The 143,248-nt window shown below is 33.0% G+C and overlaps 15 protein-coding genes and 1 non-coding gene across 19 annotated transcripts in view; 7 read left to right on the top strand and 9 right to left on the bottom strand.

Annotated features, from left to right (window-relative positions):
* LOC114723306 (U-box domain-containing protein 9-like) overlaps positions 1 to 10,761 on the bottom strand; it is a 26,467-nt gene extending 15,706 nt beyond the window's left edge. The window contains exon 1 of the mRNA XM_028909501.1: positions 10,756 to 10,761. The gene's annotated coding sequence lies outside the window, so the exon portion shown is untranslated. The remainder of the gene's footprint in view (positions 1 to 10,755) is intronic.
* LOC114723288 (uncharacterized) lies at positions 1,212 to 2,250 on the bottom strand. The gene has a single exon (XM_028909482.1). The coding sequence runs from the start codon at positions 2,248 to 2,250 to the stop codon at positions 1,345 to 1,347; it is 906 nt and encodes a 301-aa protein (XP_028765315.1). The 3' UTR covers positions 1,212 to 1,344.
* Positions 10,762 to 11,393: 632 nt separating the features above from the next.
* LOC114723317 (U6atac minor spliceosomal RNA) lies at positions 11,394 to 11,522 on the top strand. Its single transcript, XR_003738226.1, has one exon. It is a non-coding gene; the product is annotated as a U6atac minor spliceosomal RNA (small nuclear RNA).
* Positions 11,523 to 11,923: 401 nt separating this feature from the next.
* On the bottom strand, positions 11,924 to 17,357 carry LOC114723305 (probable mitochondrial-processing peptidase subunit beta, mitochondrial). The gene is made up of 9 exons (XM_028909499.1): positions 16,610 to 17,357; positions 15,956 to 16,120; positions 15,651 to 15,788; positions 15,334 to 15,485; positions 15,153 to 15,261; positions 14,469 to 14,567; positions 13,942 to 14,007; positions 12,481 to 12,588; positions 11,924 to 12,403 (listed from the first exon to the last, which is right to left on the bottom strand). Exons 1-9 carry the CDS (start codon positions 17,279 to 17,281, stop codon positions 12,317 to 12,319), a joined length of 1,596 nt encoding a protein of 531 aa, XP_028765332.1. The 5' UTR covers positions 17,282 to 17,357; the 3' UTR covers positions 11,924 to 12,316.
* Positions 17,358 to 18,578: 1,221 nt separating this feature from the next.
* Positions 18,579 to 23,911, top strand: LOC114723304 (probable mitochondrial-processing peptidase subunit beta, mitochondrial). The gene is made up of 8 exons (XM_028909498.1): positions 18,579 to 19,392; positions 20,240 to 20,404; positions 20,580 to 20,717; positions 20,814 to 20,965; positions 21,057 to 21,165; positions 21,747 to 21,845; positions 22,244 to 22,309; positions 23,348 to 23,911. Exons 1-8 carry the CDS (start codon positions 18,721 to 18,723, stop codon positions 23,474 to 23,476), a joined length of 1,530 nt encoding a protein of 509 aa, XP_028765331.1. The 5' UTR covers positions 18,579 to 18,720; the 3' UTR covers positions 23,477 to 23,911.
* Positions 23,912 to 42,084: 18,173 nt separating this feature from the next.
* On the top strand, positions 42,085 to 43,578 carry LOC114723287 (uncharacterized). The gene is made up of 2 exons (XM_028909481.1): positions 42,085 to 43,097; positions 43,218 to 43,578. Exons 1-2 carry the CDS (start codon positions 42,085 to 42,087, stop codon positions 43,576 to 43,578), a joined length of 1,374 nt encoding a protein of 457 aa, XP_028765314.1.
* Positions 43,579 to 44,567: 989 nt separating this feature from the next.
* LOC114723286 (uncharacterized) lies at positions 44,568 to 47,749 on the top strand. Its single transcript, XM_028909480.1, has 2 exons — positions 44,568 to 45,126; positions 45,201 to 47,749. Exons 1-2 carry the CDS (start codon positions 44,568 to 44,570, stop codon positions 47,747 to 47,749), a joined length of 3,108 nt encoding a protein of 1,035 aa, XP_028765313.1.
* A 7,682-nt stretch (positions 47,750 to 55,431) lies between these two features.
* On the top strand, positions 55,432 to 80,602 carry LOC114723302 (probable xyloglucan glycosyltransferase 6). 2 transcript variants are annotated; one of them, XM_028909495.1, is made up of 7 exons: positions 55,432 to 55,442; positions 56,756 to 56,761; positions 73,982 to 74,782; positions 76,828 to 77,136; positions 78,102 to 78,392; positions 78,468 to 78,581; positions 79,437 to 80,602. In XM_028909495.1, exons 3-7 carry the CDS (start codon positions 74,072 to 74,074, stop codon positions 80,070 to 80,072), a joined length of 2,061 nt encoding a protein of 686 aa, XP_028765328.1. In that variant the 5' UTR covers positions 55,432 to 55,442; positions 56,756 to 56,761; positions 73,982 to 74,071; the 3' UTR covers positions 80,073 to 80,602. The 2 variants fall into 2 exon arrangements, with proteins under 2 accessions (XP_028765328.1, XP_028765327.1); XM_028909494.1 differs by lacking the exons at positions 55,432 to 55,442; positions 56,756 to 56,761 and having other exon boundaries at positions 73,919 to 74,782.
* On the top strand, positions 59,891 to 62,812 carry LOC114723303 (transcription factor bHLH62). Its single transcript, XM_028909497.1, has 8 exons — positions 59,891 to 60,703; positions 60,800 to 61,033; positions 61,282 to 61,347; positions 61,440 to 61,508; positions 61,616 to 61,687; positions 61,783 to 62,007; positions 62,165 to 62,267; positions 62,389 to 62,812. Exons 1-8 carry the CDS (start codon positions 59,891 to 59,893, stop codon positions 62,424 to 62,426), a joined length of 1,620 nt encoding a protein of 539 aa, XP_028765330.1. The 3' UTR covers positions 62,427 to 62,812.
* Positions 80,603 to 81,504: 902 nt separating the features above from the next.
* On the bottom strand, positions 81,505 to 83,983 carry LOC114723312 (40S ribosomal protein S8-like). The gene is made up of 5 exons (XM_028909507.1): positions 83,875 to 83,983; positions 83,687 to 83,759; positions 82,762 to 83,092; positions 81,972 to 82,153; positions 81,505 to 81,885 (listed from the first exon to the last, which is right to left on the bottom strand). Exons 1-5 carry the CDS (start codon positions 83,876 to 83,878, stop codon positions 81,804 to 81,806), a joined length of 672 nt encoding a protein of 223 aa, XP_028765340.1. The 5' UTR covers positions 83,879 to 83,983; the 3' UTR covers positions 81,505 to 81,803.
* A 2,440-nt stretch (positions 83,984 to 86,423) lies between these two features.
* Positions 86,424 to 87,864, bottom strand: LOC114723285 (uncharacterized). The gene is made up of 3 exons (XM_028909479.1): positions 87,578 to 87,864; positions 86,943 to 87,491; positions 86,424 to 86,601 (listed from the first exon to the last, which is right to left on the bottom strand). Exons 1-3 carry the CDS (start codon positions 87,862 to 87,864, stop codon positions 86,424 to 86,426), a joined length of 1,014 nt encoding a protein of 337 aa, XP_028765312.1.
* A 5,986-nt stretch (positions 87,865 to 93,850) lies between these two features.
* On the bottom strand, positions 93,851 to 96,152 carry LOC114723313 (40S ribosomal protein S8). Its single transcript, XM_028909509.1, has 5 exons — positions 96,016 to 96,152; positions 95,831 to 95,903; positions 94,763 to 95,093; positions 94,191 to 94,375; positions 93,851 to 94,104 (listed from the first exon to the last, which is right to left on the bottom strand). Exons 1-5 carry the CDS (start codon positions 96,017 to 96,019, stop codon positions 94,029 to 94,031), a joined length of 669 nt encoding a protein of 222 aa, XP_028765342.1. The 5' UTR covers positions 96,020 to 96,152; the 3' UTR covers positions 93,851 to 94,028.
* Positions 96,153 to 97,560: 1,408 nt separating this feature from the next.
* LOC114723314 (40S ribosomal protein S8) lies at positions 97,561 to 100,038 on the bottom strand. Its single transcript, XM_028909510.1, has 5 exons — positions 99,935 to 100,038; positions 99,747 to 99,819; positions 98,555 to 98,885; positions 97,866 to 98,038; positions 97,561 to 97,779 (listed from the first exon to the last, which is right to left on the bottom strand). Exons 1-5 carry the CDS (start codon positions 99,936 to 99,938, stop codon positions 97,704 to 97,706), a joined length of 657 nt encoding a protein of 218 aa, XP_028765343.1. The 5' UTR covers positions 99,939 to 100,038; the 3' UTR covers positions 97,561 to 97,703.
* A 2,267-nt stretch (positions 100,039 to 102,305) lies between these two features.
* Positions 102,306 to 106,061, bottom strand: LOC114723315 (FK506-binding protein 2). Its single transcript, XM_028909511.1, has 6 exons — positions 105,958 to 106,061; positions 105,716 to 105,765; positions 104,631 to 104,693; positions 103,948 to 104,038; positions 102,925 to 103,029; positions 102,306 to 102,588 (listed from the first exon to the last, which is right to left on the bottom strand). The coding sequence occupies exons 1-6, from the start codon at positions 106,016 to 106,018 to the stop codon at positions 102,503 to 102,505; spliced, it is 456 nt and encodes a 151-aa protein (XP_028765344.1). The 5' UTR covers positions 106,019 to 106,061; the 3' UTR covers positions 102,306 to 102,502.
* A 4,593-nt stretch (positions 106,062 to 110,654) lies between these two features.
* On the top strand, positions 110,655 to 114,263 carry LOC114723311 (UV-B-induced protein At3g17800, chloroplastic). Its single transcript, XM_028909506.1, has 2 exons — positions 110,655 to 111,166; positions 113,297 to 114,263. Exons 1-2 carry the CDS (start codon positions 110,790 to 110,792, stop codon positions 114,081 to 114,083), a joined length of 1,164 nt encoding a protein of 387 aa, XP_028765339.1. The 5' UTR covers positions 110,655 to 110,789; the 3' UTR covers positions 114,084 to 114,263.
* Positions 114,264 to 121,684: 7,421 nt separating this feature from the next.
* Positions 121,685 to 130,873, bottom strand: LOC114723309 (serine/threonine-protein kinase MHK). 3 transcript variants are annotated; one of them, XM_028909503.1, is made up of 18 exons: positions 130,683 to 130,872; positions 129,515 to 129,837; positions 129,350 to 129,428; positions 128,845 to 128,913; positions 128,646 to 128,735; positions 127,770 to 127,908; positions 127,547 to 127,649; positions 127,311 to 127,363; positions 126,248 to 126,314; positions 125,457 to 125,568; positions 125,285 to 125,350; positions 125,076 to 125,144; positions 124,945 to 125,005; positions 124,707 to 124,811; positions 123,804 to 123,838; positions 123,639 to 123,684; positions 122,714 to 122,789; positions 121,685 to 122,069 (listed from the first exon to the last, which is right to left on the bottom strand). In XM_028909503.1, exons 2-18 carry the CDS (start codon positions 129,520 to 129,522, stop codon positions 121,940 to 121,942), a joined length of 1,308 nt encoding a protein of 435 aa, XP_028765336.1. In that variant the 5' UTR covers positions 129,523 to 129,837; positions 130,683 to 130,872; the 3' UTR covers positions 121,685 to 121,939. The 3 variants fall into 3 exon arrangements, with proteins under 3 accessions (XP_028765336.1, XP_028765337.1, XP_028765338.1); XM_028909504.1 differs by lacking the exon at positions 122,714 to 122,789 and having other exon boundaries at positions 130,683 to 130,873; XM_028909505.1 differs by lacking the exon at positions 121,685 to 122,069 and having other exon boundaries at positions 122,769 to 122,815; positions 130,683 to 130,873.
* Between the last annotated feature and the right edge of the window lie 12,375 nt (positions 130,874 to 143,248).

Genomic DNA, 143,248 nt, shown 5'->3' with positions numbered 1-143,248 from the left:
TAATTCTTGAGTTGGTTTTGGTCCTAAATTTAAGACCCATTTCTTATATTTATTAATTTTCTCTAAATTACCCCTATGGATACTCCATCAACCATAATCAAGTAGAAGAGGAAGAAGGGGTATTAAAAAAGATAGTTATGGTATTTTAGGAAAAATGTGTCATTTTTTTATAATTAACTAACTTACCTAACTTCTTTAATCTAATCAAATTAGTTAAATGGGCCTTATATTAAGGACCGGAAGAGTATTAATATTTCAAAAATATGACACATAATCATATGTGATTGAAAAACTTGATATAAGTAATATCTAAAACTATTAAAAGGCAAGGACTGGTCATTAAACTCGAACCAAATCATTATGAAAAATTATAGATACTAAAACCAACAATGTGAAACAACAAAATCCAAAATCAAAATTTGATTATGAGGCTAACAATGATGTCAACCCCTCAACACGTTAAACTTGATGAATGTAACAACCAGGTGTGGTCAAGTAATTAAAAATTGACCGAAATAAGTTTGACCATGGATTATGTAAGGATTGATTTAACCCGTCTCGATCATAAGCAAACTCCTCGTCCTTTCCCTGAACCGGCTACCAAAGTTAAAGATATCTATGACCTTATATTATAATTCGAGAGTGCATATTCTTTTTCACTATGGTTTAATTTAAAAAAAAACACTTATAAAAAAATATTTAAAATAAGGAAAACCTTGCCATTTAATTAACTAAACTAAACTAAACTAAACTAAACATTATCCAACTACCCCAAACCTTTGTTTTTCTTCTCCGGCCAACTTTAATCAATTGAAAAAAAAAATCGTAAGTTGGGCCCCACACTGAGTGCCAGCTGTCCTCTCATTACCCACTAATCAAACAATGTACACACTCGAGTCCCGACACCACTTGTCACATCGAAAATAGATAAAATATAATGTCTCTCAGATTCGCCACGTCATCCATTATTATCCTATCAAATTCATCTCAGGCTTTTACCCTCCCTGGAAAATCATTACTCCACTTGTCCCATGGGTCCCACTCTATTTGTCCTTTTATGATCATCACAAAAAATCACTAAGTTCGATGAATCTAGACAAGTCTAGGAGTTTCATGTCAGGAGTTTATAGTGGCCGCGTTTGCATGTGATCCAGGCCCCCATTCGCCGCTTAACAAACAAACGATTTGGATTCGCCGCATTCACTACGCAATTATGAATTATCCACTAACTATTATTAATTTTTTATTTCAATTAACATTAAAGTCCTCAACCAAAAAAAGGGCGCATCGATTTCACAGATTTGCCCTGGGCACCCAAAATATTTACAAAAACTTGCCACTCTATCATCTCGTCCGGACAAAAACGCCACCGTGTCTGGCCTCACAACTCACGTCGTCGAATCCAACTAATCTGCAATTGGCCCCAGTAACGGCCGGAACAACGGGAGGAACTGTGTTTCCCTGAACTGGATTCGTTGTTCGTCGATACGGCGCGAACCATTTGTTCTGCATGTACCGGTTTTTCCTCCACGGCGGCACAGAGAACCCTCTACTCCGAAAGCACCTCTTTGCGGCGTTGCACATGGCCTGAACGATACGCTTCAGTTCCTCCGCCTTGCCGACGAAGATGCTTGGCAGAGAGGAAAGAATCTCGGAGTACTTGCTCGTCGGCCGAGCAATCTCGAACTGGGCGGCGAATCCGACGTCAACGAAGTACCTGTTGCTCTGCCACGATGACGCATCGGATTGGATCACGTCGATGAACTCATAGTTACCGGCGGTGACTCCACTGGAGGAATCCCACCTGGTCTTGCAAATCGCGGCATTGTGCCCTTTCTCTCTCAGAAACGCCATCACATTTCGCAGGAACACCGAAACGTTTCCACGAAGAAACGCAAATTTCTCTATCGCCTCCGAAACATGCGTCAGAAGAAGCTTCCGGTGAGAATCCACATTGTTCGCGACACTCAATCTGAGTATCATATCGTCAACCAGCTCCGATCTATCGTCCTCGAGATCGACCCGATCCGGATCCAATTCATTCGTCACCGGCTTACACTCATCCTCGTTGTCCTCCAGGAAATCAAGCACAAGCTCGGAAAGACACGGCGAGTCCCCGTCACCATCGCCGGAATGTTCGCTCCCGCTGCTCCCGTAACTCAATCGCCGGAGATCAGCTCCAACAAGACGGGCCTTAGCCTCGTCGTCGAGAGGGTCAGTGACCCGCTTCTTTCTCGCAAGCCCCACCATTGATTCGAGCTACAAAAACAATCAAAACCGAAAACCCAACTCTAAAACAGATCAAAGGCAAATACTTGGTGCCCAGATGAAAGCATGATTGAAGAACTATATTATGTGGTTAGGGCTCGACACTCGAGAGTCAACTTCACTCTGAATTCAGAAAAACGTGAAGGTTAGGTGGTTCTTATAAAGGAGATGATGATGGGTTTAGTGGAGTTGGAGGAATTTTCTGGAGAATATTCTAAGGAAATTACCTGGGCAGAGGTGGAAGATTAATGAGAGAGAGAAATGTGGAATGGGTAACAGAGGGATATGCGGGTTGGATTCGGAAGGGAGATACATAGATGCCGGAGCATATGCGAGCTGGTGACGTGTAGGAGTGTGATTTCACCGTGTGTTGGTGAGAGAAAGGTGAGTATGCACGAGCACGGCACGTGGATGAACACATCCACACAACATACCTGCTCTTATTATTATTATATGAAATACTCGTAAAAATTTTAGGATGACGACCAATTTCGTAACCACCGTTGTTGTTACTGTTTGAAGACTTTGACTATATATTGATGAAAATGTTTTTTAATGACAATTTTTAATTAAAAATTAGATCTAATAATATTAAGGATTCAAAAAATAAGTAATACTATATGAAAATGACAATAAAATACCACTTGAATTCTAAAAAGACAAATAAGGCACCTGAATAAGCAAAATGACAAATAGAGCACTGGGTACCAATCTGGAATTCATATTTTCGGCCAAAAGACCAAAATACCCTGTCTGAAAGTGAGAGAAAGGAGAGAGGAAGACCGACGCTGATGAAATGCGGGAAGAAGGAAAGAAGAATGTTGGAAATGCTATTATCTTACTCCTTCGCATCACCATTCTGTAGAGATTGTTGATTTGATGGGTTTTGGTTGTGAGAAAGAGGATTTGTAGTGAGAGAGGGAGTGAACCTGTGGGAAAGATGAAGCGGAAATCAGAAAACAATGGCAAGCAATTACGTAACGTAACTGCTGTCATATGCCTACTGGTTTTTGGTAAATCCCATTACGTGAATGGTAAATTTTACTATACATGTAGTTAATTATGAAAGTTAATAGTTTAATGTTTATTGTGACGTACTTCAGGTACACGTTCACTGAATGATTTGTTTATGCTTATAAGTTGCCTTTCCGGTGAAAACAGGTTTACAAAACCCATTGAAGAAGTAGTCACTTTCACTATAAAAGTTGTGAATCACATTATTTGTTTTGTAAAATTCAGTGTGAAATTTTATTGGTGGTGAAAAGTAAGTTACTCATCCTCCAAAAATATGTTGCAAACCTATTAACAAAGTGGTCACTTTTACTACAAAAGTTGTAAATCCCAGTATATGTTTTGTAAAATTCAACGTGAAATTTTATTGGTTTTTAGAAACAAATTGCTCATCCCCTGAAAACTGGTTGCAAAAGCCATTTAAGAAGTGGTCATTTTCACTATAAAAGTTGTAAATATCACTATGTGTTTTGTAAAATTCAACGTGAAATTTTTTTGATTTTTAGAAACAAGTTGCTCATCCCCTTAAAAGAGGTTGCAAAACTCATTTAATAAGTGGTAATTTTCACTACAAAAGTTGTAAATATCACTCTATGTTTTGTAAAATTCAGTATGGAATTTTATTGGTTTTTAGAAACAAGTTGCCAATCCCTTGAAAACATGTTACAAAACCCATTGAAGAAATGATCATTTTCACTACGAAAGTTGTAAATCTTACTATGTGTTTTGTCAAATTTAGTATGAAATTTTATTAGTTTTTAGAAACAAGCTGCCCATCCCCTGAAAACAAGTTGCAAAACTTATTGAATAAGTGGTCATTTTTACTACGGAAGTTGTAAATCCCACTATACGTTTTGTCAAATTTAGCGTGATTTTATTAGTTTTTACAAACAAGTTGTTTATCTCCTGAAAACAGGTTGCAAAACCCATTAACAAAGCAGTCACTTTCACTACAAAAATTATAAATCACAATATGTATTTTGTAAAATTCATAATTAACTACATGTATAGTAAACTTTACCATTCACGTAATGGGATTTACCAAAAACCAGTAGGCATATGACAGCAGTTACGTTACGTAATTGCTTGCCATTGTTTTCTGATTTCCGCTTCATCTTTCCCACAGGTTCACTCCCTCTCTCACTACAAATCCTCTTTCCCACAACCAAAACCCACCAAATCAACAATCTCTACAGAATGGTGATGCGAAGGAGTAAGATAATAGCATTTCCAACATTCTTCTTTCCTTCTTCCGGCATTTCATCAGCGTCGGTCTTCCTCTCTCCTTTCTCTCACTGCGTCGGTCTTCCTCTCTCCTTTCTCTCATTTTCAGACAGGGCATTTTGGTCTTTTGGCAAAAAATCTGAATTCCAGATTGGTACCCAATCCCCTAGATGTCATTTTGCTTATTCAGGTGCCTTATTTGTCTTTTTGAAATTTAGATGGTATTTTGTTGTTATTTTCCCTAATACTATCCCTTTTCAATATTAGCTCTAGTAATGAAATCTTATAATTAGAACTAAAGATAGTATAATATAAGATGAGTTGACTTATTGGGAGATTAAAGAAGTTATTTTTTCAGTTTTATTTATAAAACACTTTTATTGTGTTTCTAAAAAAAATTAAATTGTATTAATTTTTTATTAAAATATAATAACTTTCCAATTTTATCCTTATTTAATATATATCTTTTTAAAAAAATTATCTATACTATAATAAATTAATAACAAAAAGTTTAATTGGGTCTGACATAAAACAGGATAGATAGTAAGTAGTAGTGTTCCATTTTTAGAATCCATTTCTAAGAAAGAAAGGTGCTGTGGTATGATCAGGTCAAAACAAAAAAATTCTGGCGATTTATCAGTTTTGCTGATATCAATATTTAAACATTTATACTCTTCATTTTTTTGGCCCACATAGAATTGACAAAAAAAATTATTTTATATTTATTTTCAGATAAAATATAAATTCCATTCCATGATTTCATAATAACATGCCAAACAAATATTCTCCAGTCATTATCTGCCATTACATCTTCTAAGGTTTCCATGGTATTAAGAACTTTTTTTTTTTCACCCACAACATTAAGAACTACACTCAATACATGACATAGTTAATTTTACATTTTTATAATAAAATAAATAGAAACAAAGGAACAAGCGTACTTATAAATGGTGCATTAAGATTATAAATAAGAGTATAATAAAAAAATACCAAAAAGTATTGTATGGAACTTTTAGAAGGATATGTAAAACAAAACTTCTTTCTTTTAAAATGACTTATATTTTGAAATGATGAGTAGAAATTTTGTTAAGTCCTCTTCAATTTTTACTAAAAATAAGATACTTTTTAGGGCAAATTTCACTGTAGGACCGCACAAGACAATTAATCTCAAAAAGCCCCCAAAACTTTCTGAAATCTCACTGCAGGACCAAGGGGCCAATCTGATATTAATTCCACAAACGAAATGACGCCACTACCCTTAGCATCAGGTGAACCAGTCCACATGTGAACGGACTGATTCCATGTGTGAATATATGTATTTATTCTGCAAATTGGCTAGTTCCCCTTGCAAATGCGCTCTCCCGCACTTGTTCCCTCACGGACGCATGCATCAAGTGAACCAGTCCACATGTGAACGGACTGATTTCACATGTGAATATATGTATTTATTCTGTAAATTGGCTAATTCCCCTTGCAAATGCGCTCTTCCGCACTTGTTCCTTCATGGACGCATGCATCAGGTGAACCAGTCCACATGTGAACGGACTGATTTCACGTGTGAATATATGTATTTCATCTGCAAATTTGCTAGTTCCCCTTGCAAATGCGTCTCCCACACTTGTTCCCTCACGGACACATGCATCAGGTGAACCAGTCCACATGTGAACGGACTGATTCCACGTGTGAACATATGTATTTATTCTGCAAATTGGCTAGTTCTCATTGCAAATGCACTCTCCCGCACTTGTTCCCTCCTACTAGGGGCAGTGGCGTCATTTCATTTGTGGAATTAATATCAGATTGGCCCCTTGGTCCTGCAGTGAGGTTTCAGAAAGTTTTGGGGGCTCTTTGAGATTAATTGTCTTGTGCGGTCCTACAGTGAAATTTTCCCTACTTTTTAATTAATAATGGATTGACATTTTTATCAATTTAATAACCGACCTGTTTTTTTTTTTAAAAAAAAATCATTGATTTAATGCGATCATGCGATGTATCAAAAGTGAAAGGGAAAATTATAATTAGGTCCCATTTAAGGGAATCAAATACAAAAAAATCCCTTGAAATTATGAAATTATTCTAAAGTCCCAAGAGACTTTTTTGCAATAAATTTTATTTGTTTAATTACCAAATTACCCTTCATTTTTTTTAAGTTTGTATTAATAACTGAAAAAGTAGTAGTTGACAACTCAGGGTGCAAGAATTGACAACTATTGTGGCTGGCTTGACAACTTAGGATGTGATATGCTGAGAAAATGTATTGTCAAACCAGCCGCGATAGTTGTCAATCCTTGCATCCTGAGTTGTCAATCACTACTCTTTCAGTTGTCAATGCAAACTTAAAAAAAAAAAACGTAATTTGATAATTAAATAAACAAAATTTATTGTAAAAAAATCTCTTAGGACTTCAGAATAATTTCATAATTTTAAAGAATCTTTTTGTATTTAATTCCTTTAAGTGGGACCTAATTACAAGTCTCCCGAAGTGAAATGAAATGATAGGGACGCAAATAAAAAGACACAATTGGTGTCCTTGGAGGATAAGGGGTGGGTTCGTTTTGAGGGATAAGGATTGCCGTTTGGTGACATGTTGTGGGGTTAAGTGACTTAGTCTTTTAAATATTATTTTATATGTGAGTAATATTCCATCCGACTTAAACATTATTCTGCTTAATTTGGCCAGTTCTCTCTCATCGTAATTAATACTCACATATAAAATAATTTTTTCTTATATGTAGGGTTCAAAGTTTAATCCTACAAGTAGGTTTTGGGAATTTTTCAGTCGAATAATACTAGGGACTTTGCTTGCGTCTATTTTAAACACAATGTTACTAATTTCATCTTTTATAATAAAACATACTTAATTAATTTAGATGGATTAAAAAAATTAGTTAAATTAGTTATTTGTAGTAAATATGAGATAATTTTTTCAAAATATCTTTTTAATCATACTATTCTTAGATAAAAACTCTCTTAAATAAGTAATTAATAGAAATATTTTAGAGAATAACTTATAAATTTATGAGACAAAATGAATTACGATTTTATATTTAAAATCAAATTTAATTTTCAACTAACTCTTATATTAAAGAATAGAGGTAGTATGTTAGATGTGTGAGTTTTATTTATCATAACAAAAATACCTACAGTTGGTTAAAAAAAAAAATAAACTTACAATGCTCTTTCAGTCTTTAATATAGAACCTAATTGTTGAATTAATTTTGATTTTAAATATAATATCTATTTCTCATATTTATTAATTTTTTCTAAATTATCCCTATAAATATTCTTTCAACCATAATCAAATAGAAGAGGGAGAGAGAATATTAAGGAAGATTATTATGATGTTTTAGAAAAAACATATCATATTTTTTATAATTAACTAACTTACCTAAATTTTTAAATCTAATCAAATTAGTTAAATATGTCTTATATTAATGACCAGAGGAGCATTATTTAAGAAAATAATATCAATTCTACTTGTATTATTATTATTATTATTATTTTTATTGTTATTGGGGTCGGAGTTTTGTATTTCAACAACATCAAACGTTTCTCTTAAAGTTGAATTTGAATTTTCTGTTAAGAATATAATACTCGTTATCCTTAATATGAGATTTTGTTTGACTTTTATTTTGATCATAAATATAAAAACTTAATTCACTTTGTCTTTCATATTTATATTTTTTTTCCTAAAGTAGTTATTCTAACAATGGTAGTTTTCACCAATACATTTGATTAATAAAGATATTTTAAAAAAACAATACATATTTATTATAAATAACTAACTTAACTTCTTTTCTCAATCTCCTCAAATTAGTTAACTAATTCTTATAATTAATATTAGAGATAGTAACAGATGGGTGAGTTGAGAGTTTAAAGAAATAAATTATTATTAGTGGAGCGACAGGGCATTGGAGCAAGTGAATTATTCTGATCTGATTGATTAATTATTAATTTTAAAAACACAGTAATGGGAAGAGGGGAAAAAGCGCCTAACATTGAATGTCTTTTTTTTTTTTTTTAATGAAAAGGAACATGCCAATAGGGATAATGATTGAAGTATACTTTAATTATTATTTTCAAAGTAACTTTGAAAATGGTGATTAAGGAAGCTGCTTAGGCCCTTATTTTATTCCCATTGCCATAATCACGACAAATATAAAACCGAGCCCCTTAGCTGGGGGATATTATTTTAAATCAAACAAATAATTTTTAAATAAGAATAAGACAAAGTACCGTCTCAATAACAGATTTAAAAATACAAAAGTGTCACTTTAATCCTTTAATTTTATAAAGTGTTTCTTTAGCTTTCTAATCCTAACACAGCTAATAAAAATGCTAATTTAAAAATTTTAAGCATTAACAAAACATTACTAAATACTGATACATTTAGTTTAATTTTTAAAATAAGAATGATTGTCCAAAAAATTATCATGTGAGACTAATTGTATTAGAATTAAGCGACTGAATAGCGGAAGAAACTAGCCCTTTATAACATAACAAGTTAAGATTCAAATTTTTATTAGGAGTGGCGTCTATATATAATACACGATAGTACATCAAATAACATTACTTCTAATTCTAATAAGGGGATACTTATGTTAAGCCAAAAAAAACCACTGAAAACGTTTTTTTTAAAAAAAAAAATCTAAAGAAACAAACTAAAAACTTATATAATTATACGAAGTTAGAGATTCGAAATTGCAACTTCTACCATCTAAAACAAAGGAGCAAAAACTTGGGATGTTAGCAAGGATGCAAGCGTTCACATTTTAAAACATGGAATTTATGTGAGCGACGCTTAGAAAGAATTAACATATGAATTTTAATTAAAAATAAATTACAATTTATTTTCTAAAACATCCCTATTAGTTATAAGAGATTTTTGCCAAAAAATAATTTTAATACACATTATTAAAAAAATAATTTAGAAAGCCTATTATAATTAACTAACTTAATCAATTTTGAGTTCTTATATTAAATAACAAAGGTAATATGTACTATAATTGTGTTGACCTGTTCAAGATCAAATGATTGTACCTACAGACAATTCACAAACAAGGATGTTGAAAAATGTCATCATCGTTTCTAATAACCCACGACATTATGAAGACATATCGCTTTTTTGTGACCAATGATATATTTTGTTCTACATTCCATATTTTAAAATTGAAAAAGTAGAAAAACATTTATTAACTTAAAGACATACCAAAAAAATATGTGCTAATAATTAGAAAAAGAGAATGAAAACGTCAAAATATTCACTAAAGGATTTTTAAGGATTGGTCCAATATTCTTTTCAATTTATCATTTCATCACCTAAATATAAAGTTTTTAATTTTTTACATTTAAGTAAAAACGAAAAAATACTTTCCTATTCTAAATATTATTCAAATCAACTCAAAAGGTATATTGAAATCATATAATAGAAGTATAATTTTATAAAGTTTACTTTTAGGAGCCTAGGTGAAGTTACAACTTTTTAGATAGACTTTGAGCATATATTATGCCTTTAAATCTTACTTTCATGTGAATGTTGATATAATAGTTGTTCATTCACTTTAATCATGCAACTTGCAGGTTCTTTTATGAGATAGAAATGAAACAAGCTATAGGTTAAAGGGACAAAAAGGTGCTATATAGGAAAAACAGGCTAAATTGAACAAAAATCTCTTTAATGAATTCAATGCATCAAATGATGAATTTTGAAACAGGGGCTCCTAAAACCAAAGTAACACTTAGTTTGGATGGAAGAAAAATATTATAAGAACAAACTGTTTAAAACTTTTTCTTCATAGTATTCTCTCCATCCTTTTTTATTTAAAAAAAAAAAGTGATCAGAATTTCATTTGGGTTCGAATTCTATTTAGAGGTCCATTAGAGATTAGAAATTGTCGAATAAAGAACAAGATGTTTTTCTTATTTTTTTTTCCTACCATCCAAACCAAGCCAATAGTCAATAAGATACTCAAGGAAGAAAATGAAACTTACTAGAGACAAAAGATAGTTAAAAAGAAAGGTACAAGTTTGATGCAAAAAAAAGAATCAATCATCTTTTAATTCAAAAAAATGAAATTCTCTTTCTTATTTGAAGAATTTTAGGCACAAGAGAAGTGAAATTTACATGAGAGGATTTGATTGATCCCTTTGCAAAGGGCATATTCTCCAAATTCATTAGTTCATTGATTGGACATGATGGCCTAATTGATTGATTCCTCTGTAAGCAGCATATTCTCCAAAATTATGCCCAACGAATTCGAATGCAAATTAATTCAAGCAAGTGTAATATTCTTAAGCCAATTTACACGTGGGAAATTTTTTTTGTTTGAACATTATCCCTAATAGCTGACCCAAGACCCTACGTTAAGGATGCAGAACAGCAGAATATTAGAGTTCTGATTTAGCAGACTCCAAATATTAAAGTCATTGGGGCTTATAAAAACAGTAAAATTTACATGTTTTGTATGCAATTTTTGCAAAAGTGAGGGAGCAAAGTGCCTCCGCTTACTAAAGCCTGTAAGTGCCTCATTGGTTATCCTTAATTGTGTCTAATAATATGTTTAAATATATGATTTGATAATACTAAATATGAAATAAATACAGACGTCTTCCGCTAGCTGACACTATAGTTAGAGAGAAGAGCGAGAATGTTTGTGAAAAACAATGTGATTTTGAATATATTAAGTAATTTTTCTTGATTCGTATAAAGTAGAAAATTTTATTTTATAAAGAAAAGGAGGTGATTACTTCTGGCATTTTCAATTGATCCATTTTCCGGAAGCCCAATGTGCAAGTTGGGTTATGTGGAGACTGCCAATTAGAATTTGTCCCACATCGTGGAGATTAAATATTATGCGCTGTTTATATTATTAACGAAGATAGCTACAGCCGTGTTCTTAGAAAGGAGAGATGGTTGGCATCTCCCCTGACAGGGACGGGAACAGCCTTCGGGCTTTCCTGTTATCACACCGTACGGTTAAGGCTATCCACTTCGGTGGATCTCTAACCCAATTTTTTTTTTTTCCCTTATTACCTTAATAAAGTTTGTTGAATTAAACTTTATAGCCATGTGGAGTTATATTAGGCCGCAACCAATTCAAATTGTACCCATGTGGAATGGTAATAAATCATTTTGAAGTGAATTTTAAAAACTTAACGATATATTTTTGGTAATACAAAAAAGGTTAGGTCATGTTTATATCTTTCCTTGGAAAAATTTACTTTGAAGCTCATTGTTGCTAATTAAATTATATCAAACCGCATGTTACAGGAAGCTCAGAAGGCAATACCCACTGTTCATCTATGCTCCTTCAGGCTATTAGCCTATCAGTCTATATTTTTTGCCAGAAATTAGCCACCTAGGTTATGCTTATCCGTCACTTCCATAAGAGATTAAAAATATGATAGAAAGTTACAATTCTACAGCAAATATTCTTCATTGATTTTTTTCGCATCGCTAGGATCTCTCCCAAACTTTCAATAGCAATGAAGTGCCAATTAGTATCGATGCCCCTATATTTTGGGGGGGGGGGGGGAAGGGCCCTTTAACACGGGTCCTTGCAAATCTTTAGCCAATATCATTTTCAAGAACAGGCAGATGATGAAAGGACCTCACAAATTCACAATAGAGTGAAGATGGCATACTTATTTTTGCCTGAATGTTACAAAAAAGGAAGGCCTACAATAATTAAATAAAAAATGATTGTCAATGCCGCTATCCAGAGGCATGTATATAGTAGCAAGTTAGAGCAACATTGGGCAGAGGCTCCCCTGGAGTTGAATGAAAGGAAAGAAAGAAAACCACAATGTTGAACTAATAGCGGTTCCAGTAGGTTCTGCGTCTAAACCAGTTGTAATCAGGCAAGCCCTGAATAGGTCCCATGGCCGCAATGGCTATATCCTGCAATGGGGGAAGAATGCCATGAACTACTACACCTTGAAGCATCACACGGCAATAATTGAGATTTCAACCGTTACCTTATCATAAATGAATCGGTTTGCCACGCGTTTAATTGTGCTTGCATCTACTGCATCAATTCTGGCAAACAATTCGGCAAATGGAATTCTTCGGCCATACGTGAGCAACTGAAATTGATGAAGTTTTGTGAATATAGCAATTTGATTATTCAATTTGTTTATTAATTATGATCTTAGTGCCGGGGACAAAAAATGATGCAACATGTCAAGCTAGTCACAATTGAGATGCATAAAAAGCCAGACATCAAAAAAATCAGAGGTTTGACACTATCGCCAACATTGCAAATTCCCTGGTTACTTGTTATGTAGCATGTTTAACATTGTGTTAGAAAACAAAATTTACTATTTCCATTTGAAAATGGAAATACTAACTGTTATGCTACATCTCTGTCACGCATAATAGAAGCTAATTTTAAAATTAAGGATGGTTTGGCATTTCACTTCCATGGTAACTTCTATACTATGGTGAAGGATACTAATTAAGGCCAAAGGCTTGCCTCTCATCCATATGGGGCCTAAAAGAGCTCTGATGTGATATTACATGGTATATTGCATGCTATGGTTTAGGACACCAAGGTATAAGATACCATAAGTTTCAGTGTCCGTGTTTGGTGTTTAAAAGAATCCAGAGACCGATGCTCATACTCTAATCATTTAAGCCTGAAACAGCCACATTCATGGAGAGACCAGAATATTCCAGGTTATGATAAAATAGGAACATAGATGCATCTCAAAAGACCTAATAAATGGACAAATCCGCATCCTCTGAGAAAGGAAAAGGCACAAAAATAAGAACTAAGGTCTAATCAAAATCATCTCAGAAGGCATTCAAACGGTGACCCAAACAATAATCTGAGAAACCAACAAATAGATGTATTAAAGCCTGAGCATGATCAAATGTTAAATATAATTTGCAGCAAACAATTACATATTAAATGTGATTTCCAACAGCATGAGATAAATAAGCAGAAAGCAATTTTACTAATTATCAATTTGGATAACAAAGTCACAAACATGTACATCGGGGATAACGATGGAGACCACGGTGTACTAAAATCTTCATAAATTGAAAAATTTCCCAGCATGTCAATTTGGAATTAAATTGGGGAGACTTGCGAACCATATCCCAATAACAGTTACAGAAGTAACCATGCTATATAAGTTTATATAAGTTGCCATTTTCCAATTACTCCATGTTCATTACCAGCAGCTTTGTTGCCATGGGGCATAATTAGGCTTTCAATGGAAAACAGACCACAATTAAAGTCCTCTTGTTCACTATGAACTCTCCCCTTCCCCACTATTTTATAAGTTTATATCCCAATAACAGTTACAGAAGTACCCATGCTATATAAGTTTATATAAGTTGCCATTTTCCAATTACTCCATGTTCATTACCAGCAGCTTTGTTGCCATGGGGCATAATTAGGCTTTCAATGGAAAACGGAAGATCTAATGTACCTGGCGCCCAATATCTTCAGCCACTGGACTTGTGCCATCTATGTGAAGCAGGAGTGAAGATTTCAACTGAAACAAAAACAAAATTACAGTCACTATAGAACTAGGAATAGATATAGAAATGAATGATCAGAACTACATGAAAGATATTGCAACAAATAAGTGAGAAAGATCAAGATCCACACTGAAGGGAAATTAAACGAAAAGTTGGCATGAAGATTTAAGAGGTTTTCAGATATGAAACTTGTAATAAGTAAAATGTCTAAATATCCTGGAGGGTCTAGCAGAAACCATTGCTAAGCAAGATAATATATGGACTACGTACATATATCCTCGCTAATGTAACCCTTGGCTATGTAAATGTATGATTCAAGCTTCTCAAATGCACCACAGGCATAGAACATCTGTCATAATTTATCCCACCCAGCCCACGATCTTTCGTGAATCAAGCATAAGCAAAATTTAATTTACCGGTAAAATTAGGGGGAATGGATGCAAGCATGGAAGGTCAACACAGGTTTGGTGCCTACCTGATTACGAGCACGTGTGACATCATCTTCTGAAACCCGATAAGCCAACTTGGTGGTCTCATACATTATTGCATAAGCCAAATCATCCAAGCAATCCGGCTGAAAGATATTAAAATTAGAAATATAGTTTTGTCAAAAGAACTCAAGATACAAGATCAGATTTTCTCTGAACAAAAATAAATAAATAAATAAATAAAAAGTCAACATCTTCTTTGAAAAAAAAAATGTCAAGAAAAATCCCAACAAAGTATTCTCCTTACAGCTTAAGCATTACTGCTTCAAACATCAAAACAGTGCATTTAGTTAAAACTTGAGGATTTTTTTCCTCCAGGGTCCAAGTTCGGGGTGAATAACTGTATAAATCATCATAAAGTTAGGAATCCACCTCCCCCCCCCCCAAAAAAAAAAGGTAATCGTCACCACATAACATAAATTGTTTTCTCCCATCGGTTTACAAATTAGAGAGAAGGAACGGCTATATTTCCTAATGAAATGGATCCGGCGCAAGAAGGATAGTCATGCATTAAACCTGTAAGAAACTTCAAGAGGATAAACAAAAAGTCATTTACGCAAGGAAGATATTAGGTTTCTCGTCCTGAAGATTCCCATGTACTCGAATGCAAGGTATGCAGTCAGTTTACTTCACCAAGTTCCAAAACAAGAACTAACTACAAGACTGCTCACCTTAGCAACAGCATAAACACCAAAAAGACCTGTGTCCTTGTAGTTGGTGTTGAAAGCCATCATGCTTTCTGCAACTTCATTAATGCCAACCCGCTGGGCTAACTCAGAACTGTTTGTGCAGTTAGAATCTTCTCAGTACGAGGGGAAATTTTTTGGAAAAAGAAAAGCTCAAGTGACATACCCCATATGTTTTCCACCTCCTGCTGTCTTGTTCCATGAACCCAGCATAGCTTGCATCACCATCAAGGAAATGGAATCAGGATCTGTCCACGATGCTCCTTCAAAAGCTACGGCAAATTGTGCGAGGGGAATATCATCATCAATCATTCTAACCTGTAATACCAAATAAAGGAAACAAAAAATTGATATTACTATCAAAACATGTAAAGGCACAACGGCGTCATGCAATTTATGTAGCCAACACCATCTAGTAGGATAAGACTCGTTATTATATCAACACATGTAAAGATGTGATGTTCTGAACATATACATTCTCACCTCGGACCCAGTAAAAATGGCTGGTTCTTTTGCAACTAATTGAGAAGCTGTAGTAGGATCTGATGACAACTTTGTGAACAGCTTTTTTACTTGCTCAACAATATCTTCATGCTTGACAGCTCCAGATGCAGCTATAACCTGAGAAAGAAAACCCAAAAAGGGAAAAACATTCAGGCTCTCCGCCATATCCTGTTACTAGGTAATAATCTGTATAGTAAGATAAAGGATAATCAAACCTAGAAATACCATGCATCCATCATTAAGAAGGAGATGCATACAAATAGGAACTTAGATTTTCAGCATACCATCCTAGGAGCCGTGTAGTGCGTCTGAATGTAGTTCTGCAGATGATCTTTAGTGATTGTCTTAATATTCTGAGCAGGTCCAAGAATTGTTCTACCCAAAGGAGTGTACTGGAAAGCTGTTGCATGCAAATGGTCAAAAATAACTTCCTCCGTTTGCCCCTCCACCTACAGGCAGTTCCATGAAAAAGAACAAATTAGAATACATAAGACTAAAGTTAAACTTAAGTTGTCCAAATCAAACGGAACAAGATAACTGCGTTAGCATAAAAAATTATACGTTTTATATAATCTTATATTTTGGAAGAAAAAGATAACTACTATAGCAAACAAGATATACAGGAACGTTAAAAAGAAAGAAATAGATATATCCTAAGAAAATCTGCCAAACCTAATAAAATGAGACGTGCGAAGGTTGTCAAAAGTTATGAGCAACGTACGGAAAAACCCCAACTCCTTTACAAGAAAAGTCAAAACCTTGTAATTAGTCCTTAACAAAAACAAACCAAGCCCTAGACATACTTCTCAACGGCATAATCAAGCATACGCCTTTCCAATACCACTGAAATTTAATCCCACATACTTCACATTTAAGAGCTACTAAATTCATAAAAATGATTCACGCTCGATTCTACAATGAAATGTAGTCCTCACTACCTCTTCCATTTCCCTGAGGATCACATCTCGCTCCCGGCTAATTCGGTTCTCGTCAAACTTGGAATTCTGCAATATATCAGATAAAATATCAAGTGCCTTTGGAACATCCTTATCCGTAACCTTAGCGTAGTACGTGGTTTGTTCCCTCGAGGTATAAGCATTCAAATGCCCGCCCATATTCTCTATCTCCTCCTCCAGCTCACGCGCCGTCCTCTTTTCAGTGCCCTTGAAGATCATATGCTCGAGGAAATGTGCGGTCCCATTGGTCTCCTCCGTCTCAAACCGTGATCCTGCGTCGATCCAGACACCAACGGTGGCGGTTTTCGCGGCAAGGTTAGACTCCGTAGCTACGCGTAATCCATTAGGTAGAGTAGTAACACGAGTTTCAGGTGCAGAGAGGATTCGAGTGTGGTCCGATAATGTAGGGCGAGGAGACCCGTATTTGAGGAATCGCGGGTCGGGGTTTTCAAGCTGCTTGAGCTTAGACTTCACGGACTCGGCAAGACGATCATAGATCATAGCATTGGGAGGAGGAGGGGAAGGAAGAGACGGCTCGGTAGCGACAGCCGGGGAGGATGATGAGAATCGGACGGTCTGGTACGCAGATGAGAGAGCAGAGCTGCGACGTCGTTGGGAACGCCCAGCTAAGGTTATTAGGTGCTTGAACGCCATGGCTCAGTACAAGGCTCGCCCTGGCGCAGCTAGGGTTTCAGAGGCGAGAAACAGAGTATCCAGGGGAGGGTGTCTGGACTATGGAATGGAAGGGGAGAAGAGAACAACGGAAATGAAAATAATAATAAAACCTGAGGAAATAATTTATAAAATAAATAATTTTTTAATCATAATTTATAAAATAAATATATAAAAAAAATTTGGTCTCAACTTACATAAAATTATTTATAAATGATTTATATGCAATGCCAAATGAGGCTCAATTTATCCTCTTGAAGATCCATGGTTATATGTTACAATATGCAATAAAAAAGACAATCTATTAACCAATTCCCACAACAATCACATTCACTGCAACCATATTAATTCTACCAGCAATCTAATAGTTGAATTTACTTTTAGAAATTGAAAAAAAAAACAGAGAAACATTTGGTGACCTATGAGCTAATCATACAATTTTAGGTTGATAATTGATTTTGGCATTCACGGAAGTCAATTTACAGAACCAGTTTCATTGGGGACAACCATTGAACACACAAAAAATGATACTCACCTTCATTATGCTACGAGAAGGTAAGATCACAAACCACAAATAGACAAATTTCCGCAAGAAAAGCCAATGTGATGCATTGTTGAAAAACATGATGAAGATCAATGAAAACACTCAATAAATTATTAAGCAAAATTTTTTAATTAACAATCCATCCAAAAATTTGATTTAACAAAACAACAAACTTCTGCCAAATGGGGTAAAATTTGTTGTTCTAATTAGAAAAGTGAGCATTACTTCTTCCAGCAAGATATATTTGTTATATTTTCATTAACATATTTGATGATTGATATTAGGTTAATATGATTTTTGGTTCCTTAAGCTTGTTCTCATTTTTGTTTAGTCCTTCAAATTTCAAATTATAAATTTTGATCCCTCAAAAGACAAAATAGTTCAAATCTTTATTAAATTATAGGGACCAATGTTTTAAATGAAAAAAAAACTTGAGGAACCAAATCTTATGATTTAAAATTTGAGGGATCAAAATTAAAATAAGAATAAACTTAAAAGATAAAAATTATATTAACCCTTAATATTAAATGTTAATTATCAATAGGGTTGGGTCTGACGGATAATATTAATGGGAGTTGGGTCTGAAGTGAAAATTTTTTTTCTGGCTATCTCATTTTATTCTTGTGAAGATTTTCATTTTTCGGTTGGGTACTTCTGCCACACACAAACGGTCTGCAAGTTGAAAGGTGTTCGGTCAACGAAATTCCGAAAGTAGAGCGAGCGAATGTGAGTTTTACTTTTTTACCGACGAAACTTGCTGCCTGTGTGTTTCTCGGTTTCTCTCCTCCCTACGCTCGATCCCAGTTATTTCTGTGTTCTCGGTGGGGCTGCTCAAACCCTAATCAGCTGTACCACTGGGCGAGTCTCTTACAGAGTCATGGCCTTCAAGCACCTTCTATCCTTAGCTCGGCGATCGCAACGACGTTGCTTATCCCCTCTCTCATCTTCATTCCAGGCCGTCCGGTCCTCATCATCTTCTCCGGCCGTCGCTACTCCGTCGGCCCCTCCTTCCCCGCCTCCTCCCAATGTCATGATCTATGATCGGCTCGCTGAGGCTGTGAAATCCAAGCTCACGCAGCTCGAAAACCCCGACCCACGATTCCTCAAATATGGGTCTCCTCGCCCCACCTTGTCGGATCATACTCGGATTCTTTCTGCACCCGAAACTCGCGTTACCACCCTTCCTAATGGACTTCGGGTGGCCACGGAGTCAAACCTTGCCGCGAAAACAGCAACAGTCGGCGTCTGGATTGACGCAGGATCGCGGTTTGAGACCGAGGAGACTAACGGGACGGCACATTTCCTCGAGCACATGATCTTTAAGGGTACTGAGAAGAGGACAGCTCGCGAGCTGGAGGAGGAGATTGAGAATATGGGTGGGCATTTGAATGCTTACACGTCGAGGGAACAAACTACTTATTATGCCAAGGTTACGGATAAGGATGTTCCTAAGGCACTTGATATTTTGTCTGATATATTGCAGAATTCGAAGTTTGATGAGAACCGAATCAGCCGGGAGCGCGATGTGATACTCAGGGAAATGGAAGAGGTAATGGGATTACTTTTCGTTGTAGAATTGAGACAGTATTCTAGCTCGTTGCAGCAAATTCAGACAATAATTGGTAAATGTTATCTATTTTATCTTGTCTATGCTAGTTGCGGGGGCAAAATAATTGATCGTATATGAAGCTTGTCATTTTGTTGACTTGATAGTTTTTAAATCTGAAGCTCGTAGGCTCAAAAAGGCATAAGCTTGATGGGTTAGTTTAGTGTTTTTTGGTTTACTTTTCGGATTCAATTTTCTTCTTGTTGTGGACTAAAAACAAGGTTTTGACTTTTGCTACAAAGGAGGTTGGTTGTACTTCCTGTAGCATCAAATTGTAAAAACCTTCCCACTTTGCTCCATATGCTGTTTATTTGTTGAGGTGTCTCTTTGCAACTTTATATTAGGCCCGTTTACAACAGCTTATAATAAGTAGCTTTTCAATAGTGATTTACGGAATACGAGATAAGTATGTGAGAGAAGTTTTATTTTGGCTTACGTGAAACGGGCTTATGGGAAATTTCCACCGCTCTACCAAACGGGACATTGTATACTAAAACGGTTATCTTTTTCTTCAAAATAAGATAATAGTCGAATAAGCGGGTTCTAATTTTTGTGTTTGGCATTGCAGCTTAAGTAACTGTTTCTAGTATTTTTAAAGTTTTCTCTTTTACTGTCGTAATATCTTGTTCCGGCTAAATGAACTACTCTAAATTAGTAGGTTATGCTTGCAAAGTTTTTCTTAGCTTCTTACATGTAGTGTTGGACATAGTTGAATTGTATTGTATAATTTATCATGCTATCTTTTATTTTCTAATTTGTTTATTTGTTTATTACATGGAACCGCTGGTAGGTTGAGGGGCAAACAGAGGAAGTCATTTTTGACCATTTGCATGCAACAGCTTTCCAGTACACTCCTTTGGGTAGAACTATTCTTGGACCTGCTCAGAACATTAAGACAATCACCAAAGGTCATTTACAGAGCTACATTCAGACACACTACACAGCTCCCAGGATGGTATGTTTGAAATCCTGAGTTCTTATTTCTATGTACGACCTTGTTAATGGCGGACGCATAGCATTGCTGGAGACATGGCTATCTTGTAACTTTTTTTTTGACGCAGATCATTATTTAGTACTGGAATATGGTATTTAGCCTGATGGCTATTCTCTTTTTGGGTCTGCTTTCTCAGGTTATAGCTGCATCTGGAGCTGTCAAGCATGAAGATATTGTTGAGCAAGTGAAAAATTTATTCACAAAGTTGTCAGCAGATCCCACTACTGCTTCTCAATTAGTGGCAAAAGAACCAGCTATTTTTACTGGTTCTGAGGTGAGAATCTATATACATAGCTGAGTACATTACAACTAACTGTGTAGTGATAGCAATATTTTATAACAACTTCCTTTCACTACTGCTGTGATACAGGTTAGAATGATTGATGATGATATTCCCCTCGCCCAATTTGCAGTGGCTTTTGAAGGAGCAGCGTGGACAGATCCCGATTCCATTTCCCTTATGGTCATGCAGGCTATGTTGGGCTCTTGGAACAAGGCAGCAGGAGGTGGAAAACATATGGGGTACGTTACTTGAATTTTTTTTTCCTTTTTCAAAGTAAATATTTCAACTTCACGGACACCTGGGCTAAGAAAATTTTAACTGCATGAACAGTTCTGAGTTGGCACAACGGGTTGGCATTAATGAAGTTGCGGAAAGCATGATGGCTTTCAACACCAACTATAAGGATACTGGTCTTTTTGGCGTTTATGCTGTTGCTAAGGTGAGTCATCATGTAGGTTTGGTATTGAAACTGATTAAAATATGCTAGAGCACAATACAGATATGTATGTATGAGCGTATTTGTGTGTGTATATTAATATTCACATTAATGATGGCAAAAAAAAAAAAAATTACAGTGAAGCTTGAGGATAAGAAATCAAATATCTTTCTTGTAACAAAATACTGCACCCCCTCCCCAAAAAAATGTCTTTAGAGTTTCATGTTTTTTTCCACAACGATTTAGTGTAGAAAATATGAAGATTATGGTGCAGGGTCTTTATATATCAGCATGTTCAAGTTGATTAAGGTGCTAGTGTATCAAAAGATATCTTGATGTTGGAAATGGTATCATTACTAAGTACTTGTTTCCATAACATAGTTTTGACCAAAGCAACGTGAATGTAGCGTTGCCTTGAAAGTTTTAAAATCACTTTTTCAACACAAAGTCATTGAGTTGGTAATAAAGTGCAGTGTCTAATATTTGATTTGTTGATTTGTTTTGCAATAAACTTTTCCCTCATGTCTTCAAGTGTTTTTTTCCCCGCCCTGCAGAACCATATCTCTAATTTTTAATTCTTTCAGCCTGATTGTTTGGATGACTTGGCCTATGCAATAATGTATGAGACCACCAAGTTGGCTTATCGTGTTTCAGAAGATGATGTCACACGAGCTCGTAATCAGGTAGGCACCTTTGTTGGTTTTCTGGTATTATGGTCCGTCCATCTAATTCGAGTTGAGAAATGGAATTTCACTGATGCTTAGTACAAGAAAATACTTAATGGATTAGTATGTCCCTGACGTAGCATCTGAAAGGGATAAAATTATGTGATTGTGGCACATGCTTGGTTTGGTCATTTGTGCCCCAAGGTTGATCAGATCTTCCCATATGTACATTCTCCAGTACACCCCTAAATACCTTTGAAATCATCAAGCTGAGTTTTCTTTCAATTCTTCTCCAGTATGGATCGTGATCCTTTGCATTTATTTATTGTAAAATCTGTGGTTGATGTGACTCTACCTGTAATTCATTCTTGTAGCCTGTTCCTAGTTATAGTGACTGCTATTTGTATTTATTTCAGTTGAAATCTTCACTGCTGCTGCACATAGATGGTACCAGTCCAGTGGCTGAAGATATCGGGCGCCAGGTACGTAATTAGATTTTTATTCACGCTCCTTGTAAATAAAAGCAATGGGAAGGGGAAGGTTCACTCTAAAGGAAGGAAAGTACCTGTATTTGTGCAATTATCAGTGAATCAAGCTTAATTATATTGAATGATAATGAAGTTGCTTGCAGTCGTAATGGACATGAGAATAATTGGAAAATGATGTAGTTTGGGTACTTCTGCAACTAAATCCTTTGCATACTGATTACAAGTCTCCATTAGTAATTCTAAAAACGTTAGAAAACATTTTTAAGTAAGGAAGCATTTGAGTGCACCGTCATCTAAACTCATGTTTTGATGTCAGTTGATATCCGATGTGCTTTTGTTTGGTCCTCTCCTATTAGTATGATAAGAGTTGGGTGTCATGGAATATTATCGTATTGTTTGGTGTGAAATGCCATGCACATAATTTCATGGTGTTCTAAGGACAAAAAGGAGTTTAGCCGTCATACCAGACATGGACATTTCAAGTAACAAGTATCAAAGCTTTTGTCTGATTGCTATTAATACCACTCACTATCTTTTCTTTCGACATTTTTCATCTGTCAACATGGATACCATGGAATCTTATGTATTATCAGACCCGTAATGTACAAGATACCATGTAATGTGAAACTGAAATAGCAGCTTATCAAATTCCTATTTCGTTTCCAATCTACCTTGTGTTATGTTGGACAGAAATGGGAATGTAGAAGGGACCATTCTTATTTTCAAACGGAAACATAATTTTTAGCAAGCTAACAGGGGTAACATGACTGGATTCTTTTCTGTTGGCCTAGAAAGCATGAACAGATTCTTCTGTAACCGCAATAGCATACATGTCAGAAGACAAAGTAATGGGGGAGAGAGTGATGTTTCTGGCAAGATTGTGTCAAACCCTTCGTTGTCTGATCTGATGTCATTAATCTGTATTCCAGCTTTTCAATAGGGACTAGCTTGTTATGCGGCAGCACTTTGCCTCTTACACTAGATCTATAATTGTTAACGAATTGTTCTATTCACAAATTTTATCAATTTCAGTTACTCACGTATGGTCGAAGAATTCCATATGCTGAATTGTTTGCTAGAATCGATGCTGTAGATGCAAGCACAATTAAACGTGTGGCAAACCGATTCATTTATGACAAGGTAATTTTTGAGATCTCTTGAAACGTACTTATTCCTATGTGATGCTTGTGGATGTATGGTTCATGGAATGCTCCCCCACTGCAGGATGTAGCTATTGCAGCCATGGGACCTATTCAGGGCTTGCCTGATTACAACTGGTTCAGACGCAGAACCTACTGGAACCGCTATTAGTTTATTGTAGTTTTCTTTCTTCTCTTTGCTTTTTGACTGCACAGGGAGTGTGGCCCAATGTTTTGTTTCAATTTACTACGTACATGCCTTTGGATGAGGCGTGGCAATAATTTTTTATTTAATTGTTATAGGCCTTCCTTTTTGTAACATTCTTGCAAACAATAAGCATGCCATCTTCACTCACTTGAGTGTTGTAATTGTGACATTAGGAGGATGTGGGCTACAATGTGACCGGCATTTTTTTAAAAAAAAAAATTATCAATATTAATATTGACTCTTGATAGATGGATGAGTTCTCACCTGGTTCAAGCCTTTCTCAGACGTTTGCGTGACTTGTGTCATTGTGTGCTAGGAGAAATTACATCAAAGATTCAGATAGCGTGATGAGTTCAGAGGATGTGAAAATTTGTAATTTTAATTATTATTCTTAAAAGTTAGTCGATCAAATCCTTATCTGTACTTGGGGGTGTTTTAGAGTGAATTATGATTTGAAAATAGTTCTAAAAAATAGATTTTAAAAGAATAGGTTTTATGAATAAATCTTGGCAAAATAGATTTTAAGAATAGATTGTGAAAAAAATGACTTTAATAAAATGAAGATGTTTGAATGGTGTTGTCAGAAATTTTTTTCATATACAAATTATTAAGAAGATATAAATTAATATGATAATTATATAAAAAATAGATTTTAATTTATATTTTTGTCTGAAATTATATGTGAAAAAAAATAATTAATTAATATTATTTTTTGTTTTTAATATAAAAGTTAATTGGATATTCAATGTGATTATCAAAATAGGATTTCAATCTATTTGTTCTCATATATATTTATTTTTTATATCCCAAAGCATGGTTTTATATCTTTAAAAACAAAAAAATTTCATTTTATGAAAAACCATGGTTTTAATCATGGTTTTCAATTTAAAAGTGATTTTGTGCAAAATTACGATGTTTGGCTATTTTTTTCCCGAACCGTGATGGTTTTTTTTTTTTTGGTTGCCCACCCAGTTCACCGGAGCTTTGCTCCGACTACATCTGGATCCGACCCGCGTCGCGCACCTGGCTGTGATGGTGAGTCTCCCAACGGGGATTTCTGCATACGCTGAGGCTCGAACTCGAGACCTCGCTTAAGCGGTACCAAGCCGCTTATCATTTGGACCAACCCCCATTGGTGAACCGTGATGGTTTTAATGGTAGTTTCATTCACCTGTTTCCCTCTCACCAAACAAGCCTTCAATGATCCATGTCTATGAAGGAAAATGAATTGCTATTTTTGGAGGGGGGAAAAAACAATTATAGTAACCTTTGGAATTCATTGCACAGAAATAAATAAACTCTTTTCACATACTTATCTTGTATTCTATAAAACACTCTTAAAAAATTAATCCAACCACTTTTTAGCGGGTGATATATGTCCGTGCATGTTTAAAAAGAATATATCTTCCATTAGATAGTTGGAAGTAAAATGATCCTACCTCATCTTCTTAATATAAAAGCTTATCTCTAATATAAAGCCTAGTTGAAAATTAGATTTACTCCTAAATATAAAATTTAAGTATTCATATTAATTGTATATATTAAAGATTTCTAGTTAAGAATTAGTTCCGATGGACATAATTAAATAAAGTAATTTTAAAAAAAATTACCACACATTGTTATAATTAATCAATTTAACTAATTTTCTTAATATTTCTAAATTAATTATTTTACTTTTATATTAAGAGTAGGAGGTATTATTTCATGTATTTGTGCATGAGTAACAGAGGCGGAATGCTAGTAGGGGAAGAAAAATCAATGGAAAAAAATTGTTATTTTTCATAATGTAATAGTCAATAATTTTTTTCCTTTTGCCAACTATAATCAATAAATTACATTTTGGTCTTTCAATCTAATTATATCATATTATAAAAATCAACCTACTCAAGACTTTTATTATTGAACTTTCCAATAAAATACAAGGGAGAATAACATGTAAATACAATATAAAGGACTTAAAATAGAGAGAATTAAAAACAGAACACCTCTGCAGTTTGGAACAGCATCACAAAAGTATGGGACTAGTTCTATCAAGGTGTAGGTCGAAGGATTAAAAGTGGTAATCAAACTCACTTCTGGTGGGATCTATGGACACAGCTGGAAATACTACTAATACACCTAGCAGAAAGAAATGTAGCAAGCATTATTCCTGGTGAAAAGGTGAGCCAATTCATTCTCCCTAATGGTTGTTGGGACGTGCACAGATGGAAGGATTTCTTTCCTGATGAAGTTGTTGCAATGCTTGAGAAGATGAAAGCACCATGTAGTAGTGAGGAAGATAAATTTTGGTGGCAAGCAACTTCTGATGGGAATTTCAGTGTCAAAGCTGCTTACAATATGACCTTCAAACATACTCACACCAATAATAGAGCTCAGTGGAAGACAATCTGGAAGCTTCCGATACTAGAAAAAATGAAATTTTTCATATGGCAAGCTATTCAAGAGGGATTACCTACCAACGCACTTAGAAAACAGAGAGGAATCCAAACAAGTGAAGAGTGCCCTTTTGAGTGCTTAAGTAAGGAAAACACTATATTTTGAGAGATTGTGAGATTGTCAGAGAAATCTGGATAAACATTGTGCATCCCAATCTTCTTTTTAGTTTTTTTCAATCTAACTTGTAACTTTGGATGAAGGAGAACTTATCAAAAGGAGCGGGAAACGCCTATTTTGCAAAGTGGATTTGGTCTAAGGTCTTTATCACTACATGCTGGCTTATCTGGAAGAACAGATGCAGAGATGTACTTGAAGGGCAACGGTATTCAGCCAAGGAAATCAGACATGCACTACTTCACCAGCTAATGGAGACTACGAAAAGAGGAAGACTGCAACATATGATCTTTGGATCCACAATGACTTGTGAAGGAACTTGGAGCCCCCCACTGGAAGGAGTCATGAGACTTGATGTAGATGGCTCCATGAATCAGCACCGACAGGCAGCATGTGGAGGTCTAGTAAGAGACGCTACAGGCAGATGGCGCATTGGATTTCGGAGACGACTAGGAGTCCTTCCACCGACTGTGGCTGAACTAATGGCCTTACTAACAGGTCTGCAAATGTGTAAACAGCAAGGTTTCAGTAAGATTGTGGTCTTCACATACTCTATTGAAGTTCTTAGATTGATCGTAACCAAAAGAGGTGCAAACCACTTTCTACCTAGTGAAATAACAGAAATCCGGGAGCTAATTTACTCAGATTTGGACATCAGCATCAATCACGCACCACGGAATGTAATCTGTTGTGCAAACTTGTTGGCCAAAAAGGCACAGGACATACAAGAAGAAATGATCTATTGGTAGAGGCCCCCACTAGAATGTTTAAACCGATTACAAGATGACATGGCATTAGCCCCCTCACCTGCCACCAACATCTAAATCAAGTTTTCTTGCCTCGTAAAAAAAAAAGAGAATTAATGAACTGTTGAGGAAGAAAAGATATTAATGGACAACCATGTGGTTGGGGAAGATGCTAATGGATCATATTCCGTGGCTGCCACCACCGTTGTGGCTGGCATCATGGTGGCCCTGTGGTGGTGGCTGTGGCAGCTGCTCCTATGATGGTGATAATAACTGTTGTGGTGGCTACTACTGCTATCATTGTCATTGTTGTTGTTATTACTGTGGCAGTCATCACCGCCACCATCTGTGGCATCGTCTTTGCCATCTCTAACATGAGCTTTGCATAGACATATTGTAAGGATTTGTTTGGGATAGCAATAAAAAGACCACTTATAAGCATGCTTTACGTAAGCAGAAACAAAATTTTCTCATATATTTATCTTATATTTTGTGAATCACGATTGAGAAAATATTTATGAGCTATTCCAAACAGTTCCTAATTCAACACAACATTGTGAGTATAAGGAAAAACACGATGAAGCCAACAGCCATGCCGATGATTGCTCCTGAACTTAGCTCCATTGAAGCCTCTGCTGCAATGGCCATACCCGATCTACTGGTCTGCTTTTTTATCAAGTTTCAATTCCATACTGAGATTCAAATTCCAGATATTTTGAAACTAATAATTTTGTGGCGCGTGGCTTTCGCAGAACTATACAAATATGCCCTACATATTCATTATAATATGTAATTAAGATTTAATTAATCGTGGAGAAATTAATTTAAATTGACTCTCATAACCATAATGAGTAATGACTGTCATTGCTAATGTCTTCTGCTAATTTCTCAATTTGATATATATTGTATGCTTTTAATCACGGGTACTGGATTTAATATATTTTAAATAATTCTGTCCGAGATGAATATATAAATATATATTTTTGGTACAAGTCCGAGATAAATATATTAAAGTAGTTTTGTGGCATAAAATGCAAAAATTATAAAATTAGTTAAACACATTAAGTTATGTATATGATTCGAAGCCATCACAAGTTTGTGTATGCTTTCTCTACTTATCTTTCCTTTGCTTTAAAGTGTTCTATAGGATTGTATAAATTTTGGTTTGATAAATTAAGTGGGACCTTAAAACAGTTTTTTGAAGGAACCATATATATTTTTTCAAAAGAAGGATAAAAACATTTCTGAAGTCAACACTTCAGTGCTCAACATCCTTTCTTACATTATGTTGGAACTGAATGAGAAAGGATTGGTTAAAACTCTGCTTAATGCTAAAATGTTTTTTTTTCTAGGCACAAATATTCTTTTATAGTAATTAATTTTGTTTAAGGCACTCTCAAACATTAAATGTAAGTATTTTTGACTGAGAATTCAAACATTGATTTATCACGTTATAAAGGATTAGTCTTTTATATTAAACCCGTCCACTGGTGCACGCTTTTAGGTGCAAAATTGGGCCTACATATGAGACCATGCAAAATGCGGGCCTACTCTCCCCCCGAACGGAGTACTCATAAGGAGCCTTGGGCTATTCGCTGAGTCATTGGCTAATTATAACAGGCCCAATATACTTCATGACAAGAAAAGCCCAGTTTGATGAAACTCTTCTCTGTGTGTGTGTGTTTTGTTTTTTGCTTTCCAAGTCAACGGAATCTTCGGTCCCCATATTTTGATAAGAACCTGTTTGTAAACTATAAACAAAGTCTTATAATTAGAACCAGAAATAATATTCTAGACTTAAAATGCAACTTTATCCATAAAATATTCCCTCATGCGCATTTAACAATATAATTTTTTTATAAGTTCAATAGTACACGCAAACTTTTTCAAACGGAGTAAAAATGGCATCCCTATTGATTGTTTCAAACACCTGTTACTTTATTTTAATGAGTTCCCCTTAATTGTATGTCTAGATCAACACTGGTTCACTTGTTCAGCTCCAGAAATCTCCAATCCCAGGTTTCTTCTCTCCGACAATCTTTTGGAACCGGTGCCGGAGGAGTAACATTAAAGCAAATATTTATGGTGGCCCCAGGAATTAGTACAAGATCTTTTAAAACATTATGTTAAAGCACACATCTATGGTGCGCCAAGTAATATTAATACGTTAATGGGTTAACATGCGATTGAAAGTAAAGAAGTGACGATTAGGTTTGTTGTTTGGAACAGGCGAAGATCACAATGAACAAAGACCAAAAGTTAGTAACTTACAAATGAATGAATGATATTAATATGTTATATTCTATCTTATCCAACATTATATTTATGAATCCCTTGTTCCCGAAAAGGATATGTTATTTTAGTTTTAGTAACTTTCTTGATCCTAATCATTAACGACGTGGAAAGATCTACAAAAGGATATTTTATAAATATATATATGATATTGGATAATTGACAGCTAAAAAATCATGAAGGAAATTAATTCCTTCATATGGGTTAGCTATCCCAACTGGCATGTATACTGAACTCTGAGCTATAGGCTATTGACCTAGATTCGCTCATATATTTGCAGGGGGTAAATATAATACTCTTTTATGCGGTGGTTAATTGCAAAGAAAAGACTGCCTACAAAAACAATTAATATTACCTCTGGTTGTTAATGTAAAAACTAAATAACTAATTTCAGAAGATTAATTAAGAAAATTAGTTAATTTGATTAATTATAATAAATGTGTGTTGATTTTTCTTGACATCGTTTTTAATCATATGCATAGAAGCTATCCCTTGATGGGAGTTCCTTACAATCAATAGATCATGATATTTTAGAAAAAGCATTATGAATTTAAGGGACAAAATATATTGAGATTTTATATTTAAAACTATATCAAAATTTTCAACTAACTCTTATATTAAAATCAAGAGATACTATCTTTTTAATTGGCAGGTTGATTTTCCTATGTTTTTTATGTAATGCTGAGAGAAAAAACAATGAGCCACCTTTTTAATCTGTAAGTTATATACTATGAAATGGATTGATTTGAAGTGCTGCTTAACACACTTTGAAAGTGAGAAATTTTAGAATGTTACGTGATACCAAGTCTTCCATTTATATATACTCAAATATTATCATCTCAATTTTTGAGCAAATTTTCTCTTCATGCAATTACACTGAAACAGGTTGATTTGGTTCCCTTTCAATCGGATAGCCTGGTTTCTTAGTGTCTGAGATTCGATCATAATTAGTTATTGAATACTCTTTGTTCTCTTCACAAGCAAAGTGAAATTGGTCTAATCCTAAGAATAATTGTTACTCCTCTAGTCCTTATAAGACCCATTTAATTAATTTGATTAGATTAAGAAAGTTAGTTAATTATAAAAAATATGAAACATTTTTCCTAAAACACCATAATCATATTTCTTAATACCCAATCTCCCTCTTCTACTTGATTATGGTTGATGAAGTATCCATATGGGTAATTTAGAAAAAATTGATAAATATAATAAATGGGTTTTATATTTAGGACCAAAACCAACTCAACAATTGGATCTTATATTAAGGACCGAAGGAGTATTATCAAATCTTATTTGGAGGTGGCGCAATTTCACTACTTTTGAAGGTGTTGGCCCTAATTCGTTCTTTGGAAATCAATTTCATGGATATATGAATGTTCTGGTAAATATTTGTCCATGGCCTTGGTCTTCTGGTTATGGCTCTCTCATATGCCTTACCCTTAAAATGTCTCCATCATCTTTATTTCCTGAAACCTTTAATTTGGCATATCTCGTATACGTTCTTTCATGGACTTCAGCTTATTTTTCTTCTTGTCATTAGCAACATCCTTCACTGGCAGTGTTGTGCGTTACCCTATATTTGATATGAAAGAAATGGAGAAGAGGAGAAAAAAATTTAATGAGCTTGTTTTAAAAATTTGAAGAAGTGGGATTTTAAAATTTTAATAAAAAGAAGAGCTAAGATAAAAGAGTAATAAAACTTAATTAAAAGATTTGAACCTCATTTCTTCAGTTTTTTAAATCAAGTTCATTAAAAAAAAAAATTTCTTTCTCCTGCCCTCTGTCTTACTCATACTTAACCGACCTTTAGTTCCAAGTTTTTACTTCCAACAAGACTCTAAAAAAAACTGAATAAGGATGTCTTGTCAAATAACTTTTTTTAATCCTACAAAATGCCAGCAAATGATTGAAGTTCTCAGTTAGTATTTTGAATTTTGCAGGCTATAGAGTGTCATTATTCTGCTTATTTAGTCCCAAAGTATCATTTCTCCTTAAATGTATAATGAAACAGCAGCCATATGATGAGGCTGTTAGAAAATATAATAATCAGAGTGGACCTGACTTTTGAAACTATTTTTTATTTTGCAAATGTGTGACCTGAGTGGTCTGTATTCTGTAATATAAACATCCTATTATTATATAAATAGATTATAATATTTGATCATTAAAAAATTTTTCATTGTTACCTTGAAAGTAATAATTTAAACACAAATTAAAACATTAGAACTCTCAAATCTAGAAAATTTATAAATTCGATTTTCCATGATAAAGAAACTAAAATTTATAGTTATGTGAGAGAGGTAAGCTTTGCTACATGCTCCTCTGATCCTAAATATAATATTCATTTTATAGTATAAATTATACTAAAAAGAAAATCTTATATTTAGAACCGGAGGAGTATTACATGTGCACAAGTTAGATTTATTCGATGAGCTACATGTCTAAGAAGATATATAAGAATATATAATTACTATTATCTCCGGTTTCTTTGTGAACTCTAATTAACTACTCTACATTTTGGCTCCAAAAAAATTAACCCCAAGTTGAAAAAGTTAGTTAAAATTAATTATTTTTGGTAAAATATAATTTTTCAGAAAGTTTTATAAGCAGTTGTGATGATAGTTTGTTGAAAAAAATTAATACGTTGAACAAAATATATTATATCAAGAAACATTTAGAAAGTTTGAGTACAGTTTTCTATGTATGAGAGATTTTTCATGCTTCATTTTACTTTTCATATAACCCTCCAGTTTTAAAAACCTTTTACTTTGAAGAATCATTTGAATAATGATGCTAATTCCATCATTAAGGTAGACAAAGCACCGACCACTTCATATTAATTAAAGTGCGCGTAGTAAGTAACTTAATCACTAATAAGAGTACAAAGCAAAACAAATAGGGGAAAATGAAACGAAGATAACATTATTATTTGCCTTTAATGAAATTAATTAATTATCTAAGTGTCCCCTATTATAAAAATTCAAGACCCAGAAAAGCCTTCCACCAGCATCGCCTCACGAGCAGGATAAAATATTTCTGTGTTTCTGTGTGTGTCTCACACACGTCTCACAACAATCATAAACACACACAAAAAACAAAAAACAAAATACGTTTATTTTTCCCTAAGGATTATTATTTAACAAAAAAAATTTTGATTGCTAATTGCGCAGATAATCACAAGACAAGGGACAGACCAAACTGTGCGAAGGTACCTATCTTATACGTAATCATGTTTGCTTATACATATTTTAATTAACGAATCATATACATCATAAAAAAAAAACATTAACATTATTATATTAATAAGTAATTAATTGCATTCACAGGGATCACTAGAGGCAATTATATGCAAGATATAGTCGAATACTAAATATCGCCACTTCTTGTAACGAGAATTCAAATTTTGATATACTACATTTTGAGAAATCAGTTCTTTTACTGGACTCAATTTTGTGGCTTTTTTTTTTTTTGTGTATGTCTATCAGAATTATGCACAGCTATAAGACAAAGCCAGAAACAGCCATGTAGAGTTAAAATGCGATTAATTTTTTTGATTGGCTTGTGTATATGTGTAAATATATATAAATGATTACTAAATTATGATTCCAATTTCAATTGTGTGCGTGTGTGTGTCGTCGTTATTATATATAGATCCTTAGCATAAATTAGCACTAATAGGGTGGTAAAAATAATTTGTCTCATCTCCTTAATTACCATTTAACTCGAATTAAACGATTCATTAATTAAGCAACTAATATAATTGTTCAATTGAGATATATTAATTCTTTAAATCCTGATCTTGTTTAAAAGTTTTGTCCTGTCATGTGAAAAAATGTTTAGTCATATTTCTAGCTAATAATTATTAATTAAGTCAAAACATCTAATTACAAGAACATATAATCCATGAGTTCAAAACAAGAAAAGTTTTACCTTAAATTTAGGGTCATTGATTTAATAATTACTCATAAAAAAAAGTGAGTTCGTCCACATATAAACTTTGACTTGGTATAAGAATCTTAATTAAATTCGAATCTTTATCGGAGTTTAAATTAATTAATTGAAGTTCATTATTCACTATATTATACACAATAATTTAATTGTGAACTAGGTGATAAGCAATTTTGTTGCAAAGTGAGTCTCATTCTTTGGCCCCTATCACAGAAGATAATAGAAGTACAAATCTATGAAGAAATTTCTGTAAAGGAAGTGTCGGAGTTTATATAAAGATCAAAATATGTAATTACGAAAAAGGTTCTGTTTTAGATTCGTGTCCTTGTATAACAGAACAATGTCACACAAATCAAACATTAATTAATATAAAAATGACATAATCTCTTTCGTGATTGATCAGCGCAATATTTTGTTTCTTTGGCATTTGGCTCAAATAAAGTAATTAGTGACATACTGACATATACTAATACTATCATTATTAGCAGTAGTTATTTACAGAATAATAATAAAAATTATCGTTTGTTTGATACAGGAGACAACATGTAATAAATAAATTGATGAGAATAATGGCGTAACCTTTTTCGTCTATCTCGCCTCATGTATTGGACCCAATCAATTTTATTCAAACTCACATTATACTTAAACAGAAATAAAATGCTAATTTTTGTATTCTTCTCCTTTTTCTTCTTTGTAAGCATATCTGATAGGATAAGACCATCAATCTTCATCTTCATCCCGTCTAATGCTTCCTACTAATAAAGTGTATCACATTCACAGTCAAGCTCACATTCTTTTGGTACATGATCTCAAATAAAATGACCATTTATGTGAGACACATAACATGATTTGGTATTTTATCTACTTAAGTAATTGGAGGATCTCATTTGAATGGGACATAAGTTGGGGTGATTGACAAAATGTGTCCGAAGGAACACGACCTTTCTTCTGCTTGGCTTTGTGAAAACAATTTTGACCGTGTCATCTGGAAGCCTTTTTACTCAAGGGAGTAAAAGTATGAAACATTCCTCTGAACACGATGAAATTGTTAATCATAATTGGTGATCCATTTAAGAGGCATCAACTGAGCAAGTTTTCTTTAGGAATCTACCGGGGGATTTTGGATGATGATTAAGTATCATCAGCTCTATCAGAAACCACATAAAGAGCATCTTTAGTGGAATTTGGAAAATGGAAATCAAGAGCATGGTTCTGGAGCCTGTACATAATTTGATGATGAAGAGTTATTGCGATAACCTCTAGGATCTTGGTCTGCTCCAATTATTTGGACTTGAACTTTCAATCTATCCTTCAAAGTTGGATCTGAAAGTTTGATATTGAAATCTGGAGCCATGATAAAGATGACATTACTGTTGCTAAGAGTAGTCATGACAGCACCAGTCAGAGCATTACTATAGAAAATATAGGTAGTATCAACTAAAACAACCTTAGTAGTGGCTGGTATTCTTTTTCTCCCATAAAGTGTAAGGATAAGATGTACAACACCAACACGGAGATGAGTATAACTCTAAGCCTTTCATTCATCGATTAAAGGCTAGGCTATATTAATAATGACATACTGTTCAGAAGAGGATGCAGAAAGACCACAGTTTTCTAAACTGGTAGACTGGACAATTTCTTTCACATGGGATCTTCTAGTGGAATTAGATTCTAACATTTCTGGAAATTGGTTGGTATGGTGTAGAGGCTATAGGGCTGAGAAGAGTATCTGTTTTCTGAATTCTAACATCTTTAGGAAGATGATCTATCTCAACAAGATTTCCTATTTTCCTAGAAAGAGTTCTGCAAACAGAGGAGGAAAGTCTTTGTGGAGTAAAGGAAAAAGAAAGGCGAACACGTTAAAAGCTGTTTGAGGTATCACTCATGGTAACGTTGATTCTTCTTACTCACCATCACAAATAATATGTCACTTCTGTCAGAATGGTGTAGGTTCTGATACTAATTTTGTTTTGTAATCTGTGAAAAGGATTCTGTATATAATAAAACGTAAAAGCACTGGCTTTGAATACTTCCAAAATAAGCAAACCAGCCGTTGCGTAGCTCAGTTGATAAAGAAGTTATGCTAACTTGATCAAAGATCTCATGCTCAAGTACTTGAGTATGCAACCTATGTTTTTTTTTTGTTATGTATAGATAATCTTATTTAAGATACTATTAGATACTAAATACAAGTATTTTTTTTCTCATAAGAATTTGAATATTAATTCACCATACTGTAAAAGACTATTTATTTTCACTAAACTCAAATCTCGTTAGTAGTTATACAATTGGGCTAGATATTCGTAGTGAGAACTTTGTCTTTTTGTGGCTTCAAATACTGGATGCGTAAGCCAAAAACAAAATGAAATATTTTGTAAATAAAATGAATGATGTCACCAAATTAAAAGCATACTGTTTTATTTTTGTGATGATTTTTCAAATTAAAGTGAAAAGTGCAATACTATTATATATTATTAACTTACTTCAAACTCTGTATATAATACACGCTTTAGTTAAATTAAAATCTTTTCACCCAATTAAATTAATATGAACAGTCTTTAAACGAAAAAAAACAAGATGAGTTGGAGTGCACAAAGGAAGGGAAGAAAATCAAAGTAGTGTCGTCAGCAATTAATTAATATAAAGTAAATTATTGAAATATTATATATATATAAAATATAATATGAAGAGTTAAATGTAAAGAAATGGAAGGATGAAGTCAGGAAGACACTAACAACAACTAATACAGCTAGCAAGCAAAAGTGATGTGAGTATTGTTTGCACTAATTGACAACTGACAACGACTGTTAATGTCAGGTTCATTGAAACCAAATTAAAATATTATTCATAATTTTAAAAAAAATCAACTTTTCCCCCTCTTTTTCCTAAACATCAGAAACAATCACAGCTGTTTTGGGCTACGATCTATAAATTAAAAATAAAAAAATACTAAGTAGACTCCCATGATGTATTATTGCTAATTTAATAAATAAAGTACACTCTACATTACTTAGTTTAGTTTTAGTAGTTTACGTCGTTAAGGGACTTGGCTTTATATTTATTTAAAGGCTTGTGTTTCCTATTAATTAGCTTTGAGATGATTAAAAACAATATTTTTATACAAATTTTTTTAAATTATAATATGTATTTATGATTCTTTTTGTTGATATAAAACTTAACATAAGGGTTAATAATGGCCGGAGAGATGAAACAGAAGGAAGGGAAAATGACTGAAAAGTCAAGTTTTATTGATCACAACCATCTAATATGTTTTTATAAATGGAACATACCGTTATTCTGTAGTCTGCACAATTTCATACACACAAAAAAAAAAATCGATATCCATTGTCGGTGCTTTTAAGTAATATTTTTTTTAAAATTAAAAGAGTAGGCTTTAATAGATTCAAATTAAAAGTAAAATTGAACCTATGATCTCATATTTAAAATTAGTTTTCATGCCAACAAATTATAAAGCTATTGACGTTAATAAATTTGTGAATAACAACTTTTCACCAATTTTTTCAATTCATATCTCTCAATGAAGATTTAAATTTGGGGTGGATGAAAAGAAACGACAATTGAAAAATTACCGCAGGTTATCGAACCTTAACAGAGATCTGACTTTTGAGTTAATAGTACAACGTAACATTGTTAAAATAATTTACATTTAATTACTTTAGATTTATCGTTCTATGTTAAAATATTAAATATACAAAGAACAAGAAGTGAGGGATGTGACACGTGTAGGGGTACGGGTAAAGGGTGTGGCAGACAAGAGAAAAGGGACGTCAGAGCGATGTTCCTAAGATGACTGAAACATCGAAACGTGAACGTCAAACTGGATGCTAGGTGTACCCAATTCTATTATTATTATTATTATTATTATTATTATTATTATTAATTTTTATCTTTTATTCTTAATTTTAGTCTTTTAAATTTTAAATGATATATTTCAGTCTTTCAACTTTTAAGGATAAAATGATCTGAGTTTTTATTAGATTATGAGAATTAATATTTTAAATATAAAAAAAATTGAGGGACAAAACCAAAATGAGAGTAAACTTAAAGGACCAAAATTTGTATTAATTCTTATTATTATTGTTGTTTTTATTGTTATTATTAAATTATTTAATATTAGCAGCAAGAAATATTGCGTTTAGCATTAATATTAATAACATTACGCTTATCTAATCCCATATGACTGACAATCCTGAATCTTGTGCAGCGTATCTTCATATGTAAAATATCAACTTTGCAGAAAAAAGAAGCAAATAAATATATTACTCAGTCAGTCACCAAGTATAGAGTAGTATTACTTTACTTATTATTTATTTATATATATTGCTTTGTTAAAGGTAGAAAATAATTTATGTTTCTGATTAATTAGTTTAATTTGATTTCGTACCTTAAGAGTTAAGAATTTCTTTAGCCAAAAAACTGTTTCTTGATTGTTAGTTCAGTAAACGTAGAAAGTAGGGAGAATGGCAATTTGTAACATCTTTTTTTTTTAATATATACCTAGAATTTAATTAAATTTATAAATAAATATCTTTTAGTGTCAAGCTACTAAAAATTTAAATATAAGTAAATTATTTTTTTGAATTAATCATGATTGTGTCTATGTGAATGTGTGTGTGATATTATAAAAACATACAAGTATAGTGTGGTATGAAAGTCCATCAATTAATTACTAGAATGAAAGAGTTTGAGAAGCTTATATATGGGAGGTTGTAGGTGGAGTATTGAGTAAGCAAATAATTTTTGCACATATACAATCTCAGAAAAATACTAGTTTTGAGCTTGTTAACTGTTAGATCAAACTAAAATTTGGTTAGCCTATTTGGGATGTCCAAACCGTCAATGTCAATGGTTTGATTATCAATTCGATCTCTAAGTTACAAGTTATTAGGTACATTTTCAACTTGTTTTTTTTTTATTTGATAGATAGAGTCATGAATAGTAAATTAGCGTTTTTAAGCCCGTTCACTATTAGATTGAGCCATAATTTGGAGAATAGAATCATGATAGATGGAAAATTAAATTCAACAGTCAAATTAACAGTTTAACTTCTGTTGCAAGAATAACCTAACTCGTATTAAATCTATTTATTCAAGTCTTTCGAAAATAGAACATAAGTTATAAATTAGGTTTTTCTATCTACATTATGAATTTGATGATTCTAATGATATAACCTAATAATTGAAAGATATTTAAGTTAAGAAAAATTTAAGAATTGAGTATAAATCATACATATATGTTCTCACTCTAAACTTTAGAAAAAGACTTTGTGAGCTAGCATTTTGAGAAAAAGTTGAAGTTTTTAGAGGAGAAATTAGATGTTAGGATTTTGTAAGTAGCCTACTCTAATACTATAGGGATAATATTTTAATTTTGTTTGTAAATATGAACCCTATTGTGGCATTTTTGAGGTGGGGCTTTAGTTGTATTTGACTGTTAGCTAGAAGATCGTGTAACTAAATTTCTATATGTTACATGCTCTAGTATGAAGTTGGTGAGTGGTTTTATAACCAATTTTTGTATACGTATATTACATTTTGTATGAATTGTCTTGTGGAATGTTATTATGAAAAGGATTGAAATCGTTTGCATGATTAGAAACTAGTTATTATGACTATAAAGTATTATTATGCAATTTAGTTGATTACGCATATAAATGTGTTATTGTGAACCTTATGCATCTAGTTTGGGAAAGGAGATGATTGGAATTAGTGGTATTTATATACTCGCCATTTGGTATTGTTCTCGATACGGAGTGCTATAGTTGGCTACTATTATTGTCCCACTAGTTCTTCCAGGGAGGACCCATGGTCTACCTAGTGCTCTGTGGTCTTTTACTAGTCCATATCACTCATGTGGTGAGCCTGTCAGAATAACCAGTCAAATGGAAAGAACTTAGCTCATAGGTCCAGTCGACGGAAATAAAGAGAATATAAAGATGGATTTAGGTTCAAGGATTGCATAGGACATGAGATCTCATTGATATTTATATCTTTTAAATAAATAAAAAGTATGTTATCTCTTTTGAAATTATCAATTGCATGAGATTGACGGAAATATTTAACTTATATGGTTGTTATGAGTTTAAATGTTAAATAAATGTCTGTTGACTGTTATCAACTTTGCATATCCCACCTGATACCTGGCTAGCCCATGTTAGTGTATGTGATAGGTAGGGATTTAGTTATTGAGACATTGTCTTACTTCTATTGTTTTATCGTTTTCAGGAAACAACACGTTAGCAAGACCTTCGAGGAAGACTCTTGAGACTCAATAGCTGCAGCTGACAGTATAGAGATCCTGGACCTTACTTTATGCAATCTTTTCATATATTACAACGCATCAGGATTGTATTCATTTGGAACTTATTTTACTTTCTCATATTTTTATGTTGTTTGTCTTGATAAACATATTGCATCTTCTATCTTTGATTTATTTTGTCTAGACACTGGATCGGAGTGTTGGTAGTGGGCCTGAGATCCTTAAGTTGTATGTGATTGAATTATTTGTAGATCCACAATGCGATAATGGCAATTTTTGCAAGTTTATTCTTTGTTAATGTCAATTGAGATAGTCAAATATGAACTGCTATTGTAATTTATCAATCAGGGACATGCTATCTTATAACCAGGTTAGCTATGACTAATCTTTCTTAACACAGGTTGCATGTGAATATACTATATGATAGTGTATGTTGATTACAGATGATAAGGCATTTCTTTTTCTAACCATAATAGCTTTAATTGAGGCTAAATGCCTTTCTATCATAGTTAGCCCCTTAAAGATGTAATTACTTCTAAATAATTATGATAAGATGTGTTTATTGGTTTTATTCCTTTCTATTATGGTAAGTTCTAGTTAGTTAAGTGGTGACATTATGGTTAGTTCTAGTTAGGTAAGTCGCGACATTACACAATTAGAGACCCATTAATATGGTAATTTAATTTCATGTTAAGACCAATAAATTATTAAATTTTAATTTAATACGTTAGTTTTTTTTTTGGGTTAAATTTTTAAACGTAAGTTGTAAACTGTTTGCACTTGACTGTTAGATTTTAAAATGTTACTGTTAAATTCCTCCACAGATGAAAAAGACCAGGGCTTTTAATACTTTCAGATAAAATAGGAAATATGAGTTAAAAAAATTTTGAAATTGGGGATAAAATTGCAAATAGTCATTATCTAATCTTTACAGCTATATGTCAAAGGTCCTAAATTAAAATTTGACAAGTTAATGATCTTGAAATGAAATTAAGTTACTCTCCTAATGTACAAATAACTTTAGTAAATCACATTTAGTGCCTGCAAGTTTTATACGAAAAAAAATTAATACATTTAAAAATATTTGGCGAGGTCACTAACAATTATTATTAACCTCACAAAATTTTTATCTTATTATGCGATAAGCCAAATTCCTTCTAACCATTGGGTGATAAATTCATAATTATATTCACAAATAAATCCTTCCCCAAACACATTTGAGCATAACACTTTTTGTGAGCTACATGTTTTTATGCAAAACTTGTGCCTTTTAAAAAAGTTTAATTAACAATAATAATTGTTAGCTTCACAAATACTTGTGTAGTTTTTGCCACACATTAGAAAGACATCGCGCATTATTTACTTGTGTCGTTTTCGGGTGAAAGGAATTTAACATCCTTCAAATAAAATTAAACCCAACAATGTCCAAATCCAAATCAATAAAGATATAAATGTCAAATATGTGTTTGCTACCAACCAAAAGAAAGATATTATGCACCGTTAATCGTTTTATGAGTAGTATAAGATATATTACATTCGGTTTTTAATATAAGAGTTATATAATTTGGTCATAGATATAAGATCCCAATCTATTTTGTCTCTCATATTTATCTATTTTTTTCAAAGTAGTCTCTGTATTAGTTGTATATGTTAAAAATTACATCAAATAGTAATTATGGCTAATACATATAATTAATAAGTGTATTTTAGAAAAAATAACATATATTTATTACAAATAACTAACTTAAAAAATCTTCTTAATCTACTCAAATTAGTTAACTAACTCTTATATCAAAGACGAGAGGTAGTATATCACCAAACTTCAACCTTCTTGAAATTAAATTGATATACAAACAACTTCATTAATCTTTAAATTTAGTAACAAATTCCTTAAACTTTCAAATTTCGCAGATAATCATTCTACGGTGAAATGCAGGAATTATCTATCAATTTTATACCTCAAAAACTTTTTTAATATGTCTATATAAACCCTCCTCAAATTTTGAATTCTATATATAGATAAATCTGTTAACCTTTATGCCTGATATATAATGAACAAAACTAATAATATGAGAGTTATATGCATAAACATAAAAATTTAAACAGGTTTATTGTAAAAAAATTTAATGTTCAAAAGGTTATTTACACTTGATATAAAATACAGAAAAGTTCTACATACATATTCATTATTTTATTATTTTTCCTCTTGATAAATTCTTACATAATAATGATAATCTCTCATCAAAGGAAATTAAAAAGAAATGTTAATACTAATTTTAATTTTTGAAATTTCACCACATTTTAATATATTTAAAGATTTTTTTGTCTCATAACAGCGTCTTTGATCCCTGAAATAAGGTTTTAATGAGCAAAAATGGAGATCAAATTTTAGTATTTAAAGAAAGCATTAATGCTAAAAGAATGCATATAATACTTAGCATTTAGTCTCTCTCCTCGTGAGAGCTTTTCTCTCTCCCTGTGAGAGTTTGTTACGGTAGTTATCTTGCCGATTGTGACTAGTGAGCTCCGCCGCCCACTGCGACGGAGGAAGAAAGAGTGCTTTGAGTTTTTGTACTCCGCAGTAACTCAGAGAAGCGAGGATTTACAATGGAAGAAGGTTCGAAAGAAGGAGGAAACGGCCAGAGAGGAGGGCTGGAGGTGAATCTGGTGTGGAAGAAAAAGGAGCAGAAGAAATTTTATGGTGGAGCTCTGGCTGGTAAGCTTATTACAGAAAAGAATATGAATAAACAGACGGTGATTCAGATGATTAGAAAAGGCTGGAATCTGATAAGGAATGAAGATCTAGAGATTTCTGAAGTAGACCGTAATGCCTTCATTTTCGAATTTCGAAAAAAGGAGGAACGTGATCGCATTCTACGTGGTCGCCCTTGGTCGATACAAGGTACCTTACTGAATATACAACCATGGAAGGATTCTATAACCTTTAATGAAATTGATTTTAGTAAATGTCCTTTTTGGATTCAATTTCATGATCTGCCATTGGAAGTAATTGATGTTGAGAATGCTGAGATTATTGGATCGATGATCGGAGAAGTAAAATTAATAGAAAATCCAAGAAAGAAGGACCTGCTGGTTAGAAGTTTTCTACGAGTCAGAGTGATAGTAGATATTCTGAAGCCGCTTATTTCTGGTATGTGGACGCCGAGACCAGACAAGGATCCGATTTGGATCAAAGCAAAATATGAGCGTCTACAGAATTTTTGCTTTGTCTGTGGTAGGATTGGACATGATATGAGAATGTGTCCTACTAGAGACTCGGAAGTAGAAAATGTAGAAAGAAAATTTGGCGGATGGCTGAGCACACCGGGAATTAAAACCTTGGAGGAAGGATTGATCAATTGTACTGGAGAATGGGAAGAATACGAGGTCTCTAAACAAGAAAAAAACAAGGCTGTCGGAAGAACAAAAATGTTACAAGATAGTGGAGGAAAGAGTGAGGAAAACAATAAAGATGACAATGGTGTAATATCATCAGGTAATGAGTTACCGAAAGTTGCCTCAGACAGTTCAGCTGAAGGCAAGGAAAGTTGGATAGACCAGAATGTAAGCAGAAAGGGAGAGGGGATACAAGGTGGAGCAACGGTGGAAAGCGACTCAAAGTATGAGACAGAAGTCAGCAAAGAGGCTTTATATGAAAATTTAAATGAAAAAAAGAGAATGAATAGTACAAAGGAAGAAAAAGTTGATTTATCAAAGGCAATAGTGGTTTATGGTTCTAGCTCACCTATGTCGGAAGTGACTACTGGGCTGAAAAAGGTAAAACTAAAAAGATCTTTTGTAGAAACTACAGAGAACCAGATGGTTAAGAGGAGGAAGTTATACTTTGATGAGTCAAATGTGACAGATGAAAAGCAAGGGGTGGAAAAGAAGGGAAGTGAAGTGAGAAGGAGTGTTAGAGCTGTTCGGAAGATGATAAGAAGGAGTGGCAGGGAGAATGAGAAGTCAAGACAGCAAGGAAGGGTAGGAGTAAAGGAGAAAGCTGATTATTCAGAAGATTGGATCCAGAATACTGATAATGGGTATGAAATGTCTGCTGAAGGTCTTGGTGGCTGGCCTCAAACAGCCACCAAGGAGCCATGAAGCTACTCTCCTGGAACTGTCAGGGTCTTGGGAGGGCCTTGACAGTGAAAAAGCTGAGGGAGGAAAGTTTGAAGTTACAACCCTCAGTGATATTCCTTATGGAAACAAGAAGAAGTGGTGTAAGGTTAAAAAGAATAAAAAGACAGTGTGGTATGGAGGAAGAATTTTATGTGGAGCCAAGGGGAACGGGAGGTGGATTGGCTTTGTGGTGGTCAAAGGAAGTGGAGTTAAACATCTGGTTTAGCTCAGAGAACCTCATTCACGTATCTGCAAGGTCAGAAGTGATTAAAGTTCCAGATTATATAACGTTTGTCTATGGTGCACCAACAGATGAAAGAAAAATGTTGATATGGAACAAGATGAGGAACTTTGCAGTGAACATAAGCAATAGTTGGCTTTGCTTGGGAGACTTTAATGATGTCAAAGCAGCGACTGAGAAGTTGGGAAAATTGCCTGTTAATGTCAGGAGAGTACTGAACTTCCAGTGTATGTTGGCAGATTGTGAGCTGCTAGATTTGGGGTACCAAGGCTCTAAATTCACATGGAATAACAGGAGAATTGGTGATGAACATGTAAAGGAGAGGCTAGATAGAGCAGTAGCAAACTGTGAATTTAGAGGAAAATTCCAAAATGCCTTGGTTACCATAGTGGACCCTGTTGGGTCTGATCATCATCTTCTTTTTGTGGATTGTGATTATAAATCTAGTGTAGTCCCTAAGACCTTCAAATTTGAGGCGATATGGGCAGATCATGAAAATTTCCTTGAGGTGGTTAGAAAAGGATGGGAATGGAAGCAAAGAAAGGAAGATACTAAGGTGGAAGAATTAGTATATAGATTAGAAAAACTCAACCCGGTGCTTAGTAAATGGGGGAGGGAAGTCTTTCCTAATGCCAGGAAAACTGTGAAGATCTTAACTGAGAAGCTGGAGGCTTGCCAAAGGGGTTTCTTGACTGAAGCTGGTAGGGCATAAGCTGAAGAAATCATCAAGATGATTGAACATGCCTGGGATAGGGAGGAGAAATTCTGGTGGCAGCGCTCTCGAGTCAATTGGTTGCAATCAGGGGACAGAAACACAAAATTTTTCCACACTAGTACTCTGCAGAGAAGAGCCAGAAATAAAGTGGTGAAATTAAGAAAAGGAGACGGAGAATGGATTGAAAAAGAGGATGAGATTAACACGGCCTTTTCTCAGTTTTACTTTGAGTTGTTTGCTTCAGAAGATACTAGGGACATGGAGGAAGCTCTTCAATTTGTGCAAAAGATTGTGTCTGAGGATGAAAATGCAATGCTGACAAGACATGTTACAGTGGAAGAAATTAAGGGGGCGGTCTTTCAGCTGAATGGATCTAAGGCACCTGGACCAGATGGATACTCAGGGTTATTTTTTCATGCAGCTTGGGGCGAAGTGAATCAAGAAGTAATAAAGATGGTGCAGGATTTCTTTGTAAATAATGCTAGTCTGCAGCCTGTAAATAAAACCAATGTGGTTCTAATACCAAAAGTTGACAATGCTGACAATGTAGACCAGTTTAGACCAATTGGACTATGTAACTTTGCTTACAAAATAATTTCAAAAATTTGTCTAATAGATTGAAGATAGTTTTGATGAGGACTACAACAGTGAATCAGAGAGCTTTTGTTGCTGGCCGTTTGATACAAGATAATCTTATAATTGCTCATGAAGCGTTTCATTATTTGAAGAATAAGAAGAAGGGAAAGAAGATTGAGATGGCAGTAAAGATTGATATGAAGAAAGCCTATGACAGGTTAGAGTGGTGCTTTATTGAAGAAGTCATGAGAAAAATGGGGTTTGGAGAAAAGTGGATTGGATGGATAATGCAGTGTGTGACCTCTGCTAGCTTAAACTTGGTAGTCTCATGGAAGAAGGTGGCAGGTATTAGTATGGGAAGGGGAATTAGACAAGGTGACCCCTTATCACCTTATTTGTTTATAATTGCAGCGGATGTTTTGTCTTTAATGATTCAGAAACAAGTGGAGTGTGGAAGGTTGAAGGGGATCAAGTTAGCTAGTAGATGTCCAGTACTTTCACACTGTTTCTTTGCTGATGATGCTCTATTATTCATGAATGCAAAGAGGCAGAACTGCAGAGAGCTGAAAAAGATTCTAGACGGCTATTGTAAAGCATCTGGTCAGGCAATTAATTTGGAAAAATCCTGTATCTTCTTCTCTAAAAATATTTGTGATGCAGTAAAACTAGATGTGTATGAGGAGTTGGGGATTGGTGATCGAATGGACCCAGGCAGGTACCTCGGACTCCCTATGATTTGGGGTAAATCGAAGGTGGAAGCTCTATCTTTTGTGAAATGCAAAATGGGGAAGAAGTTACAAGGCTGGAAACAAAAGCTCTTGAGTTTTGCAGGAAGAGAAGTACTCATAAAGGCTGTAGCCAATGCTATTCCAATCTATCCTATGTCCTGCTTCATGTTTCCAAAAAAGACTTGCAGTGAATTAGATAGTATGATCTCTAATTTTTGGTGGGGTCAGAGGGGACAAGAGGGTAGAATTCATTGGAAAGCTTGGAAGGTTATGAGTAAAATGAAGAGTGAGGGAGGTATGGGATTCAGAAGTTTGGAAGCTTTTAACAAGGCTTTATTGGCCAAGACTGCTTGGCGACTTATTCAAAATCCTAATGATCTCTGGTGCAGGATTCTGAAGGGGCTCTATTTTGCTAAGACTGATTTTTTACAAGCAAAAAAAGGAAGCAAAGCGTCCTGGGGATGGACGAGTATTTTAGAAGGAAGAGAGCTGTTGAGTAAGGATCTCGGTTGGAAGTTGGGGAATGGTGAATGTATTAAGGTGTTCACTGATAGCTGGCTACATGAATCAAAGGAGGGAAAGTTGAAAAGTAGAATTTTATCTGAAGATATGAAGAATATATGTGTAAGGGATTTGATTAAGGATGGGGAGTGGTGTTTTGATGGTTTTGGGGACTGGTTTACAGCTGAGGATAGAAATGAAATCAGTAGAAACAGAATACCAGTAATTGGGACTACTGATAAGATTATTTGGAAAAATAGTAGAGATGGTACTTATGCTATGAAATGGGGTTATAGGGTGGCGTTGAAGCAAGATGAGGCTAAAAAGAGCTCTGATCCAAGTGGCTCTTATACACCGTCAAAAATTTTGTGGAATGGAATTTGGCAGATTAGGATGCCTCCTAAGGTTCGTCACTTTCTTTGGAGGGCAGTGAATGGAGCTCTAGCAACAAAGGACTCACTCTTCAAGAAGAAGTGTGCCTTGGACCCGAAGTGTGAGATTTGTAAAGCAAATGTGGAAACTGTTGAACATGCTCTCTTCCTTTGTCCTTGGGCAGTGCAATGTTGGTTTGGTTCGCCTTTGACTTTGAAATTTGAAGCTTTGGGGGATTTCAGAACTGATAGATGGTTAGAAGATTGGTTTAAAAGCGGGAAGAAAGATCAGGACTATGAGAAAGCCATATTTAGTAGCATCTGTTGGGGAATATGGAAAGCTAGATGCAAATATATGTTTGAACATGTTGATGTTGATGCCCTTTCATGTGTTACAGGAGCGTTGAGGTTGGTTAGAGATCAATGGGATGCAGTAGGAAATAAGAAAGGTCCTTTAGTTGTAGATCAGTGCTTGGACTGTCAACTGAGATGGAGTAAACCTGTGATGGGTACAGTTAAAGTAAATATAGATGCTGCCTACTGTGCAAGAACAAGGAAGGCAGCTATTGGCATGATTGGCAGGGACTGGGCAGGAAGGTTTTTGGGTGGAGTGGGAAAAATGGTGGATGCCAATTCTGCTTTTATGGCTGAAAGTCTGGGTTTACTTGAAGCTCTGGAAAATAGAGACCTGTGGTGGGGTGGGAGACTGATGGTTGAAACGGACTATCAGGAACTTTTCTACAAAGTGAAAAGGGAGGAGTTAAAAGGCTGTGAGTGGTTTTGTGAGGATGTGGTGATGAAGTGTATCAGTTTGTTGAAATCATCACAGTATAAGGATGTCGAAGTTACTCTGGTAGCTAGGAATGGGAATTGTGCTGCTGACTGGCTGGCAGCTCAAACTATGGGAGGATTGGTACCGCAAGGATGGTTGTCTAAACCACCAACCTCTCTGATCGAGTTGCTGAGAAAGGACTTGGAATCTTTGGGGCCCGTGAAGGAGATTAGATCAGGTATTGGTTAAGTGTCTATGTTTTTTTGTTTAGTCTGTTGTTTACTTGCTTTCTGTGAGTTTTTTTGGTGTGGTAGGTTGTATCTTAGGTTTCTTTGAGTGTTTTTTTGGCTTCGGCTATTGGTATTTGTATCCTTGTTTTGTCTATTAATAAAATTGACTGTTTTGACCAAAAAAAAAATGCTAAAAGAATGTATATGTAAAGATGAGATGACATGGACTTATCATATCCACATCGCGTATGTCGTGCTTTTGAGGGGATCTAATGAGTTTCCCAGTCAGCCACGCACCCCGGCCAGCACACTCCCGCAGTTCATCTCTTTGACCAAATTTGTATGTTGGACTTTTCATGCGGACAAATATAAATAATCATTATCTTAATTAATTAAAACTCATATTTAATTATGACGAATTATGAGTTTTTGGCCCAAGGAGTATCATCCTATTACTATGCTATGAGCAATACCATTTAATTTAAATTTGGAGTTAAGATGTAAATTTATTCTGAAAATTTTCTCAAAAGCTTTCTTAAGTATAAATTTGTTCTGACAATTTAAAATAATAATAATTTTCCTCCACATCATTAAAAATATTAACAATTAATATCATTATTTTAATAGTTAACATTAGTCTTTTAACGGCAGGGAATAATATTGTTATAATTTTTAACTTTTGAGGTAAATTAGTATCCAAAAAAACTTATGAATGTCTAATGCTCTTGAGTGAAAATTTTTGAAATAAATTTGCACATTAATCCTTTAAACTAACAATATGTTTACTAGGTGCTATATACACTAATTAATAATGAGTTCATTTGGGTTACATAAAGAAATATTTTACTCTTTATTTATGTACTCCTCCGGTCCTTAATATAAGACCCATTTAACTAATTTGATTAGATTAAGGAAGTTAGGTAAATTAGTTAATTATAAGAAAAGTGACACATTTTTCCTAAAACACCATAATTATCTTTCTTAATACCCATTCTCCTCTTCTACTTGATTATGGTTAAGGGAGTATCCATAGGGATAATTTAGAGAAAATTAAAAAATATGAGAAATGGGTCTTATATTTAGGACCAAAATCAACTCAAGAATTGGGTCCTATATTAAGGACCGGAGGAGTATATGTGCAATTCTATTTGGAATTAATGAGAAAAATGGCTATCGTTTGTGAAAACAAATTAGGTTATAGTGTATTCAGTACTTTGAAGTATTTTCTCATATACATGCCACACCATAAAATATTTTGTGGTGCATCTAGCACCTTAAATATTTTTTTAGGTACGTCTAGCACTGTAAAGTATTTTTTAATGCATCCAGCACCTCAAAAAAATTTTGTGTCTCCATCACACAAAAATATGTTTTGTGCATCCAGTACCAAGACAAAAAAAATATTTCAGAGTGCTGGATGCATCTAAACAATACTTCAGATTACTAAATGTACTAAAAAATATTTCATGATGATAAATATATCTAAAGAAATGTTTTGGGGTACTAGTCCACTAGATGCACCTTAACCCAACAAAATTTAAAGTCTCTTTTTTTTCCCCACCAAAATCAAGGGCGTCTTACGTACGTACGTACATTTGCTGAAAACATTACATTTTATAAGATGGGTTCCATATGTGCAGTTATATATAAGGAACAGATAACAAATATTGTTCATACAATTTATAAATAAGGTTGTGAATAAATTTTATAATTTATGTCGGTACTACTAAAAATATGTTTGAATTTTGGTTACAGAGTGGGAATATTTGATTCACCTGCACAATCTAAACCTACCCTTCATGAATTAATTTTTCTGACTTTCTTCATCTGCCACCTCCTTATATCAAACACATGAAACGAATCTTCATCTGATTTCTCTCATGCATGCTTGTCGTGCATTTGTCATTTCTCATTTTTAAAAATATATTTTACCTCTAATCCTTAATATAAAAACTACTTAATTAATTTGATTAGATTAAAAAAAATTAGTTAAATTAGTTATTCATAACAATTGTGAGTTGATTTTTTTAAAGTATCCCTTTTAATAGTCATTACCCCTAAATAGAATCTACTTGACATGTGTAATTAACAGGGATACTTTAGAGAATGCGAAACAAATGTAGAAAACAAAACTGATCGAGATCTTATATTTAGAATCAAATTTAATTTTCAATGAACTCTTATATTAAGGACCGAAAATAATATATATGTGTATAAAATAAATAAGAGAGCAAACATCAAGGTGAGTAAACGATTCAACTAAAAAATAAAGCAAATCGAGGGACTCGGGATTGGTATATATGAAGATCTAGTTCAGCTTCTCTCATATAGAAATTTACAATATTTTTTTTACCAAAAAAAAATAAAGTTACCATTTTTCATTTCTTAATTTTCTTTTTAGTTTCGTTGATGATTATTTTATATTAATACTAGTTAATATGAGTATATGACATTTGAATGAAGAATATATATGTGTGTGTATATATATATACACTCTTTATATATAAAGTGGAAGTATTAATTGGAGATTTGAAATTTGACCAACAATATCATGTACTTGGGCATGGGCAATATATATATGCCTTGTGAGGCATGAAATTAATTGCATTCAAGTATTTAATTTAATGTGGATTGAAAAAAACTTGGACTAGCTAGTGCTAAACTTAGACTTGGACTCCATGGCTAAGAAGAAAGATTCTATTATCTGCATATGTATTTAATGTTGTGGATATATATGTAAGATATAATATTTTATTTATATGTTAATTAATTTAATTGATGTTAGAGATCTATACCTAACAGCAAGCAGGCCAAATAAATGCAATATGTCTATATAAGTTGTTCTATCAATTCTATCACGTTTCATGAAATTAAAAGGATACCTTTTTTTGATGAAAACACATCCAACATTATTTATTTCGGAATAAAAAAACAGTTTGTATATGTGTTTTTTAGTGGCTACATATCCTAATTGATGAGGGTCTATTTTTTTATATGATTTATATTGTTTCTTCTATCCACAAAAAAAAAAAAGCAGTCGATCACATAAGTAAATATTGAGAATTTTTTTTGTTACATAATTATATAGCAATAATAAATTTCTTATATAGATGTGCAAAAATCTCTGTGAAATATTCAGATTTAAACATAGTAATAATATTAAAAAAAACAGTATATATAGTATATAACCCAAAATTTAGTTGTTGTGTTCATATAATTTATAAAAAGATGTTATAACATTGTGTGTGTGGTTGTGAATTGTGAGTATATATGTTGCTAATATATGCCATTCAACAGTCAACAGGTCCACTGTGTGAAATTAAATAAAGTCTATGATTCTTAATTAATGAATTCGAATTTCCATATAATCAATGTGAACTCTACTTATGATTAATGCCGGAAGAGAAAGACATGAACACTAATCTGGGTCTTTAATTTTAATTTCCCCAAAAACACATGCAATGTGATTATGTGTTAATCAAGGGTTTGATTTTTTTTCCCAAAAATGAAATGGAGTTTAGAACTGTAGATTACTAAATAATGATGGGCTCCTAGACAATAATTAGTTTTAAGAAAAAAAGATAAAACCCCACACACACGAGCCAGGATAGTTGGCATTGGATTCTCAATAATTAATGGCTATGAGACAATGTTTATAATTATAGTAATAACCAACCTTTAATGATATTTTGGTGCAATATCATCCTATATTCACAATGTTAGTTATGATTGTTGATCATTGTTATTTTTGACTATTTTTATTACAATTATTGCCCAGGCGATCATTATTATATTCATGAGATGACTATTTTTTGACTACAGTGATTAACATTTTTCACTTCAAAAAACAATACTAGTATTTTTTTTTCCAAAAAAATTCGGTTCCTAATGTTACTTCTTTTTGGTATAATTTAAAGTATTCTTAAGTCACTTTGAATTTGAGATTAATCTCTCTCTAATCAGGACTGTCAAAGTTAAAATCCTCCTAACAAGTGGTTTCTAATACTTAAATACCATAGACATTCTTAATTTCAACGTATACTTTTTTTGATAGAAGTTCTTAATTTCGACACTCTCAAAACTAAATACTCGTATATTTCTTTTTAAAAAATTCTGCTTTCATTTTGGAAAAAGGGGATTTCGAATAATATTATACTATTGTTTGGTCAAAAAATAATACTATACTAACGAAAAATTCACCACTAAGCAATTGCGGTTTCGTTGTAAATTAGTTTTGAGAAATAATATATAGTCCCACATATTAATCATAGCATCTTAAAGAGGGTGTAATAATGAATATATAAACACTGTCTGGCTTTAATATGTTAATTAATTAATTACCAAACAAACAAATTAATTACCAAACAAACAATTAAAATCCTTCAGGTTGTTGTCCATGACCGCCAACAACTTGCTGTGTTCTACGATAAATTTAAAGTCAGTCATACTAGATCCATATTGATTTGTTTTGGCCAAAAACCAAAGGTAAATTGATCATACTATTTAGAATTTATAGCTCACAAGGTGTAAAGATATAGTTAGATTATGACAATATATTCATTTAGTTAGGTCCCATTTGGAATCACGTTTCAAATCAACTATAAACATGTTTATATAAGTCGGGACAAAACTTTTCTAATATATTTATCTCATTTTTTTGTAAATCATAAATAAAAAACTGCTTATAAATCATTCCAAACAAACTTTTAATTTGATATACTAGTACGGTTGTTTCGATAATAAAAAAAACAATTACATGTACTGTGGGATTATTCTTAATAGGATTTTTGTGATTCCTTTTCCTTTTATCATGTTTTTATAATTTCATCTTATTTTTAATCTGACTCGTATAATTTTTTTATTGATCGTAATATAAATAATTATTATATTAGTCAATGTTGTACGAGTCTTGATTTATTTAGTTTAATTTGTTTTTGCTATATAAAAATCAATAATACAGTATAATATGATACTTACACACCAAATAATATATCTAAACTTTTCAGTTAAAATGCAACTAAACATATTTGAAAAAACTCAACTTGATAGAAACATTAAACTTAATTAAAAAAATTGGGCTGAATACGAAGGTGTGACACACTTTCTCTTGCGCAGAAATACGGTTAAACTTATGTTATGTGCATAATAATTCAATTTAGTCGGCAAAACAAAACTGTTTGAATCCGACAGGGGCCGTGTTAACAGCAAATTTCTTAAATTAAATGCAATCATTGACTCCCCCAAGAACCTCAATTTCTCCTTTAAATTTAAAAAAAAAAATTTATTTATTACTCCCTTAAGGTCTATAAAAAAATTTGAAATCTTTTAACTGATTTATAAAATAAAAAAAATACTTATTAGCACGATATCATTAATATCAGCTACTGGCAAAAAAAAAAAAAAGAGGATTAATGATATATTGGTGGAGATTGCCCGGCCAATAAAAGAAGGCATTTAAATTTCATTTGACTTTTATTTATTTTCACCGCTCTTATACATTGCTTGTGTTGACTTCAATCATTACTCATTATATATTTCTCTTTTCTTAAGCATCACTCTTTCTGCTGGGAAAAAAAATAATAAGAAAATTCAAGATGAATCAAAACTAGGAAGAAGAAAAAATAAAAATAAAATTATTTTCCCGCATTATACGTGCGTTGATTTTTTTTTTAACACATATATTACAAGTTTTCCAAAGGATAAATTATTACAAGTTTTTATAAAATTTTCTTGGTTTTCATTTTTCAAAATTGATAAAAACTTTTTTCTTGAAAACACAGCGAGATAGACCATAGATGAGACATGAACGCAATTCCTTTAATTGCTTTTAAATTCTTACATATAATTGTTATTAAAATTGTTTAAAAAATAAAGTAAAAATTACATATATATCTTCCAATTTTTATTAAAATTATAAAGACCTGATTTATTTAAACAAAAGTACTCTTTCGGTCCTAAATATAAGATCTTTATAAAAGAATTAATGATCTTATATTTAGAACCGGAAGAGTATTAACATTAATGAAGTAATTTATACAATGCCATAAACTTAAAATTATATGTACTCTTTTTCCCCCCTTTATGAGAGGAAGTTTATATATATGAGTTAAGTTTCAAACACCTATTAAAATTAGTATGAGAAGCGCACAAAAGGATATTTTTATTTATTACCAATTAATGAGGTTGAGCTCATTTTTTTATTACCTAAACATACTTAAAATTCATTTAAGGATCAAGATATATAATATATTTTTAGCGGGTGTACTCTTATTTAATTATGTATAACCTATCTTCAGCTATGTATATAATAAAAGATAATTAGATATAGCTAAAGATATGTTTATAATTAAAAGAGAATTGTGCAGTATCTCTGGGCAACAAAATATCATAAATTGACATATTAATTATAAATAATTAATCCATCTATTTCCGTATTTGATAAATTAGTTAAAAGAATGTAATAAAAAATTATCACATTGAAATAATTGCTTCCATTCCCCACCACACATTGGAATGCTCCAAGTACGCCACAATACAAAGTGTAACGCCCCACGGTTGTTGCGAAACTGTGGACTCCACGTACATACTCGTACAATTAATAATTACATTAAAATATAAACTCTTTTTTGTCCGAAAAACGAAATTATTTTTGGACTTTAAGGACGTGTCGTTTATTATTATTATTATAGCTAAAATCACACGTGCACCGAATTTGGAGAGTTGACGATTCAACTTCACAAAGTGTGTTCTTCTACGTTAAAGCTTTCCAATAAAATCTCAATTATTTACACATAATATAATACTTATATTCTACTCATTCAGAATTTAATGTAAGACTTAATTAATTTATTTGAAAAGATTAAAAATATTAGTTAAATTAGTTAATATAATAGGGTTTTCTAAAATATTCTGATAATCATTCTTAAACCCCCTCCATCTTTATTGAATTATTATTGAGGAAATATTAATATTAACTCAAATTAAGTTTTATATCAATGGGAGGAGTATATGATATTATTCATCACGCAACTCCAAAATTTTCTATGTCTTTTACATGGTATTATAGCAGATTTCCACTTTTCAATCAGTCAACATTAAAAAGGTTACACTTCACAAGAAATCTTTTTCATTTAAAATAATTTCTTGATTTTGTATTAAATTAATATGAGTCCTTATATTGTATATATTGCTACGTTTTGTTACTCAACCAAAAAAAAAAATAATTAAGTCTGTTAATTATAATCATTTTGCAAAAAATGTATGTGATGGTGAAATTTTCCACATGGAGAGAGAGACGTTGAGAAAAAGAAGTACCCTTCTGGTTCATAATATAAAAGATTTTTTTTAAAAAAAAATTTCTTCCAAAATATAAAACGTGTGTTTAATAAATTTTCATCCAAAATTTTTTTATTAGTAGTTAAATAGTGATTTAATAAATTTAAGGTTAAATCACTATTTAAAAAACCTGTTTTTAAAGAGCCAATATTTAAAAAACATATTTAACTTTTGACTTTTGATCGTGTAACCAGTTTTTTAAAGAGCCACCTAGAGTTCAATATTAACAACTATAATTTGTGTGTCCCATCAAATTTTTTAACGGAAAACAAAGAAAAAATAAAAAGAAAAAAAACAAAGAAGAAAAAGAGAAAGAAGGTGTATTATCCTAACTAACAAGTGCTCTTCATATATATACCACACAAATTGAGTCAGAAGTTGAAGTAACTTGTAAGAGTGATAAAAGGAACCTAATTATAAAAAATTCAAAAAATCTAAATCCGTAAATATCTTCATTGATAATGCCATATTGCCATTAATTCTTTCACCAACTTGAATGACATTAAAAAAAAAAATCAATTATAGGCTGCTTAATCACCAGTTGGCCACAACCTTGAATGATTAGAGTGTTGATTAGGTAAGGGGTAACTTCTTCTAATTAATATACTAAAACATCAGACTTCTTTAACTATAATTTTGTTTCTATTATTGACCAATGAATAAATTCATATATTAAAATAAAATTATTGGTGTGATAGCTAGCTTGGACATCAGTATTATATAGATGACTTATGCTGATTATTTTAAAATGATTAGAATTTAAAAATTAGAAGAAAAAAAAAGATAGAGAAATATTTTATTGATTTGGTTTGAGGCATTAGGTGACTTGGGAAACTCGAAGCAAGTGACATATTAAAAAGAGAGGGTATTATTTAAATGAGTGTAATTAATTACTAATTAACCTAATCAACTTACCTTGCTGGTAATTGGTCGTCTCGGGTATTGCATTTACAAGCAATAATAAAAAAAAATAAAAAATTTATACACACACATATATATATATATTATACACCTACTATAGCACTATGCTCCATACACGTAAATTAAGCAAGATTTGTTTAAAAATTTTGGGCCAATATTAAAAATTCAGAAACAGTTATCTCGATTTTAGGGTAAACTAAGACTCGTTTCATCTATAAATTCCGAATACAAACAACTAATCGTGTTATTATAAGATAGTTAGTATAATAAATTAATATCAATTCGGTTTCCATTATAAGGCGATTTCTAAAAAGACTGAGTGATTCTTATTATAATTCATCAAGTGTAATATCAATTACATTTTTTTAAGATTATTCATATTTAAAATTTGGTGCAGTTTTCCCTTTTCCCTTTCCCTTCTCAAAATGTAATTTATGATTTTAAAACATAATAAGTAAATTTTGAAATTTTTTTTTGTGTTTAGAGCAAATTTAATGATTCAACTGCCATTCCTTGATTCCCACAAAAGAGCTAGAGATGTTTTATGATAGAGACCATATATGTGTTTTGAAGTGATTTTAAATTTTTAATTCATTATTAACAGACATATTCGGATTTCAGGATCAATGGGCTAATAATAATGCTTAGCCTAAGATATTCCAAATTATGTGAGAAAGAATAAAGAATATGCAAACGAGCATATATATAGAAAAATAATTAATAATTAGTGAATAAAATTAAAATAAATTAGCAAAGTGTGGGAAAATAGGCCCTTGTTATTTTTGGAGCTCGGATATAGGCTCCTAACTAAGTTTTTCTTTTCTATTTTTTTGTCAAATTCACCAAACTATTTAATGCATAAGTGTGCGTGTGTCTATTTTATTGTGGAAGTGGTTGTAATTTAGGCAAATTGAGGCAAATTGCCGGTAACGTTACAACTCCAACATGATATTAAACTTCTGATCTCGCAGTTTAATACAAAACGTACATTTCCTGCTAGCCCAAAGCTAGGCCTCTTTTGTTTAGTTCCAAACAGGTTTCGTGGGAGATATGTTTGACTACGTGAATTAAGAACCGTTCCATTTAATTTTGACACAAATGTGTTTCATTTTACACAAAATTTCAATTTGATTTTTTTTCCCTTTTAATTTGATAAAATATCATTTCAATCTTCTAACTCTAGCACCATTAATCTCATAAAATGACATATGAATTGTTAACATATAATCCTTTCCACATATGTCTTCATAGATGACTTGCTCATGGGATCTCAGAGTTTTCTATTTATTATTAGACTGTGATTAATCTCTAATGATTCATTATAGAGAACCTGCGTGGTATTATTTCCGGTCCTAATTATAAAATCTCGTTTGTAGACTATGAATAAAATCTTATAATTAGAACAGGAAGTAGTAATTATGAAATCATGTATCTTATAATTAGAACTGGAAGCAGTATATGAGAATCACATGATTGGAGAGGAAGCACTTGAAATGTGTGAAAGCGGCCATGGAGATATTGATACAGAACAATTTGGAGAGGGCAATTGCAGGAGACAGCACGTACACTGCTAATAATGTATTGGTTTGGCATATGTATGACTTGGGTTGTCCGTTAGGTGTTTGGTGAGCTTTTTAGCCAGAAAACATCGGCTCTCTGAAGAATAAAACATCAAATCCATAGCCAACCATGGAATGGGCGGTGTTATGATTATCTACTTCAATTTGAGGTTACTTTTTTTTTTTCTCCTTCTTATCGATTAATACTTTGGTATTTGGCTTCGATTTTTATTTTGTGTTTCAATTTTGTGGTTTTAGCTACTTAAGGTGTTTATATCATTTTGAAAAAATGAAAAAACATTCAGACTCTCTTGTTTTCACCCAAAAACGTCGTGGTTTTGGGATAAAGAATGGCAGCGGACTACAAAGAAAAAGAGAGAGACGCGAGCATTCGTGTTATGCAGCCTGTTTGGTAAGGCGCCTTGAAAGGAAAAAAGTAGTTTATAGGTGTAATAAGTCAATTTGTAAATTTAGAAACTGTTTGTCACAATTTTTAATCAATATGATTTATGGGTTAAAAATTACTTTTCTAAACTCGATTGTAAAAGCGTATAAAATTTAGTACTTGTTTGGGTCAGCATTTACTGGCTCAAATGTGGCTTAAAAATAAAAATAAGCTCGATTACACATTAAGTTTGTTTGACAAAGTTTACAGTGTATTGGGCTTATTAATTTTTAAACCATTCAAACGCCCGATTGAAATAAGCTACAAGAGGGAGCTTATGATCATAACAGAAGAGCTTATTTTGTTTTGCTTTATATTTGTAATATTTTTTTTTTCATTTCTATGATGTTTTCAAACTTGATTCACTCAATCAATTTCATTTCTTATATTAAATTAATTAAAATTTATTGTATTATCTCAATTTATTTTTTTCTCTATTTCACTTTAGATTTAAAATATCTTTTAAAATAATCAATTTTTAGTTATTTATTTTTATATTCTCTTAAGTGAAAATAATTTTTAATAGTTTTTATAATATTTTTAATTTTAATATTATTATTATGTAGAGTATATTGTCCAATTTATTATGTAATACTATTTGGTTGAAAATTTTTTACATTAATATGATTTCTAATTAAATATATTTTATTCATTAAATATAAATCTTTTCCTATTATAATAATTTGAAATTATTATATTTTGTAATTCATATTTTTAATATTTTTTATTATTTAATAAAAATCATAATCATTTTGGCCATTGTACAAACTAAACTTACTTATTCAATCATAATTCAAACAATATTTTCTTACTTTACAAACTAATTTTTATAAAAGTCAATCCAAACACAAATCACATTACCCAATTTAACATTTATCCAATCTGTTTTTGTAAAAATCATATTAAAAATAAGTTACTTTTTTCATCATAATCCAAACAGGCTCATGTTTGTCTACTTTAAATTGAGTTTGATCTTTTTTTATCAGTTAATGCCTAATATTAGTGGTAGAGGATTAAAAAAAACACTTTATAAAATAAGAAAATAAAAAATAAAGACCATGAAAATTGTAAAATCTCAAAATCACGATTTGTTATAACACTTTAATTGATTTTGATAACAATTGATTTGTAAATAACAACATATTGTTGTGAAAATATCTAATTTAAAATTTTGCAATTTCTACTGTCTTTTTTTGTTATTTTCCCTTATAAATAAAATATTATATAAAATTAAAAATTAAAGATTTTTTTTTTCAAATGTTCTTTTTTTTCCCACTCGCATTTTTTTTTTTCACTCGCAACTCTTGTGCCGGTCCATTACTTACAACACTATTTAATCCCTAGGTCCAGTAAAAACAGAGCAAAAATACAACATTATTGGAGGATGGTCAATATTTTATCTCAATTTTCATTTAAAAAGAAAAAGAAGACAAACTGATCAAATTATTAATTATTAATTATACAATAGCAATAGCGTCTAACTTTAAATAATATTAAAAATATATTAAATATTGTTTTGCCCTTTGCGCTGGGGTCTATTTAACCTTGATGCTATCCCATCTTTCTTCTTCCCCCCTTTCCTTTGTCTCTCTCTCTCTCTGTTCGCTTTTGCTTCGCTTTTTCTCACTTTCTTCTCTCATCTTCCTTTTTTCCACACCCACCCCCTCTCTCTCTCTCTGAAATCCAACTAAATTGAAACCCCATTCCATTACAATTCATCGCTTCATTCCCCCCAATTCTCCATTCTCCTCACATTGCTACCCCTTTCCAATTCTCTTTGCTTTCTAATGTGAAATCCTGAAGCATTTGCCCCCGTGTTTCTGTGAAATTCGACTCACCTGCTTCAGTTCTCGTTTGTTTCTGGTTTCTGCTTGATCTTGTGATCTCAATTGGTTCCTTCATGGAGAACGAATTCTTCCTCAATGCCGCTTCCCTTCACTTCGAACCTTCTTCTTCTTCTTCAATGCCCGCGTGGCCATCACTCTCATCCGCCATGGATGTTCAGGCTGCCGTCCTCAATTGCACTTCCGACCAACCCCACGATTGCTTTTACAACAACGCCAAATGGGATAAGTCAACGGATCATCATGGTCTTCAGTTCGATTCTGCTCTGAGCTCGATGGTTTCTTCTCCGGCAGCGTCCAATTCCAATGTTATGCCCAATAATGAGAATTCCATCATCAGGGAACTGATAGGAAAATTGGGGAACATTGGGGCATCTCCTTACGCTAATGGCGGTAATAGCACTGATACTTCGTGTTACAGCACTCCCTTGAGCTCGCCTCCGAAGATGAACATGATGAACCAGCTGGTGAAAGAGAACTTGCCCAGTTTAGGGAAATCGATGGTTTTGAATTCTAATGTTGCAGAGTTCTCACCTGATCCTGGTTTTGCAGAGAGAGCCGCCAAGTTTTCTTGCTTTGGAAGCAGGAGCTTCAATGGCAGAACATGCCAGCTAGGCATGAACAACGGTCAATTGTCTCTAAGATCTACTCCATCAATGGAAAATGAGAAGCTCGCCCGAGTGTCAAGCAGTCCTACCCTGAAAGCACTTGGATCTCAAACGGAAGTGGCGAATTCCCAAGAGGAATCGACAATCTCTGAGCAAACCCCAAATGGGGGAAATGGGGTGAATGCGAATTCGAGGAAAAGAAAAGCTTCTTCCAAGGGAAATACCAAAGAAACTTCAACTTCAACCAATCCCACTCCCAAGGTAATGTGATTTCTGATAGCAAGTCAGAATTGTTTGAATTCAGTTGTTGATTGAGTATGTTAATTGCTGAGACCAAAATGGTGTTTCCATTTGCAGGCTAATGAAACCAATGAAGATTCAAATGCAAAGCGCAGCAAGCCAAACGAGGGTGAAGGGAATGAAAATGGAACCACGAAGGCAGAGGAAGACTCAAAAGGAGGTACAAGCAATGCAGGAGATGAGAAACAGACCAAGAGTAACTCATCAAAACCTCCTGAAGCGCCCAAAGACTACATTCATGTCAGAGCAAGAAGAGGCCAAGCCACTGACAGCCACAGTCTTGCAGAAAGAGTAAGAATCACAGATCAATTCATCTCCTTGACTTTTCGCCTGGTTATATGACAGTGAGATGTTGGACTTTATCTGCGATATTTTCCCCCCAGAAAAATCTCAAAGGGCATATTCTCATGTATCAATTTGGTACATTAAGAATTTAACACCAGTCTGATTCTTGAAAAAATCAAATTAAAATTATTGGGAGGTTTCTGGTCTTTTTTTTTTTTTTTTTTTGAATATTGGTCTAAACTATTTCTGAATAGGTCCGGAGGGAAAAAATCAGTGAGAGAATGAAGCTTCTCCAAGATCTTGTACCAGGTTGCAATAAGGTACGCAGAAAAGTTGAACCAGAAGTTCATATTATCTATATATGGACTAATTTACTAATTTAGGCATGAACCTTGTTATTTCCTTTTTGTAGGTCACTGGTAAAGCACTTATGCTTGATGAAATCATAAACTATGTGCAGTCATTGCAGCGTCAGGTTGAGGTAAAACCAGTCTTTGCCTATAAGCATCTCACCCAGATGGTCATGATGCTAATTTTTCTTCCTCGTTAAGCATGCTTTATTTATTTAACTTATTCTTTCATTCGCAGTTTTTATCTATGAAACTGGCTTCTGTGAACACCAGGCTGGACTTCAACATTGACAATCTAATCTCAAAAGACGTAAAGTCCTCTAGACTCAACAATGATTTTTTCTATTTTATTCACTAAATTTTTTTTATTTTGCTGAATTGGGATTTTTTTTTTTTCCGTTTCAGATGTTTCAACCAAATACCTCTTTGGCACATCCAATATTCCCTCTAGATTCCTCAGCACAAGCCTTTTATGGGCAACACACTCAGCAAAACCCAGGAATCCACAATAACACTCTTAATGGTGTTATGTCCCACAGCACAGTAGACCCATTAGAAACTGCTTCTCTGTGCCAAAACATGGGCATGCAATTGCCTGCCCTTAATGGCTTTAATGAAGGTGGTTCTCAGGTAAAATCAATGTATACCTTAATTCCTCCATTAAAGTGCCTGTAACAAGCTTGCCCTTTATACTGAGTTCATATTTTGTACTGTGCTGTTGTAATCAATACCATAAATGTAATGCTCATAATTTGAAATTAATTTATCTGTGTCCAATAATTCTCAGTTTCCAGCTGCATTCTGTGAGGATGACCTTCACACCATTGTTCAGATGGGATTTGGCCAAAGTGGAAATGGAAAATCACCCAGTCATTCCCAGGACTTCAACGGTAATACAGGAGAAAAGATAAAACTTTTGAATTTATTGAAAACATCATTTTCATTAGACCCAAGAGATTGATGGTATTATTTATATTCATATATCAATTTTGTTGATTTTGTCCATTGCAGGTTCAAATCAAGTCACCCATCTGAAAGTTGAACCCTAATGACCCTTCCATTGCGCCTGAATTGAGGGTCAGAAAGGAAGATTGCTGTATACAAACAAGAGATTTAATTCCAACAACCCCCATGAATTATTTCTAAGGCCTTTTATCTCTCTAGGTCTATTTTGTAGAACCCCTTTTTTGCTTCCTCCTAAAATTTTATCCCACCCCTTTAATTTCTAATCTTCTGGGGAGCAGCTCTTTCCTTCTCAATTTATATATATATTTTTCATTGTTATAATTGTACAACTATTCAATGTAAAATCTTAGGACTCCCTCCCTCTCTCTCTGGAGATCTGTATTATTCTGTGGTGCAGATTATTATTACCGATGCACCAATTGTAAGATATTATAATTATAATGCTAATTGAAGGTGAAAGCTATTGTTACTTGGTGTGTGTCTTCGAGGTGAATGATTGATTGGATTTCAGACATCAGCATCAAAGGGGAGTGAGAATTCTCGTGCGTGTTAATAAAACTGTGATTAAAGGTCATATCAGTGAAAGGGTGTGAGTTAAATCGCGTAATCTGGTAGATATGATTCTCTCATATTTGTGTTGTAACCAGCTGTATTAGTGGGGTCTCCCCCTTCTGTCTCTCAGAAAAAGTCTAATTACAATGATTAGGACATTTGGTTAACTTGAGAGAGAGAGAAAGAGAGAGCGTTATGGTCAACCATAATTTCTGGCAATTCTTGGACTTCTCTGTAATTTACTCATTTTCTTATCTCCACCAGAAACAGAACCCTCTCTCTCTGTGTGTGTGTGTGTGTGTGTGAGGGGGAAAATTATATAGAAAATCAAATGGGAAGAGTTAGACTTTTATGAGATTTATTTTTGAAGGATTTTTTTATAAAAAATTTCTGCTTCCTTGACCAAAAAAAAAAACCCATGCTATGACTGATATGGTGAGATAGGAATAGGAATAAATTGTCTCATACACTAACTGTCTTCAATGATTAAGAATCTAAAATAAATAAATAATTGTTTTGGGGGGTTGTCAGTGAAATCTAGAGGGTAGGGATTAGAAGTTAGAACTACCCTTTTAAATAAAAGAAATTTTTTAGAGTAATATATGTGGAAGTATTAGACTATTAGGCAGCAAAAGAATCCCAGGCTAGAAGTGGTGAAATTCTGACTAGGCCCAACGAATCAAAGAGCTAAATCATCTCACCAACTTTTGTTATCGATTGTTCATTTCATGAGCTACAATTACATCCATTGACCCAAACCTTCAAATATTCATGTTAACATTTCCTAATTTGTACTAATTAATTGAAACAAAAAAAATACATTACAATTTCTGAAAACATTACAGTTGCTGGTACTTTTTTTTTTGTTGAAAATTACATAAAAGGACTTAAATTCAGTGGGTGCAATTCTTCTTGGGGGGCGTTTGGCAACACCAATAAGTACTTTTAAAAAGTATTTTTCCGCAGAACGAAACAATTTTTTTAAATATTTATTTATATACCGTAAAAATACTTTTAAAATATGGTTTGGTTTTTATCCAAACACCCTTTTTATCTATGTGCATCAATTTTTTAACTCTATACAAATGGTTGAAGATAAATTGCATACACATTAAAAAAAATTGGATGAGTTTATAAATATAATTTTTCCCATTCGGTGAACATGAAAAGGGATCTGTATTGATGTTCCAGGTTAGAAAAAAGGGGCACTTTTATTCTTTCTTTAAGAATGAGAGCTACTTTTTGTGAAAGATTAATTAGCAGAAATCCAGATTTATTGTTTTGCAGCTTTAGCCATTATTCAATTAATATTAATAATAATGCTTTGAATGAGGTGCTGTGCACAGAATAGTTTCACATCATAACGTGTATATAAAATACTTGTTTTATTTTTTTAATTAAAAATAAGATAAATAAATAGTAATAAAAAATTGCTAATCTGACAGCATTTGTCCCCAAAACGAACAATCACCCAATCATATTATGGCGTGTTAGTGATTTATCCTTTCATATTTTAATCCCTTTCTTTGTTGTACATCCTGTTTGATTCTTCCCTGCTATATTTTTTATTTCCATTTTTAACTATAAAATCATTTTTATATTATTCCAGAAAGTTATTTACTTTAATTAAAATATTCCATATATGCTATTCTCATAATATTATTATAGAATTAATGAAATATTTTCAATATATTGTCGAAAAAGCATTTCAATCATATATTGTTTTTTATTAAACTAAAAATTATGTATTTGGTTAACTAATAAATGAAACATAAAGGTCGATATGGAACATATCCAGAGTGGAATTGCTGGGATCCAAATATAAAAGCTTTTTAATAATATTAGTTAATTATAATCAATAATTGATTAGTTTGAGCACTTTTACTTTCTGTTACAATATTTAATCAATTCTTTTGATTCAGATGGTAGTGTGTCCGTCAGAAATTACTGTTTTTAAGGGCACAAAAGATAGATTTGGTGGGTGCAGGCAGCATTTTGGAATCTATTCCTTCATCCTTAATTCACTCCAATTTAACTAATTCATTATTATATTCCTTTTTAATCAAGTTAGTTATTCATTTCCTGAATCCCTGTACTAATTAAACTATGTCATATTTAATAATTAATCTCCATAATATTAAGTATAAAAATATATGCAAAAAATAGCACATATATATTTCTATCTTTTTTTGGTGTAAAAGTGGGGCTTAAATAATAGCATTTATATTAAAAACTAGGGATAATTAATATATAAGTCCTTATAGTTTCAACTGGTTTTTAATCAGGTCCCTATAATTTTTTTTATCAGGTCCTTATACTTTTATATATTTTTAATCAAGTCCTTATAATTTTTTTCTTTTTATCAGGTCTTTATTGTTTTACTTTGTTTTTAATTAGGTCCTTGTAGTTTTTATTCTTTATTTTACAAATAATAAAATTTTAAAAATAATAACTTATTGTAACAATCTTATGTTAATATTCTTTTAAATTTTTAGTTAAACAAATATATTATTTATTTTCAATTTGAATTTTTATAATTATAAAATTCAAATTATAACAATAAATTTTTCTAAAATTAAAATATGATTATAAATAATTTATATTTAAGTATAATTATTATTCTGATCATTTATTAATTACTAAATGATTATATTAATTATTTTTTCCAATTATATAATTATTAATTTAAAAATGAAATTAATTTTAAAGAATAAAGTTAATAAATAATTTTTCAAAAACTACAAAGCACCTAATTAAAAAATAAGCGAAACTATAAGGATCTGATAAAAAAATAGAAGGACCTAATTAAAAACACATGAAAGTAAAAGGATCTGATAAAAAGAAAAAATTTTATAAGGACCCAATTAAAAATCAGATGAAACTATAAGGACCTGAAGATTAATTATCCCTAAAAAATATAATATTATCCCTAAAAACTACTAATAAAGTTATGAGGCAAATCATACTATTGAATACTAATAAATATATAATAAATGTTGTATAAATCAAAATTTTCTCTATTTATGCATGCGCCGCGTTCTTGAATTTCACATTGAAAGGCAAAACAATAGTAAAAGTAAGTTTGTATCAATACCCATCTTCTTTAATTTAGATAGTCAAATTTTAATTTAGAAATACTACATTTCACTTTTTTATTATTTATATTTTTTAAAAACAATTTTGAAACAAAATAAAATAAATATAATTTAAAAGCATAAAAAATAAGTAAAAATAATAAAATTCAGAACTTTATTGCACTCAAATTCTTGGAGTGGTGTACACCACAAAAAGTTTGTACAAATTAGACTTATAAAATATGTAAATACATAAACCAATCAATAAACTTATTAAATGAGACTTTTTTTATTAGCAATTTATTTAAAAATCTATTTGTTAATAAAATATACTAGTATCATACAATCTTAAGATAAATCTCGTTATTGCTATTTTGTGCGCGTGTATATATCCAATTAACAAATTATTCTAACAAAAGAATCATTATGTAATTGATTTTAAGAAAATTACTGCACCGATTTTTTTCTTTAATGCAATTTAAGTTAGTGCACGGATTTTGACTGCATAAAACCAAGTACTTGTGTTGAATTTTTCCTTCAAGGATGCTTTGACACTAAAATTCTAACTGCTTTGAATAACTTCTTTTAATTTCCCACTTACCCTAGAAGATTAAAGGATATTTTCTTACTTTATTACCTTTTTCTTTGTTTCTTTACCTAATTTCAAACACAACATTTCAATCAATCAACAAGGAGGGAAAAATGAGTAAGTTTTGGTGAAGAGGGTTGGGATATTCCAATATCATATATAGTAAAAAGAAGGAAATAAATTTAATTTTTGCAGTTCAATGGTCATAATCAACTACTGAAATTAATGTCCCTAGCTATTATCACAAGGTTAAACACAAAAAGATGAAATTGAAAGGGGTCTTCCAAAATTAGGTTTAGGTCGTCCTTCTAAAACAACAAGTGAAAATGAGGTCCTACCAAACCAGAATGTTTTAAAAAAATTTTAAAAAAAATTATTGTTCTTGTTATTATTATTTTTGGGAGATTTTGTTAGGCACTTTGTACAATGATCATTATTAGGGTAGGGATGCCCTACAAAGTAAAGCTGTTTTTGCTTGGGGTCCCCTTGCTATCTGTTCATGCTTTTTTTCACCTTAGGATCAAGCAAATAATCATTTTTCATTAGAAGAGGTAGTACATAAAAGTTTAAATGTGTAGCCAAATGTCTCCTTGGGTTTTATTATATCAAAGATGAAAATGAAATAATTAAAGATTGATTTGATATTAAGGACCACACTTGAGTATGATTTTTTCCTATATCCCCTTTAGTAGCCTTTTGAATGAAAATATGACACGGACAGATAAAAAATATTATTCAAAACATTTAATTTTGTGATACTTTTATGCTTAGCAACGATGTTCTTAGGATATTATGAATTAAACCACACTCTAATTCATTAACATATTGATTCGATAATCCATTTTAGCTCGATTTTCAAAAGATTGAACTAAAGAAAATATTAAAACAAATATATAGTTTAAGTTCTTTTAAGTTATTTTTAACAAGATTCAAATTTGTAAGTCAAACAAATTAGTTAAAAAAAGATAAATATAATACTTTAAGGTGATTTACTTAACTTATTAATCTTTTCAAATTAATCAACTAGATCTTATGTTAAGCATTGATAGTAGGATATAATTCTTTTGCTAAAGTATCTTTGCTCCTTACACGTAATAGAAATGATATTTTAAAAAAATTAGCATACATTTATTAAAAATAACTGATTTTACTAATTTTCTCAATACCCACCAATTAATTATCTATATTTTATATTAACAACAGAAGAAAGTAGTTGTATTATAAGTTTTTTTAAGTTGGATATGTGCTTAATTGCCTGTAATCTAGTACTGATATTAATATGATTGAAGTTGCCAAAATGGAAATATGTTGTCCTTGTCTCTTTGGGTAAAAAAACTTTCATGAAAAATGTGCATCATTAGCTTCACCAACCAAAGCCTATAATTTGAAGGTCAGCATCGATGAATCTCTCTCTTTTTTTTCTGCATTTCAAAGTTAAGTCTTTACCTCCAACAATTACATGTTCCCTCTCAAAACTTGACATGACATTCACTTTTACAAAGGCAATTTACCTTTGTCTGTGAATTTTCAACTTGTTCTTCTTCGTTTTCGTCTGGACATTTACTGGGAAACATCGTGGAATGGAAAATGTGATTATGAGGACCAATGAGTTTGGTGAGGAAGAAACTTGTGTCCGTCTCGTTTTGGCTGTCTCTTTCTCTATCTTTTCGGTTAAATCATAGTCACTTACGCCTCTTCTTACTGTGATGCGACGTTGTTTACCTTTGTTTAGTTTCTTTCTCAAATGCACACGTGGCATGCTCTTCAAATTAATTTACAGACAATACAACATGTGTTGGTCACCAACAAATGAAATATATGAGTTTTTTTTAGTTACATTGCTTGATTTTATTAAGATCCTGAATTTAAGTGATGTGTAGGAGAAAATTGCTCCAGAGATTTATATTGACATAGTTTAACCACAACCAGTTCCAGTACTCATTATTTTGATAAGCACTATAAAGTTATCAAATTTAAACTGTCTATATTTCATCTGAATGATCTAAATTTAAAATTTTTAATTAATTATTTTTGAATAAAAAATTATTTTTAAAATAATGATAATTAAGATATTATCGTTATTTTAGATTTTATACATATTAAAATAATTATTTTAAATAAAAAAATCCAGATCATCCAAATAAGATATGAAAGATATGACAAGTTTAAGATGTTCATAATTTGAAACGGGTTTCAGTTTAGCGTGACTTAATTTAGACGAGTTAACATTTAATACAAACTTAATATGTCGCATTTTATGACTTTCACAAAAATTGACTGGTGTTTTAAAAAAAAAAAAAAAGCTACACACCCTCTAATGACATGACTTATCACAATCCTATAATTAGAATTAACCAATTAAATATTAGAAATTTTATATATTGCAGTTGGATTTAGTCCAAATTCAAACTAACACTCAATATGATTCTCGTAGAAATCGGTTAGTGTTAAAAAAGAAAACAGAAAAAAAAAGATCAACTAAACTAAACACAGCCCTTCATTCTTCCAAGTTCCAACACGAATTTATCATATAATCTTATCATTATAATCATGCAATGTAATTAATTCTCTCAAAGCAGCAATGCATAATCAAAGAAAGGTCATGTTCTTGCTTGGGCAGTTTAAGGTTGTTCAAAGAGACAAGCCCATTACTAAACCACTCAAACCCCTTATAAGATCATTAAAATGTGTCCAGTCTCTCTAATCTCATCAATCACCGACAAACACAAACTATATAATTAATTCTTCAAATATTACTCTTAATTTAATTCATCCCTAATATATATACATATAGAGAGAGGGAGGGGGGAGAGAGAGAGAGAGAAGGGTGTCGGTGTTGATTTGAAATTCAGAATTGAAAACTCTAAGGCACGTTAGTGTCAGAAGATAAAATCACAAATAAATCCTCCAAATTAAGACTTGGACAGGTGGAAAACCGTGTGAAACAAAAAGTCCTAATTTCATTATTCCACACTGCTTTTTAATACTACTATTTTCATGGCTTCTTGTTTTCCATATTTTAGCTGTGATTTGTGTTTAATAAATTTTTTTTTACATTAATATTGGCGGTTCATATATAGTTGGCTTTGATGAAAATTTCACACACAGACGATCTGACGCGGCTCAATTTGAAGAATATTCGGCTTGACGTGGCTCCTAAAAAGTAGTTGATAAATCGTCAAAATAATTTGGTTTTCATATATTAACTGATTAAAAAAAAAGACATTTAAGTCACAAAATTTGAATTAAAGACAGTTAAGTATAAAACATTGAAGTAATAGTTATATTTGGAATTTAAATTATCTATTTGTAACTGAGACTAATGAATTTGTAATTATTTGAATCGAAATTGCAACTTAGTTTTTTTCCCAAAAAAAAATGTAAAGATCTAATTGTCATTAATTCTCTATTATTGGTACCTAATTGTCATTCTCTTTTACTAATATGGAAAAATGGGATACATTGCCTACTCAATTTCGATGAAATACGGAATATTTAAATTTTTATTGGGATGGTCAAGACTTAAAAATAAAATTTTTAACATTTAAGTTAAACATCATTAGTAAATCAATAAGAATTAGAAGAAAAACATTGTTAAATTTTAATTTTTTTAGAATAAAAAAGAATTACAAGTTTAGGAGCAAAAATAAAATTTGGATAATCAAATTTTTAATGTAGACAGATTTTCAATAAACAAACATCCACTAATACATCTTTCTCTCACCAATAATACCATTGCACAATTTGAAAGTGACTAGCTTCGTGCTCATCTTAAGGCTCACATTCTAAAAATGAACAAAATAACAACTTGCAAATACAAAACTACTTCAACAAGATATTGATTCAAAAGTTTATGTGCCCTTTTCATATTAATTTGGATTTCACATTATGCGGTGGAAATTGTTTCCAACAAGATAGGAAAAATCATTTTAGGGTTTTGCCACAAACAACATGACACTTGTCATACAATTTATATTGTGATTGTGCGATTTTTCTTTTATCTGTTATGAGTGCTCTTGGTGCCTGATGGACAAAGTATTACCAGAAAATATAATAAAAATGAGGTGAAATAGTAAAGGTAATGACTCCTTAAAAGTGGAAGAATATTAATATAATCAAGTTTCCTCTCATCATGATGTCTAGTTGTATTCATTAGATTTTGACATCTTTTATATTTTTATTTTATGTCATTAACCAAAAATAACTAAATGATTTTCATTAGTCATAACACAATCAATGAAAAATACATTTATCAACCAGGTTTATGATTCAAATGTAAAATACTGCTTCCGGTCTTTAATATGTGACCTCATTTGACTTTTATTTTGGTTTTAAATATAAGATCCCAATCTATTTTGTTTCTAATATTTATGCATATTTCTCTAAGATAATCCTTCTAACAATAGTAGTTCTAACCAATACACTTGATTAGCAAGGATATTTTAGGAAAGACAATACCTATTTATGACAAGTAATTAACTTAACTTCTTTCCTTAATCTTCTCAAATTAGTTAACTAGCTCTTAGAATTAGGATCAGAGGTAGTATAACATTTTTACTTTTTCCATTCATGATTAATCATTACATGTGTATGTACATGCTCTAATACTTTTCTCTTCAATAGAAAAATACACGTCCAAACAAAATTGTTGCTAATGAGCTCTAGTATAGTGATATGAATACATTTTTTAATTAATACACAAGTATATTAATTCATCATGAAGTAAAATACTTGAACACTATATTTTGGGAGAATTGCAACAAAGTCTGAAGTAAAAAACATAGGGCTTGTTTGGTTTCTTATTTTCAAAATAATATTTTAAAAAACAAAAACAGTTGTTTGGTAATTTTTTTTGTTTTTTGTTTTTAGTAATATGTTTTTAAAAACTAAAAAATCAAAATAACTTTTATGTTTTGTTGTTTTTTATTTTTTATTTTGAAAAATTTTGAGAAATATTTTTATCTTCTCACCTATTATCTACCACCTATTACTACGGACAACAATTATCAGTGTGATTTTGTATGAATTTTTTCCAAATGTAATTTTTTAAAATTATTGTCTAAACATTTTTTTACCTTTTGGTTTTCAAAATTTGTTCTAAAAAATAATCTTATAAAATTGTTTTGAGAATAAAAAAATAAAAAACAAAAACAAACAGGTGCATAATTACTAAAACAAAATAGAGTAACATATAATGACAAGTTCAAAGTAGTAAATGATAACCATTTACTTGTCATTGTGAATTACAGAATCTTATTGTAATTCTCCCATATGTATTTTTCCCAAAAGATGACTTTAACCCAGTACTTTTTTTGGGATGATTAAAAAACAGGCCTTAAGCTGGGCTGAACTCAATAGTCAACATTAATATTACTTTTAGCTTAAAAATCATTTAACGATATGGTTTGCTTTTTTTTTTTTTTTTTGGGTTCTTCTTCCTGGCTTCCAATATTTTTTTCTATTTTCTAGGCTAATTTTGTTATGATAATTAATAAAAAAGAATTATCATTATCATTATTAAAAAATGTGGGGCCATCACAGAAGGAACTAGGAAGGTATGATTCTTACGTTGGAGAAAATAGAAATGTAACGAACCGCAAACAATTTGTTTGAATTTATATATGCATGTCTCTATCACTTGTTGCTTCTAACACTCTTCAGACAATGCAAGCTGGAATTTACTCATGAAGATAGTGACATTGACCCAAACTTTTCTTTTTCTTTTTTTTCTTTTGGTTTTGTGTGACTTTCCAAGTCAAACTACTGATTTTATTTTTTAATTAAAAAAATTCAGTCATCTCAAAATTCTCCGCAAGATTAAATTAAAATCAAAATTTTAATTCCTGTTTCAACTTGCTTGAATTTTTTAATTAAGTATATTACGGAGTTAGAGGCAAAATAGTATAAACTAATTTGATTCAATTTATTGCATCAATTTTAAATTGTTGACCATCATATTCAAATTGTGAAGTTTTCCTGCGTGACATAAACATAACCCTCGCATTATCCTTTTCGTGTGAATCTAGGCTTCTTTGAAAGAGGAATATGTAAGAGAGAGAAAATGGAGATTGTACTTTGCTAAAGGAAATAAAAAGGACATATTTTTAAAATTTCTCTTTTCTTTCTTTCTTTTTTGGTTTTACTGTTTAGTCTTTGGGCTAAATCGTTCTAAGAGTCCAAATTGAAATTGGGCTGATCAAACTTAGTGCTCATGCCCACAATTAATAATAATAGCCTTTTTTTTTTTTTTTTTGACCGAAGGGATAACTTCATTAAACGAACAAGATGCAAACACTAAACAGACTCAAGAGATATAACAATAATATCAAACATTGAATTTTCTTAGGGTTATTTTAAGAACAAATTAGAGCAAGTTCCATGCATATATGCATGCATAGTCATAATTTATAAATAATACTCTTCCGGTCCTAAATATAAGACATCTTTTATAATGTAATTTACACTACAAAAGAGGCTTTATATTCACGACTGGAGGAGTATGATTCTTTGCATTAATATATGAATTCTGCCATCTAACAATGGCTATAATTCTGCTTCTTCTCCTTCCTTTGCCATCTATGGCTAATGGCTATAATTCAGCAATAAGGAAAGTTTTTTACCGTATCAGGAGTGTTTTAATTTATTTATGAAAAAAAAAAGTGTTCTAAATCACTTCTAGTCTTGAATATAAACCACAATTTAACTTCTTAACCTTATTTCAACTTCCAATTGTCATATTCACCCCCATAAGTTTAATTATTCTTAATCTTCCCTAATACCCCTCTCATTTAATGATGGATATTTAGGAAGGGCGGGGGGAATCATTACATCATTTACACAATTTATAATGGGACTTATATTTTGGTCTGATAATGATTTATAAGATGACTTACATGAAACACTAAAAAAGAGAAATGCATGAAGTTTGAAATTTAATTTAAAATAATTCAATTTAACATAAATCGTACAATTATTTGTTTTTGGGTCAACGAGACATAAGACAACAACACATAAATCCTACAATGTTGAAATGTTGAATTAACTAAACAAAGATATTTTAGGCAACAAAAAAATGAGTCAAGGCAACGTACTATTTATTTCAAATAAAATTAGGAGACTAAATATATTGTTTTGGAAAAAAAGTAAAATCGGATATCATGGAGCAAAAATTGTTTTAAAAAAAAAATCAAATTAAAGGAAATTAAGTATGGTCAACGCAAATTTTTTTTTGTCACAATTTTTTTATTACAAGAAACAATTGACTTTCGGATAAATATTTTCCATTTTCAATAGGTAAATTTTTTTTTCCAATAAAAAAGGTAAATAAAGGTTCTAATTCTAAACTCCGAGGTTATTGCAAAATCTTTCCAAAAATAGGCGAACCCTGTAACCTCCTCGCCTTCCTTCGGTGTGCGACGCAGAGCTTCCGACTCAGGAAAACGACTGAAAGAAAACCACTTTACTTGGTGACTCTTCAGATCTCTCTCTCTCTCTTGCTTCTTCTTCTTCTTCTATGTCTAGACCCCCAAACCGCGAGTTTCAGGAATGGTGGAACAAGCAGCGAGCCACGAACCATGACATTCTTGACGACAAATCTGACGGCTCCACTCGCTCTTTTCTCGCCGTCGACGTGCAAACCGACCCTTCCGATCGAGAGTCGGTGGAGAAGGAGCGTGTCCGTAGTGCCCGCCAGCTTTCCTGGGTGTGCCTTTTGAGATTCCAGCAAATCGCGAGCTCTGTCGCTTGGCTGTCCAATGGCTTTCTCTCATTGCTCCGGACCGCCAATCGCAGGATTGCCTCGCCGGATTCGCTTTCTGATTCTAAGTCTTCCAGGCTTTATCGTGTGATCAAGGTGTTCTTGATTGTCGTTATCCTTTTGCTGGTGTTTGAGCTCGTTGCTTACTTCAAAGGATGGCATTTCAGCCCGCCCACGGCCCGTGCGGACGTGTATGGAATGATTGGTCTTATTTATGCAAAATGGCTCGAGATTCGGGCAAATTACTTGGCGCCGCCGTTACAGAGCTTAACCAATATGTGCATTGTGCTCTTCTTGGTGCAGTCGTTTGATAGAGTGATTTTGATCTTGGGATGTTGCTGGATCAAATTCCGGCGTCTGAAACCAGTGGCCTCCATGGAGTATCCAACAAATGCTAAGAATGAAGATGTGAATGTTGAGGATTATCCAATGGTGTTAGTTCAGATTCCCATGTGCAATGAGAGGGAGGTAAGAAGATGTGGGTTTCATACTCCTTCTGGAAGATTTCTGCTTGATTTGCCTGTAGTTGTATATATAACTAGTTTAAATGCTAAAAAGGAAATTTGAATCTTCTGTTGTTTGTTTTGTAGCTTCTAGCCATTTGTTTATTTCAGCTTTCTCTGGTGCATGATGAATACTCCTACCTTTTCCTTTTTTGTACGCTAGAATGCATTCTACCTAAATTGTCGTTTCTACAAGTATTAGCATGATGAGGTTTCATAGGGAGTTGCCATTTAACGTGGTTGGCTTTTTGGACTGTTGGATGGAGCTATATTCTGTTGGCCAATTCATGTAAAACATAACATTTTCGACGGGACATCATGTGGCGTTATTTGAAAGCGTATGCAAGCTGAAAGATAATTCGTCCTCTTGTTAAATGATGCAGGATATGTTTGAACCTTATAACATGTTACGTCACCCAAAACTATGTTTAGCGGCATCCCAAGCATGATCTGGGGTGATGCAATGCGTCCCCAGACATGCCCTAAAACCTCTTGTTAACTACCATAGCTTTCCCCACTAGATCACACCTAATGGGGTTCATTCTTTGAAGGGAACGAAACATTCTTGGTTCTTTTATTCTCACATGGTTTCTCATGAGCTTCAATTTCTCAACTTTTGTCAGAGGTAAACTGCCCTCTGGCTATGGTAAAAAAGTTTATGTCTTTCTTTCTCCTTATCTCCTCACCCTCTTCGCTCTAGCATTGTGGTAATGCTGATCGTTCTGACTTGGTTTACCAAGTTAGCAGCCAACAAGGCAAATCATGCCCGTAATTTTTGTTAAACGGTGTGGCTATTTAATCGGTGCAAATTTTGACCTTCAGCTTCCCTCTTATGGTCCAACTATAACCAAGTTTCTTTTATGATGCCATTAGACAGGCTCCTCTTACTCCACTAAGATTGCATCCATATGAATATGTCAACAAAAGGGAATTTGTCCAGCGTCCTCCAATACCATGTAAATGGTAGACGAAGTTTAAGTCCTATCTTAAAAATTTTCAGTTCAAAGAGCTCTAACAAATTAGGGGAAAAAGAGAGCTATGGAAACCCTGAAACACTATTGCCTTAAACATCCTTGGGGTCCATACTTCGTTCTGATAGCAAATAGGAGCTGAAGAAATTGAAAGGATGAAAGAGAAGAAAATAATACCGGATTGTATTCAACTTCAGGAGTGAATTAATCATATATTTCCTCTCCTTTTAAGGACAGCTCAACTAACTTGCCTTCCTGACTTGGCTAACTAGTCCTGCCCAGCCAACAACTAACGGTTGTGACTCAGCACACAATATCCAAACTTTAAATGAAAATTTACACGGCTAACAGTAACAGACACTAACAAATTGTAATAGATTCTCATCAACAAATCTTCTGCATCTTTTTGAAGAGCCCGTTTCCTTGTCTTAGCCATGAAGCATAACTGATAGATGTTGATAATTGAGACGTTTCATTGACCCACCCATACCTTGTCTGGTCCATCACAGGTTTTGCTGGCACAAGACAGTTTTTGGAGCCGGGATTCTGTTTCACAATTTTAACTATGAAATCTGTGTATGAACTTGAAGTTAAAATAATTTAGGATTTGAATAATTTGTTCACAATTCACAAAGGTGAGTGGATATTAAGAAACTGGTTGCTTATCTGGAAAACAGAAGGGATTGTTGAGATATAATATTTTTGTGGTTGGTTCCCGGGGACTGGTAACCTGGGAAATTAAGAGTTATGCAAATTTTTGGTATCTAGAAAAGGACATTGTGTTCTAGGCTCTGAGAAGGTGAAAAAGGTTTTGTCAGGTCAAAAAGGAGGAAACGGAAGATGAAAGATGGAGGGTAGAGTTGCTGAAATGAATTTTCATGACATGTATACATATAAAGGAGAATAGATTAAAAGTGAACAGACGTAATATATACTGTTTTCAGATTCTCAGATTAGTAGTTTAAAAGGCATACCCTTGATTTATATTACCTTCTGTTATTTGTTGCCAATACTTACTTTTTGTCACATTTTCTCATAGGTCTATCAGCAATCTATTGCTGCCGTTTGTATCCTGGATTGGCCAAAGGATAGAATGCTTGTGCAGGTCCTTGATGATTCTGATGAAGTGGACATCCAACAGCTTATCATGGCGGAAGTACAGAAATGGCAACAAAGGGGTGTGCGAATACTATATAGACATCGTCTGATACGTACAGGCTATAAGGCAGGGAATCTCAAATCAGCAATGAATTGTGATTATGTTAAAGAATATGAGTTTGTGGCAATATTTGATGCTGATTTTCAGCCAGCGCCAGATTTCTTAAAAAGGACAATACCTCATTTTAAGGTAATTTTATGATTTGATGAGTTCAAACTTGAGACACTATTGGCTTGAGGCCTTGAGCAAATATAGCAGTTGATACTATGAGCATGAAACAAAGCAGTTATAACTGTGAGAGTGTGTGTATGTTTTATCTTTTAGCGTAAGCAGTTTTGACTTCCTCTTTTCTTGGATTTATCTGGATGCAGAGACTAAAGGTTCTCTGGCACTTTACTAAACTCAATTCCGTAGCCGTTTTAATTTTAGAATGGTCTACTTGCTTATTTGCGGGCAGATTAATGGTTTAGAAAGAAGTTGAAATTTACTTAAAATCAAGGAATATTCATTCTTAATTTTAAATTACCCTTCCAGACTACTCAACATTTGTACCATGTTATGGTCCACATTGGTTCTGATCTTATGATAAATCCGCAATATCCGCTGCAATGTCACTAGGAAAGCCTACTCATGACATAATGCAGGATTTGCTCCCATCTATTGATTGCCAATGCAACAACACATGGTGGACTTCCGCTGCCCTTGCTTGCTAGACCAAAGTTGTTCTACAGGGGACCATTTTTATCTTTATAAATCTTGTCACTAAATATGTTAATAAATCATGAAAAACAAGACTCCATTGCAATAATTACAAATGTTAAATTTTTATGTTTTTGTGGAAATGTATATCCTATTTTATGACTCTTTGTTCTTGGCTTAAGACATTCAAAAGAATTTGGACGGCAAAGAGTTTTCTGAGAATAAAATATATATCAAGATTGTTGAGACATTTAAGTGAATATACGTTTGAACCTAAAATTTTTTTTCAGTTGCTGTTTGACCAATATGTTATTGTTATATCTGGTTTTTGGCTTTTGCACGATGTTATCACCCACTCATTACTTGATGAGTGCCATTGTTTTGGATTGAGCTTGGCCTTAAAAATGTTTCTAAATTCTAACTAGATGTTCTTTTCTGTTTTTGTCTAACTCTAGGGGAGAGATGATTTGGCATTGGTCCAGACACGATGGGCATTTGTAAACAAAGATGAGAACCTGCTTACAAGACTGCAGAACATAAACTTATCTTTCCACTTTGAGGTTGAACAACAGGTCAATGGTGTGTTCATTAACTTTTTTGGTTTCAATGGAACTGCCGGTGTCTGGAGGATAAAGGCTCTTGAGGAGAGTGGTGGTTGGTTGGAACGAACTACTGTCGAGGACATGGATATTGCTGTTCGAGCTCATCTCTGTGGATGGAAGTTCATCTTTCTAAATGACGTGAAGGTGCTTTACTTGTCTTCTCTTGAGATCTAATCAGAAATTTTGAGGTTTTTATATCTCTATTGTGCTTTTTCCCAGTGCCTTTGTGAACTTCCTGAGACCTATGAGGCGTATAAGAAACAGCAACACCGCTGGCATTCTGGTCCAATGCAATTGTTTCGTTTGTGTTTCATTGATATACTTCGGTCAAAGGTATGAAATTTTTTTCATTATCAGAATTTATTTGAATTCTATCAAGTATCAACCCTTCTTATCCATTAGTATCCTAAAGCAGTATACAGGAAAAGCCTCCCTTCTCGAGGCAAATTAGCTGTAAAGCACCAATGTTAAACATTTGGTGTTGATGGAAATGTCACAGTCTGGAAGAATTTATGGAAAGCAAAATTGCATGTCTAAAACTCAATCTCTAGGTTTCTTTTTTCCCACAATAATTTCCATACAAATCTTGCTGATCAAGATTTTGAGTAAACATCGATCAAAAAAATAATTCTTGAATAAACAACGTTAAGTTTTGCAAAAAGAAAAACAAAAGAATAAACAACTTTTAAGAGTTATAGAATGGGAAGGCAATTCACAATAACACCTGCCGTGAGTGGTAACATATTATCAGCATTGAGTACCCCACTTGCAAAAATCCTAATAGACTCGGATAATTTATTCCCTAAGCATTCAACCATTTCTGTTTTTCTTGAATTTCCGGTTTTACTGGGGTGGTAGTAATGCGAGGAAGGACAGAGAAGAATTTGTTGAGATGATGAATCAATTATTCATATTTATCTGCATGTATCATTTATTGTATAGAAATTAGCGTGTTTTTATGTTGTCGTGATTGAAGTTCAACAAGGCATCAAAGTCATAATTGTTTTTGTTCTTTAGGCTTCCGCATGTTGCTTGTTATGTTCCGTTAAATCAATATCATCATTTGCACAGTTATAAACCTGGCATCATGTAATGCTACCTGTTTGATTCCATCCGTCTTCTTCCAAATGTAATTTGACTTTAAGAAGAATCTAATCCCTTACCATGGTTGCTTCCTTTTGGTACCAGGTTAGTTGGGTCAAGAAGGCCAACCTAATATTCCTTTTCTTTCTCCTAAGGAAGCTAATCCTGCCATTTTATTCATTCACCCTCTTTTGCATCATTCTTCCATTGACCATGTTCCTTCCAGAAGCTGAGCTGCCGACCTGGGTTGTTTGTTACGTTCCTGGAGTCATGTCTATCCTAAGCATTCTTCCATGTCTCCATGCATTTCCATTTATAGTGCCTTATCTCCTATTTGAGAATACCATGTCAGTGACTAAATTTAATGCTATGATATCGGGATTATTTCGCTTTGGAAGTTCTTATGAGTGGGTGGTTACGAAAAAATTGGGAAGATCATCAGAGACAGATCTGGTTGCTTTTGAGAAGGAAGCTCAGCCTCTAATGAGATCTGCCAGTCTTCACAGATCATCTTCAGATTCAGGCATTGAGGAGCTAAGCAAACTAGAATTGTCAAAGAAAACAGGGAAAACTAAGAAAAATCGTTTGTACAGGAAAGAACTTGCTCTTGCATTCATATTATTAACTGCCTCAGTTAGAAGCTTATTATCAGCTCAAGGAATTCACTTCTACTTCCTGTTATTTCAAGGAATAAGTTTTCTAGTTATTGGTCTTGATTTGATTGGAGAGCAAGTCAGTTGACGTCCAGACTTGGATTTTTTGTGTGGATTCAAAGCATATCCTATGGGGTTATGAATGAAGGTCATAATGGCCAAATCTCATTCCCTTTTGGACACAGTGATTTCAGCCAAAGCTATTTATTTCTATAGGTTTTGGCTCTCAGTTAAGTCAACCGCTTGCATCTTGGCACAAACTTGGTTTTCTCGTTAATTTTTGGTTGCAAGGACTTCGGTCTTTGTTGTTGCCAAGTTACCCGCCTCGACTTGTATCCTTGTTGTGTTGAATTTTACAGATGATGGGAAAATCATTGAGAACTACAAACAAATGGGTTCATATTTCGGACCCATGATTAGTGTATACATTGTTACTCGCCTGAACTATAAAGGCAATATTTATTTATTAGTTTATACTATTTGTAACATTATTTTTTTCCCCTCATTTTCATGTGGCTTAAGTTGAATTTGTAAGCAGAACAGTGGAGCTTTGAATGTCTTAGATTAAAAATCATGATGTTCCTGACATTGTTTATGAGGAGCACTGATTATTTTAAACTATTTGTGAGAGTAATTATGTTGCCAATGTTGCCCTTGTATTAGTGGTCAATGATGTTGACCATTAACTATAAAGAGTGGCAAGTTCGGGTGAAATATTTGTTCTAATAGTTGAAATGTTTAAAACACTTTATGTTAATTGAGGCCATGTGTTTTTTCCCGAACGGTTCAAAGACAGAGTAGTTTTCTTTTAAAAATAAATATAGCATAATTTGGAAAATTAACAGAGACTATTTTTGCCTGTAAATGTGTCAACTAAGAGAAATTTTGTTGTTGGATATGATGTTATGTGGCGCATGCTAACCTGTCCATAGAACTACTACTATGATGCTTTAAAATGAAGGGCAAAAACGTCTGAATAATGAATGGTTGAGGACAATCGAGTGAAGTGAACTACTGTTATTATTGTCCTCACAAAGTGATCAATTCCCATCCCCAAAATAGAAATTACATGATAACTATGACTATCCCATCTACCAGCTGTCCAGCCTCATTTTCATGCATTGGTCAAAAAGCAGAGGAGCCCTAGTAGTCATGAAATAACTAATAAAACCGATTAATATCCTTAACAATGATCAGCTTCCTATCTACTCTGATCACGTCTGTAAGAACCCAGGAACATCCAGGAGAGTGGAGATCCTTATATGGTGACCAAGGAGCTAAATATCACGAGGCAATCGAAAGAGATGAGTGGGATAGAAAAGTAAAATCTTTCTTTTGATTCTTAATATAAGAATAACTTACCTAATTTAAGGAAATTAAATGAGATAAATTAGTTAATTATAACATTGTAGCATGACCTAATTAAAATACCAATGCATAATATTAGATTATATATACATTTATTAAGATAAATAAATTACTTCGAGGGAAAAAATTACGAGAGACGCTACACATCATACTAAAATGGAAACATCATTCTCATTCATTAAGCTTTAACACTAACAGCCAAACAGACCATCAGCTATCCATAAACACCCATTGCTCAACAATCACCAACGAGTTTCGAGACCAGAGGGAAAAAAAAAACAACCATTACCAAGAAGTTGAGAGTACCGTTTAAAAAAATTTTGTTCTCACTAAAGATCTGTCTTGGGAGGGAACATTCTAGAAAAAACACCTTGAAAGGTGCAATTCATCAAAAATTCAATAAAGTCTACTATATAATAGGAAGAAGAACAAAATTGGAATAACACTACATTCAAGCAGCACCAGCACTCTTTCCCTTCTTCTTCTGGAGTTTCTTCATGTAAAACTCCAACTCCTTGCCTTCCAATATGTAGCTACAAATTCAGGAAAATGAAACATCAATATTTGTAAACGTAAATCATGTACAAAGATTCTGATACAAAGATATGACTAAGCATACCCATCAGCTCTGCCACATTGACCAGGTCGAGAAGAGATGCAAGCCAACAATCGGCCTCCACCAAATTGCTCTTCAATGTGGGGATCAAGCTTTCGATCTTTCTGCCGCTTCTCTAGTTTCCTAAGCACATGTTTACTTTTCCTTGTCTCTTCAGCAGCAGCAGCTGCAGCTGCTTCACCCTCCTACAAGATGAAGGGTAAATAAACAGACTACTCATGACACGAGTGAACTTTAAAATTATACTTCATGCATAAAGAAAACAATTTCATTGCAGCACATGGCTTACACACACACACACACACACATCTATATTTCATATTGGATTATATCGCTTAGAATTTAATTGGGAGCTTAGGAAAGAGTTGCATGGCATAGCCATTAAGGGAGCCAAATGAAATGGTGGGTGAGAGAGACACTCCACTTCAGAGATTCAAACTTATTGAAATAAAATGAATGCTAATCATGCTACCCCATTGAATGTCACAATGTCATTAATAGATGAGGTGGGCGAGAAGAGCAAGATTCCTATAATATCCTTGTGATGTTATCCCTTTTAAAACCCATAGAGAAGAAAATTAGAAATGTAAAATTTTAAGACAAACCAAAACAATCGCAAGAGTGCTTTGAAAAATGGGGGTGTCATGGGTTAGTACGGCTTCTAAACCATCCTACACCAGCATTTTGTGCACCCCACACTCACTTAAAAGACTCACTGAGCTATAATCATGGATTGAGTGAAATATCACAGGAGAAAAGATGAAAGTCTTTTTATCATTAGTAACAACATTACCTCTGTAGAATCCTTCTTGGCAGCTGCTTTCTTCTTCTTACTAAGATCGACGCCATAATGCTGAAGGTACCACTGCTTGAACGGAGCAGCATCAACCTGAACAATGGCACTCTTCACAAGGGTTTGAGTTCGCACAAGCTCATTGTTTGAGGCATTGTAAACCACATCCAAGATACGTGTTTTGCGAGTCACGGCTTCACTGCCCCATGAATAATTTCCTGTATCCAATCGCAAAGCCCTCCATTTCACATTGCCACCTCTAACGCGAACTCTCCTGACTGTCTTGTTACTTGACAGCTTAGTGTTTGCAGGCTGTCGACCAAGCTCATACCTATGTCAACACACAAATATTGTCTGAGCAGAAAGATACCTTATGACGTAATGTGAACATCACCATGAAAATGTAGTCCATAACAGTCAAAATTCCAATTAAAGATCTACAAGATTGGACACAGCGTGTAGTCATCACAATACATGGTAAAATCTCAAATCACAGAAAAACAAGGAAACAAGGCTTTTCTCATATTTAGTTAATAGGAAAAATAAAGGAAGCTCATAAGCTTCTGTTTATCACACGAGCATAAATAAAATTCAATATTTGCAAAACCGAAACTGCTGGGAAACAGAAAATGTGGGAGAGTGTACGGAGAATTAGAAGACCAATGGAGAAACTCTGATGCTGATTCATTTAGGATCTATTTGTACATCTTGCAAATGCTTAACTAACTGATTTAGGTTGAAGATTAAACTTTGTAAATGACGGAATTAATAAATGTGAATAACAAAAGACACATAAACAGAACAGAAACATAAAATCGAGGATAAAGTAGGTTAATGTATAAGCAAACAGTAACGAAGGGGAAAATTCAATTTAGAATAATGCACACGCAAACGCGCGCGCACACACGCCAGATAGTAAACATACTTTCTCTTCTTCCTCCAAGCCTTCTTCTTGCCACCGGTGGCACGCCTCTTGTGCATGGAATCCCTGGAAATACCTGAGGTGGAAAAAGACACCCATGAGAGAAATATCCAAACACAGATTGTCACCACTGAGAAGAATTGAACAATTCCAATAGAAGTTTGACACTTGAAGATAAAAACGAATCATACCCATCTTGACCGAGCCGCGGTATCAGCTACGCCGGCAGCACCTCTCTCTCCTCTCCCTCTCTCCCTAAACCCCGAAGCGTAACCCTAATTCACAGCTTCTCCGTCAAAACAGCGGTTTAGAATTTAAGCTTAGCTGACACGAGTGGAAATATTGGGAAACTGTATGGTCTTTTTTCCAAATAGATGAGATCTATTTTTGCAAGGGCTAACCTACAATCCTGCATGCTAACGCTAATTAATACTACTCTAATCCTAGATATAAGATAATTATACTATAAAATAGTTCTTATATTTAGGATCGAAGGAGTATTAAGACTTAGTTTGGTATTTAATTTAGTTTTAAATATAAGATCTAAATTTATTTTGTTCATAATATTTATCCATTTCTTAAAATAGTCCCTATAGTAGTTGTACATGTTAAAAATTCTATCAAATGATACTTCTATTAATACATATAATTCGCAAAAGTCTTTTAGTAAAGATAACACCTATTTATGTTTTTTTTTGCCAACAGATAACATCTATTTATTACAAATAATTAACTTAACAACATTAATTAATCTCCTCAAATTAATCAACTAACTTTTATATTAAGGGTCGAAAGTAGTCTTTGATATTTATTGTTTCTCCAATTTACATTACATTATTTAATCACATCTCTAATATAAAACCTAAATAACTAATTTGTAAATATTAAGAGAATTAGTTAAGTTAGTTATTTTATAGTGAGGAAGCGCCAGCCCCACTCCCAAGCTAGTTTGAGGGCCCAGAGAACCCCCTATGCCTCTGTTGAGAGACAAGAGCCGATCTTGAACTTATACATGAAGCCGTGGACAAATCTCCCAGTGTTATCTCGGGCAAGGCCCCCACATGAGCAGGTACCAAAGGTAGCATTGAAGGACCCATCCATGTTGAACTTCAAGGTGCCACTTGCGGGAGGAACCTATCAAACCCCACCTTCCTCGGGCCTCTTGCAAGCATCCAGATCGACCATTCCCCAAGAGAGAACACATCTAGAACGTTCGATGATGTCAATACAAGATGCGGAGATTCCATTGAAAGTGCGATCATTTTGAGTGAGCCAGAGGCGTTTGCATAACACAGCAAACCACCAGCTCCACTTGTGTCTGTAGATTCTTAGCGAAGACATGAGATTCCTGGTTAACCACTCCAAGGAATTGCCGACTACGAAGAAGGATGACTGCATGTTGTGTGGGATAAACAAGCACCATAAATGCTTTGAAACCTAGCAGTCTCTAAGAGCGTGCAACATAGATTCTGGGGCAAGGCCATAGATGCCACATACTCCAGTGTCATGAAGTCCATGTTTAAGCCTGGCTTCGTTCGTGAGAAGGCGGTCGTTAACACATAGCCACATAAAGGAGCGGTAACACTGTGGGATTTTGACCCTCCACAACGTACGCCAAATACGATGATGAGAAGATTCACTACGCCTATTGATATGGTCGTAGGCTGACTTAACTGAAAAGGACCTATTTAGAGACCAACGCCAAACTGGGCTATCCTCCCTATTGCCATAAAGGTGCACACAAGAGATAGCTTCCACAACATGATGTGGGAGTAGATCTTTGAGAACGTTCCAATCTTAGGACCCCGTCGCAGACACACAGTCACTCACTTTCCAATCCGCAGTGTTGGTGGGTATCTCCGGTGCCAAGTCCTCAAGCTTCCCCAGATGGGGAACCCAGGTGTCCTTCGAAAAAGATACTGATCGGCCATCACCAATCCACCAAGCCAGCCCCTCCTTCACTCTTTCCCAGTTTGCTTGGATACCAGACCAAGTCCTAGACGCCACCTTGCGACGTTCAACTTTAGGGATAGTATCGGCCCCACACTTGTACTTCTCACGTAGGAACTTGACCCACAGTAGGTCTCTATGCTTGATTAATGACCAACCTAGCTTCATCATCAAGGCGTTATTTTGATGCCTGGCCTGCTGTAGTCCAAGCCCTCCATCGTTAGCATACGTTGTCCCAAGATACCAAGTGAATCTTACGGCTCAAGCTAGTACTACCCTATAGGAAGTTTCTACACTTCTTATCAATCCTATCACATGTATCTTTCGGGAGGGGAACAGTTTGCATCGCATAAGAGGGCATAGCCGCGAGGACTGAAGAAACCAAGGTGGTTCTAGCGGCCAGTGATAGACTATTTGCTTTCCACGAGGATAGTCTGCTATCCATCTTGTTCAGGGTCGCCTTATATGACCCCTTGGTAACCCTTTGGTGAATAACAGGCATGCCAAGATATTTACTGAGGTCAAGGGTGGGAGTGAAGCCCATAAAATCACTTATTTCCTTTACTCTAGTGTGATTGAAGTTCGGAGAAAAAAACACACGGGTTTTGTTGGCATTCACTTTCTGCCCCGAAATTGCACAATAATCATCCAGGATGGCCTTCATGGTACCTGCTTGCTCCATGTCGGCCTCAACAAATAAAATAAGGTCATCAGTAAAAAATAAGCGGGAAATGGCAGTACCTTTTTTGTTTAGCCTGAAGGGTCACCAATCCCCGGTGTCAACAGCATGTTATATTAGATGTGCCAGGCGTTCAATGGCAATGACAAACAAATACGGTGACAAGGGATCCCCTTGTCGGACACCCCTAGAAGGATGAAATTCCACGCCACGTTCACCATTCCACATAAGCTGCATAGATGGGGAAGAGACACAAGCTTCGATTACATCCTGTAGCATTGTAGGATTCCTAGTTCCCTCAAGCAATCAAACATAAACTCCCAATAAACTTGGTCGTAAGCCTTTTTGAGGTCGATTTTAACAGCCATAAAACCCTGCTTCTTCTTTGAGCTTCACATAGAATGGATTATCTCTTGAGAGAGAATAATATTATCGGTGCTTTGTCGTCCTTTTACAAAGCTACATTGGTTCGGGGAGATCACTCGTGGCATAATGTCCCTAAATCTATTAGAGATCAACTTAGTAATGACTTTATATATAATGTTGTAGAGGCTAATAGGGCGAAAGTCTTTGATAGTCTGCGGGTGGTCTCCCTTGGGGATGAGTACAATCTGAGTTCCATTGATATACCTCATGCTTGCAAGGTTCTGAAAGACAAGGTTCACCTGGTCCACAATTGAATCCTTAACAGTATCCCATTGACTTTGATAAAATAGTGGGTTTAACCCATCCAGTCCCGGCGCCTTTAAGGACCCCATATCAAACAGAACACGCTTAAAAGACTCCAAACAGCCGCTGTCCAAGGTAGGGTAGCTATAATCAAAGTGTAACTGCTTCACACTGGATCCCTCCTCGGAATAAAGATTTTGAAAGAACTTACTACCCAAGCTCATGATTTCCTGTGTGTCATATACCCAAACGCCACTATCAAGTCTTAAAGCTCCGATCCTATTATGGCGACGTTGACTATTTGCCATCGAATGAAAATACTTGGTATTACGATCACTATGGGTGTACCACTTACATCTTGATAACTGAAGCCACATGACTTGTTCCTGGTTTAGGATTTCCTCCAGCTGGTGCCATAAGTCTTTTCTGATCTCTTCCAACCTCGCATTCAGACCCGCTTTAGTAATTTTACTCTCCAAGCATTCCAACTTCCTGTAAATCTTGCCCTTCCTATATTGGATGTTCCCGAAAACTTCTCGGTTTCACTTCCGCAAATTTTGGTGAAAGATGAAACTGTAGAGTTCTAGTCCATATACATGTGCCAATGTGTCTTGACAAACTCTGAGAACTCAGCATGCATCACCCACGAGGCCAAAAATCTGAAGGGTCTATTCATGTGCCGTGCCACGTCTACCTGTGACGGCTTTAAAAGAATGGGGCAGTGATCTGATTTGTATTTAGGTAGATGAGTAATGGTATCATTTGTAAACTCCTCATGCCAAGGTCCGTTAATAAAAACCCGATCAATTCTACTTTGACTTCCTCCTCTACTCCAAGTAAACCGTGGCCCCACGAAGCCAATATCTATCATGTTGTTATCCATTACCCATCACCTAAAATCTACGTCCACACCAATACCATTTTGTGCACTTTGCGAGATGCGGTCTTCTATGCACGTCACTGCATTGAAGTCGCCCATTACAGTCCATCTTCTGACGAAGGAGTCACATAGAGCATTCAAATGATTCCAAAGTTCCCGACAAAGCAACGGGTTAGGATGATCGTAGACAATCGTGAGATACCATTCATTGCTTTCCCCATGGTTCATCACCCCATGCATAAATTGGTCACTTGAACACAGAACCTAAAATTTACACGCCTCATGCCAAAACAGCCATATACCTCCATTAAAGTCATGGGTTTCAACCACGAAGTAATCCTTCCACCCTAACTTATGAGCAATCATCTCTGCTTTCTCCCCTTTCTGTCTAGGTTCAAGTACAGCAAGAAGACCCAAGTAATGTCGGGTCTATAAGTCACACAGTAGTCTGCTAAAGGCTGACCCCCCCACACCGCGAATGTTCCATGCAATAAGATTCATGATAAAATTGATTAAATAAGGATTTGGAAGGCAACCGAATGGACATACCTACAGTAACCTAGTCTCCGTTGAGACCTCATCTACAGTGACCATATCATCATCAACGTTTCCCAGTAAGGGGTTCGAGTGTATCACAAATTTCTGCCTCTGAGCACCCAGGTCGATAGGGTTGTTCGTGTTAGGAGGGGATGTGCGAGGGTGGTCACTTCACATGATTGAGACCGACGTAATGGTCGGCGCATGCATAGAGTCTTCCTTAACGTCTATCACCATCACGTCATAATGAGTTGAGGAAGAGCCAAGTGGGCCCTTGGTGTGGGAGCCTTGGAGAGAGGCCCTTCTTTTGACATTCAGATAGGCATCCATAGGGCTCACGGTATTTCTATTACGGCCCATTTCATCATGTCCTGGCCCAGTACGTTACTCGACCTTATCTGTCTTCTTAGTCGGCCCCTGCATGTGTGTCCTAGCATCAGCACTACTAGATTGGGGAATATTCCTTTTCTCATGGGGAGGATCATATAATACATCGCATGATCTTCGGCATTAAAAGGCTCGGTATCCTGTTCATCCAGCACTGAGAATCTCGACCCATTGTTAGCGTGATTAGAGATTCTCCGAGTATCATGCCTACTATCTTGCGCTCGGGTCTCTGTTGTTGCCAGCGTCTTACGCTGATTCCGTCTTCGTCCTGGCACAACCATCCATTCTCCGAATCTCTCCCCCTTCTCACCAGCCCCCCTCATATGAGAAGTTGACGTAGCAACAGGCATGCCTTTCTCGAGGATGCCCGACTCAGTCCCTATCTTCTCCCCCTTCCCACTAGGATAGTGGTCCTTATCATGACCATATTTGCCGCATGAGAAGTATATCAGATGAAGGCCCTCGTACACTATCTTTTTCTCTTTACCATTTATCCAAATAGATGGGAGGAGTGTAGAGTTTAGATCAAGCTCCACGCATATCCGGGTAAAACGGCCTTTCAAACAGAGAATAGTATTTGAATCCATCTTTACCACTTTGCCAATCTGATTGCCCACAATGTGTAGTATACCCTCGTCATAGTAATCGAGGGGGAGCTTCGGAATACGTATCCAGGCCACGATCTTGGTTACTATCTCATCGTCCGGATCAAAGTCGGGTTTCCATGGCTGTATAGCCAAGTAATGATCGAACACCATCCAGGGACCTCCTAAAAGAGCCAACTCATAGTCCTCCTTACTACTCAACTTGGCGAAGAAATAGCCAGACCCTATTTCAATCGTCTCGACCTCCCCATGACGCCCCTGTAGCTTTTGTAATCTAGCCCCCAAATGATCCTCCCGAATCATCCTTCCCAGTAGTCTCACAATCAATGTAGTTTGCCATTTTTTTGCCAACTACCGCCTAAACTTAGGCAAGATCACAATGTTAGGGCCTGCATCTGTGAGCTCCACCCTTACCTTATCCTTCCATCCCTCCCCTTTCCACCAGTCGCTCTCTACTTCACCATCAGTGTTGGCTGCCTGTTCATTGGAGCAGGCTTCTTTGTACGATTTATTCAGCAGTGGTACGTCCTCGTTCATCCATTCCTCCTCCCGTTGTACCACCGGTCTACCAGAAATACTGAAATAGGTTGGTCATTAGTACCTATGCGAACCTTTTTCTGGCTAGGGGCCAAAGCATCGGTCTCTTCCTGCGTCGGGTTTGACGTCGCCTATTGCCTCCCTTCGCTCACTCTCTCACTCTCCATCAGGGACTCCGGCTGTCTCTATTTATTGTTTCTCCGATTTACATTACATTATTTAATCCCATCTCTAATATAAAACCTAAATAACTAATTTGTAAATATTAAGAGAATTAGTTAAGTTAGTTATTTGTAATAAATGAATATTGTTTTTTCTAAAATACCCTTATTATCATTATCAATCATATATATTAGAATAGAAAACTTTTAACATGCATAATTACCATGGGGACTACTTTGGGAAACAAAATGTAAAAAAATTTGAGAGACAAATGATTAAAGTAAGATGAAATTGAATCTCCAATTAGCTTTTATATTTATAACAGGAGAGGAGGTAATAAATTATTATAAAAAATCATCCTAAAGGCTTTAGGTTTATATTTCAGACTGGAGACATTATTGGCCTGGGGCCTTTAGCAAACATAGCAGGTGATACACTACAAGCCTGAAAGCAAGCTGTTACTGCTCTCTTTGTGGGCGTGTTTTTATTGTCTTCCTCTTTTATTGGATTTATGTGGATGTACAAAACTAAAGGTTCTTTGGCACTTTATTACATTCATTTTCATACCCGTTTTAACTGTAGAATGGTCTACTGGGTTATTTACAGGCAGATTAATGATTTAGAAAGGAGTTGAGATTTTCTTAAAATCAAAGAATATCCATTCTAACTTTAAAATAGGGAAAATCACTAACAAGTCCCACAGAAGGCAATTTATTACTCTGAGGTCCCACGAAATGTCAAAATCACTGACAGGTCCCAAGGGACCTCAGAGTAATATTTTCGTTTTGTAAAATGACATTACTGCCCCTCATATTCCAGATTCACATTTGCTCTGTCATTACGATTTACAACCTCAGCAGCGACTATTAACAACCTAATGAGGGGGCGTTAACAACCCTAGCAGTATCCGTTAACAACTTACTTTATAGAATTACATAACCTTTACATAAGAGTAAATTATAACCAAATAATATAATACAACAACTTTAACACTAAAATGGGAAGCCTTTTGATATCATTAAGAATTTTAACTAGATCCAATAGGATTATAGTAATATTTTAATGCGAAGATCCATTTACAACCTCAACAGTGACTATTAACAACCGAATGAGAGGGCGTTAACAACCCTAACAGTATCAGTTAACAACTTACTTTATAGAATTATATAACCTCCTCATAAGAGTAAATTATAACCAAATAGTATAATACAACAACTTTAACACTAAAATGGGAAGCTTTTTGATATCATTAAGAATTTTAACTAAACCCAATAGGATTATAGTAATATTTTAATGTGAAGATTCATTTACAACCTCAAGAGGGACTATTAACAACCGAATGAGAAGGCATTAACAACCTAAGCAGTATCCGTTAACAACTTACTTTATAAAATTATATAACCTCTGCATAAGAGTAAATTATAACCAAATAATATAATACAACAACTTTAACACTAAAATGGGAAGCTTTTTGATATCATTAAGAATTTTAACTAGATCCAATAGAATTATAGTAATATTTTAATGCGAATATCCATTTACAATCTCAACAGCGATTATTAACAACCGAATGAGAGGGCATTAACAACCTAAACAGTAGCCGTTAACAACTTACTTTATAGAATTATATAACCTCCGCATAAGAGTAAATTATGACCAAATAGTATAATACAACAACTTTAACACTAAAATGGGAAGCTTTTTGATATCATTAAGAATTTTAACTAAATCCAATATGATTATAGTAATATTTTAATGCGAAGATCCATTTACAACCTCAATAGCGACTATTAACAACCGAATGAGAAGGCATTAACAACTTAAGCAGTATCCGTTAACAACTTACTTTATAGAATTATATAACCTCCGCGTAAGAGTAAATTATAACCAAATAGTATAATACAACAACTTTAACACTAAAATGGGAAGCTTTTTGATATCATTAAGAATTTTAACCAAACCCAATAGGATTATAGCAATATTTTAATGCGAAAATCCATTTACAACCTCAACAGTAAGTATTAATAACCTAAGGAGAATTGTTAACAACCTTAGCAGTGTCTGTTAACAATTAACTTTATCGGATAATTTAACTTCTAACTATAACTAACTAAACTATAACTAAATAGTCTTAAAGTTAATCTTATATAGTTGTTAGAGGTTATATTATCCTATAAAGTCAATTGTTAATAGATACTGCCTAGATTGTCAACAGCTCTCTTTGGGTTATTAATACTCACCATTGAGGTTGTAAATGGATCTTCGCATTAAAATGTTGCTATAATCCTATTGGGTTTAGTTAAAATTGTTAATGATATCAAAAAGCTTCCCATTTTAGTATTAAAGTTGTTGTATTATATTATTTGGTTATAATTTACTCTTATGCGGAGGTTATATATTCTATAAAGTAAGTTGTTAACTGATACTGCTTAGGTTGTTAATGCCTTCTCATTCGGTTGTTAATAGTCACTGTTGAGGTTGTAAATGGATCTTCGCATTAAAATATTACTATAATCCTATTGGATCTAGTTAAAATTCTTAATGATATCAAAAAGCTTCCCATTTTAGTGTTAAAGTTGTTGTATTATATTATTTGGTTATAATTTACTCTTATGTAGAGGTTATATAATTCTATAAAGTAAGTTGTTAACGGATACTGCTAGGGTTGTTAACGCCCTCTCATTAGGTTGTTAATAGTCGCCGCTGAGGTTATAAATCGTAATGACAGAGCAAATGTGAATCTGGAATATGAGGGACAGTAATGTCATTTTACAAAACGAAAATATTACGTTGAGGTCCCTTGGGACCTGTCAGTGATTTTGACATTTCGTGGGACCTCAGAGTAATAAATTGCCTTCTATGGGATCTGTTAGTAATTTTCCCTTTAAAATACCCTGCCAGACTAATCAACATTGTACCATGTTATGGTCCACATTGGTTCTGATCTTATGATAAATCTACAATATTTTATTATAAAAAAATCAAAATTGTTAATATGTCTAGTTCTCAATTATTCTTATTAAATAAGTTGGCTTTTGCATAAGATACCAATATATAACCGAAGGACTTTTTCCCCCCTATAGTAATTGCCCATGTTTTGGGTTGATCTTGGCCTAAAAATGTCTCTAAATTGCAACTAGATGTTCTTTTTTTTTTTCTTTTTTTTTGTCCAACTCTAGGACTCATATAAGCAAGGATGAGAACCTGCTTACAAGAACTTATCCTTCCACCCTGAGGACGAAAAACAGGCCAATGTTGTGCTCATCAACTTTTTTGGTTTCAACGGAACCGCCGGCGTGTGGAGGATAAGGGCTCTTGAGGAGAGTGGTGGTTGGCTGGAACGAACTACTCTTGAGGACATGGATATTGCTGTTCTAGCTCATCTCTGGGTGGAAAGTTCATCTCTCCACACGAAGTGAAGGTTCTTTGCTTTGCTTTGCTTTTCTTGAGATCTAATCAGAACTTTCGTTTTTGTATCTCTATTATGCTTTTTTTTCCAGTGCCTCTGAGCATCCTGCGGCCTATGAGGCGTATAAGCAACAGCAACACCGCAGGCATTCTGGTCCAATGCAACTGTTTCTTTTGTGTTTCGTTGATATACCTCGTTCAAAGGTATTATATTTCATTCATGATCAGAATTTATTTGAGTTCTATAAAGCATCATCCCTACTTATCTATTAGTATCTTCAAGGCAGCATACGGAAAACTACCAAGAAATATTAGATTATCTATCAATTTATAAGTTAAATTAATTAATTTTAAAAAAAAATCATTAACGAGAACATGAAAGTACCGTTTAAATAAATTTGTTCTCAGTAAAGATCTGTCTTGACAGGGAACATCCTAGAGAAAAAGCACCATGAAAGGTGCCATTCAGCGAAAATTCAATAAAGTCAACTATATAATAGGAAGCACAAGAAAATTCGAATAACACTACATTCAAGCAGCACCCTTTCCCTTCTTCTTCTGGAGTTTCTTCATGTAAAACTCCAATTCCTTGCCTTCCAATATGTAGCTACAAATTCAGGAAAATTTAATATCAGTACTTGTAAATACAAATCAAGCACACCGATTCTGATAAAAACATATGACTAAGCATACCCATCAGCTCTGCCACATTGACCAGGTCGAGAAGAAATGCAAGCCAATAATCGGCCACCACCAAATTGCTCTTCAATGTGGGAATCAAGCTTTCGATCTTTCTGCCGCTTCTCTAGTTTTCTAAGCACATGTTTGCTTTTCTTGGTCTCTTCAGCAGCAGCAGCAGCAGCAGCAGCTTCACCCTCCTACAAGATGAAGGGTAAATAAACAGAGTACTCATGATGAGTGAACTTTAAAATTATACTTCGTGCACGAAGAAAACAATTTCATTGCAGCGCATAGCTTTTATATTTCATATTGCATTATATGGCTTAGAGTTTGATTGGGAGCTTTGGAAAGACAATCCACTTCAGAGATTGAAATCTATCTAATTAAAATGGATGGTAATCATTCTACCCCATTCATTGTCACAATGTCATTAATGGATGCGGTGGGCGAGAACAGTAAGATCTCCTATAATCTCAAATAATAGCGACACCCACTTAAAAGACTAACTGAGCTATAATCATGGATGGAGACAAATATCACAGGAAAAAAGCTAAAAGTCCTTTTATTATTTGTAACAACATTACCTCTGTAGAATCCTTCTTGGCAGCTGCTTTCTTCTTCTTACTAAGATCAACACCATAATGCTGAAGGTACCACTGCTTGAAAGGCGCAGCATCAACCTGAACAATGGCACTCTTCACAAGGGTTTGAGTTCGCACAAGCTCATTGTTGGAGGCATTGTAAACCACATCTAAGATACGTGTTTTGCGAGTCACGGCTTCACTACCCCACGAATAATTTCCTGTATCCAATCGCAAAGCCCTCCATTTCACATTGCCACCTCTAACGCGAACTCTCCTGACTGTCTTGTTACTCGACAGCTTAGTGTTTGCTGGCTGACGACCAAGCTCATACCTATGTCACCACACAAATATTGTCCAAGCAGTAAGATAACATATGACGTAATCTGAACATCACCATGAAAATGTAGTCTATAAAATCAACCGATCATATTAACAAAAGTATAGGCCAAAATTCAAGGATAAAAGAATTTTCTGATATTTAATTAATAGGAAAAATAAAGGAAGCTCATAAGCTTCTGTTTATCACACAAGCATAAATAAAATTCAATATTTGCAAAACCGAAACTGCTGGGAAACAAAAAAAAGTTAGGGAGTAAACAGAGAACTAGAAGAGCAATGGAGAAACTCTCATGCTGATTCATTTGGGATCTATTTGCATACCTTGCAAATGGTTAAGTAACTGATTTAGGTTAAAGATTAAACTTTGATGCAAATTGTAAATTTTTCGTTTCATTACTCTAAAATACAATAAAGAAACAGAGAAACTGCAGCCAAATATGTATACTCATTCTTCATTGGCACATTAAAACCCAGATATTAATCATCTATAAAGCATTGAAAAAATGCCACGAGAAAAAGATAACACTTTCAATTTTTAGGATGAATTTTCCTCTGTTTCATTTATAACCAACGGAATTAATAAATGTGAATAACAAAAGACCCAAAAACAGGACAGAAACATAAAATCGAGGATAAAATAGATTAAGTTGAAGCAAACAGTGAGGAAGTGTCAGATTCAATTTAGGATAATGTACACTCAAACACACAAACGCCAGATAGTAAAAATACTTTCTCTTCTTCCTCCAAGCCTTCTTCTTGCCACCGGTGGCACGCCTCTTGTGCATGGAATCCCTGGAAATACCTGAGGTGGAAAAAGACACCCATGAGAGAAATATCCAAACACAGGTTGTTACTACTAAGAATTGAACAATTCTAATAGAAACTCGACACTCGAAGATAAAAACGAAGCATACCCATATTGACTGAACTGTGGTATCAGCCAGCACCTCCCTCCCTCTCTCTCTCTCCCCTCCCGTTCTCGCTAAACCCGGAAGCGTAACCAAGTTCACAGCTTCTCTGAAGGAACAAACAGAAGGGAGAGGAGGCTGAGCCGCTTGGGTAAGTCGAGGTCACGAAACCCTAGACGGGAAGACCGAACACGTGCGAGGAGGAAAAGGAACAAAGAGGCCCACTGATGAGGAGGGCTCGTTAGTGGCCCAACTACTTGTGAAGACATAATGAGAACAGAATCGAGGATGGATCAGAACATAAAATTCTTCAAAAAAAAGTAATCGGCCAGCGAACCCATAATACTGGGCCAAGCAATAGACCGATGATGATTGAGGAAAATTTCCAGGAATGTTTCATGTTTGTATTAGCTTTTGGCAAAATAGCTTCTGATTAAAAATAATAAATGTGATTGTAGAGAATAGAATTTTTGTTGAACAAGTGTTTGGATTGTTTATCATAATCACTTTTTCATATGCAAATTACTTAAAAAATATAAAACAATAAATAATTATGTATGGCCAATTTATTATTTATATATTTATATAATTAATTAATAATTAGTATGTATATATACTTTGACAAGACCATGGCTTTTCTCCTAAAAAGTAGGAAAAACTTACTTCTTAGAAAACCATGGTTTTATTTTATCCTTTAATCCATGGTTTTGGCATACTGACTAATTATTGAATTTTTGGAGGTGTTTGGACCCCCCCCCAAAAAAAATCAGGATTTTCTCTCCAAAAACAAGGTTTTGAATGGCATCCAAACCAACCTCCGGGGATCAGTCGAAGATGGAAAAATGTTCGGAAACTCCAACACAGCTGCCTACAACTACAAGTAGGAAAGGCAGGAATAAAAGCAATCGCGACCCTCTGTGTATGATTCAGGCAGGGCCAAAGCAAGAAGAAAGACCCCCTGAGTAGTAAGTCGCTCTTACCTGTCGTATTGGCTGATTATCATGATTATTTCAGGTTGGAATTACTGGGAAGCAAGTGGGAAAACGTTCCCGCGGCTGCTTAACAAAGTTGTTAGGAAATCTGGGATCGATGTTATGGGTATTTTGGAACCCATCATAAGTAGGAATAGAGGTCATAAGGTGGTCAAAACATTGGGAATCAGTGATTGGCCACGGTACAATTGACTCCACTTGGCTTGTGATTGGGGAATGGGGAATGGGGATTTCTGCACTTACCCCAATATGGAGGATAAGGTTCCCCTTTCAGATACTGCTTAGAGATTGTGATCTGCTAGAAATACTTGTGGCAGGAGACCCTTTTACTTGGGAACGAAATGAAGTGAAAAAAGGCCTGACTGGGTTTTTGACAATTTCGACTGGGAAGTTTCACATCCTCACATGAAGGCTTTGCACTAGCTACGTTTCAACATATACTAAAATGGAGACATCATTCTCATTCATTTGGCTTTAACAACCGAACAGACCCTAACTCAACCATCAACACCCATTGCACAACAATCACCAACGAGTTTCGACCAAGGAAAAGAAACAATTTTAAATAAATTTGTTCTCATTAAAGACCTGTCTTGAGAGGGAACATTCTAGCAAAAGCACCTTGAAAGGTGGCATACAGCAAAAATTCAATTAAGTCTACTATATAAAAGGAAGCAGAGGAAAATTGGAATAAGACTACATTCAAGCAGCACCCTTTCCCTTCTTCCTCTGGAGTTTCTTCATGTAAAACTCCAATTCCTTGCCTTCCAATATGTAGCTACAAATTCAGGAAAATCAAATATCAGTATTTGTAAATACAAACCAAGCATACCGATTCCGATACAAAGATATCACTAAGCATACCCATCAGCTCTGCCACATTGACCAGGTCGAGAAGAAATGCAGGCCAACAATCGACCACCACCAAATTGCTCTTCAATGTGGGGATCCAGCTTTCGATCTTTCTGCCGCTTCTCTAGTTTTCTAAGCACATGATTACTTTTCTTTGTCTCTTCAGCTGCAGCAGCTTCACCCTCCTACAAGATGAAGGGTAAATAAACTGAATACTCATGGCATGAGTGAACTTTAAAATTATACTTCATGCATAAAGAAAACAATTTCGTTGCAGCAAGTGGCTTATGTATTTCATATTGGGTTACATCGCTCAGTGTTTCATTCAGAGCTTTGAAAAGAGTTGCAAGGCATAGCCATTAAGGGGGCTGAATGAAATGGTGGGTGAATCCACTGAATGTCATAATGTCATTAATGGAAGAGGTGGGCATGAAGAGTAAAATCTCTTACAATATCCTTGTGATGTTATACCTTTTGAAAAACATATACAAGAAAAACCAAAACCATTGCAAGCCACCCAATCTGGAGTGCTTTGAAAAATGGTAGTGTAATGGGCTAGGTACGGCTTCTAAACCATCCTGCACCCGCATTTTGTGCACCCCACACTCACTTGAAAGACTCGCTGAGCTATAATCCTTCTATCACTCACTAGATGGAAGGACAAAAGGTAAAAGTCCTTTTATCATTTGTAACAACATTACCTCTGTAGAATCCTTCTTGGCAGCTGCTTTCTTCTTCTTACTAAGATCAACACCATAATGCTGAAGGTACCACTGCTTGAAAGGAGCAGCATCAACCTGAACAATGGCACTCTTCACAAGGGTTTGAGTTCGCACAAGCTCATTGTTGGAGGCATTGTAAACCACATCTAAGATACGTGTTTTGCGAGTCACGGCTTCACTACCCCACGAATAATTTCCTGTATCCAATCGCAAAGCCCTCCATTTCACATTGCCACCTCTAACACGAACTCTCCTGACTGTCTTGTTACTTGACAGCTTAGTGTTTGCAGGCTGTCGACCAAGCTCATACCTATGTCAACACAAATATTTCCAGAGCAGTAAGATACCTTATGTAATGTGAACATCACAATAAAAATGTAGTCTACAACAGACAACCGATCATATTAACAAAACGTAAAGGCCATAATTAATTCCAATTAAATACCTATAAGATATTGACACAATGTATATGTATATTAATCACAATATATGGTAAAATCTCAAAACAAAGAAAAACAAGGATACAAGACTTCCCGATATTTAATAGGAAAAATAAAGGAAGGTCATACGCTTCAGGTTATCACATGAGCATAAATAAAATTCAATATTTACAAAACCGAAACTGATAGGAAACCAAAAAAAAAAAAAAAGAGTGGGGGAGTGGACAGAGACTTAGAAGACCAATGGAGAAACTCCGATGCTGATTCATTTAGGATCTACTTGTACATCTTGCAAAACGCTTAACTAACCGACTTAGGTTAAAGATTAAACTTTGATGCAAATTTCCAGCTAATCGACCTTTTTCTTTCGTTTCATTATTCTAAAACACAATGAAGAAGCAGAGAAACTGCAGCCAGATCCGTAAAAGTTCAGCAAGATATGTATTCGCATTCTCCATTGGCACATTAAAACCCAGAAATTAATCATCCACAGAGCATTGGCAAAATGCCACGAGTAAAAGATACTACTTTCCATTTTTAGGCTGAATTTTACTCTATTTCAGTTGTAACCAACAGAACTAATGAATGTGAATAACAAAAGACCCAAAAACAGGACAGCAACATAAAATCGAGGATAATGTGTTAATGTATAAGCAAACAGTAAGGAAATGGAAAATTCAATTCAGAATAAGCACGCACAAACACAGACACACACCAGATAGGAAACATACTTTCTCTTCTTCCTCCAAGCCTTCTTCTTGCCACCGGTGGCACGCCTCTTGTGCATGGAATCCCTGGAAATACCTGAGGAGGAAAAGCATACCCATGAGAGAAATAGATAAACACAGATTGTTGCTACTGAGAAGAATCGAAAAATTCTAATAGAAATTCGACACTCGAAGACAAAGACGAATCATACCCATCTTGACCGAGCTGGGGTATCAGCTCCGCCGCCAGCAACTCTTTCTCACCCCACTAAACCCCGAAGCGTAACCCTAGTTCACGGCTTCCCCATTAAAACGGCAGTTTAGAATTTAAGCTTCACAGTCACACCAGGCCACCAAAGGTCCGGCCTCCCTTTTTTTTTTTTTTATAAATTTCTTGTCTCTCTCTCCCCCTCTCACAATTTGGAGCTAGGAAAACAGGTTCGGCCTGTGAACCCATCATGTAAAAGACACCTACTGGGCCTTTTCGTCCTGCACTACCAGCCCACAACTCGCAAATTATCCCGCGTGTGTCAATCTATCTCTTTTGAGACGGCAATTGTTTGAAAGAATTTAACTCTACAGTCTACCAGAAATTATTAGTTTTAATAATAACTTGTAAATACTCTGAATAATAATAAAAAAATCAAAAGGCAATTGGACTTGATATTGGGGAAGGCATTCTTTTTGACCTATATAAAAAATATGAGACATATATTATTTATAATCATTTAATGGTAAACCTTTATATCGTATTTTATCTAAGATACACTGCATTCCTGCTAAATTATCAGATTAATTGTATTATTATTATTTTGTATACTAAGCTACGGTTCTCTTCTCCAATGTTGGGGGTGTTTGACAATTTCTTAAAAAATGCTTTTTTACCAAAACCATGATTTGAGCCAAATAATTGCAAAACACTTGATTTTGTTTGGGTAACTGCTCAAACCATGGTTTAGATGGGCAAAAATTAAGCCAAATACCAGGAAAATAGTTTTGATATTGACAGAAGCAAAAAATTTTTGCTTTTGAGGGAAACAAGGAGAGTGTCAGAGCCTTCATGGAGTATGTGCCTTGTTTTTTTTTTTTTTTGGCTATGATGGATATACCCCTCTCCAATTATTCATCTCTTGTCTTCATTGTTTCAAACACAACATGAGAGGGAGCCTAAGAGAATCATATATATGTGTTGTATGTTTATTATTAATTACTATAATAGGTAATAAACTGTTTTATGTGTGCTTATTTAATTTTTTTTCAAAAAATATCATGGTATTTCATATGTATAATCTTTAAAATAAAACAATATTCTTCTGTTGGTAAAAAATATTCATTTTTTACAAAAACATTTTTAATCTCATATTTTATAAATATATATACACATATTAATTATTTATTAATTATATATATATTTATATATTATTAATTATGTTGGTAAAAAATATATTATTAAAAATTTTAGTCCTTTAAATTAAAATATATTATAAAATCTATATTTTATGTAATTATGATATTAATTTATATTCTTTTTAGTAATTTATACGTTCTGATAACAACTATCCAAACACTCTTACTGTTTACTTTTTTACAAAATCTATTCTCTCAAAAATTTATTCTCCAGAAATTATTCTTCAAATCATGATTTGATTTTATCCAAACACCTTATTTTTTAGCAAACCTTAGTCTGGGCCAAAATTTAAAAGTTTCAAAATAAGCAGAATATTTTCACTTCTAGAGAAAAATTTTGAATCATTGGTGTAATCATTATACCCTGTCAAAAGATATCCAATGGTATATAACAAAAAAAACACCCTCATATTGAATCACAAGCTTCGCCTCTTCTTTAAAAATTCATTCCGTGGTCACTCCTTCTAAAACAGAACGCCTTGCTGTCGATGAAGTTGTCGTCAACTCATGAGAGCAAATTTATTAATTACATTTTTTTATATATTATTTATTATATTGGTAAAAATATATATATTATTAACAAATTTATTACTTTAAATAAAAATATATTATAAAATTTACCTTTTACGTAATTATCATATTAATATATATCCTTTTTAATAATTTACACATATAAAAAATATTTCTAATAACAATTATCCAAACACTCTCACTTTATCGCATCATTTTTTCATAAAATCTATTCTTTCAAAATATATTCCCAAAAATAATTTTTTTATAAGCTATTTTTCAAACCATGATTTGGTTTTATCTAAATTTTGGTCATTTTTGTTTTGGGGAAGTGGAGGGGAGATCTAACCCTTATAATAAAGGCACATTATAACAAGGCAAGCCTATAATCTAAGCGACTACTCCCTCACATCTTTTACAAGACCCTTGCAAAATTTTAATATTACCTTCTATAAAAAATATTATTTGATTCTAATTATAAGACCTTGTTTGTAATCTACAAATAAGATCTTATAATTAGGATTAGATGTAATATTAGTTAGAAAAATTTGACTAATTAGTTCAGAAATTTTATAATTAGTTTGGCATATTGGGAAAAAGAATTAATACTTTTAAATAAACACGTTATAAACTCAAATGATTTCCCCACGCAGTCACGCTTTGACCGAAACTTGTAAAATCTGAACACTTGATAAATAAGCACTGCAATAATCGGGTCCACCATATCTTTCTAATTTAGCAAGAGGGTTAAGGATTAAAAGTCAAGAGCCTGATGGCAAACAAAGCATTAATTTAGTCCCCGGGGGGGGGGGGAGCTAACAAGAATAACCGAAGTCATGTCCTTCTGATGGGAAGAACCATCTCTAGAGCTCAGAGTCTGATTTTTCTTCAGTTAAAGTTTTCCCATTCACTCCTACGAGTTCAGTGTCAAAAATGAGTGTTGCGCCACCTGCAATGCAAAGTTTATGTGTTGAGCATACATGACAATGCCATTTGTTAGAAGGCAAGACTTCATAATGAAAAAGGTATCAAACGAACAACAGGTATTGGAAAAGTAAATAAATGCCAGAATCTAAGTAGCTAAAGTAATGCAGCTAAGCAAGTGATTACTTCAACCAAGATCACACACCCCCTCGTCCACGACAGAGAACAGACCGATCTGGTCATTTCAAGTAAACAGGCAACCTGATCTTTTGCTCATCAGACATTTGGCTTGTCATACGGTAATTTTATTTAATTAACTAGAAAGAAGTTTCATTGTTGAAAAATAACTTAAGGAGATTACCAGGAATAGTCGGAGGGGAACCCTGCTCTCCATAGCCAAGTTTTGCTGGTATTTGTAACTTGCGCTTCTCACCAAGACACATTCCCAATAATCCTTGGTCCCACCCTGCAAAGAGAAAATGATCAAGCTTGGAGTCCTTCACCTCATCAAAAAATATTTGCCATCAACTACAAACAAGTATTTTGTAACAAATTGCTTATACCCTCGTGCCATGCAAATAGGGATGCAGATGTTGACTTTTTAGCCTATATTACTTGTGCCATGCCAATAGAGATGCAAATGTTCAAATTTTAGCCTATAAACCTGTACCATGTCAATAGAGATATAAAATTTCCTATGAAGGTTCAAGCTTCCTTCATAAATATTTTAATTTAATGGATCCTTTCACCAGAGAGAGAGAAGCTACAACATAAAACGGCAAGGAACAATACACATACAATAGGGTATCTTTCCCCAAAATTTAATAGCTCAATTAATTAATACTTATCTCTGGAGTCTTCAGAACTGAAAAACTGAGAAGGCAATTCAGCAAAATTGTAGGTAATGACTCCTTTTTATCACCCAAATCATCATTGATCAGGTAAGAAGGAAAATTGTCAAAGTTGTTCAAAGTTAATGCGCAGTTTCCAAGTTATTTTTGACAATTGCAGTGGGGAACTCATTTATTGTTAATGCATTTATAATTTTTATTCACCACCTGTGTTACAGCACATACAACAGGGTATCTTCCCCCAGAATTGAATAGCTCAATTAATTAATACTTATCTCTAGAGTCTTCAGAATGAAAAACTTGAGAAGGCAAATTCAGCAAAATTGTAGGTAATGACTCCTTTTATCACCCAAATCATCATTGATCAGGTAGAAGGAAAATTGTCAAAGTTGTTCAAAGTTAGTGCGCAGTTTCCAAGTTATTTTTGACAAATTGCAGTGGGGAACTCATTTATTTGTTAATGCCTTTATAATTTTATTCACCACCTGTGTTACAGCAAAAAAATTAGGAATTCAGAAATCAAAGTAACAAACCTTTGATCACTTGTCCACTACCAAGCTCAAATTCAATTGGGCTATCTCTTTCAAAGCTAGAATCAAAAACAGTTCCATCAGTAAGTTTTCCCTGAAACAAGTAACAATATATTAGATTCAATATGATACATACAAATTGCATGAAGGCGTGATCTCTCATCAAATGAACCAACAGGGAGGAATTTGAGTCTGAAGAGTTCATGGAAAATATTTATCCTCAACTCCTGTAGCTTTTCCTTTTGCTTCATCTCATGTTCCTTTTATGTTTAAGTTTAATTTTCGCTCTTGTGCAGGACACAACCAGGATCATGAGCATTGCCCCTTCCAAAAATATTTTTTTCTTTATTAAAAAAAAAAAGTTAACTGAAACTACTAAAGTCATTAATGCATTAAAAATTCTTACAAGAAAATGCCTAGATAAAACCCCACGCAAAGAAATAAATAACAGAAAGGGTAGAAAAAAACAAAAGAACGAGCATGTGAAGAAACATAGCTTCTCCAGGAACCAGAAACATTTTATGAACGAGAGTAAGGTTACCAGAAATCCCATACATTCCACTCCTGGAAAAATGGCTTTGATTAAATTTAAATTATCGCAAGTTTAACAGTGTACAAAAAAACAGTCATACTTGTAATCTTTTCATCATAAAATAATCATCAAATGAACCAGGAAATCTGCTCACCCGATAATGTACTTTGACTCTATCACCTTTATGTGCCTGAACTTCACATGATTTTGGTTTGTGCTGTACAGAGGAAGAAACAATAGACAGCAAGTGAACAACAAATGGCATTGCAAGAAAACCCAATGATCAATGTATAACATGTTCAAAATAGTGTTGATATACATACATGATATATATATATATATAACATGTATTGATATGCAGAATTGCCAAAAAGACAAGTGATATTAGACTCAAGAAAGCAAAGATACAAAGTCCCACATGCAAAAGCTTTTTCTCCATTCCTCTGCAACACTATCACTTCTAACCTTGTAAAAACCCTGCTAATGCCATTTTCCCTGTGAAATACTGGCCTAGCAGGACATAATGATCTAGTGAATTCTAAAAATGAACCTCATCCTTCAGAAAGGCAATGAAACAAGAAAGCAGGCATCATTTTCCGGTGTCATGTTTATTTTTCAGTTTCAAATGTTACCCAGAATGATACTGTGGAATTATATATAAGAAAGTAGGAGCTTGTATATCCACCGGCTCGATTCACTTACACCAAATATAAGTTGTCAACGTTTTATCCTATGCAACACATTTCATCTAAGGAAAATGATTGACAATGCAGAACTAGTAAGGTCCTATAATACGTAGAATTTACATTTTAAGCAATTTTTATAGAAGTATCTTTCCAGAAGGTAGCATAGAGAAAAATATATATGTGGGCGCGTGCGCATCCTTACCACCACAAACCCAACCTGAAGAACCTAAGCTTTACACATTCACAATATTGAACAACAATATACGCACAACACGCCTGCCTTCATCACACTTGAGATAATGCCAACCATCAAATTTGGGTTTAATGTTTAATTTTGTTACATGATCACATTTTCCATATATGAACTCACCAAGCATTCGCCTATTACCATTTCATGTGTTGAGTCAAACTAGAAAATTACAAAAGCAATAGATTTATATTTAGAAAAAGCTAACTTCAACGTTCCGGAACTCGTTCGCGCGTATTACCCCGTCAAAAACTTCAATTCTGAAAAAGGACAGAACATAGATCTGAAGAAAAGAGAGCACCTTACCTTCACACCAATCCGTAATTCAGTTACATCAGCGGCCTTCTTAGCAGAAGCTGACACAGGGAAGAAAGGGGGGGGGAAACGAAACCAATCAAAGGATTAGGAAATGCCAAGAATTTCGAACAACTGAACTCAAATGAACAAGGTCTAAACAGACTGCGAATTAGGGAATGAAGAATAAAAAAGCTATCGAAAGAAGGCGCAAACATTTGATTGAAATCATTAGAAGATCTAAAGGATAATACCTAGGGTCGAAATAAGGAGGAGGAAGAGCAAAATCGGAGCTGCCTTCATCATCGAATTCATTCTGTCGCGGTTTCAGTCTCAGACTCTGGTCTTGTGAAAGAATTTCCAAATAAATAAATAAGCTTCTTAAAAGTAAGAAAAAAATGAAAATTGAGTAAGCCGCCAGATCATGTTTTTGGTACCATGATAACTTACTATTTGGTCCAAAACCCGATCCATAATAAGTTTTTCTTTTCGGGTTTGTTAATTATACAATATATAGCCCATAGTACCTTTTGGGCCTTTTGGGCCAGATAATGGGCCTACACATATAACCGAGCTCTGAGTGAAATGGCCATTGCATTTCACGTTCCAAAAACGGGAGAAGAGAACAGTCACTTGAGGGGAAAGTTTTGTTTAAAGACCGCACTACAAAATTAATTTTAGAGAGCCCTCAAAACTTTCTGAAACTTCACTATAATAGGCAAACTGATATTAATCCTACCAAAAAAAGACGATATTGCCCCTCATAATACTTATTGCAAGGTAATATGTAAATGAACTAATTCTAGTGGTAAATAAATGTATGTATGTTACAAATTGTCTAGTCCCACTTACAAATAGACTTTCACACTTATTCACTCACACACACTTTCTTCAAGCGAAAGAGGTGACATGTAAACAAACTAGTTCCAGTTATAAATAAATATATGTATATTGTAAATTGTATAGTCCTGCTTGCAAATAGGCTCTCCCATACTTATTCATTCATGGACACCTTCTTTAGGTGAAGAAGATGACATGTACACGGACTAATTTCAGTTATAAATATATGTATGTATGTTACAAATTTTCTTGTCTCACTTGCAAATAGACTCTCTCACACTTGTTCACATGAGGGGCAATAATGTCATTTTCTTTGTGGAATTAATATCAGTTTGCCCTTTTGGTCCTACAATGAAGTTTCAGAATGTTTTGGAGGCTCTTTGAAATTAATTCTGTATTGCGGTCCTTAAACGAAATTTTTCCTAAATTAAATTTCAAATCCCCGTTGAAAAAAGCACTTACGTTTAGTGTTTGATAATACATCAAATAAGATTATTTTCAATAAAAAAATACCTATGTATAACACACACAAAAACTAAATGTAATATTTATTTATTAGGCATGGATGGTTTATATTTAATTAAAATTGTTTAAATAAAATAACTCACAATTTTTTAAATTATACATTTTTGGATAAATTTAAAATTATAAAATTTTTAATTCACAATAAAAGTGTTATTTTTCTGAACAAGCCACATCTATAAATTTTAAGGCTTAAGCTTAAGGCAAAGTTACCAAAATGACTAACAACAACAAAGCAAAGTTACTAAAAGGCTTAAGCTTAAGGCAAAGTTACCAAAATGACTAACAACAACAAAGCAAAGTTACTAAAATGATTAAGGTAAAACGAATTAGTTCTGGGCCTGGAACAATATTAAAAGATACAAAACGAATTGAACAAAGAATTTTGGGGTTAATTTATAATTTTGAGAAAAAAATTCAAATGTAACTCTGTAATCTTATTCACACAAATGAATTTTGAGGTAAAAAAAAAAAAACTCAATTTTCTTTCCAAGAAAAAAAAATTGGCCTCTAATAATTTTTGTGGCATAGATCTCGAGAAATAATCAAAAGGAAAATAATCCATCAGACCATCTGGAACTGGGGCTGAGCAATCACATTTTCTTATAAATAATAATAACAGCTCACAGATTAGCCACAAAACAACGGGCTTACCTTTTTTTTTTTTTTTGTCAAAACAAGGGGCTTACCATGGACAAGGGAATTATTTGACAAAGTCAACATTTAGGGGTACTTATCACATTCCTCATATAGATAATGCTTCTAGTTTTCATTCCTCATATCATTGATGCTGAAATTTTGCCCTCTTTTGTTAAAATGATATAATTAAATACAATTAGGACGACTCCATGCATTGCGTGATTGCATTCCGCAAAATTTAAAAAAATAGATTATGTTATTCACATCTCATAAAACAATGCTTTTTCCGATCTCAGAGCTGGTATAATAGATTTATTTTCTAGCAAATAGAAAACAAAGAGAGATTTATTTTTATTCGAAATGTAAAACTTTAACATATTACCACTCAAATTTGTAGTTTTTTTTTCCCTAAACTCTTATTATTTATTGCACAAATTGATTCCTTTCCTAATAATAGAATGGTTTTTAGTGCAAATGACTAAAAGAGATAGTTTAAGAAAAACAACATATACATTTTTTAAATAATTAATTAACTTAATTAATTTTTAATCCTTCAAATTAATTATGTAACTATTATATTTAGAATAAGAGAAAGTATAAGTTTACACAGTATTAATATTATATATCAACATTAGTCAATATTAAAAGATTAGTTAATCTGAGATGTTGGATTTTGGGTTTGTCTAATACTCCTCCGATTCTTAATATAAGACCTATTTAACTAATTTAATTAGATTAAAGAAGTTAGGTAAGTTAGTCAATTACAAGAAATGTGACACGTTTTTCCTAAAATACCATAATCATCTTTCTTAATACCTCTTCTTCTTCTACTACTTGATTATAGTTAAGGGAGTATCTATAGGAGTAATTTAGAAAAAATTGATAAATATAAGAAATGGGTCTTATATTTAGGACCAAAACCAACTAAACAATTAGGTCCTATATTAAGGACCAAAGGAGTATAAGAGTAGAGTTTGACCAAACAAATCATAGTCAATCACTCAATTGAAGAAATTAATCGCCATTAAGGGACAATGAATGACTAACTGGAAAATCAATCAGGCATTAACTTTCAATTGTGAATTAAAAGGCAATCAGAATATTATCCTGTAATAAATATGTGGGATTACATTTTTCTAAATTGTAGTTGTCTTGACTTTATAAATAAGAGGTGCCTCTACACTTTTTCTTCACTTCAACCATTGTGTTTTTTGGTTATCTCTTGTCTTGTTCTATTTTTCTGGTTATTTGCACTCTATTAATTTATTTACTCTATATTTTGAGCAATGCTGTTCTTTCACTTCCAAGCAGCGTATGCTTCTTGGTCCCTTTGTGAAATCCTAGTACTAGGTTACTAAAGCACAATTGAGAACATTACTAATGTAAAATAAGTAAATTTATAGAGTGGGAAGAACCATACCAAGTCGGGTTTGAATTGTAGATCCGACGTACATGCAGTACTTAAACTATAAGAGTTTAGGAAAGAGAAGCACAAAAAACACACTAGAAAAATGGAAGAAGAGAAGAGAAGACTAGAAAGCTTAACATTTTGGGTGAAGAGAAAAGACAGAGATGCCTCCTGCTTATAGGGTGAGAGTGACTGCAATTTAGGAAGGTTTAATCCCACTTATTTATTACAGGATAATATTCTAATTGCCTTATAATTCCTAATAAAAAATTAATACCTAATTGATTTCCTAGTCAGTTGTTCATTATCCTTTAATGGCAATTAATCCTTCAACGGACTAGAATTTATTTGATCAAAGAGATTCTCCACCCCTGGATCAAACAATTCGATACATCAAGAACGGATTTGAATCCAAAATTCAATGGTCTTAATTGAGACACTATAGGCACTAACTCTATTTTGTTTGTGACAACTCTATCGTTAACAAGTTGCAAGATATATGTCGTTTTTTTTTAAATCAAAATTTAATTTTAGAGTCTCAAAATGTGACATTTATAGTTTTCAAAATTCAATACAACTTGAACTTCTCAACTAGAGTCCAACTACAGGTCTTTCCTCAGAATTGATAGGCTCACAACTTGGAAAATGCACAAACAAGGAGAGAATCACCTAAACCACATGGCCAAACCTTATAGTCTTGCACTTTTAATTTAATAAATATCACGATTAATGTATATTATGCAATCTTTGCATTTGTATTTATACACTAATTTGCTGGCAAAAAATACGTAATTATATACTAGTTTTTTTTATTGGAAAATTATATGCTAGTTTTATAGGATGCTCAGGCTGCATAAACCGTGCCAGTTAAAAGTAACAATAAAATAAATATATAGCTATATAAAGTTGTAAGAGCAAATCATGCTGTTATTTTTTATTTTCAATTAAATTACACTATCGCCAACGTAATTTAAAAATCATACACAAATTTGTTGGCAAGATTATAACAGAACTTATAATTTAGTTAAATAAGTTACCTTTTACAAAATAAGAAATTGTGATTTTTCTTTTAATATAATATAATATTAAATGCAATTAAGTTGATGTCGACTTTCAATATGAGATTGATAATTTGATATCATTCTTGGTTTGAGGTACTCAAGTATTTAACTTTTATTTTTAATAAAAGCTGTGATTCTGGGCTTCTAAAAATAAAAAACTCTTTAAATATATATTGTTGTTCTATGATCAAATATTTTAATTGAGATTCCAGCAAAAAAACTATTTTAATCGAGAGTTGTTGGCCAAAAAAAAAAACCTTTAATTGAAAGTGAAATATTAAAATATTTAGAAGGATCGCGTTTTGATCTTATCTTAAAAATCATTTGGGTCGGGAAAGGTAGAGTCTTTGATCAAGAAATTATCTTTTTCTTTATACCCCAACGATGGAGCCGTCTTCTCCGGAGACCCTACCTTCTTCTTTTCTATTATTACAGTGTGCGCGTCAACGTCAGAACCAGATATTATTAGTGTACGCACTTATCAATTATCACCAAAATTCCCATCTCTGAAGCCCTATCTATAACCAAAGATATTTCTGCTCTTCGACCAACCCCTTCTTTCTCTCTCTCTCTCTCTGCCCTCTGCGATTTTCTTCAAGCTTCCACTTACTTTTTCATGGAAAATTGTCTGTACCATCCATCACCCACATTGGTTGTACCCCGTTTGACCCATAGCCTTTCTCTGAGACCCATTTCAAGATTCATCTGCAATTTGCCCAGAAAACCCAGTTTGAGTGGTCGTTTCAACGGTAGGAGCAGACCCATCAATGTTAAGGCGAGTGCTGGCGCGAGTCCCTGTGAGTTCAGTAGCCTGAACTCGCCGCTAGAGCCGAAATCGCATGTGGGCAAGTTTCTGAGCGGTGTGTTGCAGAACCACCGCCAGATGTTCCACGTTGCGGTGGCGGAGGAGCTCAAGCTTTTGGTCGATGATCGAGATGCAGCAGTTGCTCGCATGGCACTCACCGCAGGCTCCGATGAGGACATGCTTCACAGGTTTGCGTCTTAGTTTAGCAGATTGTTCTAACTGATCCTAACAAATTCATTACATGTTAGTTCTCTTTTCCGCCTTTATATTCATTTATGGCCAAGGGTTTGTTACATTCAGAATTCAGAATTAAGGGGGAAAATTGCTTCTTAAAAATATTTTTTTAACAAATCGAGATAAGTTTTTTATATATTTATTTCTTTCACATCTGTTTTTGATTCTGTCCAAACAAGGACTCTCCTAACTTGCAGACCCGCTGTTTTTTTGGCCAAAAATGGTTTAACAATTTTTTGATGGAGTAATTTACCTTTTTTTGTTTTTGGTGGTGCAAGACGAAGTAATTTACTTTATTAGTATGACAAGCCCTTTATGCACTTCTTTCTAGGACTGCTTTCAGTGAGTGTACTTTTTAATCATGTGCTTATCTTTTGCGGGAGAACAGTAGCTGGATATTAATGAAATCAGGCGTGTATCAATAACTGTGTATTTCTGTTTTTCCTGGTAGATCCCAAAAGGGAAGAGGGGGGGGGTTATCTTTCTATGTAGGATTAGATCTACATTTTTTGCTTGAATTTATTGACCTGCATAATATTTAGCAAGGAAAACCGTATCATAGGTACCTCTACTTTCTCTCAATTTTTAATTTGGTACCTATGTATTTTTTTTCTCTTAATTAAACATTTAATTTTATTTTTTAGCAACATTAGCTCTTATAACTTTGTTTTATTGGTATTTTTAGTCTCTATATAAGGATTAATGATGTTAATTGAGCAAACTTAAAAGATTTAGTTAAGAACCAAAAACATATAAGTACCAAATTGAAAATATAAAAAAAATACAAGTACCTCCAATATGGTTTTCCCTATTTAGTATTCATTAACTTTTTATCAGTATCATTGAAACAACAATGATCACGAAAGAAAATCAAAATTCTAGTGCAGTAACAGGGTTTGACTTGGTTTGTTTATTTGCCTCTCTTATATAAATTTTTGTTTATTGCCTGTAAGAGTTGATCAGCAGATGGATTTGACTGGTTTAGAATCTTAAGTTTCTAATATAAACTTGGCAGTAGTCGTTTCATGTTTCTGTCTTCTTTCAACAGACTTCCATGGCCAATATGCAGCTCTTAGCTCTTTTATTGACTTAAGGGAAAAGGATTCCCTTTTATTTGCACAGAAAATGGTACTAAATGCCTGTTATAACACTCATGTTGTTATCACATGACAGTAATTATTCCCTTTCAATACTTCTTTTCATTAGGACACATGGGGTATCTTCCCCTTTTTCTTTCCATTAGAAGTTTGCCAAGGTGGGTTTGCCAACTTAATATGATTCTCGAAATTACTAGTTTGAAATTCTTTTAGTTCCTTTTACTGTGAAAGGAACTTGAAGATTCTTGGATAACTTACCTGAAAGGTCATGGTTCTGATGACTCGTGGACAAATAAATTGCCCAACTTTCCTGAAAAATGCATTCCTTCGGAACTGTAATTTCATAGCGCATAGTATATTGTTAAAAACAATATTATTTCTACTTGAATCAATTGAAAAAGCTAATGCTTTTATCTTATCTTGTTGAATCATATTCATGTAAAGGTCTCATTGCTTATGGAAGTTATTAAAAGAAAACTAAAGGTTTGAAAAAAGTATTTGATGGCATTAATGTAGTTTGTAAGTTTAGTGAATTTTCTCTCCTCTGTCTTTCATACACAATATATTTCTTGCAAAGCTAGCAAGCCATGTGTTGGTGCTTCGCGTTAGCAAAGTGATTGGCAGTTTTGTATTCAGAAGCTGAAACCCTTAACCTTTTATGTTCTGAAACTCAACAACATTTGTGATGGCGGTCACTTTGTCTGCAACAGTGAAAGACTGTTCTGCAAGGGTATCGTAATTTTAGCCCTAATGGTTTCTCTGCGTTACTAATGTGAAGACATTTGTTGTTCAAATGTTTTACAAGAATTTATGTTTCTTCAGGCTCAATTGCATGGGTATGGTTGCATTATTGTCATAATCTTGAGAGGGCGCAAAAAATATAAAACTAGCCGTGCTTGCAAAATTCCGTGATGGTTGCATAATTTTTTGTTTATTTCCAGATAAGGAATTGAACAGGCTTTGAGCTGAGACTTTTCTGTATGCCAGGAGGATAGCACAAATGAAAGAGCATGAGTGCGAGATTGCTGTACAAGATGTCATGTATTTGCTGATATTTTACAAGTTTTCGGAGATCAGGGTCCCCCTGATTCCAAAGCTTTCTGAATGCACATACAATGGCAGGCTAGAGATATTGCCTTCCAAAGACTGGGAGCTTGAGTCCATTTACAGCCTGGGGATTTTGGATTTGATCAGGGAACATGTAACAAGTATGACCGGTTTGAGAGCAAAATCTAGCGTGACTGAGAGCTGGGCAACAACTGAGATTCAGGAATTCTTGCTTGCTCGAATTTATGTTGCCTCAATATTATATGGTTACTTCTTGAAGTCGATTTCGTTGAGATACCACCTCGAACGGAGTCTCTCTGTTGCTAACCGTGATGATCAAAGGACTGCTCTTGCCATTCACGATGCGCGTGCTTATGAAATTAAAGATGTAATCTTTGGCCATATGGGTAACATTCATTCTCTAGGTCAAGGGCTAATCAAGCAGGAAGAGGAAATTGAGGACTTGAAATGTTATGTGATGGGCTTTCAACCTGGATTGTTGGAGAGATGTGCCAAACTGAGATCAAAGGAGGCTGTGAATTTGGTGGAAAGTTATAGCATGGCACTTTTTGGTAATGAGGAATCTTGTTTAGTAGAGAGCAACAATGTCATTTTGACTTCATATTCAAGTCTGAAGAGGCTAGTCTTGGAAGCAGTCGCTTTTGGATCTTTTCTCTGGGAGACAGAAGATTATATTGACAGTGTATATAAGCTTAGAGATAACTAAATATAAATAGGATAAAGTCATACTTATTGTGATATAGTTAGGTTTTGGTGCGACATCTCTATGTATATAAATCAGAGTTTCATGCATATTCTTGGCTTTCCAGTTGAGTCTAAAGACTGTACAGGTATGTGTTTTTCTGGAAGTAAGAACAGCAGAATGAGCTAGCATTTTGCATATTTTCATCTCTTTTTCAACAAGATTATAGTTTAGTTGGAAGACTTGAGAGCGAGGATAGAATAATATTATTATAAACTAATAAAGAGTATGAGGGGAAGGAATTTAGTAAGAGGAAAAAGAAACATCATAGTATTCAAGTTCTTCTTTTTCCTTCTTCACAGAAAAAGCTGATAAGAAATTTCTGTGTGTAGTGAGTAATTCTGATATACTTAACATCTCCTTCATAAGAATAAACACTACAAAGATAGGCTAGCCAAAAAGTATTGTGGGTTCATCTCCTGGAAACGTCTCCATCAAGTAATTTGAAATTCTTTTCTTGAATGATAAACACAGAGGACACACTCGCACGCCATAGTCGTCATTTTATTTTGAGAAAATTGTATTTAGGTCTCACATAAAGAAATTAAATACAAAAAAGTTACTTGAAATCATCAAATTAATGAAGATATTTTATTTGTTCAATTACTAAATTGTTCTTATCTTTTTTTTTTTTAAAGAGAGAATTACAATGAGGTTCCAAGCAAAGAAAACAATTGAAAAACAAGTTTCAAAGGTTGTCATTCTCACCATAGGACTTGTCATTATAGGCTGTTGAGGTTGTTATTAGAACTTTTTTGCAATTATTTCTCTTCTATGAGACTTGATTGTAATTCTCTTTTTTTTTTAAGTATGTATTGACAATTAAAAAGATAATTGTTAACAACTTAAGATGTAACAATCGGTTATATATCATAGTAGGTATTAACAACTTATGCATTAAATCTTTGTGAAACACTGAGAAAATGCAGTGTTAATACTTCTAGTAATAGTTGTTAATTATTACACCTTAATTTGTTAACGCCTGCCTTTTTAATTGTTAATATACACTTAAAAAAAATACCAGAGTAATTTAATGATTGAATAAATAAAATTTCTTGTAACGAGATCTCTTGAGATTTTAGATTAATTTAATAATTTAAAAAAAATTTGTATTTAATTTTCTTGGAAGACTTTAATGCAAATTTTCTTTTTGTTTTTATTCCTTCTTCTAGGACAACCTTCTATGAGAAATATAACAGGAAATGTGGGCTCACTCACACGGCTTGTGGTGGGCTATGGGTTTACGTTGAATGGATCTCAAATTCATCAACTCAACCTGGCACGTTTTGGCAAGCTGGGTCCATTGGGTTTAGTTATGAGATTTTTGAAGAAATGATTTTATTTATAGAAAAAATTAGTTTTTTAGCTTTTATAATTTTGATTCGGTTATAATTTAATTTCTAAACTTTAACTTGGTACAACTTAATTATGACTTAATTTCTGAAATTTCACTCGATGTAATTCCATCCTCATAGTTTAACCATTTAAAACATCCGTTGCTAAACCAAACTTGTTTGAATTTGCTTCCTTGTGAGCTTAAAAATGTTGGGTTGTTAAAGACTTCACACTTCCGAATCAGATGTAGTCATCACATGGAAGCAACATGAATTAGCGAAACTTGTCAGTAACCACTAAAGATTCAGATTCTCATCTTCATGATTGGCTTATGGTTAATAAAATACTCCTCCAGTCCTTAATATATGACCTAATTTTTGAATTGATTTTAGTCATAAATATAAGACCTATTTTTTATATTTATCAATTGCTCCTAAATCATCCCTAAGAATATTCCTTCAATAATAATCAAGTAGAAGAGGGAGGGAGGATATTAAGAAAGATGATTATGACATTTTAGAAAAAAAAACATGTCATATTTTTTACAATTAACTAACTTACTTAACTTTCTTAATGTAATCAAATTAGTTAAATAAGTCTTATATTAAGAAACGTAAGAGCATTAATCTCTGGAGTCTTTTTTTTTTTTTTTTAATTCTATGTTAGATCAGTGGTCTTGCTCAGAGATTAAGAGATCACTAACTTATGATCCTAATATTTAATTTTTTTTATTGCATAGTTTATTTACATCTAATCTAGCCTCAAAACTTAGGCACAAGGGGACAACACTAGTGTCATAATAAAATTTAATACTTCTTCCTATTACTAATATAAAAGCTATTGAATTGAATTGAGTAAATTAGTGAAGTTAAATAAACTAGCTAATAATCTCTCTAAAATATTTTATATAATATTAGACTATATGTAAGTTTATAAGTTAAATAAATTAATTTTTAAAAAATAATAAATATAATAAATAAAGTAAATAAAAATCTTATGTTCAGAACTACGTGTCAACCCTTGGTTAGGACTGGAGAGAATTAAATTGGTAATTGTCATAGTCTACTGACATAAATAATAATAATTTTGAAATAACTTTTAAATACAAATTTCTGTTTTCAATGTTTGAAAATGACCATAGGATTGGTGGCCAAACAAATATGACCATGGGATTAATTTTCATTTCATGGCCCTTTTGTCTTTTTAGGTCTTGTTGCGTACATGTTCTGTAATGAAGCCTTGCATTTAAATTTATTTAATAAAGGGACGTAATAAACCCTCTAGAAGGCATATATAATTTAGAGTTTTCCCTTAACAACGATAATGAGCCAACTAGTTTTCTTTTTTTTTTTTTTTTGAAATATGGGCATTTTAAATTTTTTTTACACTAATTTAAAATTATTTAAAGTTCAAGTGGAGCTTCCCCATTTTTTCAATGCTTCAAATTATTTAGGATTATAGGCTATAAAAATTATTAAAAGAGAACTTATATTTCAAGTTTTTTCTCCTCAAATAATATACTCATGCCTTTCAAAATTAATATATATTTTGATTTGTCCCAGAATCATACAGATTATGTTTTATTTTCAAAGCTTACGGATCTCTTCTTGGAATAAAATATGAATAATGCAAAATTCTAAATGGTTTTCTCATTGTAAAGAGTCCATTTTTATTTTCTACGTATACATAGATTTCTTCTAAAAATAAAAGGGAGTATTCATGATTTTGAAAAAAAGCTAATTAATGGAAAGGAAGTCATATATGCATCCTAGTTTTATTATTAAATCATAGCAATTGTAAGATCGCAAAAAATGTTCATGTGATTTTAATAAAAGTTAATATATATTATCTAAGCTATCATTTTTCTGGGCAAAAATTTTTATGAAAAATATTTTATTATTATTTTGGAAGATCATTCACTATCTCCACTTTTACTACACTTGCTACTTTGCGTACGTTTACAGTTTCGGCTCCTTTGTTTGTTTCTATTCGAATCCTCTCGAAAATTATAATTAATTAGTCCTATCAATTATTTTTTATTATAAATTAAAAAATTATTGTCGTTGTCGTTGTCGTTGTTGTAGTAGTAGTATAATAATAATAATAAAACAATGAGAGCTGAGAAGAGTTAATGTTAGACATAACCTAAAATATAATGTTAGACATCAATGGTTTATTTAAGAAAAACAGTGGATGATCTTTAATTTACTGAAAAGATTATAATTTTCAAAATTTAAGTGTGGTTTATATATAATTTAAAATATCCAAAAAAGTTATAAATTATTCTAAAAATATATAAATAAATGGAAGCAAACGACACTTTTTTTTTTTTTCCTTTTTACTATTTAGATTGCTTAATTGACCAGACAGTTGAAACCATGTATAGTTTCCATCGTTTAAACCTTGCAAGTTTCATGAGAAGATGTGAGTTATTTAAGCAAAGCAACAACCAATAAATTCATCAGCTTCATCCCACAGGAAGCTTCTCTATCCAATCACCTTCTAGGGTTTACCTTCTTCCTTATTAACCCATAAACATCATCACAATATCTGACTTTTGAATCCTTCAAAGTCTCCTTATATATATATATATATATATTCAGTTTGATTTGATTATATAAACAATCTCCTGATGCTTTGCCTTCTCCTCCAAGTCTCCTTCCTTCCTTCATTAAACATCAAGATCAGTTGGAAAATTACAGTCCTTCAATGTTAATCCTTCTTCTGAGATTCATAACTTTCGGTGTCATAACCCTATGGAGCATCCTAACTCGTCTCATCTTCTCCTCCATAGCTCACCTGCTGGTGTTGCTGATCCACGGTCTGAAGTTTCCTGGCGAGGCGGTGCGCGGCGGGTTTCAGCAGGCGACGGAGGCTATCCGGGGGATTTTCGAGTTTCTGATGAGCCTGGCGGTGGAATCAGTGAGCTTCATCTTGACGACAGTGTTTGAGATTGTGAAGGATGGTGTGACAGGATCAATGGATGTGTTCGGAGAAGTTGTGACGACACTTTCCGAGAAAATGAAGACATCGTTTGATGAATCAGTGAACTACGTTGCAGAGATGTCTGGGGAAATCTCGGAGATGGTAACGAAGATGGTTTCAGAATTGTGGAATAATTACAAGGAAGCTGTAGGGTATGTGATGGAAAAAGCTGCTGCTGACTTTTTTTCCTCCTCCTTTTTTTGGTTTCGCCTATTATTTATTGAGAAGATCCATAAGTTAACTGCATGTACTAATCTTCTTACTTTTAAATATTTTGGTAGTTTTTTTTCAACTTGTTTAATTTAGATTTTTTTTTTGTGGTGAAATCTATAGGAATTTAACCATCTAAAGATCTTACACATTCTCTCTGATCCTAAATATAACAGCTTATTAAAGATATATTTTGACTTTTATAATACCTTAATCTACCTTATCTCCTAAATATGTTTTTATTCCAAATCATTTATATTGATTACATATGTTAATGGGCTTCTAATCAAGAGGTTGTTTTGCAATACAGATAATTAAATAGGACATTTTATGAAAATTAACACATATTTTTAATAAATAACTAATTATATTAGTTTTTAAATATTTACAAATTAGTTATTTAACTCATATATTAAGAACCAAATGGAATGTATAATAAAATATCATGGGATGACTTGTTAATATCATACCAAATGATATGTAAATATGATCTTTAGTTATAAATTAATTCCTTATCTATGACTTACTTACTACTCCTTAGATCCTCAATATAGACCAAATTGTTGAATTGATTTTAATCTTAAATATAAGACCTATTTCTCATATTTATTAATTTTTTTAAATTATTCTTATTGATACTCTCTCAATCTTGTTAATATAATCAAATGAAGTAAATATGATCTTTAGTTATAAATTAATTCCTTATCTATGACTTACTTACTAAAGGAGAAATAAGACCAAATTGTTGAATTGATTTTAATCTTAAATATAAACCTATTTCTCATATTTATTTATTTTTTTAAATTATTCTTATTGATACTTTCAATATAATCAAGTAGGAAAAGGAGAAATGATATTAAAGAAGATAATGATGTTTTAGAAAAACACGTTATACTCCTCCAGTCCTTAATATAAGATCTATTTAACTATTTGATTAGATTAAAAAGTTAGGTAAGTTAATTAATTATAAAAAATACTCCTCTGGTTTTTTATATAAGATCTAATTGTTGAGTTGATTTTAGTCCTAAATATAAGAACCGAAACATCTCATATTTCTTATAATTAATTAATTTACTTACTTAATTTTTTTAATCTAATCAAATTAAGTAAATAAATTTTATATTAAAGACCGAAAAAATATACGCCTAAGGATTGAAATCCAGAGCCGTAGAGCTCTCGTATAGAACTTCATACTATGTTATTCACATATTGTTTTTAAAAGAAAAAAATGGGTACAGAATTTAGATAGGAAAACTAAAAAAAAAAAAAGTAACATCTGAAGAAAACTGATTACAATCCGAAAGTTTTCATTGGATTATTTGAAAATTTACAATGGTGGATTTGAGAACCGTTAACGATTCACGTTAGATATACTTATTATCCCATCAAATGAGATATGATATATTGATAACAAAAGTCAATAAGTAAATTTACATATCTTGTGAGTATTTTTGTTCTCTTTTCACCTGTTCATATAGCTAAGCTCTATTTGTTCAAACCATGTTAAATAATTTTTAGCATTTTCTTCTTGGTAGATGTCAACGTCGGGGCAATATTTTTATTTTCGCTATTCCAATTTCTTTTCTTTTTTTGCGCGTTGTTGACTTTTCAATGATCAACATCCAGTAAATAACTATTAATGTAGTGAAATTAAAATTGACGAATAATCAAATGAACTGGTTGATTCACTTGGGGTTTAATGTTTAAACTATAGATTAGATTCAACAAAGGAAATAAATAGAAGTTGGGACCGCAAATAAGATATTTTATATTTATTTATATAATGGAGCTTCAACTAAAATTATACCCCTCTTTTTCTATATAAATTATACTATAAAATGGGTTTTTATATTTAGGGCTAGAAAGAATTGTCTCCATATAAACATTATATCTAAGGATATACATTTTAAAACAAAATTAAAATTTTTTAAAACTTAAAATTAATATCAAATTTCGTGAGAAATTAAAAATTTGACTCATAAATATGAAATTCCTTGAAATCTATTAGTACTAAAAGAAATTTAACGATTTGCTTATAATTTAATCTTCTAACAATCTGTGGTAAGTTTCACAACATTTGACTTGGTAGAAAGTTTAAAGAAGTCAACGAGACTCTTCGGTAAAGACTTTTAATCAAACCTACGAGGAAATACGATATCGTTTTACGCTGCACCTGGAATACTGAGCATTTAAAAAAAAAAAAAACCAAATTCTCTATGAAATTAGGCCTTTAGACTTGCGCAGTTCCTCTATGGATGATTCACCAATTCACTTTATGCCTCGGACAAATGATTCTTATATGTGCTGCTGCTCTGGATTATGATGAAAAAAATTTGAAGAATTTAGGGTCATAGGAATTTAGAAAGAAATTGACTTTTCTGAAGAAGGAAAGACCCTTTTTAAAACTTCTCTTGGCTAGAAGACCCTTTTTGAGAATTATGCTAGTTACTAATTACTAATAGTAATTATAATTATAATTATTGGTAATTCATATGATACAGTGGAGGGGACAGAAGACTCAGATCGTTTCACCCCAAAAGTTATTATATGACGTTAAGTTAGTTATTTATAATAAATAGGTTTTATCTTTATTAAAATATCTTTGTTAATAATATGCATTAAAAGTGAAAACAGCAATTATCATAGATACTACTTTGTAAAAAAAAAAAAAAGAATAAATATAAAAAGTAACATAAATTCTTATATTTAGGACCAAATGGAATCTCTAACTCACTCTTATGTTAAGCATCCGAGGTATTATACATTATTTATCTAAAACATTAATTTTTTTCTAAATATCTTTTGCTTTGATATTCCCTGAGTGAGTAAATAGTCTTCTAAATAAATAAACAGCTTCCTATTAATAATAAAATTTTAAAATTTTAAAACAACTAACTAATTTTAATTGACTTTCTTGCCCCAAAGTGCTAACGTCTTGTAAAAAGGAATGGAGGGGATAGTAATTAACACTTACTGCTAAATGTGTGAAGTCTAACAGTAACGTTCTTGAAAATTCAAGCAAAGAGATGCTGACGTAAGGAAAAGCTGACCTCCTTGAGATTTCATATTCTATATTTGATCAGAAAATTTCAGGTCTGAGAGTTCCAGAATCACAGCTAAGAAATGGAGTTAAATGCCCTGAGAAGCTGTCCAATAATTACATTCTCTGTTTCATGATAGTGAGAAACTATACCAATGGTAGATAGAACTGCATATGAACCGAAAAAGAAAAAGCTTTTGGTACATCAGAAACATTTAAGATCATAATTGGTTGTTGTTCAATCAATCATCTAAAGGCAGTGCCCACTCTGGAAAGGAGAAGACACAGCCAAAAATGGAGGAGTTAAGATGTTAGGCTGCAGAGGCTGAAAGGAGAATCCTGTCGACTGTGGAACTCCAATTGGTTGGTGCTGAATTGAACTGCCAAAGAGGAAACGTCACACAAATATGGTTTGGTAATATCAGGATTACTTCCTAATTCAAGCTCCAATGTGATTGAAATTTATGTTCTTTTATTGTTTTTGCATAGGTGTTTCATGGTTTATTTGTTAAATAATTAAAGTTCTCGACCATGTATAATAATTTTACATAATTTATGATTTCATCTTGTTCAACTATGATCTCATCAGTTGCATCCTAATCATTTGGCAGTTACAGGATCCGTGAGATCCTAATCGGCCTAGACTCGTAGCTTCAATTTGATGGTTAACAAGCCAACAACTAAGAAAAGCTGGAACTAACTCCATGGGGCAGAATGAAAAGCATTCAATGACAGGATAAAAAGCCTTTTCCCATCCCAAATAATAGTTTGCTACTAATGCATGTGTAAGTAAATCCAACAATACTATAAAAGCATCGAAAACACTATGGAGCTGTTAACATCTTGAAATTACAATAGGCCTGTATGGCCTATGACTTAAAAAATATACATTTTTATGGTTTATAATATCACAAACATTTATACCTTAAAGACGCCTCCCTACGGTTGTGAAATTGAAACAAGTACTAAGCCCGAGACTATGACATCATCTATTTATAAGCAGGAAAAACAATAAAGAACTCACCCAAATGACAATGATAGCGAAGTCTCAGCTGAGGAATGCACTCCATTTTGATCCGGAGACAAAAATGTCCAAAAAACTAGAGCAAACAATAACCATACCTCGCTATTGTCAAGAAAGAAAAGTATATAAAAGGGGGAAAAAATCACGAAAGAAGGAAGAAAATTGGAGTAATAATTTTATCTACCAGGACCTAAAAAGTTCCACAAAGATATAGAATTGCCACTCGAGTTTCAGTTGATCATTGGCAAGCCAATTTATTTACAAAAGAAAGCACACATTATCATTCAAAAACCGCTTGTCCTCATTTTATAAGAGCAAGCATTTGGCAAAGCATTTATTTGCACTGCTCTCAAATGCAAATTATGAAGAAATGTTTTAGGAGACTTTTACACCCATGTTTAGGCAACTGATCAACTCAGATTATATAATTTTAACACGCCTTATTAAATACGTCAAATAACATCACGATCATATTACTATTCTGATCAACTCAGATTATATAATGTCATATGCATATGAACCCAGCACATAGATTCCAAATACTTTCTATTCGGATTCTAGCAAATTCTTATTTTTTGAATGTACAAGAATTTACTGTTAGTGGGGGCGTACTTCAGTGGGATAAATTGTCTTTGTCATCATAATGGTGTTTACCATTCAGCTCATTAAATTTCTACGATGTTTGTTCCCTGTTTCAGTTTGTTCAAGATATAATTTGAAGGATTTCTTCTAGTTGGGTTATGTGAATCTCCTATAATACAGTTCCTTTCTTAGGGACAAGGGAAAGGGGCATAATGTTTCCTTAAAGAATTTTTCCAGATTAATCTTAGTCTTGAAGTCAAAAATCAGAAGCAACAAAATGTAGATATAGTTTTGCTTATGAAAGATTAAGATAACAAATAAAATTAGGATAAAAAAAAAATACCTGATTGGTCTGAATGATCACTGAAGTCGGAACAGAACAGCACATTCTGCATTTTTAGCATGTGTTTGGTCAAAATATAGATACAGTTTTCCTTTAAACATCAGGATTTCAACAAATAGAAAAAGAACTAAATGTGACGCAATATTCACAGCAATGGGGACCTACCTCTCCCATGCCTTGCGATACATTGTGGGTCCCATCTGCAGCAGAGTAAATAATTAGATGGGCTGGCTTGTCTAATTTTAGAATCAACAAGGGGAAAGTTTTGTGCGTGAAGAGATTCCAAGGCAACGTAAAAAAACATATATGGAATGAATGGTTATATAGAACCCCAAAAATTTCAAACAGAACTCAAACAAAAGAACATTGACTCAACACACCAAGCTAAGAGTTACTGTTGACAGCATAAATTAATAGATGTTGGGTAGAGCTTGTGAGATTCTCTTTAACTGACATACATGTAAGAAAATAGTCAAGCAATCAAGAAACGCCACTTTATGTATCCATAATCGAGACAGATCCAGCTACAGAATCTTCTCAAAAATAAAAAATAATAACGATAACAAAAACCATTTTCTTTGAACATAAAATATCTAAGGTTCCAAAGATAGGCATTGATGGCATGCTGGGTCCAAATCCTAATAAAGGAATCCAGAAAAGAAGAGGGTTTTTTTTTTTTTTGGCTCCCCCGGGAGGCATGGCATTACATACAAATTATAAATAAACAATTAAAACAAGTTCACAGTCAATTAACCCGCTCTCCATGTCAGATAAAACTAGCTTCACTTATTCATTTTTAACATAAATTTTAATACAAAGAAGGCACAACCTGAACCTAATTCACGAATGCACAATTATAGAGGGAACAGCGGCCAAGACAAGTTGTCACAACTGGATTGGATTTTTCAACAACAAAAAGTTGGAAACTGTAACAAGCAGTCTGCCAAAAAAACACGTAACAGCAAAATAATTCATGGGACGTGGGTAATCAAAGAACAATCACAAATGTCAACTGAACCTTTAAACAGGCCGCTGTTACAACCGTTAAAGAGTTCAAGAAGTGTTTACCCAAGTTTGAAATGCTGGGCTTTACAGCTAGCGTTAAGCCAAGAAAACAGTCATCGGGGTCGGGACCAAAATCCTGCAACTTGAGCTCAAGATTTGGTTTTGCCCCTGTGAAGTAGAGCAGGAGGAAAGCAATAAATGAGGCCAGAAACTTTAACCCAATAGCAATCTTACTAACAAAAATGGATTTAAACATCGACAGAAAGGGGTCATAGAACAGAACAACAATGAATCCTCTTACTCTTGCTACTCAGCTTTAGTTCAAGTGGATCGCGAATTGGACAAGGAACCCATGTACTCACCTGTCCAACATAAATCAGTAATTGAAACCAAAACGAAAAATAAGAAAATGGAATTTGGAGCACAAATTACATGGAAAAAAGGATGTTGCAGTGCATGATCTGCATCAGGCCTTCTTGATGGGTCCCATGATAACAGTTGCTACAAAAATTACAGTGCAGCAGATGTTAAAAAATAGCAAATTCACAGAGCCAAATTTCATGAGAAATTTTGCAAGTTTTTCTGGTAATAAGCACATTTGACATGGATAGTCAATAAACAGATAAATTGATCAAACCTACCGTGATCAAATCTATAGCTTCCAAGCTAGCATTAGGAATTATATCAGAAAGCTTTGAAGGTGGAACCTATGCAAAAGCATCGGGAAAATTAAAGATAAGAGTAAATGATTAACAGAAAAAATATGAAGCAAATAGAAAAGGACACAATCAGGCATGTCCTAGAAACACTTACCACTTCATGACCAACGATGTCTAATAGCCTCAAGTTGTTTGCTCCCACAGGGAATGAAGTCAAATCCGGGGTACCAAGAACACAATATATCTTGTACAGTTGATCTATTTCACTGCCCAAAGAGAAACGGGTCTCATAAGATGAGAGAGGAAGCTTACTAACTCATCATTCCAAAAAACGTTTGTGATCTAAATATACAATCTTAACTTCATATTTCATTTCTGTAGCGGAAACCATCAGTAAGGTGTAATATAAAAAGAAAGACGCGTGAATAACTTCAATGGAAAAAGCTTTAACTTTTACCAAATGCTGTGTGGGAACTTTAAAACAAGTAATTGAGTTGTTTTGTTCTTTCATTTAAAAATTAATAACAATTTTACTGAATCCGAATGTGAAAACACCTAAAAATATAATGAAGCCTTGAAAGCAATATTTTCAATCAATGAAATAATTATCAAAAACCGCAAACTTAAGTAGTTCAATATTAGCCCCAACCACATATTCCAAATTACCACAAGATATGCCAATGCTGACAAGATCTTGCTACACTGAAGTTCCTCAATATTAATACTAAGAACAAGATTCACCATCCTCCCAAACAGTAACAATTATAAGCTTCAATAGCTAGATCTATACTTCCCCCAATCATATTGACATGCATAAACATCACAAGCAATCATTTTAACAGAAAGAATAAACAAACATATTAAACTAGAGATAAAAGCACAAAAGATGACACATTCACATTTTCAACACAACTAAAAAGCATAAAAACTGGCAGTGCAAGGTACCTTTCACCAGGGAATATGGGGTTCAAGCTGAAAAGTTCAGCTAATATAGCGCCAGCTGCCCACATGTCTGAAAATAATAGCTATTCTTTATTCACTGCTACAAGAGTCCTCATATAATAAAAATAAATTCCAAACAAGCTTGCACTTGTGCTTATCAATCTCCAAATATAGCACATTAATGTATTATGTATGGATACATGTACATATCTAGGTACATTTACTTCATCATATAACAGTCAATACAGAATCTAGACATGCATTGATCATCTACATTTATTATCTAACTTCTCACTGACTATGCACATGCAGCAACAGAGCACATTATATTTGTGAAGTTTGCACCGATATACTGGGAGTATTTGTGCAAAGTTACTACAGTATATTCTCACCCAGTCAAAGACATCAAAAGATAGCTAATTCAATGGAAGAGCTGTACTTATGAGAAACCCTCGGCACTAAAGGAAGAGAACTTCCCAGGATGCTCCATTTGTTAGAACATTACCCTTCACCCAAACAGCATCTGAACTCAACATATTTCGCTCTTCAAATAAGGATCACTAGACCCTAAAAACTATAGAGTCCCCGAGTTGCAGAGAGATTTCTTTTTCTTTTTTGGGATTTCTTTTGTTTTTTTTTCTTTTTTTGTTTGGGGGGGGGGGGTAAATGCCAAAAGAGAGTGTTAACCAATCATTCCAGCTCCGGCTCAAAAGCTAGACCACCGCTCTAACTTCTTTGGACTGAGGGAAAGAGGATAAATGGGATTGGTGGGAGAATCTTCAAGTAAGTCAAATCTAATATACTGGAAAAGGGTGCATTGTTAGGCTTAACCAATCATCTCCTATCAACAGTATGCTTTCGAAATCAAATTGAGACCCCAAAAGTGAAGCCTGTCAAAATCAAATTGAGACTAAAACTTCAAATCATAACTCTTTGCTCTTGAATTTACAGGATCCCAAAAGCTATCCCAAAGATACTACTAAGCCATGTTTATAAGAAAAATAAACCAGCTTATTGGGTGAAATGTATAAGAAAATTTTGGAACAGACAGAAAATTAATGCTTACCAACAGCAGGAGTATAACATGGAGACTGTAACAAAACTTCTGGAGCTCGATACCTGCATCCACAAGCAGAAAATGAAAAGATGACAATGAGAAAATAGCTCCTCAAAGCACATGCACTTACACAAAATTGATATAGAATGTTGACTTTACATCAAAAACTGTTATGTAGAGAGTATTTTGTCACACTTGTGAAAAAGAGAAAAACAAGAAAGAGGGCATGTTAGAATATGACTTACCACCGTGTGGAAACATATTGAGTATAAGGAGGCATAGATGATACTTCTCTAGCCAGTCCGAAATCAGCAATTTTAAGAACGTCATTTGTCACCAGCAAATTCTCTTTATAAAGAAAATAACTACTGTGAGAACATGACTTGTTTGACACTTCAAGCAGATTGGGCAAGAAAATATAAACAATACGGTGACAACAAAGATTTGGTGTGGTACAATATGTCTTACCCGGTTTCAAGTCCCGGTGAAAGAATCCTTTCTTGTGCATGTGACTAAGACCTCGCAGCACTTGCTTCATGAAGGAACGTATCTCTTCCTCTGAAAAGGGCTTTTGTCTGTCTTTTATTAATTGATAAAGATTATAATCCTGAAGAGAAGCTCAGTGTTAAAAGCTTGCAATAAATCAAAAAAGGCACTCAAGGTGCTAGCAGGTCCTCTGGTCCAAAAAGAAAACAGTAGGTTCTTGAACTTTGGAGTGAAAGAAAGAAGAAACAGGGGAGACAAAGAAAGCAATCACTCAAGTGAAGTAAAGTGTGCACAGAATAACTATTTCTAACATTTAGTCACATAATTTATGTACTCAAATCATGAATTTCATATGTTAATTAGAAAATATTTTGGATTTATTAATTTACTTTTTAATTTTTCATGTCCATAGAAATTTATCATCTTTTCAATTTATTTCAGCAACTAATCAATAAAATTACATAAGAATTCATGATTTTCTAGTATACAAAGTTGTAAGCTGTAATAATAGGACCAATATGAGCCTCCTGCATTTGCTGACAACGAGCAAAGCATAATCATCAGGTATTTTACTTCCAGGCAGTTAGGAGAGGTTTCATTGATGGATGCACATTGGAATTGAAGCCCCAAGTCTTATTATTTTGTAAAGTATTCATTTCCTCCTAAGTTTCAACCTTCCTCTTCTACACATCATTTTACTATCAAAGTATGATTCAGTTAAAATATAATAAATAACTCTTTAATGTGATTTTTTTTTCAGTAATCATGATTCATGAAAAAACAAGGAAAATTTAATTCATATTTTATGCACACAAAATCACAAAAGAAAATAAAAATGAAGAATATAAGCTCCCTCACCATGTATTCGAATATGAAAAACAGTTCATTATTTTCCCTGATAACCTCTTTCAACTTTATGATATTTGGGTGATTCATTTTTTGGAGAGCCTGCAAAAGGAACGCTATACACATGAATAGAGAAACAAGAATAATAAAAATTAAATGTGGAATCTAGTAATCACCCCTCCTAACTGCTAAAGTTTACTGTACCATATACCTTGACTTCTCTTAAATTTGTAAATTCTTCCCAGAAATAGAACTTTGTTTTCAACTTTTTGACAGCAACCTTGTCACCAAAAAAAAAAAAAAAGGGCATGACAATAGCATCAACAGATATTATAAAATGTAAAATCTGCAAGCACTAATAATTTCAAAGCTGTCTATATAAAGCAGAAGCTAAATATCAGCTACTAGCTTGACCCCAATGTGTTTCAAGAGAGGGGAGTGGGGGCAACAAGAAAGGAGAACACAATATCCATGTTGCCCTTCATTGCTCACTATAGATGAAGTTACACCATCTCTGAGCCGATTCAACCACAGAAAGCCTAATTATATATCTCACTTTTAAACTGACCATTGCATGTAATAAAGTCATGACATTATGTTACCAATAAGGTGACAAAAATGTTTACAACGCAATAAAGAATTATTCAAAACAAGAATGATGAATAAACGTATCAAGCATAAGATTGAAAGAACTGCTTTTTGCCCGAGTTGCTTACAATCTCGTATGTCCTCAAATCACGGGCCTTATATACATGACCGCAAGAACCATCTCCTAGCTCTCTCAAAATTTCATATCTAGAAAGAAACAGCATATAAATATTAATCTGCTAGCAAAAATGAGACCCCAACAACGACATGAATCAAGCAAAAAATAAACTAACCTTTCCATTTTTAGAATCGCAACACTATAAACAGTAAGTCTTCAAAAAGACAGAAACAAACTCCATGGAAGGATGTCTACACTGTCAACACAGTGTTGGCAACTGGTTTGTAAAAATGAGGTGGCATCAAAAAGTAGCACGAAGGATTTAATATCATGAATAATCCACTTTTCACTGTAGCAGTGATTCAGAGGCTGCAATAAGTCTGTCAACATGTTGCGATTCCCAGAACTCCAGTTGACTAAGCCATTATATTTTGCATCTCATAAGCAAATCCATTTCGCAACTTCAAACAGTGCCCATTTATGAAACAGGGAAATCAGCTGCAGTAGAAAATAAAAGGTTAATATTTTGTAAAACTTCGGTAATCAGATCACCTGAAACATCAGGTGGAAAATAAGCATACAATAGCAAAATTGCAGGAATAGAAGTTCCAGTATCATGGCCAGCCATTGAAATGTTCTTGAATTTCCCACTGTGCAAGACTTTACTTTGACCTATTAGCTCATCCCATCCATCCAGAACAGATAGAACGGGGACAGTTCCGACAAATCGATAACTATGATCAGTCCCATATTAGAGACTCATACACCTGACAATTTTATACGCGAGCACGGATTCATTTCAGACGACTCTGGCAAATCTATCCAAGAAATTCAAATTTTCTTGGCCGACATATCATGCGCGAATGTTTAAAAGCAATCAAGATCAAATAATTCACTTCAGAGTGCAACAAAGTATTTTTTTTTTTAAAAAAAAGAATTCAGAAAATGACTGAATTGAGCAAAAGGGAGGGGGGAAAAAAAACAAAGAAATGTTATCTTCAAAAATATTCCGTACAAAATCTTCCTTTTGAATACTGAACAATCAAATACTGACTAAATATGATTTTTTTTCTGTCAAAACGTCATGTCCAATCCAACCTTTTTAGGAAAACATTCAAACATATAAAATCTCCCACACTTCATACGATCACAGGACTATTGCCACGGCAGAACCATTTCCCCGTTATCTCGGATTCTTGGAAACTAAAACGATCATGGCAAAATTCAAGTTGCATTTGAGTAAATTCATAATCTAAGGATTAGATAAAACATAAAACAACAAAAGGAATTCAAAATTGGCGAAACTTAGCCGAGAAAATGAATTTGAAAGAGGTGGCACTCACCAGTTATGATAAAAGGATAGAATCGAAGCAGAATCAACAGATATCGAAGCACAGATCAGCAATGTAATGAACTTCCTCGGTGAACAAAACAAGATAATGGATGGTAGAGAGAGAGAGTAATGGTAGAGAGAGAAACCTTAGAGAGATAAAATTTGGATTTCTGAAGAAGCCATGAGAGAGGGGATTCCATAGAAGAAACGAAGGAGAAGAAACCAAAGAAATATTAAAAAGGGCGTTAGAATATTAAAATATTTCGGAAAATATTCTAACGATTTTTATTTAAATATTTTATTCCTTCTCAAATTTAAAAATAGAAATTGCTTGGCTGTGGTGGGAAGCGCCGGTGGTCCCCGCATGGATATGAAATTAATATTTTATTTTGGCAACCCATAAAAAATTAATTTCTTTGAATGACGATCTTGCCCTCCAACTACTTTCATATTTACTGAAATAGTGTATCATGAAGACAAATTTGCCACTGCATGGAGCAGTAGAAAGACAATACAGCCCTTCGAAAGCACTCTTAGATGGCTATTTTGCCCTTCTTAATATTTGATCAAGGCTACTTGTGGAACGCTGAAAAGTAACGGGCGTACGGCGAGGGCCGAGGGATCCGTTATCCGTATGCCAAATAATTACAAAGTATGAACTGCGGGTGGCCAAAAAATAAAAAACCTACGGGGAGCGCTGTGTATTTTACCTTGAGTTGGGATATAATAAAAATAACAATATTTAGATTAAAATTTTTTATATCTATTATGTTAAATTCTCAAATTATATATATAGCTATGTGTCTTATTTTTAAAAAATATTTCTATCTTTGATCCTTGATATAATATCTATCCGCTAATTTGGAGAAATTAATGAAACTAAAAGATTACCTAATTATAACATATATACTTTATGATTTCTTTGAAATTGTTATATGTATAATTAAATTATATATCAGTTTATAAATCAAATAAATTATTTTTTTAAAAATATATAATTTAAAGTAATTTTTTTAATTTTATTGATCTCTCAAAATTAGTCATGTCTTATATGAAGGACCCAAGGTGGGATGATTAAACTATAAATCTTGATAAAAAGAAACAAAAAGAAGAACGTATGAATAAGTATGATTGAAAAAATTGACATAATAGATATCAGAAATTTAATATAAATATTTTTCTTTAATTATAACTATGGAAACAAGTGCAAATGTTCAAAAAAAGTTCTTTTGACTAAAAAAAACTAAAAGCATAGAGGTCACATTTTACAAATTTTGATTTATTTTGAGTCACGTGCATGAGACCTACCCTTGTATATAAGATTTCTTTATCTAATTGGCAAAATTTTAAAACAAATCAAGTTAAGTTCATTTTTTCAATTAATTTTGGTAACAATTTAGAATAGTTTTCTTAAAATACCTCTAACATTTATTAGGCTATGTTAACTTTATTTACTTGAATTGGGGCCAAAAAGCACTTTTGGATCATAAATTATCGGAGAATACTCAATTTTACCAGTAAATATTTATCATAATATTTACAAGCAACTTAGATCCCATTTGGAATCATGATTAAAATTACTTATAAGCACATTTTACGTAAGTCGAGATAAAATTTATCACACATATTTATCTTATATTCCGTAAATCACAATTAAAAAGCTACTTATAAATTATTCTAAGCGGACTCTTAACCTACATATTATTTATAATTAAACTCTAATTTGGATTCAGGCTAATTTTTTTGCCACCAAGATTAAAGCTAATTAAACTAATGAAATGCTTATTAATTGGGCTCAAAATTTTATTTTTTTAAAGAAAAAAATCCTTTTGGAGATACCTATATTTTTTTTCAATTTTTAATTTGATACCTATGTGCTTTTTTAATTAAATTATTTATTTTTTTAATCATATTAACTCTTGTAATTTTGTTCTATTAGTATTTTTAGTCTCCAAGTAAAAGTTAACGATATTAATGGAGTAAAATTAAAAATTAATTAAGAGGAAAAAACAAAGTTATCAAATTGAAAACTGAAAAAAAAAAAAGTATAGTTACTCTAAAATACTCGTTTTCTCTTTCTTAAAAACGGTGATTTTGTCACCTGAAAGGGGAAAAAGGGGCAAAATTGGCTCCATTAAGCGATTAGATAAATACTACCCGATCCTAATTATAAAATTCAATTGACTAATTTGAGGAGATTAAGAAAGTAAGTTGAGTTAGTTACTTGTCCTAAATAGATGTTGCCTTTTCTAAAATATCCTTGCTAATAAGTGTATTGATTAGAACTAGAATTATTAGAAGGACTATCTTAAAAAAAATTGAGTAAATATGAGAGAAAAAATATATTGAGGTCTTATATTTAGGATCAAAATAAAAATCAAATAGAATTTTATATTAAAGATTAGAGGTAGCAACTAATTTAAATAGTTAAATTATGTATTTACCATATGACGGAAGTGCATGCGTTATACTCGAACTGTTAAGCCAACCTTCTAGAACTTCTCTCTAGTGTTGGGCTTTGAATCATTGCCATGCCTTCGTGCCACACTAGTTTAAATATCCAAGTTATTGTTTAATTGGCAAGAAAGTCATCAAGTTTATAATTGCTGTGTTTCTAACTTACAAAATTATATTACTCTGATCTTAAATATAAGACTTATTTTATAATATAAATTATACTGTAAAATAAGTTTTATATTTAAGATCGAATGAGTATCAATTTTTTCTTAAACTTGTACTAATTGAGTGTTTAGAAAAAAATCAAATTATAATTTTAAAAGTTATTTTATAATAAAAGTAAGTATATAAAAGGAATTTTGTCCCAACTTACATAAAATCATTTTTTTAAAAAGTGCTTTTTGAAATTACCAAAACCTTGTGAAACTCAACGGAATTTGCAAGTTGACCCACAAAATTTATGGTTTTTGTGTCTCTAAATTACGATATCATGTCAACTCGTCATTAAATTCATACTAATTATAAATTTAATTGAACTCACGGTTGACTTGTTAAACTCACTAATTTTTTACCGAATCCAACAAGAGAAACATATATCAGGTTGAATTCATTTTCAAAGCATATACGAGGACCTGGTCCAAAAGATAAAACTTAATATAATACAAAAAGGAGAAATACCAAAAATAAGTTACCCCATTTTGAAATTGTAAAGTCATGTACTTCCGATCTATTGTCGCAAACTCACAACATTTACCCTCTGATTAAGAATTGGCATTTAAGGGGGAAAAAATGAAAGACTAAAATAGGAAGAAGTTTGGATTTGAATTTTTTTTTAACCAGCTATTTGAGATATATTGAAAGTTAAAACCAAATTATTTTATTTTTGTATTTTAATTATTTAATTATATATTTTTAGTAGTTATTTATCAATGGAGATAAATTTTTACGAGTTTATGATCCAAATTCAAGCAATTTGCACCTTTGTCACGAATGGACAAGCTTGATTTAGATAAGAGTTCTTATCAGTGATGCTAACCTAAACTCGTAATAAATTTAAATTCTAATCTAAATAGTTTACAATCACTTGTAAATATATAATAGTATATTTAGATAAGTATAAAGAGAAAACGTATTATGAATATGAACAAGAAAAGAGAAAAAAGATTCAAATTAAGAAAAAACTTAGGTTAAGTTTCTTATATCTATTATGTCAAGTTCTCTAATTATATATGACTATGAGTTTTTTTTTTGTTTCATATGAACTTATAACTAAATACAATTAAATACTAATATTTTAAAAATATGACACATGATTGTGTGTGATTAAAAAACCTAATATGACAAATATTAAAAACTTGTTGATCAAATTAGTCAAATTAGTCGGCTTGAAGTCTTGGACAATGAACACACATGCACAAGATTCATTGTAACTCATTTTATGTTTGTAGTTTTTGTTATAATTTTGTGTTTGTAATTTTATTGAGCATGAACAATAAGTTTGGAAACTGATGATAATTTGAAAAATATCAGTGATACCTTTAAAATTGGGAGATTGATTTGCTCCTTTTGATCACACCATTTTTAGGCAAGTTGCTCTTAAATGAAATTAAGAATTTGTAGTTGATGGGTTGAATCTTGATGGAGATGATTTTGAGTGATTATGTTCTGATTTTGTAGTACAATGATGAATTAATGATCCCTTCAATTGAGGAAAGAATTAAACAAAATTAATTATATAAATATGATTTTTTTAATAGAATATAAATAAGATTATTTTGTCCAGCTAAATAAGAATTTTTTGTGTGAATAGACTGAAACCCTTGATGGACAAGCTAGTCTCCCCTCATCAAACTAGTTTTGTTCCAAGAAGGAATATTCATGATAACATCATGATTGCTAAGGAAGTCTTCCATACTATGAATAGAATGTCTGGGAAGAAAGGGTACATGGCGATCAAGATTAATTTGGAAAAAGCATAAGATAGAATGTCGTGGAGTTTTGTGGGAAAGGTACTGGAGGAAGTTGCTATTACAAGACCTTTGTTAAACTTGATTTTAAAGTATATTAGCACTTCAAACATGGCTATAACGTGGAATGGAGAAAAGCGAGAGATCTTTTACCCTCCAAGTGGGTTGAGACAAGGAGACCCATTATCTCCTTATCTTTTTGTCCTTGGAATGGAGAAGTTGACTCATGTGATAGTTGATTGTGTTGACAATAATGCGTGGCATCCAATAAAGCTTGGAAGAAGAGGTACTCTTATTTCTCATCTCCTATTTGCTGATGAATTACTGTTATTTTGTGAAGCTTCTGTAGAACATATGTGTAATATTCTAGAGGTGCTTGATAACTTCGAAAGAATTTCTGGACGGAAAATTAACTCCCAAAGAAGGGGTGAATGAATTTTACACTTTAAGAGGAAAGGAATGGCTGTTTTGGAACTTAAGTCAAGAAACAGAGAGATGGGTTATCACCTTTGGTGTAACTTGCTGGTTTCTATGGCAATGGAGGAGCAAAAGCTTATTTGAAGATGGTTTTGCTTTTTCGAACGAGCCAAAAATGATTGTTGAACGTTATGTGGCTGAGATCTACTTAGCGCATGAGAAATTTGCAATCCTGAATGAACCAAAGCAGATAGCTAATGTGAAATGGAGCAACCCTGAAGAGGGATGGTTGAAACTGAATGTTGATGGGGCTTCAAAAGGGTAGTTTGGTTTGGTAGGATGTGGGGGACTGATAAGAAGCAACGATGGTCAATGGGTCAAGGGATTTGCAAGAAAGCTGGGAATTTGCACTGCCGTGAAGGCAGAAATCTGGGGTGTTTTAAACTGGATTGTAGATAGTAAAGAGCTTAAACATAAACTTTTTGATTGTTGAATGCGATTCTAAATCTGTTGTAAATTTGCTGTGTAGAATCTATGAGGGTGAGAAATTTGAGTCGAGTCTGCTAAAAATAACTGCCTTTGAGTTGTATAAATTTGTACAGGTTAGATTCCTTCATGTGCATAGGGAAGGAAATTCTTGTGTTGATTGCTTAGCAAATTATAGTCTAGAATAGAAGGATGTGTTCAGTATTTTTAATGAACCTCCCAGGAAAGTTAAAGACCATTTGTACAATAACTTTGTGGGAGTCAATTTCCCACGTACAGTTTTGAAATAATACATGGGCAATTGCCCCGTACTTTCACCCAAAAAAAAAAGAATTTTTTTGTCTGTTTAAAAATAAAATATATTGAGTTTAAGCAATAATAAGAGCAATATAATAATTATTGTTTACCTTGTCCTTCTTTCTTTTTTTAAAAAAAAGGTCGTTTTACTTATAAGTTATAACCGATATCTTTCTTTCTGTTTCTGTTTCTGTTTCTTTTCCTTTAAAAAACAAAAAAGAGTTTCTCCCTTCCCCAAGAAAGAAATTGCACGACAAAAAAAAAATTAGAAAATCTGAAAGAAAAACTTTCTGATTGAAAATTAATTAGTAAATAGTACCTGAAATTTATAGTAGTAATTTAAAAAATATCATTCCCAGATAAATTTTTGAAATAGAGGAATTTTCCCAATTTTTCCCCTTAAAAAACCATATAACTATATAAACCTCTCTCCAAACAACTATTCTAAGGTTAGTTTAGGAGATTTGGCCTGCCTGTTTGGATGATTTTATATGCAAACTATGGTTTAACCTTCCAAACCATGGTTTGTTTTGTCATCCAAACAGGGCCAATAAAAATGTACAATTCAATTATATCCAACGAGCATATCAACAATCGAATCTGAAAAAGTAATTATATTATCATATCAGGGAATTATCAGGATCATCATTCAGATTCCGTCCTTTCAAAACTAAAAAATAAAAAAGAAAAACTGACCTCAACGAAACTAAATATATTATTTGTTCACCCTTAGACTTTAAATGGAAGAATCGCAAAAGACAAGTTTAAAATTAATAATTATTAAAAAAATTTTAACAAATATATTGTTATTTTTGAATTTAGTATTGTCAAAGTATATTAAAATGTTATTATCAAACTTGGAGTTAATAATTTTAAGTTTTTTTTAGAATGCTCCCAACTTTAAACTCAATTTTGAAGGCCTAAAAAAATCAAATTTATATTATATTTTAAATGAGTATTTTTCCCTTGATGAATACAAACGTATTTTTTATACTAGGCTCTTGAGTCCCACCCAAAAGCTAGCTCATGAGTAGGGAGTATCCAAAGGATATTTAAACCCTATAAGTATCAGGACTTCAGGCGATGTGGGACTTATTATCCCATCACTCTTCACCCTTTTCTGCAACCATAACTCTGATACCATATTAAATCTTTGAGTTTCATCCAAAAACTAGTTTGTGAGTAGGAAGTATCTAAAAAATATTTAAATCTTGTGAATGTCAGGACTTTAAGCGATGTGAGACTTATCTTTTCACCACATTATAAAGTCTTAATTAACAAAGAGCATCAATAAAATAAAATAAAAATGCAGAAAAACAACGAGTGATTTTGACTTAAATATGCATACTTAAGGTCCTTAATTTAAATTCTTGTAATCGATATTATTAATATTTTATTGATTATGAAATTTTTCATACATCAACTTGTGTTCTTGCCAAAATAAACTTTAGATTGGATGTGAAGGAATCATTCCCTATATACAGAATAGTTTACAAACTTTGCTTTATCTTACTGAGTGGATTATTCTGTTTTGAATTCATTGCATTTATCCTTCAAATGTACAAGTATGACAAAAAGCAAAAGAGAGTTAAATACCACATGATTTGATTGAGGAAAAAATAAAAAAAGAGAGCAAACATACATAAGAAACGTTGGTCTCGATGTCGAGAGTTAAAATATTTGAATAAACATTTGTAAATTTATGTGTTTAAGTGTTCAATATATTTAAATTTGGAGTGTCTTGTTCCTTATGAATAATTGTCTCTTGATTTTATTATTTCTCTTCTATTTTAAAACCAATTTTATAAAATTACTTTTTATAACCAACTTAGTATGAATGGTAGGGCTTTTGTTATTTAAACAAGCAATTGAGTGTTTAAATCCCAAACTTGTGTGCCTATAGTTGGAGGTGGTCTATCTTTTATTTTAAATACCAAAATACTCAAAATCAGACTAGCCAATAAACTAGTCCAGGTATGATTTAAGAATTAGGAGTTTAAATGGATATCAATTCAAAGTCAAACTGATCATTTAAAATAATTTAATTTGATTAAAATATACATAACTATTTCCGTATAGGTCTGAAAATAATGATATTTAAATAAAAATTTATTGATTTACAAGTAAATAGAATATTCATATATAAATCAGAGTTACTAAAGCAAAAATATGATGGAATGCTATTTTTTTGAAAAACTAATAATGAAATAAAAATATATAGGTAGTAGGTTAAATGGTTAATAGTAGATCCTGGTTAGTAGAAGCAGTTGTTGGTTTATATTATAAAAATTTCAAAGGAAAACGGAAACTGGCTTACCAAATAAGTAATAAACAAGAAAAGGGAAAATCACAAAAAGATACCCCAAAAAAAAAAGAAATTGCACAAAAAGACCTATTCATAAAATTACTGCTGTTTGCTTATCTATCATTAAAGCTATATTAATATCGTAACATGTCTCTATTTATAATTTTTTTACTGTATTTTTTGTGATTCTCCCTAAAGAAAATTCATATACAATTTTTATTGTTCTTAAAAATACTAAAATTCTCCCTCTGTTTTCGTTATGAATTTCAAATAACTAATTCATAGATTAAAAAATGAGTTCAAAGTAATAAATATATTAGAAATATGCTTTTATTTCTAAATACGTCTTGAGAAAAAAATAAAAGAGAATGTGTAGAAAAATATGATAAAAGAGATATGAGAAAAGAGAGAGAATAAATAATTAAGGGTAAAATTGAAAAAAACAATGCATTAAATATTAAGGCAATCCTGAATTATAGCTTATAAAATGGACCATATCCCTTCTCAAATTTGAAGCTTATAAATAATATTAGAGGGAGTAATTTTCAAGATTTTTTTTTTTTTTGCCCGAGTAATTTTCAAGAATTATTATCAAACAGGCCCTAGTCTTTTCTGCTTTTTTTTTTTTTTAATTCTTTGCCTCTCTTTTAAGTTTAACCCCACAATTAAGCTATTAAGTGTTTATGTTTTTTTTTCCAACCATAAGCCATTAAATGTTCAACAGTCAAATTTAAATGCCATTAAACGTTTGAGGTTCAGATTTAAATGGCATTAAATGTTTGGGGCTCACATTTAAATCATTTTTGCCGAGAGAAATTTAAATATTCCTCATCTTATAAAAATAAATAAATTTCTCCTTGCTACTTGAAATGCAACTTATTTAAATTGTGAATGCATTTACTTTTTATATTTATATGTATATAAAACAATTTATTCAACAGAAGTAAAATGGTTATATAAAAAAGTCAGCCACTCACATTTGGTCAATTTCAGTTAAGCCAAATAAATCAAAGGAGAAGGTCGGCCAAGAACATATGAAACATGAAAGAAGAAGATAAAGCAATAATGAACAAAAACCAATAAAAGTACTGGTAAAAAAAAACCAATAAAAATTAATCCAGTTGGTAAGAAGTCTTCTCATAACCCATAAGGTTCTGAATTTGAATCTTATTGTCAATATGAGAATCTTGTTGATAAGTGATTTGTAAGTATATTTATAAATACTCTTTGAGTTTGAAGAGATGTTTTAACTTTGATAAACTTCCAAGACTTAACCCATCTAAACTTTTTCAAAACAAAACAAATCAACAAAAAACTAACAATAAAAAACATCAAAAACACGTGCAGCAACACATCTAGCAACACCGGCCTCATGATGCAAAGTCAAAAAAGGACATTCTAACCAACATAGTGGAGCTAGTTTTTCAAAATAAATTAATCCGAAATCTAATGCAAATATACCATACAAAAAAATTTAAGAGTAATTTTTTGATCTCTATTTAAATTTTAAACTAGTTTTCTATATAATAAAGTAATGCTTTTGTTTTGAATTATTCAAACCAAAAATAAAAAAGGAATAAAAAAGAGATCAAATTCTTTGTGTGTGTGTGTGGAGAGAGAGGGAGAGATTAAATGGCTAAGAAGGGATCAATTCATGGCTTGTCCGCAAGACTTAGGCTTCAATAATAGAGAGGAGTATATGCAAATTCCCAAACCTTGTTTTTTAAATGCTCTTCTAGTCCTATTTATAAAGTATTTTTAATATAGTTCACATAGACTAAAAAAATCATAAACTGTATTAACTCTTCATTAAAATATAATAACTTTTCAACTTTATTCCCATTTAATATATACACTTTTTAAAAAAATAACTATTTACACTATAATAAATAAAAGACAATATAATACATTCATGATAAAAAATTAATAAAGTGACTTATAAATAAGATTTAAAAAAAACCTTTTTTTTCTGGTCTATAAATAGGACCAGAGAAGTATATGCGAATATCCACCTCTCTCTTCCTCCCACCCCCCAATCCCATCCCCTTCCCTCACAATGGAGAATCGGAATCCTCCTTTTGCCGAATTGACACCATCTTTAAAAAATGTAGGGAAGCCTAATGGTGTCTTGATGGCTCAACTCGGCGCTCTCTCTCTAAAGTAAACTTTGGCAAGCAATTTTCAAATCGCATATACAATACACACAACTTTTTGTTGGAACATTTTAATATTTTAAATTAACCGAAATATTTTATGCTAAGAATTAAACTAAGTAATCAAATTTGCTTTCAATCAGAGAAGTGAGTATTCCAATTTTTCATCACCTAGAAAAAAAAAAAAAGAAAGGAAGGGACAAACACAGAGGCTAACAACATCCAGAAAGAAATCAAAGTCCAACAAAATAGTACTTATTGAAAGGAATTTTTCCAAAAAAAATAAAAATAAAAGAAAACAAATCCAACCCATCCGTATTAAATCTGGATTTTCGAAATTCGATGCTCATTACTGCACTACCTCCGTATAATAAACGATATTAATAAGCAATAACATCAATGTTTCACTTAAAGTTCTCAGGCTCAACCCAAAATTTATTCATCCCAATTAAATAAAGTAAAGGGCCTCATTAAAAATTCCACATATTCACAAATGTCTCAAAAATAATTCAAGGTTTAGAAATGAAGACCCGCAGCTTGAGAATCAAACTAATACACTCATCTAATACTATTTATAAGTTATTTTCAACATATTTCATATAGATTAAGAAAAATTTTAAACTTTATTAACTCTTATTTAAAATTTAATAACCTTTCAACTTTATCCCTATTTAATATACGTTATACTTCATCTAAACAAAATCAACATAATAATAAATAACAGGAAAAATTATAAGTCCATATAAATTTTTTTTTACTATTTATAAATAAGACTGAAAAATATCTTTTAGCTATCCTATATATAGAATCAGAGGAGTATAGTGTTTTTGTGTGCTTCAAACATTGTCAAATTTGACAAATGTTTTATTTTTATACAAAGTTAATAAATCAACTACTTTTTTTTGATGAGTTAGTGACTTATGATATCAATGAAAGTTAATAATTTTAGATGGTCTAGAAATTAATGGTCAATAAAGGATTTGCAATTTATAAATTGTGATGGGGCTTCATCAAATTAAGACCCCGTGACAAAGATAATCAAATATTTATTTGTCCCTTTTATGAGCCATGAATGATTCACTACCTCATTGTCTCCTATACATCGACATGATAAATCACGCTACTCATCATATCACGTCCCTTTTAATTTTTATTCATATCGCGCATTAAATTTCATGTCTTTTTGGGGTTCAATTTTTGTATCAAGAAAATTGCTTTTTATATTTTATATTTTTTATGTCTCACAAAAACCAAGTTATTTTAATTCCAATTTTCATGAATTAAGGTGATGCCATACTCAAGAATGGGGCTAATTTAATTAGTTGAGGTTGTTGCCTTATCATTAGTCATTATCAAGTTTTGCTCGAGAAAAACCGGTTTCTTCGGTCCAAAAAAAAAAACATAAAAGAAACAATTGGTTTTTTTGTGTGGAAACATTCTTTTTTAGCACTCCCGCTGGTTCAAAATTAGAAGAGGCCATCAACATGAGTTGGGTCTAATAGAAAAAGTTAATCTCTCACAACGTGACAAACTAATATTTGAATTCCCATTGGGAGAGATACCCACATTTAGCACCCGACAGTGTCTTGAATAGGGTTGTTTTCAATAGGAAGATACCTATACTTTAACAAAAGAAAAAAAAAGTAGAAGAGGCCGATTTTTTTATTAGCAAATTTAGTATTTTTTTATTCCTAATTAATTATATGTTTCTCTCACATCTATTTTTCACTCATTTTCTTTCATCTTCTTTTTCAATCATTCTCTCTCCCACTTACCCCCTCATAAAATAAGGGCGTCTTAAGAAAATAGGTTTTTTTTACATATTTATTATCTTTAATAAATTTTAACTAACCTTTTGGATTATGCGAACCAGTTATTTTATGTTTATATTTTAAACTAAAAGATTTTTTTTTAATTGGTTAGGAATTCGAGAGCTATCTTAGTCATGAAGGAAGAGTTTTTTAAAAAAGGAATGAAAAATCAAAGACAAGATAGAAACGGACCTTGTAAAGTCAAATTCAACCACTTAAAAAAAAAAAAAGAAGGAAAAAAGCTAGTTTTATGTGGCTTTGAATTGAAACAGTATAATTTCACCACTAATAATTGTAATTCGGTGTATATGGACACATATAATCTTATGCATCAACAACTTACAATAAGATATGAGATTGGCGAGCTAAAAGGCCAACCCACTTTTGAGAATACATTTTCATTTTTCAAAATATTTTTTTGATTTAATAGATAACTTAAGTTATTTTTACATTTTTCATAACGTTATATAATTGAATTACGAGAAAATTAAAAAAAGCTATGAAAATTGCAAATCTTAAATCAGGTATTTTCACAAAAATGTCTTATTAATCATGAGTAGATTGTTGTCAAAACTCGTTAAAATGTTAACGAATCTTGATCTGGGATTTCACAATTTTCACGGTTTTTATTTATCAGTCTTTTTTAAATAATCCCCAAAACTTATAAAATATAAGTATGAAAA

The sequence above is a fragment of the Neltuma alba genome, unplaced genomic scaffold, assembly GCF_004799145.2.
Source record: "Neltuma alba isolate B1F8T4 unplaced genomic scaffold, ASM479914v2 tig00012131_pilon, whole genome shotgun sequence".
Classification (NCBI taxonomy): Eukaryota; Viridiplantae; Streptophyta; class Magnoliopsida; order Fabales; family Fabaceae; genus Neltuma; species Neltuma alba.
Note: the sequence above shows the minus strand (reverse complement) of the source record. Positions and strands in the feature narration are given on the sequence as shown.

Coding starts and splice junctions, on each gene's coding strand:
- LOC114723304 (XM_028909498.1), top strand. CDS start 18,721: ATGGCCTTCAAGCACCTTCTATCCTTAGCTCGGCGATCGCAACGACGT. Junction 20,405..20,579: donor ACTACACAGCTCCCAGGATG/GTATGTTTGAAA, acceptor CTGCTTTCTCAG/GTTATAGCTGCATCTGGAGC. Junction 20,718..20,813: donor CTATTTTTACTGGTTCTGAG/GTGAGAATCTAT, acceptor GCTGTGATACAG/GTTAGAATGATTGATGATGA.
- LOC114723314 (XM_028909510.1), bottom strand. Junction 98,886..99,746: donor GCTTGGAGGAAGAAGAGAAA/GTATGTTTCCTA, acceptor GTGTTGACATAG/GTATGAGCTTGGTCGACAGC. Junction 98,039..98,554: donor CCAAGAAGGATTCTACAGAG/GTAATGTTGTTA, acceptor TTCATCTTGTAG/GAGGGTGAAGCTGCTGCAGC.
- LOC114723286 (XM_028909480.1), top strand. CDS start 44,568: ATGATTGAACATGCCTGGGATAGGGAGGAGAAATTCTGGTGGCAGCGC. Junction 45,127..45,200: donor GTTTAGACCAATTGGACTAT/GTAACTTTGCTT, acceptor GGACTACAACAG/TGAATCAGAGAGCTTTTGTT.
- LOC114723285 (XM_028909479.1), bottom strand. CDS start 87,864: ATGGATAACAACATGATAGATATTGGCTTCGTGGGGCCACGGTTTACT. Junction 87,492..87,577: donor GTCAAGACACATTGGCACAT/GTATATGGACTA, acceptor CATCCAATATAG/GAAGGGCAAGATTTACAGGA. Junction 86,602..86,942: donor CAGAACCTTGCAAGCATGAG/GTATATCAATGG, acceptor TGAGGGAACTAG/GAATCCTACAATGCTACAGG.
- LOC114723288 (XM_028909482.1), bottom strand. CDS start 2,250: ATGGTGGGGCTTGCGAGAAAGAAGCGGGTCACTGACCCTCTCGACGAC.
- LOC114723315 (XM_028909511.1), bottom strand. CDS start 106,018: ATGAATTCGATGATGAAGGCAGCTCCGATTTTGCTCTTCCTCCTCCTT. Junction 104,039..104,630: donor GAGTCAAAGTACATTATCGG/GTGAGCAGATTT, acceptor TACTTGTTTCAG/GGAAAACTTACTGATGGAAC. Junction 103,030..103,947: donor TAGTGGACAAGTGATCAAAG/GTTTGTTACTTT, acceptor TTCTCTTTGCAG/GGTGGGACCAAGGATTATTG.
- LOC114723303 (XM_028909497.1), top strand. CDS start 59,891: ATGGAGAACGAATTCTTCCTCAATGCCGCTTCCCTTCACTTCGAACCT. Junction 61,034..61,281: donor GCCACAGTCTTGCAGAAAGA/GTAAGAATCACA, acceptor ATTTCTGAATAG/GTCCGGAGGGAAAAAATCAG. Junction 61,348..61,439: donor TTGTACCAGGTTGCAATAAG/GTACGCAGAAAA, acceptor TCCTTTTTGTAG/GTCACTGGTAAAGCACTTAT.
- LOC114723305 (XM_028909499.1), bottom strand. CDS start 17,281: ATGGCGTTCAAGCACCTAATAACCTTAGCTGGGCGTTCCCAACGACGT. Junction 14,568..15,152: donor GTGTTTATGCTGTTGCTAAG/GTGAGCAGTCTT, acceptor AATATCTTTCAG/CCGGATTGCTTGGATGATTT. Junction 12,404..12,480: donor ACCGATTCATTTATGATAAG/GTAACGGTTGAA, acceptor CCCCCATTGCAG/GATATAGCCATTGCGGCCAT.
- LOC114723302 (XM_028909495.1), top strand. CDS start 74,072: ATGTCTAGACCCCCAAACCGCGAGTTTCAGGAATGGTGGAACAAGCAG. Junction 77,137..78,101: donor GGACAATACCTCATTTTAAG/GTAATTTTATGA, acceptor GTCTAACTCTAG/GGGAGAGATGATTTGGCATT. Junction 78,393..78,467: donor TCTTTCTAAATGACGTGAAG/GTGCTTTACTTG, acceptor GCTTTTTCCCAG/TGCCTTTGTGAACTTCCTGA.
- LOC114723312 (XM_028909507.1), bottom strand. Junction 83,093..83,686: donor GCTTGGAGGAAGAAGAGAAA/GTATGTTTACTA, acceptor GTGTTGACATAG/GTATGAGCTTGGTCGACAGC. Junction 81,886..81,971: donor CAATGTGGCAGAGCTGATGG/GTATGCTTAGTC, acceptor CTGAATTTGTAG/CTACATATTGGAAGGCAAGG.
- LOC114723309 (XM_028909503.1), bottom strand. Junction 123,839..124,706: donor GCCCAGCATTTCAAACTTGG/GTAAACACTTCT, acceptor ACTCTGCTGCAG/ATGGGACCCACAATGTATCG. Junction 122,790..123,638: donor TGATCATTCAGACCAATCAG/GTATTTTTTTTT, acceptor TGTTTGCTCTAG/TTTTTTGGACATTTTTGTCT.
- LOC114723313 (XM_028909509.1), bottom strand. Junction 94,376..94,762: donor CCAAGAAGGATTCTACAGAG/GTAATGTTGTTA, acceptor TTCATCTTGTAG/GAGGGTGAAGCTGCTGCTGC. Junction 94,105..94,190: donor CAATGTGGCAGAGCTGATGG/GTATGCTTAGTC, acceptor CTGAATTTGTAG/CTACATATTGGAAGGCAAGG.
- LOC114723311 (XM_028909506.1), top strand. CDS start 110,790: ATGGAAAATTGTCTGTACCATCCATCACCCACATTGGTTGTACCCCGT. Junction 111,167..113,296: donor GATGAGGACATGCTTCACAG/GTTTGCGTCTTA, acceptor TCTGTATGCCAG/GAGGATAGCACAAATGAAAG.
- LOC114723287 (XM_028909481.1), top strand. CDS start 42,085: ATGGAAGAAGGTTCGAAAGAAGGAGGAAACGGCCAGAGAGGAGGGCTG. Junction 43,098..43,217: donor ACGGTGGAAAGCGACTCAAA/GTATGAGACAGA, acceptor TTATGGTTCTAG/CTCACCTATGTCGGAAGTGA.